This window comes from Dreissena polymorpha, chromosome 11 (genome assembly GCF_020536995.1).
Source record: "Dreissena polymorpha isolate Duluth1 chromosome 11, UMN_Dpol_1.0, whole genome shotgun sequence".
NCBI classification, from domain to species: domain Eukaryota; kingdom Metazoa; phylum Mollusca; class Bivalvia; order Myida; family Dreissenidae; genus Dreissena; species Dreissena polymorpha.
The window spans coordinates 25,419,140-25,563,318 of NC_068365.1; the positions used below are offsets into that span (position 1 = coordinate 25,419,140).

General features: G+C 34.5%; 5 protein-coding genes and 1 long non-coding RNA gene across 13 annotated transcripts in view; 3 read left to right on the top strand and 3 right to left on the bottom strand.

Moving 5' to 3' along the window:
* Window positions 1-2,975: 2,975 nt before the first annotated feature.
* LOC127851485 (uncharacterized) lies at window positions 2,976-13,897 on the bottom strand. Its single transcript, XM_052385288.1, has 4 exons — window positions 13,782-13,897; window positions 4,972-5,096; window positions 4,556-4,666; window positions 2,976-3,759 (listed from the first exon to the last, which is right to left on the bottom strand). Exons 1-4 carry the CDS (start codon window positions 13,858-13,860, stop codon window positions 3,565-3,567), a joined length of 510 nt encoding a protein of 169 aa, XP_052241248.1. The 5' UTR covers window positions 13,861-13,897; the 3' UTR covers window positions 2,976-3,564.
* Window positions 13,898-16,277: 2,380 nt separating this feature from the next.
* On the top strand, window positions 16,278-67,986 carry LOC127850311 (palmitoyltransferase ZDHHC14-like). Of its 8 annotated transcripts, XM_052383264.1 has the most exons (12): window positions 16,278-16,661; window positions 26,925-27,085; window positions 27,628-27,786; window positions 39,179-39,316; window positions 42,452-42,500; window positions 51,977-52,079; window positions 53,661-53,770; window positions 54,608-54,734; window positions 55,268-55,379; window positions 57,609-57,665; window positions 61,462-61,506; window positions 64,039-64,187. In XM_052383264.1, the coding sequence occupies exons 1-11, from the start codon at window positions 16,456-16,458 to the stop codon at window positions 61,485-61,487; spliced, it is 1,248 nt and encodes a 415-aa protein (XP_052239224.1). In that variant the 5' UTR covers window positions 16,278-16,455; the 3' UTR covers window positions 61,488-61,506; window positions 64,039-64,187. The 8 variants fall into 8 exon arrangements, with proteins under 8 accessions (XP_052239224.1, XP_052239220.1, XP_052239221.1 ...); XM_052383260.1 differs by lacking the exons at window positions 51,977-52,079; window positions 61,462-61,506 and adding an exon at window positions 51,308-51,410 and having other exon boundaries at window positions 64,039-67,986; XM_052383261.1 differs by lacking the exons at window positions 51,977-52,079; window positions 61,462-61,506 and adding an exon at window positions 51,308-51,410 and having other exon boundaries at window positions 55,271-55,379; window positions 64,039-67,986.
* On the top strand, window positions 47,095-50,669 carry LOC127850312 (uncharacterized). Its single transcript, XR_008035196.1, has 2 exons — window positions 47,095-47,154; window positions 50,508-50,669. It is a non-coding gene; the product is annotated as an uncharacterized LOC127850312 (long non-coding RNA).
* Window positions 67,987-75,491: 7,505 nt separating the features above from the next.
* LOC127849708 (X-linked retinitis pigmentosa GTPase regulator-like) lies at window positions 75,492-98,078 on the bottom strand. Its single transcript, XM_052382454.1, has 20 exons — window positions 98,033-98,078; window positions 95,630-95,755; window positions 95,269-95,361; window positions 94,643-94,705; window positions 93,082-93,237; window positions 92,305-92,454; window positions 90,067-90,219; window positions 87,438-87,590; window positions 86,632-86,756; window positions 85,973-86,173; window positions 84,885-85,017; window positions 83,858-83,985; window positions 82,784-82,858; window positions 81,918-82,068; window positions 81,119-81,555; window positions 80,526-80,532; window positions 80,057-80,217; window positions 78,860-78,922; window positions 76,165-76,296; window positions 75,492-75,593 (listed from the first exon to the last, which is right to left on the bottom strand). Exons 1-20 carry the CDS (start codon window positions 98,061-98,063, stop codon window positions 75,570-75,572), a joined length of 2,562 nt encoding a protein of 853 aa, XP_052238414.1. The 5' UTR covers window positions 98,064-98,078; the 3' UTR covers window positions 75,492-75,569.
* Window positions 98,079-98,335: 257 nt separating this feature from the next.
* LOC127851174 (uncharacterized) lies at window positions 98,336-108,189 on the top strand. Its single transcript, XM_052384798.1, has 7 exons — window positions 98,336-98,502; window positions 99,430-99,551; window positions 101,046-101,110; window positions 101,360-101,397; window positions 102,138-102,217; window positions 102,413-102,475; window positions 105,666-108,189. Exons 1-7 carry the CDS (start codon window positions 98,445-98,447, stop codon window positions 105,768-105,770), a joined length of 531 nt encoding a protein of 176 aa, XP_052240758.1. The 5' UTR covers window positions 98,336-98,444; the 3' UTR covers window positions 105,771-108,189.
* Window positions 108,190-142,437: 34,248 nt separating this feature from the next.
* Window positions 142,438-144,179, bottom strand: part of LOC127851729 (uncharacterized) — a 2,396-nt gene continuing 654 nt past the window's right edge. Inside the window, exons 1-2 of the mRNA XM_052385591.1 lie at window positions 143,293-144,179; window positions 142,438-142,573 (exon numbers count right to left, since the gene is read on the bottom strand). The exon at window positions 143,293-144,179 is cut by the window's right edge and continues 654 nt beyond it. Of these exons, the coding sequence (XP_052241551.1) occupies window positions 142,466-142,573; window positions 143,293-144,179 (995 nt within the window). The 3' untranslated portion in view covers window positions 142,438-142,465. The remainder of the gene's footprint in view (window positions 142,574-143,292) is intronic.

Consider the following 144,179-nt stretch of genomic DNA (forward strand, 5'->3'; position numbering starts at 1 on the left):
CCAAATTTTCTATTTCCTAAGTATAAAAGGGGCCATAATTCTATCAAAATGCCAGTCAGAGTTACATGACTGTGCCTGCACAGTCCCCTTATGATAGTAAGTGTTGCAAGTATGAAAGCAAAAGCTTTGAAACTTTAGAAATGAAGTGAACCTAAACACAAAACTTAACCAAATTAATTTTTTTTGAGTATAATAAGGGCACATAATTCTGTCAAAATGCCAGCCAGAGTTATCTAAATTATCCTGCCCAGTCCCCTCAAGATAGCAAGTAAGTGTGCCATGTTTGAATGCAATAGCTTTGATACTTTGTGAGTGGACCTGAACACAAAACTTAACCGGACGCCGACGCAGACGCTCAGGTGATGACAATAGCTCATTTAAAAAAAATAGATGAGCTAAAAAATGTTTAAACGAACAAACTCGTTTTATAAAGAATTGATCCAATGTCCATGTTTTTTATAACACCAAACAGCCACAATCCTGACTTGTTTCGATCTTTAGATAGATGCTCTTTGAATGTAGAACTTGAACTATATAAGTATGCACAAACACTTGATCTTTACATGCGTCATGGTCTCATTAAAATAGAAAAGGTTTCGACTTCATTTTTATTGGTATTGTTCACATTAACTTTCATACACAAACTCGCTTGAGATGCGCGATATTTAAAGCCATAATAATTCCCTCCTTTCATATTTATGACCGGGTGTAAATAAACATAGAGCACCCTCCATGATCTGGGTGATTAATGATAATGACTGACTCTCGAATTTCTTTACAAAATTTCAATGACAACGACTAATAGGGGTGTTTTTGCACAATGCATACATAGGCAATGGCGATGAGCACTTTGTTTATTTTCAAACCTCAGACTTGAATAGAAAGTACATTGTTTTGTGCGGTTTCAATCGTCTCGAATTCGTTTTATTTGATGCTCGTTAAAACGACGGCAAGTAATTTATTACTTGCGGTATGAAAGGTGATACGATATTTGATCTGGTTTCACAACAAATAAATCACCGATACAAAATTAATAACATTTCAAACGAAAAGAAAGTCTTTTCGTTTTTATTTCTTTCAAAGTAATGTTCAAACGTCTGAACATAAAAGCCCATTGCTTTCTGCGTACTTAAGCTACCAATATACCCGTACTGTCGTGTTCCTATCATCTCCCATATTAATCGAATCAGTGTAATATTAAAGGCTGTATTTCATAATGCGCATTATCATGTCAAGATAAACGGTCGCGTAAGTCAACAGAATCCATCTATATATTTGACTAAACCTACACATTCCCATGCGTTACTGTCACACAATTTCCCATTTATTGATTTCTATAGCATCGGTCAAATTCATTGGGTTCTAACAATAGCTGTCCGAAGTTCGAACCCCGGATTACACACGTTTGCCGCTGAAGCTACGTTGAGAGAGACTTGACAACCGCTGGAAGTTTCGTTTATATGCTTACATACAATGTGGTTTGTGATTGTAAAATGAACGCAATCATCAACTTGGTTTGTAGCTCCAGATTAATGGGTTGTACAACATTGAGCAAAGTCCGGAGTTGTTGAACACACGTTCAAAGAGCAGCATGCGACATTCTTGTGTTACATGTAATTTACAAGAACTATAAATACTGCATTCATGGATTGTAAATTTTGTATTTCAAAATAATTTAAGAATTTACACAAAACAGGTTTTAACAACAATTTTACACACAAGCCACTGAAAACTGGCATACGCAAACGATGTTACCAAAATGTATTGGTATGCTACATAATAAAAATAAGCTACTTTCATCCAATTATTTTTTTTAGTAGGTTAAGCTCATTATTATCATATATTTTTTTACATGATGATGTAAATAATTTTAACATCTGTTGAGCTGTTAAGTGTAAAAAGGTGGTTCTATCAGATAATAAATACAATCATCTGAATCAGACGTATATTTGTATTTGTATTCACTAGTGTAGGCTAGAAGCTTTATTGTAAGCTTTATTGCTGAAATCAATGATGTTGTTGTTGTTGTTAATATATATATTGGCATTTTTGAGGTTCGTCTCAATAGAATTTAAATTGATACATATGAACATTGACATAAAAGAGCTCCAGTTTAAAACAAGACTAGAATAAGCAATCCACATATTGTTACAGAAAATAACGAAAACAATCAAAACTAATCGAATTATACAGTTCCATGTGTTAAGCTTACTACTTTTAAATCTTAATTTATCATGATGATTACTCATTAACGAAAAAAATTGTGTTTTCAGCATAAGTCTACGTCAGTTATGTCATTTCATACCTGTCATTTCATACCTGGCATACAGTTTGAATGATTTTTTTTAAATCTGTGACACAAATAAGGAGAAATGTCATTTAAACAATATGTGAATAAATCCTGGTAAAAAACTTGCACGTAGCAAACAACTGCTACAAACTATTTGGGTCTACCGAATACCATACAAATATACTCAATGCATAAGTCAATGATAGTCAAATACAATATTTTACATAATCTTGTAAACAACCCTGAATGCAAAATTAGTTTTTTACACTAATGCTTGAACTACAGTATACACTGATACATTACTAGCCATCTCTTCAGTTTAACTTCCATATTCACGCATTATTCAAAACTTTGATCTTTAAAAAAAATACATGTACATAATTGTTAATAGTAGTATTGTTTGGTCTGCAAAAACGGAAACTACTCTGACATTCGTCAGTCAGTGGGGTACGTGTGTTTATGGAACTTATGATAAAATAGTTGTAGATTAAAAAATACATAACTAGGTAAACAATCTCATATTGAAACACTACCACAAAGCTAGGCATTGGAAAATAATTTGCCAAAATCATGATTGGATTCAATTTGACCTTTCCACTTTTTTATCAGTAACAAAAATCTTCCTAAATTTCTAAAGAACCATTAGTGTGTGTGGGGGGGGGGGGGGGGGGGGCTGACGGGGTAGGGGGGGAGGGGGGTAACTAAATGTTTTCTTCTTTAAAATAGCTTAAGCAAACCATAATAACTATTTAGTATCTGAAACCCCATCTTTCCATTAAAAGGGACAGATTTACCAACCAATCAGCAGAGGATATTGTAACTGTTCATTCTTTTTTTGAGGCGAGTGTAAATAGGTGATATCTGAAGAATATTGCCAACACCCAACATGCTAGAACGACCAATAAACATGCTAGAACGACAAAAAGGTCAACAAATCTCATGAGGTAGGTATATATGTTGATCATTTTCTTCAAACCTGGACAGCATGGCGATATTTGTTACCATATAGTCCTCTCACAACAAGGTGGCAAAGAGGTCAAATTTGACTTGCCATCTCACCATGCGGAGTAAACGATGCTGTTGGGAGACCTTAGTCATCAAACCCTGGTCTGACCAGGTGAGTACATTTCTCCATTGTTCATTTGTACATGTAAGTTACTGAATTCCTCTCCTGCATATGGATAAAAGATGGCCGTGCATCCATGATTATAGCAAAAGAAACTGCGAATTTCAAGCACATTGTACTCAACTATAATACAGAATAAAATAATTCATCAGGAGTGTTCGCACGAAGAGTCAGTGAATCCCTCAGTCTCGTCTGCTAGTTGTTTGTTCAATTTCGTCATCTCTGCCTTCCTGTCCTCACTCACAAGGTAGTCTGCAAGGTCCTGCAAATCCTTGAATTCTGTCCGACCAACTGATGGCTTCTTTGGAAAATATTCACGCATCTTGGCATCAAATTCTCGAATCTTGAGAGAAAAAGATTTGAGAATTGTATCACAAAACACCTTGAATGTATTAAAAGCTGAAGTGACGGTGAATTCCGCCAAGATTTAAAGAAGTGAAAAAAAATATAAACATCTTTGGATTACATTCAGAAGTCGAAAAAAAAACAATAGACCATAATTCTGTCAAAAGTTGTTGCAGTGAAAATTCCTTACTTTATCATTAATTACACATTAAGGTCATTATGCTGTTAACATTTGAGAAAAATCTGCCATGCAGACAAAGAGTATTTTTAACCATTATATTTGTAGGACTATAATTTTATTCCAGTGGAAAAAATAAATGAAAAGGGACCAAAATTAAGCTTTATTGATGCAATAAAACATTTATTTTTGCCACCACCAATGCATTGCTGTCATTTAACTGTGAAAATTTGAGCAAATTCTCAAATGCGGTTAAAGAAGAATTGAGAATATAACATTCAATTTTTGAAAAAAATTAGGATGCAAAAAATGGTCGCGACTAAACATTTTAAAAATGTATTCCTTTACTATGGTCTACACATGAAGGTCTTTTAAATGTGAGAGTAGAAGTTGAGAATACAAAATTCTGGACGTTACGTTCAGACAGACAATGCAAGTGTTAATGCATCTCACTTTTGGGGTACATAAAAAACAAGCAAATGAATATTGTACTAGGAAAGAAACTCTAGGAAGGCAAGTCAATAAGTGACATTTATTATTCTACATAAAGTGTGACTGAAATGTATCCATGAAATAATAATGTATATACTAATACTTAAGTAAACATATTTCTTACATTAGACACTCCAAGCAGTTTATAAACACCAAGAACTAATAATCCGAATGTTGGAACTGTAATGATTGTGGCAATCCCTAAAGCTCTTGCTGTCAGCCGTTGATAATGTACCTAGAAGTAAAAATAATAAAATACTTAAGCTGTGTTAAATACAATGTAGAGACATATTAGATGTTCTGTGAATACATTTCACCCATGCTAAATAATTGTGTTTATAATTGAGAAAAAAAAGCCAACAGAACAGACAAATAGAAGAACAAATTGGTGTCTGCAATTATTAAATTGTGCAACCCTGACATTTTCAGTCTTCATAAATTAAACTGCTAATAAATAAATAAATTATCTGCTTACGTTTGATATGTTATTGTAATGCATAAAATATGATATCATTAATAAAACAAACACTTGATGATTACTCTTTCTAAATGAGGATTTGAAACAGCTTCGTCCAAATGTCTGCTTTCTTTCTTTATGGTCCTGTAGTTAGCAAGTCCGGCTGTGACACCAAAGGCCAATGTGAGTCCTAGAAGGTAGTGTGTCCCTTTGAAATTACAAAACAAATTAATATATAAACATTTCACATGTGTAGTTTCATGTTTAAGAAAGACACATTTTTATACACTTTGAATTATACCCATTCAATGTAAATGGTGTTCTATTATGAAACAGAGTATATCTATCACCCTTTGTATTGTGCTATGGACCATAGCTTACTACAATGTTAACTAGGTACCCTGTTTTTGATGCTGCACTTGTAAATTAAACTTTGTAGTGGTCACACATGTTGCATTGTTTATATCATTAGATAATATTTACTTGAGTTGACGATTATAAAAGTCACATACACAATAGTGTACAATTACAAAACAAATGGGAAAAAATTATGTACAATGTACCGGTATATAATATTATAAATAACGCAAGGGTTGAAGGCAGGTCTCAACATATACTTTTAAATGCACTTTTCCAGTCAGACCAGTGCCCTTAAATTTCACTTGTCAAGACAAAAAAGTGTCTTGTCCTGAACATTTTAATGTACAACTTTGTACGTCTACGTACATTATAAAATATATCACAGAAATGTTTTAACAGAAGCTTAGTTTAACATGATTTAGAACCATTGCATTTCAAGATGAATGTCCCCTGACTTGCAACAGATATAAGAGCATAAAAAGTTTCACATTCATCTGTTGTGCATAAGACAAATAATCGTTTGTAAACAAACACAAGTGACAATTATTTAAAAAAGAAACAAATTTTTTGTTAGATATCATGTATCTCCCTTGTTAGCAAATACAGTATGGTAAAGTGCACAAAGGGCCTTCTACACAGTAAGTTTTTATCCCCCGCCATAGGTGGAGGGATATTGTTTTGGCGTTGTCTGTCCTTCCGTCCGTCTTTCCGTCCGTCCGTCCGGCACTTTTGTGTCCGGAGCCATATCTTAGAAGTGCTTTGGCGGATTTCATTGAAACTTGGTATGAGTATATATATTGATAAGAGGATGATGCACGCCAAATGGCATTGTACACCAGCTGTTAACTAGAGCTTTGTCACATACGTGACGAATACCCCCACATGCCGCATTGACACATAATATTTTGCATGTGGTCTTCACAAAAAACAGCAGACACCATGCTCAATTTTTAAAACGCACTAAGTGAACCTTTGGCCTAGTTTTTGACCAAGAAAGGCCCATGTTCTAACTTGGCCTTAAGATCATCTCCATAAAACTTCTGACCAAGTTTGGTGAAGATCGGATGTAAAATACTTGAATTAGAGAGCGGACACCATGCTGAAGGTTGAAAAACGCACTAAGTGACCCTGTGACCTAGTTTTAGGCCCGGAATGGCCCATGTTCAAACTTGTCCTAGAGATCATTTAGATAAAACTTGTGACCAAGTTTGGTGAGGATTGGATGAAATCTACTTGAATTAGAGAGCAGACAACATGGTGATGTTTAAAACGCACTAAGATACCCCGTGACCTAGTTTTTGACCCGGCATGACCCATATTAAAACTTTACCTAGACATTATCTAGATACAACTTCTGACCAAGTTTGGTGAAGATTAAATGAAAACTACTTGAATTAGAGAGCGGACAACATTGTGATGTTTAAAACGCACTAAGTGACCCCGTGACCTTGCTTTTTAACCCGGCATGACCCATATTCAAACTTGCCCTAGGCATTATCAACAAAATATCAAGATACAACTTCTGACCAATTTTGGTGAAGATTGGATAAAAACTACTTGAATTCGAGAGCGGACAACATGGTGAGGTTTAAAACACACTAAGTGACCCCATGACCTAGTTTTTGACCCGGCATGGCCCATGTTCCAACTTGACCTACACATATCTAGTTACAACTTCTGACCAAGTGTGGTGAAGATCGGATTTAAACTACTTGAAATAGAGAGCGGACACCATGCTCAATGTGTAGAACGTACAGTGACCCTGTGACCTAGTTTTTGATCTGGCATGGCCCATGTTCGAATTTGGCCTTTAGATCATCTAGATAAAACTTCTGACCAAGTTTGGTGAAGATTGGATGAAAACTACTTGAATAAGAGAGAGAACACCATGCTGAATGTTAAAAAATGCACTAAGAGACCCCTTGACCTAGTTTTTGAACCGGCAAGGCCCATCTTCCAACTTGGCTTTAAGATCATCTAGATACAACTTCTGACCAAGTGTGGTGAAGATCGGATGAAAACTACTTGAGTTAGAGAGCGGACAACATGCTGAATGTTTAAAACACACTAAGTAACCCCTAACCTAGTTTTTGACCCGGCAAGGCCCATGTTCGAACTTGACCTTGACCTTGATGTTGACCTTTTACCACTCAAAATGTGCAGCTCCGTGAGATACACATGCATGCCAAATATCAAGTTGCTATGTTCAATATTTCAAAAGTTATTGCAAAACTTTACTGTACAGTAAAGTTTTGGGACAGAATGACAGACAGAAAGACAGGCCAAAAACAATATACCCCCGATCTATTGATCCGGGGGCATAAAATCGTTTTTTGAGTGTCAAATATAACACTTTTTTGTCCAGAATATATTGGCGGGGGATATCAATTCAATGAATTTGCTTGTTCCTTATGGACTTAGTTCTTCTTCTGTGCTTTTATGAGTACATATGTGAGCTTTTATGGGTACATACATACAGCGATACGTCCCAGCGACCTGGAGGGTCACTAGCTTGGAGTTGGATTATTGCAACTACTTATGGATGTTGCCCTATTCATGTAAGTGCCTCTACTGCACTTTTTTGTTAAACTGACATAGAGCAGATCCTATTTCTGCATGCCTTGTTGTATGGACATTAAGGCCCAGCAGTTTTATACTGTTTGATAACAATTTTAGTTCTGTAGTGCCTTTACATGTATAATGGACATTCAGGTCAGAATTCAACAATGCTTTTTCATACAATAAATAAAAAATACAAATAAATTTCTAAATTACTCATTAAAAAAAATTTGCTGTTTTTTTTAGAGAAAGAGATTAACAGACTCACAAAAAAGATGAGTTATGACATTTTAATGATAAGTATCATTCTGCAATTTATCTTCATAGTACATGTATATGATAGTACTTGAAGTTTATAGACTAGTGTTAAATCATTTATAATACTGACATATCATATTAATATATAACATTCAATCAAATTTGTTAAATCATTTATAATACTGACATATCATATTAATATATAACATTCAATCAAATTTATTAAACACACATTGATTCCAGAAAGAAACCAGGTTATTGTACACAGTGAAACATTGTTCATGTAAAAAAACACACCAGATCCTGTATTTTTTTCCTTTTTTTCAGGACCTCATTTTCTAAAAAACTTGTACCAGTTTCCATAAGACTGCCATTTTCTTAACAAGAGAAGTTGATATGAATGGACTGTTTTATATGAAGCATGTGAACCGCCAAGGAACACATTTGCTCAAATTGCTTTGTGAACCTCCTTGTACATGTACCTTGAAATTTAAGGTGAGGCATTTATAAATCTTCATCATGCAGAGCTTTTTTCCTTCTAAAGCAAGGGCCAATCCATGCCAGACATCCCAATCTCAGTGGGACGGTCCGGCTTTTGGAATCCTGATACAGTGTCCGACAAATTTCTTATTTTTCAGGTAGCCCACTGGGCTACCAATAAAAATATTTGGTAACCAATAAAATTTTCCTACAAAATGATAAGAGACAGGTTTTCATCTTTATTTTATTTCTTCATTTACATATACATAATATGTATACATACATATACATAAAACAGCAAGTAGGCTGATGTACACAGTCAATATCGTAAATTAATGTTACAGTACAGGCACTGTGTACTTAAATGTAAATGTACCAAAGAAAATCATATACTACATGTAGATATTACATGTATGTGCACATGTATGTGTACTAAAATTCGGACAGCACGTTAAGTCGTAAACGTAAATAAAGCGTTTAGATGATCAATACGATTGACTCGTTTGGTGTTAATCAATGCAATTGCCCTTTTTAACAACAAATACAGAGTTTCAAGAAATCAAGAGTATTAAATCATTTATTTACTTGTGTCCGACTTTAAGTACTGTTCTAATTTACATATTGCATCCGTATGTTACGACACTTGTGTGCAGTCAGTATACAATACAATAAGTGTTTCAATAATGAAGGAACTGATACAGCGTAACGGTAACGATACAGCGTGTTTACATGATATTTTATTAAGAGAAAATGTCAATGCCAAATAATTCGCGAGATACCCCGGTACTTTAGTTGAAATTCACAACGAAACTTTTAATGGAAATTAAATGATCTCAATGATGTACCCGCTACAAATTTTTTATTTACAAATAAATACACCCACGCCAATTTTCGCGCTCTTTTTATCAGGACAAAGAAATTCATTTCTTAAATGTAGAATTTTGTAACCTAAAATAGCTGTACACAACGCGTGCAAACCGTGGCAGTTTATTTACGCATGTTGCAATACAACGGTCCTGATTGGCAGCTTATTTCATCATATCTTTAAATAGAACCATATGCCGAAATTCATTTGACTCTTTAGAAAATTTTAAACGTTTGTGTCTATGACTCTTATTGTCTATATTACCCACCCATAATTTGGTTTTAAAAATATAAATCGGGCATATATGGGACTATTGATTAACAGTCGATTAATCCAATTATTAATTGACAATGCAAACTAATTAGCAGGTGTTAACCACGTTTACAAAGTTGTCATTAATATTAATTTTCGGTTTCGTTACCGTTTTGAAGAATCCGCTATTCTTTTGATTTATTTAATGTTTGGCGTCCTTGGATATTTAACGACATCAAAAACGTTGTCGCTATTACTAATTGTTGCGGTTAACAAAGAATTCCAAACTGCGAAATGATGTTGCATCATGTGCAACTATCCAACCGGCTCTCATTATATTATTAGCAGACGACAAAAGTTGATTCTGATTGGATGATTAAAATTCACTGTTACTGTTTAAGACATTACCGCAAGTGATCGGTGACTGATTAGATAATTGATTGCACTTTGTTATCGGATTATAAGCAATACACAGTGTACAAACACATGGTCAGCGTGTTTATTCTACGTATGTCTGTCAATAAACCGGGCTACCGCTCTTATAGATTTATAGTAGCCTGGCGGGCGTCAGCTGGAAAATTTCAGTAGCCCGATGAAAAATTTTGGTAGCCCCCGGGCTCCGGGCAATGGATTTGTCGGACACTGCCTGATATGAGACAATTTGTCCCAACATTTGTATTTTTTTTTTTTTTTAGTACTACAAGTTCACAATTCAATATGCTATTCAAAGTCTGTCTGGCTTAAATTTACCATTGCTTATCTTATATTGCCACATATTTACAAACTATTTGTACTACTCTTAGTAGTGCACCAGTGTTATTTTTGACACTTTATCAGCGATAATAGATAGAGGCATACCTTTTTGCCTTTATCAAATAGAGGCATACCTCACATCATTTTATTGAGTCATCCGCATTGTGCACATGTGCGTTTGCTTTCGTAAAATGGAGAACGATTGTGTTCATGAACTTTTTAAACATATTTATTGTCAATATTTAGTTGCAACAATCCAACTCCCAGGTATTGATACTCCGGTTCACTGGGACGTATGTTCTCATACAAGCTCAAAGTATTAAAGAAGAACAACATAAATAAAGGCCAGAAATGATGAGTTTTTGTAAGTAGTATACTGATAACTGACTTCAGTAAAGGTTGATAGTTTAAGGTGTCCTGCTTTTTGGTCAAATGTTCCGACATTTTGTTATGAAATGTCCTAATTTGGAACTGAAAAATTCTGGCATGAATGTAAAGGCCCCTTCCCCCAAGAGAAATTTATTAAACATAGACAGTATTTTAATTTAACTATCAAATGGCTATCCAGTTAGTGCAGTGGTTAGTTAAGGCGCTTTTCACCTATGCCACTCCGATTCCCCCTTCTTCGCAACACAAGACCACACCAAAAATGAAAATCTTTCAGTAACTTCAACAACTAAATAGCTGGAAACTGCTGCTATATCATAATTTTTATCCAAACTTTCATTACTCAATAAAGTTAGTTAGCTAGGAGTGCTAGGACAAACATCGGGTCCGATAGGACCTCATAAACTTTAATAGACCAATTCACGCGTGACGTCACGCGCACCTGCGTATCTTTATCCGTGCTACTCTGGTAGGCAAAAGAAAGACACGATCAAAGGGGAGATATCGAGCACGATATTTATTGTCACGCTCTACATCTATATTAAATACATTATTTAATATATTTTGACATGTATACGATCATTTTTAGATTTTAGATTTAAACATCCCAAAAGTTGTTGTACTGTACTCAAACAAATAAGAATAAAATCAAACAATAAATAGATCGATTCCATGCACACAGCATATATTAACCTACCACTATGATAATCCATAATCCATCTGTTATTAAGTATGTACAATTGCTGCAACTAAAGAACAGGGTCTGAACTAATAACAATTTGTTTATGTGTTAAGGAATCTTTGAGTATCAGATCAAATTTGTTAAATCGTATAACGTAATTTACCCATTGTTCATCTTATGTACCCCAATATACATTTGATTTATTCATACTCGTGTTTGTTGAAATATGTTTTCTGGCGCGTATCAATATCAACCACATGACTGTGATGTTGACGAGGTACATTGTGCAAGTCAACTAAAAAAAGTCTTCCAAAACATTGAACTAAATTTTACAATTATATCATTCTGTAATCTGACTATAGCTGATTACATCAATGCACACATTATAAACTCGGTAGTATTATTGGCAAAATATTTTATTTTTAAATGCAAACAGGCAAACCGGAAAAAAACAACACCATAAATAGATTTTCTTGTGTCCTTTAAATAATATAATTTAACAAAAAGAATTAATCGCGACTTTACAAAATAAATTACATAATTTTATATTGTATATTCGTTGTGCGCTTTTTGTGCTCAATGGGTACACCTACCCTAAAAAAAAGTAAATATACTTTGTGACATAGTTTCACCTACCTTAAAGCAACATATATGTATTTTATTGTTATATACAAAATATATTATGTTGACGATGGGAGTAAAAAGGAAATTACTAAAAAAAGTATTGTCTGTCTGTCTAGGAAAACTAACACTTTGACACATTAAATTAATTTAATTTAATTGGTTTGATTTGATTGTTTGCATCAATCTTAAAATCGTGTTAGCCTTTGTATTCCGGTGTTTAATTGCCCCCTTTGTTCGGCACAAGCCGATTATCTCGTTTTGATCAGATATTGTCCCTACTTAACTAACAGCAAAGTGTCATAAACTACAACAGGGACCTATACAAACAATAGGTCCCTGACCACAGGTGGTATATGAAAGTCTGGTCATTAAACACAATTGATGATACCACCATGTCTTCTCTTTCTAGTAGTATTGAGCAGTTATTTGGGGTTGAGTAACATACCGCCAAAGTTCAACTGTTCAATTAGATATGCTACATATCGTAAAAAAATAATAAAATAATTTGACCTGTATATATTAACAGAAAATGTACGCTTTGAAGATACTAGCCTGTTTGCCGGTAATTTATAACAAAACGTATTTAATAAATGGTAAATGTACATATAATCATTAAACGTATTTAGCGGGTACCGGTAAATGAAAACTACGTCATTCCGTTTGAAGATTGAATGTTACGGCCATGCACAAACGACATCATGAAAACAAGAAATTACGTATGACTACCGGGGTAAATAATATTTACGAAAAATAAAAAACAATGTAGATATATATTATAACATGTGAGATATTTGTCACTCATATACACTTGTAAAGGAATTTCAATATACATGAATTCACAGGTTAATTTGCATCATGTGAAGTTGTGTTTTTCAGTTGTATGTTTCGATTCATCTATAGTGTTATTCACCTTAAAAACAAATCATCCAATTTAAAAGAAAATGATCATAACATTTAAATACTGTCATGCACTTCGCTTTTAATAGGGCTTTGTTGTACCGGTATGTCAGATTTTAATGCACCCCTTTTCTTTCACTCATTTTTTTTACCACACTTTCATACTCATACAATTGATAATTATAATTATATAATGGGATGCTTTATTATTTTTTGTAATTTTTGAAGTCCTTCTGCAAGAAATACAACGGCTAATGCATAGCTTTGTTTTGTGAAATTGTCGGTGTTTAGTCTTCAGACCACCTTTACCTTGATGCTAATGACTAACGAGTATATATTTATTTATAGATAAGAATACATGTATTAATTAAACAATATTGACATTAAAAATGCAATATCTTTAATAGTATTTAGGTGTTATGGTGTTGTTGTTAATGTTTTCGATATATTGACTAAACACGTGCCGTTATTTATATGACATAGTGTTTATCGTAACTGTACCCAGTGCTTTTGCCTACCAGCGCAGCGCGCATGCGCGAAAATTCGGAATCAAAACAATAACAATGAATTGGTCTATATGCAAGAATAATAAAAAAAAAGAATCAAGCGCCCAACACGGCATCATTACTAATTTGAGCGTCTGCAATCATTGAACATCCGAACAAGTATCAGTTCCGAAAAATATTCCATATATTCATACTCTGAACATACCATGAATAAAATCTTTCGAGCAAGATTTATTTGGTTTTAATATTAAAAATGTTACATGTTCTTACAATTTCTATCGTCTTTTAACACGACAGCCGTTTTCTCTTCGGAGACAGGTATACTGTCCTTGTCCATGGGCGCTGCCATTTTTGTAATAATCGAATTTGAAGGTTACACACAGTTAATTTCATGTTTGGTTAAGTACTTGAAAAACTTTCAACCATATAAAACATGTTGGCATTGTTGTTTTCATTTTCTATCTGCAAAGGTTCACTTTATTTAGATCGCTTTAGATGCGTGTATGGTGTGTGATTTATGATGTGGTAAGTGTGGGGCTCAGCTAGCCCTCACACCAGTTAAAACCTAAATGCTTTACATAGACCATTCCAAGGCGGAGCTCCAAGTTTTGATACTTGTGTATTTATAATTAGTCTTCACGTGTTATAATAGTTGGTAGTAAAATAAATGTATCTTCTGGTTTAGTTTACAGAGTTCAATTGTTTTATAATATTCAATACGCAATACAGTTTAAAGGATGTTTAATGGATACACTAAAACACACATTGTACGTTTTCCATTTAAAACGGATGTGACATTGACCTTTGAGACAGGGCCTAAAATTTGCCTGCTTTTTCCCTAATTTGTGGCACGTTATTTTATATTGTTTAATCCCCATATTCATAACTTCAACTGTATGACGTGTTTCTACTGCAGTGACATCTACAACTATCCGCTTCAACTGGACTTCGGTCTCCTTCAGAACGATCCCAGACCAGAAGCGGAGGACGAAAGTACGCCCATACGTAAGGCAGAGTTGGGGAAGGTGGAGAAGGCAGTGCGTAGTCTTAAGGCAAGTAAATCTCCGGGATTGGACGACGTCCCTTCCGAGCTGATAAAGCACGGAGGAGAGGCAACGACTGCAGCATTGACTACATTATGACAAAAGATATGGGAGGAGAAGAAGTGTCCCAAGGAGTTGACCCAGTCACTGGTCATACCCGTACCGAAAAAGAGCAACCTCAACTTGTGCGAGAATTAACGAAACATCAGTCTAATCAATCATCCCAGCAAAGTCATGCTTCCCATCATCCTTAATCTATTTAAAAGTAAGGCCGATGAAATGCTGGTCGAACAGCAGACTGTATTCAGAGCTGGGCGGAGCATAGTGGAGCAGATCTTCAACTGCAGAATCTTAATTGAGAAACACCTGCAACACCAACTTGACCTCTTCCACAACTTCATTGACTTTAAGAAAGCTTTCAACCGCGTGTGTCATGATGGCTTTTGGAATGTTATGAGAGGATTTAACATTGGCTAAGGGCAAGTGCAAGCCGTCCCTGGGCGTCCGTCAGGGATGTTTGCTCTCTCCCGTCCTGTTCAACCTTTTCCTTGAGAAGATAATGCAGGAGACTCTCCATCACCACCACACCTCTATCTCCATCGGTGGAGGACTAATCTCCAATTTGAGATTCGCTGATGATATTGACCTCATTGGTGGCACCAGCAGTGAAATCCAAGATCTCACCAACAAACTCTAAGAGCAAGAGCATACGGGATGGAGGTCAGCACGGAGAAGTCGAGGATCATGGTGAACAGCACGACAAACACCAGTGCAGACATCACCATGAACGGCGAGAAGCTAGAAGAAGTGACCAGCTTCAAGTACTTGGGCGCAACCCTGTCAAAGGATGGTACCAGTACCGCTGTGGTCCGAATAAGAATTGCCATTGCGACCGCAGCTATGGCCAGACTGAGCAGGTTGTGGACAAGCAGTTCCATCAGCTGCCCCACCAAGTACAGGCTATACAAGTCCTTCGAAGTCTCCATCCTTCTCTGTGGCTGCTAGACCTGGACGCTTAACGCGGATACAGAACGCAGGATAAGGCATTTGAACATAAATGTCTCCGAAGAATGCTCCGCATCTCCTATACAAAGCCCAAGAACTACAAGTTTGTCCGGAACATGACTGCAACACTTGTTGGTCCGTAAGAGCCCTGACTGGCGATCGTCAAACAACGAAATTTGGCTTGGTTTGGAAACGTCACCTGACACGACTCTCTGTGCAAGACTGTTCTCCAGGGAGGTCGACGTCGAAGAAGTTAGAAAAAAAGCTGGATGGAATATGTAAAAGAGTGAACATCACTTCCCGTTCACACAACAGACCTGACTGAAGGAGGATTTCTGTATCGTCTTCTCTCTTTTCTTCCCAACGGCCAAACTGGTCAAGAGATTGATGATGATGATGATGATGATGATGATGATTATGGTGGTGGTGATGGTGAAGGTGACGATGACGATTATGATATTGATGATGATTATAATGGTGATGATGATGATTAATTATAAACCAAATAGTTTTCAGTCACCGTTTCCATGCAGTGTTGCTTTCATCTTGTAATGTCAATTGTTGCGTTTTATGTTCTGTCTTCTATCGTAAATTTTTATCTGATGGTAAGAAAATTTTCCCTGTTGATGTTTATTAAAATATTGTAAATCACTATACTCGTCTGTTTATGCATAACACGTCGCGTGGTTCGTAACCTAAGCATTTCTGTAAACCAAGAACAACCCGGAACATGAATTGCGCAAGCGCATTAATTATGAGAATAGCAACATAACAGATTTAGGCATTTATTTATTGAGCATAATTTATACAAACTGTTTGTGTTGACATGGGTGTATTTGTTGTGGAAATATTTCTTTGACCTGTACGTATGGGACACTCTTTGGATTTGATGTGGGATGAAAGACCAATCGTACAAACCCGTGTCAGATTCCCCAGCAAAATTTGAGGGGAAGATGAGTAAAAAAGTTCGTAAATGGGAAGTGTTTCCTGGCAAAAATAAGTTTTGTTGTAATGGTCGTATTATGATGGCAAGACAAAATGGGATATTTTACTTCACATGTACACTGATTATCGCTACATGTGGATTATTTTTTGGTTTTGAGTAAGTTTTTTGATTATATTGATTATTTTTGACTGGCATCATGCAACATTAAATAAACGTCCAGTAACATAGTATACTCAAACCCGGTTAACCTGTGGATCGGGTTGACTCGCGGTATAATTCAGGGTTTACCCTGGCTCAAAAGTTTCTTTAGCCAAATTCGCCTTCCTTTGGCAAAATTCTTCTATTTTTGGCTACTTTATTCGTTTGAATAAAGAAAAAGTTCCCCATTTAAGTATAAAGAACGCTATATTTCCCAAAGGACCCAGCCCCCATTCCCAAAATGGTGAACAAAAACACTATGGTTGGAACCAGTGCCTTCCCCAGGATTTTGTTCAGGCGCCCTGGGGGTGGGTTCGGGAGGGGTGTCCCCTCCCTACGTTGATTTTTTTAAAATTTAACCTGTCAATTCATGTTCTGTGGTGCGTTATAACTCAAAGAAAAACAGCGTCAAAAGACGTCATTTGGTGCGCTTTGACTCTTCAAAAAAATCCCCCAGTCATTTTAAAATATATTTTTTTATATTGTTTAATTGTTTTAAAACTTTTCCGCACAGATAGTAAAATCCCGACTCGAACGATTCTCCAATACATCCGTTTCAACCCGACTCTATTACTGTATACTTACTATTTTTCAAGTTTCTATTTATTACCCGATAATCCCGTTTATTCCGTTTTTATCAATCTCTTTCTGGTAAATATTTACAATAAAAGCTTTCAGTTATTTCTTTAACACAAACCTTGCCATTTTTAAAGTGACTATTTATAGATTTGATGAAATATTGCCTCTGAATATGCGTCAATCCCCTGACCTGTTGTGTGCTTGTTGAAACGCTCAATACACGCCATTTGTATGCAATAGACGCGACGTTGTACATGCTGCTTAATTTGCGCGCTCTTTTTAATTGAGAAAAAGATTCGACACAAAATAAATTTGCACTGCTTATTTAAAGCAAAAATATTAAACGTTGCGGTAACATTTACATTCGGAAGTGTGTTTCGGATTAAAAACGCGTTAACATCGACTTACGGTAATGGGTTTCGGATAACAAATTTAATTATTCCCATTTGAGATTTCAACAAATATTAACCGTTGCGTTATAAATTCAACGATAATTTGTTTACACACTTTACGAGTCGAATAAATGTTTTGACTGAATTATGCATGAAATTCACGTTGTCCACGAGGATCACGGCCGGTTGCCATCATCAGTCTTCTAACTATCGATTATCGGACGAAACATTTACAAGTGTACGTAATTAATTCAACGAAAATTTGTTAAAGCGCATTACGTGTCGAATAAATGTCAGAAAAACAAGGTGAATCAGTTCTATAAATGGACATGTTGAAATACACATGTACTGGAATTAAATAAATTGTTATCACATAATCGTAACCGCTATAATAATTAATTGTTTACAACTTGCAATTAATTTCTCGTATTAATTATGAGTCATAGGTTACACTTGTTTACAGTAAAAAGGTGTGATGATGATGCCCGAAACCGTCTTTAATGTTCTGTACTGTACTAATTACCGGTTTTATATTACTCAAATGGTACAACTACTTGCTAATCAAGCTGCGATAAACTCTTACTTCATGCCCGACGTCAATCAAAAATAATGGTCGATAGTTAACCCCGCCCTCATAAGCATTCGCGTAACCGATTGGACGATGAACTTCACAGTTTGACGACTGGAAAGTTTACAGATACATCCTTGTCAGCATTTAAATGACCGTGTAATGTGGCTAGAATAATCGATACGCGCGTCATGCTATTCTCTTATCAGTGGATTATCCATTACCCCATGTGGTGTTTATGGCGATAACTTGTGAAAGTAGGTACCGAGTGCTCTTTTAAAACAGGGAATATTGATACACTGATAGGGAAACCTTGATTTTTTTGGACAATGTCCTCTTTCTTTTACTGAAGAATACACAGATCGGAAAATTTCAAGCGCCCCGGGGACTATGATTTCGAAATGGCCTGGGGAAGACCCTGGTTGGAACATGTATGTATCCACTGATCAACACTTACGAAAGGGCTTTACTTAAATACTGAAATGAAAGTAGGATTTAATTCCATCTTTGTATCTTGGACTTCTAAAATTTAAGGCTTGTAAGTCAGGACTCCCAATTTTTAGCTCACCTGATTGCTCAGGTGAGCTTTTGTGACCGGTCTTTGTCTGTTGTACATCCGTTTGCCTTTCGTCCGTTAACATTTGTTCGTAAACACTCTAGGGGCCACATTTATTGTCAGATCTTCATGAAACTTAGTCAGAAGCTTCGACCCAATGAAATCTCGGTGGAGTTTAAAACTGGGTCATGCCGGGTCAAAAACTAGGTCACTTGGTCAAAAAAAAGAAAAAACTTGTAAAAGTCACATTTCATGCCCAATCTTAATGTAACTTTGTCAAAATGTTTGTCTTAATGATATGTTGGTTGAGTTAAAAAGTGGTTTCGGTCCATTGAAAAACATGGTTGCCAGTGGGCGGTGCAGTTTTCCTTACATGTATATGGCTTTAGAGAAACCTTGTAAACACTCGAGAAGTCACAATATTTTCCCAATCATCGTGAAAGTTAATCAAAACATTGGTTTTATTGATATGTCGGACGAGTTTGAAAATGGTCCAGATCGGTGACAAAACATGGCCGCCAGTGGGTGGGGCATTTTTCTCTATATGTACTGTACATGTATATAGTGAAAACATGTGAACACTCTAGAAGTCACGTTTTTTGCCCAATTTTCATGAAATTTGGTCAGAACATTTGTTTCCTTGATACGAGAGTTGAGAAATGGTTCCGGTCAGTTGAATAACATGGCTGCCGGGGGGGGGGGCAGTTTTCTTATATTTATATAGTGAAAAAAAGCTTGTGAACACTAGAAGTCACATTTTTTATCAAATCATCATGAAACTTGGTGAATAGATTTGTTTTATATATATCTCAGATGAGTTTGCAAATGGGTCAATAAACATGGCTGCCAGGGTGGGGTGGGGCAGTTTTCCTTATGTGACTATATAGAGAGAAACCTTGTAATCGAACACTATAGAAGTCACATTTTTTGCCTAATCATCGTGAAACTTAGTCAATACATTGGTTTTATTGATTTCTTTGACAAGTTGGAAAATGGCTCAGATCGGTGAAACACACTTTTTAGCTCACCTAATTGCTCCGGTGAGGTTTTAGGATTGGTCTTTGTCCGCTGTCCGTCCGTCCACATTTGGTTTGTAAACACTCTAGCATTCACATTTCTAAAGCATTCTTTATCAAAGTGGCTGAAAGATCTCAGTCAAGTTTGATGATGAGCAAAATCATATAATTAATGCCATAATTATTGCCCTTAGACTGTCCAAATTTTCATTATATTATACAAAATCCTTGTAAGCAAAGTTTGATGTTTGGTAAGGGGGGTCAACTCAAAATAAAGGTCACCATTTCAAATCTTACAAAAACAAAAACACTCCATATGCCAGAGTTTTGGTTCAATAATGATGAAACTTCAATATCTGAGAAATGTGCCTGGAAAAAAAGTTGGTTGGCATTTTTTTTGGCATGGCTTCTTTTTATGTTTTTTTATGTTTGTCACAATCACATCTTATTGTGATTTATAACGAAAATTTAAAAGTTTAAGGCAGTAATATTGTCTGAAAATGAACCTGCTTGGATCTAATTAAAATTTTAATTATTCTAGTGTTCACTTATATAGGTCAAAAGGTCATTTAGTGCACTTTTATGACAAAATAAACATGACAACTGGTATTGGAAATCAACAGAATAAAATATTATGTAATTGTTCAAAAAGTATTTTTAAACAATGGAATAATTTTTGGTAATTTTTGTTATCTCTATGAACATATTTGTAAAGTAAAAATAAAAGGATCCATTATATATATAATGAAGTACAACGTACGCTTAAAAAAAGACTGAAGATCATTTGTGTATTTCAGTATCTTATTACATTGGTTTTAAGTGTACATTCTTCATCCTGTATTAACTGTATATATCTTATACTGCTGATCCAATCCCTGGTGAATTACTAGATAAATTCGACAAAGAGAAAAGTCAAGTGAAGAACTTTTCTATCTGGAATCCCTACCTACATTTGGTTGACATCCTTACGAAGTTCATTAAAGCCCAAAGAATAGGCGATTTTCTGTTGCATATTTAAGCCTTTTCCGAGATGCTACTGTGGCTAATGGTGTACGGCCACACAAACTATGCCGGTTGGGGTCCTGTATATCTCGCAGACATAAAAGCATTAGAATATGCAGCACCTGAAGTGTTCAAAGAGTTTATTGAAGGTCACTTTGTAGTCAGGCTGAAGGAAAAAGCATTCAACGGAGAACCTGTCGACCAAGCTACTGAGTGGATAAACAGAATATGTTAAACGACAGGGGGTATTATTGGAATAACAAGACAAGGCAAGAGATTTTGTATTATGTGGTCAGTAAGATCTCGGGTATCCAATAGTACCATTAAATTAATCAATCAAAATGATGATGACAACGATATTGGAATATTCAAGAATAGAGCAGATGGAACATGCTCTTTATTTTCTTCAGAGGAAGAGTGCATCAAGTAAATGATGCAGCTCTTTGGTTCATATGATAAATTCAAAGTGCATGAAGAGGAGAACAGACTGTTCTCAACAGAATCTAAGTACATTGCAACTAATGATATCACAGATGATTTATTAACCTGTGAAAGTCTAGGTAAAACATTACTCAAGGAATTTGCAAAGGCAAAGCTGAAAGAGCAGAATGTTGAATTGTATGCTCCTTTTCAAAAGATTCAGTCCAAAACCAAAACATGTGCATATCTCTATAAGGAGACAGTCAGTGAAAAGCAGAAAGTGACAAAGATTTAAAAGGCTGACAGAAAGCTAATGCAGAGATTTTTCAACGCAGCTAATTCAGTGAGAGCCGTAGAAACAGCATCTGTACTAGAACATGAACTTTCTTATGTGCCATTAGCATTTGCAAAGGCTAGTGGGAAAATGCATGAAACCCAGAAATCAAACATACTCAAGGTGCTTACAAAAGACAATGATATAGTGACGCCTCAAGTTGTTCCGACAACGACTGATGCACATGTGCAATAATTGATGGACACGCGCTTGTATTTTTTTTATACAGAGATTATGTAAGCCTAAGGACTGTCAAACATTTGGACAATATGCAACTGTTTAAAGGCATTTCAGCGCAAACACTACCCGCATGGATGTGACTATTGATCGATATTTTGGAAGTAAATACAGTCCACTCTCGTTATCTCGACACCAGATATCTCGATATTCTCGAAATGTCGAAGTAAGCTCAATGTCCCATTTTTTTCCTTCTTTATCTATATAAATAAACATCGTTTATCTCGATAATTCGATATGTCGATATAAATTTTTGTCCCGAGTCCCGATTTAACATGTATTTACTGTGGTTTATCTCGAAGTGCGAATAACTTTCCCAGTGTTGGCAAAAGGTGAGAAACTTTTTCTTTGATACTTCACCGTCCCGCATCGCCCGGCTGCTCCCGATACTGTGCGGTAGGAAATGATCCGTTAATTGCATCAATGATCACACGTGTGTAATGTCGTTAGCCATTAACTCTTGATTAAGGCCTGTCACTTTAAGTGTCACTTTAACATCAATTAACTGCAATTAATACACAGCCTGCTGAAAGGCCGAAAGACTTTAACATCAATTAACTGCAATTAATACACAGCCTGCTGAAAGGCCGAAAGACTAATTGTTTTTTTCAAACAACATTCCAAAATGCATTGAGTTATATTTTTGCGTATATACACCGTCGTTTACTCGACAGTTTAGAAAAATTATAACTGCATGTGTTCATGCAGTTCTGTAATACTTAAAACGTCATTTTAAGCCTTTAAATAGCAAAATTAATCGTGCCTCGTAAAACGCGTATATATCAGGAAGAGAGTATTATGCCACGCGGTGACAGCTTTAGTTAGATTACTTAGCAGGTATTAAGATGTTAAAAACAAGGTAAATTTTCGTCTAATTTTTGCTTTGAAAACGCCTTATCGGATATCTCGAACTCTCGTTATCTCGATATTTTTTCTTGTTCCCGCCGACTTCGAGATAACGAGAGTGGACTGTACATCAAAGAAGCAACGAGAGTTAAGAGGAAAGAAAAGCGTCGACCTCTTTGGAAGCTCATAACAAGTCCAAGTGTTCCTCTTCGCAAATATGGGAACACTATATCACACACAATGACAATAAATCAGACTTGGCTGAATATCTCTCAAATGAATTGCTAAAACAATCAGACAATCTTCCAGCGGGATCAACTATAGTTGTGGTAGGTGGATTTCCAGGTGATGTTGATTCAAAGTATGTTTAATCATGAGGAGGCAGATACGCGGATGATATTGCACTCAAGGGACGCTACTGATAGATGCTACATGCGTTTAGAAGTACATTGTCGAGACACTGATGTCTACTCTTGTTAATATACCACATTGGAGCTAACACCGAGGTATATATGATATCGGGTACAGGCAAACAAAGAAAATGTTATCCTGTGCATACAATACACATGTATCTGAAAAACCAGGTGACAATGCCAGAATGAACATTTTGGGGTTTCACGCATTGACAGGATGCGACACCGTGTCTGCTCTAAATGGAATAAGTAAGAAAACCGCGCGGACGAAGTATATCGCACAACCTGATACATTGGAGGGTGTTGGTAGAAATGGTGATGCTCAAGCAGTTTCTAATAGTTTAAATTTCTGTGTGTGCTGTATGGCTGCTGTCAGTACCATCCACCAAACATTGACACATGTAGGTACCGGTTATTTTTGAAAGCCAGGAAGAGTTTGGATGTGTTACCCCCTACAAAAGATGTGCTTGAACTTCACATTAAAAGGCAAATTATCAGGCAAAGATATGGCTTAATGCCACAGATAAGGATTTTCAACCTGATGATCCTCTTGATACTGGCGCATGGAAACTTGCAGAAAATTCATTGAAACCGGTATTGATGAGGAAACCAAACGTCTCTGCAGCATTTGTCCAGTTAGTATCATGTGGCTGTCAAACCAAGTGTAGTACAGCACGATGTAAGTGCTATCGATCTGACCAAGGATGCTTGTTTGAATGCACATGTGAAGCGAATGGCTGTTTTAACCCTAGATAATTATTGTAAACGATAAAAGATAAGGAGATACATATACATGTACTGCCATAGTAATTCGTGTTTTGAAACACAACTGTGAATTAATGTAATGTATTTTAAATACATTATTACACAAGACAGACATTATCTTCAGCATGATGATACAGTAGGTCATAACAGTGCATTGACGTCAGATGAACATTTGTTTTATATTATAAATGGTCATCAAGATTTTAAAATATATAACTAAATAAATCACTGTTTTTGGTAAAATAGTTTCTGTTTTACATTATTCATATCAATTACGATTAGTACTTATTTGGTGAAGTAAAAATAACTTATCTTGCATGCACATGACATTATAGAACGTACAGTATTAAGAACTTTATTAGAGTATACTATTTGAGCTGAAATCTTTTATTTAAAATAGTATTTAGCATAATATGCATATAAAAAATATATATTTAGACTGTAATGTAGATCACACATTACTTTCATTGTTTAAAGTCTTGTAATTGTATTGATAGGATAATGCAGAAATAATTTTGCTTCTTATTATAAAACGCAATAAGTATTAAAAGTCTAAAAATGAACATTGTATTCTTTTAATTTAGGTAACGTAAAATTTACAAAGTTAGGAACATTCACTTAAGATACAACAGAGAAATAGTCTTTTCATTTTTAGCTCATCTATATTTTGAAAAAAAATTATGAGCTTTTGTCATCACCTTGGCGTGGGTGTACGGTTAAGTTTTGCGTTAGGTCCACTTTTCTCAGAAAGTATCAATGCTATTGCATTCAAACTTGGTACACTTACTTACTATCATGAGGGGACTGGGCAGGCAAAGTTAGATAACTCTTGCGTGCATTTTGACAGAATTATGTGCCCTTTTTATACTTAGAAAATTGAATTTTTTTGTTAAGTTTTGTGTTAAGGTCCATTTTATTCCTTAAGTATCAAAGCTATTGCTTTCATACTTGCAACACTTACTAACTATCATAAGGAGACTGTGCAGGCAAAGTTATGTAACTCTGACTGGCATTTTGACAGAATTATGTGCCTTTTTATACTTAGAAAATTGAAAATTTGGTTAAGTTTTTTGTTAAGGTCCACTTTATTCCTACAGTATCAAAGCTATTGCTTTCATACTTGCAACACTTAATAACTATCATAAGGGGACTGTGCAGGCAAAGTTATGTAACTCTGACTGGCATTTGGATGGAATTATGGGCCCTTTATACTTAGAAAATTGAAAATTTGGTTAAGTTTTGTGTTTTGGTCCACTTTACCCCTAAAGTATCATAGATATTGCTTTCATACTTGGAACACTCGCAAACTATCATAAGGGGACAGTAAAAGGACAAGTTGCATACTCTGGTTGTCATTTTTACGGAATTATGGCCCTTTTTTGACTTAGTAACTTTGAATATATGGTTAAATTTTGTGTTTGGATCCACTTTACTTCTCAAGTATCAAGGCTATTGCTTTCAAACTTAAAAAACTTTCATGCTATCATGAGGTTACTGTACCTGGCAAGTTGAATTTTACCTTGACCTTTGAATGACCTTGACTCTCAAGGTAAAATTATTAAATTTTGCTAAAATTGCCAAAACTTCTTTATTTATGATTAGATTTGATTGATACTTTGACAAAACTACTCTTACCTGACATACCACAATAGACTCCACCCAAACCATCCCCCGTGCCCTCCCCCCCCCGTGCCCTCCCCCCCCCCCTAATTTTTTTTTTTTTAAGATCATCTCACAAATGACCACCACACCCTCACACTATACCCCCCCCCCCCACCCCACCCCCCAATTTGTTTTTTTTGAAACCGTTAAAAAACATAAATATTTATTTTTATTATTTTATTTTTTAAATGCCGTCCAACCATTGCACCCAAGAATCCCCTCCCCCCCAGAATTTTTTTTTGCTATTTTTTTGCCTTTTTTGTCCGCATTTTTGGAAGATAATGTAATAAATGTCCACACCCCCACATTATACACCCCTCTTCACTCCACCCCTCCCTCCTTTGTGATTGAAATTGAGAGTCCCTTCACCTTTAAAAAGAAAATAGATGAGCGGTCTGCACCCGCAAGGCGGTGCTCTTGTTAAATTATCCATCTCTCATTCAAAAGTTACTTACAAATGTATAATACATGGACCTTTAGTTGGTTTCATCATACACTGCAATTTACGTTCCAAACGGGTTATAAATGTGCACTTGATGACCTTTGACCTACTTATGAAAAGCCAAAATCAGTTAAAAAGGGGGATAACCCTTCAAGTATCAAATATAAGTCAGTTCAGGAGTAAAATCAGTAAAAGTATCTGATATTTCACAATTTTGGCAATGTTACCTCAATTTTTAAAGCAAAATGCACTCATTGACCTTTTGACCTAATTACAGGGTCGTCAAGCATCCCAGAGGGTGACATCCCCTTCAGAATGTTTTAAAAATGTATTTGCAATCATTATAACATAAAAGGAAGCCATGCCTAAGAAATGCCATCCGATGTCAGATTTCAGGAAATTTTATGCCAACTATATCTAGGTCAAGTTTGACATTAGGTAAAGATTGAATGAACTGACTCCTCTCAGGTGAGCGAACTAGGGCCATTTTGGCCCTCTTGTTTTAAGCTCTGGGGAGTGCTCATTATAATAAGTCTTTAAGCTGCAGTCTTTTTACTGTGCTTCTGCAATTGAGTGTGACATACTAAAATATATGTGAGAATCACGCACTTATTTAATTCAGTTGCAAAATTCAAATGTAGGTGAAGTTGGATGTGAATAAAATTAATGTACGGTTATACAGACATTACACATGAAGCATCACAAAAATAAAAAAGACAACACTACAAGTTGTGTTTGATTATAGAATAATATGTTGTAATATTTTGGCGGTATGTTACATTTTATACCAAATTAATATTTAAAATCCCTGTTAACTAACTTGATCATGTCATGCATTAACATATAAATAATTGTCACAAATATATTCATTCTGTGGGCAGCTTATAATTTATTTGTTGTTTATTCATGTATAAAGCTCAGAATATTACTACTGATATATTATTACATGAATATTTTGTGATTCAATCCATATCCTTTGTTGATTCCAGCTGCCCCTATCTTGCTGTCCATGTGACACCAGCTATTCCGGCGGTGGGTGGGGCACTGTTTGTATTCGTGATGGCGACGTTGTTTAGAACGAGCTTCAGTGATCCTGGGGTCATACCAAGAGCCACGCCGGATGAAGCAGCAGATATCGAGAGACAAATAGGTGACTGTAAATAATTGTTTCAATTGTATGGTAATAATTAGATCTGTTTTTTAATAACAAAGTTGATATATAATATTAATGTTTGCTTCACATCTTTTTAGCATATAATTGTTTTAGCTTTTGATATAAATGTACAATATTTTCAGTATTCTTGCTATGTATGAGCACATTATCCTCAGCAAATTAAATTTATCAACTACTGATCAACTACTTTATGGCTTCAAGCCTTGTATGGTAATTTTGCATACTCCAATATACATGTATATCATGTTCATATGTGCAAACAATTACCAAATGTGCTGAAGAATTTACTCTTAAAGTTGGTTAACTGGTTTGCTAGAATAGAAACGTAAGAAGCCAAAATGTTAGTTTTTTTTTTATATAAAAATGATCATTATAAAATTTCATTTTTTTAATATGTATTTAATGATATACAAAAAATATAGTTTAGACTTAGAGAAAACTGAGCCCAAACATTATTCTAACTCAGTAGCTTACACAAATTAATAAAGTACATAATTGTATTTTTGGTGCGTTTGCAGATATACCAAATCCAGGTGGTCCTACAGCGTATCGGCCACCGCCGCGCACAAAGGAGGTCCTTATTAGGGGCCAGGTGGTGAAGCTCAAGTACTGCTTCACGTGTAAAATATTCCGCCCTCCTCGGGCCTCGCACTGCAGTCTATGTGATAACTGTGTAGGTGAGTACAGCCAGCATGGAACGGTGAATGGAGTGATCACATGTTTTCAAGGGTAAAATAATCAGACCTCCGAGTACGGTGCAGTCTATCCCTTTATTTGATAACTGTTTATGTGTTTTGTAGCCTTTGTTTTTACTTTCCATGAACGATGTAAAGGAAAGCAGATTAATTTGTATGCACTTAAGTTTGGTAGAATTGCATGTCGTTCTACCCACAACATTTATGTATGACAGTTATTACATGTAAGTATAATTAACCGTCATAGCCATAATTACTTGCATAGAACTATGCGGATGACTGTTAGTGTTACATTTAAGCCAGTTTTGCAATGACTGCCATGTTTGTTTACAGCATCAAGACCTAGCTTGGAATTGAAATGTTGGGCCTGTCAGTTGTGTCAAGGTTATTGTTACTTAAAATATAAAAACTTTTTCAGCTTAAAAATTCAAGTTATCACACTACTACTTTGGGGGAAGGGGTCCGCAGCCCTTAGGAGGGGAAATTAACACGGCGTTTCCCTTTTTGGGGGATTTTTTTACTTACTCTCTCATTATTACATTTGTACATGTTTGCACTATATTCATTGCATTTTTCATAATTTAGTATGTTTGCAAAAATTAAATTATGTATGGCACTGACATTTTGTTTGTAGATACATGTATCTTGCTTGTAGATGCAGCATGCACAATTATGTTAAGAAAATTACATAAATATGTTAAACATGTATTATCTGATATTATTAATTGCAATGTTTATTGTTGTCTCCATTATTTCTTGTACTATAATTTCTATGACAAATTAATACATCCTTCACAGATCAATGTAAACCAAACTTTTAAACGGGGCATATTTTTTTATTTGTTATTACTTTATAACAAGACCATAACAAAGACAAGGTTTCTGAAAATTTCATTACATTTTTACCAAAAATACAAATCCACAATCATTTTAAGATTAGTGCATGTTAAATAAACAACACACCTGCTATTAGCAACTTTGTACTGTGATCAACGTATGAGCCAGGTATGAGCCTTGTTCTAAGAAAACAGGGCTTAATGCATGTGCGTAAAGTGTCGTCCCAGCAGTCCACACAGGCTAATTGGGGAATTCATTTTCTCCTTAACAAGTTTTTTTTCTAAGAAGAGACTTCCTTTGAACAGAAGTACAATTAAAAGTGTTCTTTCTGATTAGCCTGTGCAGACTGCACAGGCTAATATGGGACTACACTTAATGCATATGCATTAAGCCCTGTTTTCCCAGAACGAGGCTCATATCATTCTGACACACTTGACTTGTGGGTATGGCTTAGGCATGTTTTAATGTCAAAATGAATCTGCAATACGTGGAAAAATGAATATTATAAATAATTCCTGTTTGTTTCTGTCTGCTTGTTGTACATTTATTATGCCCCCCTTTGAAGAAGAGGGGGTATATTGCTTTGCTCATGTCGGTCCGTCCACCAGGTGGTTGTCAGACGATAACTCAAGAATGCTTGGGCCTGGGATCATGAAACTTCATAGGTACATTGATCATGACTCGCAGATGACCCCTATTGATTTTGAGGTCACAAGGTCAAAGGTCAAGGTCACGGTGACCCGAAATAGTAAAATAGTTTTTGAATGATAACTCAAGAACGCATACGCCTAGGATCATGAAACTTCATGGGTAGATTGATCATGACTTGCAGATGACCCCTATTGATTTTGAGGTCACTAGGTCAAAGGTCAAGGTCACGGTGACCCGAAATAGTAAAATGGTTTCCGGATGATAACTCAAGAACGCATACGCCTAGGATCATGAAACTTCATGGGTAGATTGATCATAACTTGCAGATGACCCCTATTGATTTTGAGGTCACTAGGTCAAAGGTCAAGGTCACGGTGACCCGAAATAGTAAAATGGTTTTCGGATGATAACTCAAGAACACATACGCCTAGGATCATGAAACTTCATAGGTAGATTGATTATGACTTGCAGATGACCCCTATTGATTTTGAGGTCACAAGGTCAAAGGTCAAGGTCACAGTGACCCGAAATAGTAAAATGATTTTCGGATGATAACTCAAGAACGCTTTTGCCTAGGATCATGACACTTCATAGGTACATTGATCGTAACTCGCAGATGACCCGTATTGATTTTCAGGTCACTAGGTCAAAGGTCAAGGTCACAGTGACAAAAATCGTATTCACACAATGGCTGCCACTACAATGGACAGCCCATATGGGGGGCATGCATGTTTTACAAACAGCCCTTGTTTGTTTACATGTTGTGTCTGTTCAATAACTCTTAAACTTTGTTTTATGAATTTCCTGGCAGCTTTGGAATCATGAAAGTTAGTTCTTACACAGACTTTATTGTGAAAACATTAATGAGATGAATAAGTTATTTTGGTGCAGATTTAAAGATTTTTATGCCCCCCTTCGAAGAAGAGGGGGTATATTGCTTTGCTCATGTCGGTCTGTCGGTCGGTCGGTCCGTCCACCAGGTGGTTGTCAGACGATAACTCAAGAACGCTTGGGCCTAGGATCATGAAACTTATAATTACATTGATCATGACTCGCAGATGACCCCTATTGATTTTGAGGTCACTAGGTCAAAGGTCAAGGTCACGGTGACCAGAAATAGTAAAATGTTTTTTGAATGATAACTCAAGAACGCATACGCCTAGGATCATGAAACTTCATGGGTAGATTGATCATGACTTGCAGATGACCCCTATTGATTTTGAGGTCACTAGGTCAAAGGTCAAGGTCAGGGTGACCCAAAATAGTAAATTGGTTCCAGGATGATAACTCAAGAAAGCATACGCCTAGGATCATGAAACTTCATGGGTAGATTGATCATGACTCGCAGATGACCCCTATTGATTTTGAGGTCACTAGGTCAAAGGTCAAGGTCACGGTGACCCGAAATAGTAAAATGGTTTTTGGATGATAACTCAAAAACGCATACGCCTAGGATCATGAAACTTCATAGGTAGATTGATCATGACTTGCAGATGACCCCTATTGATTTTGAGGTCACAAGGTCAAAGGTCAAGGTCACGGTGACTCGAAATAGAAAAATGATTTTCGGATGATAACTCAAGAACGCTTTTGCCTAGGATCATGACACTTCATAGGTTCATTGATCATGACCTGCAGATGACCCCTATTGATTTTCAGGTCACTAGGTCAAAGGTCAAGGTCACAGTGACAAAAATCGTATTCACACAATGGCTGCCACTACAACGGACAGCCTATATGGGGGGCATGCATGTTTTACAAACAGCCCTTGTTACTTTAATGTTATATTTATTTTGACAAGATCAATTTTATATGCTTCTTCAATACTTAAATGAATAATACAACTTAATAATTAATTTACTAATTAAATCTGAAAGTCAGACCCATAATTGGAATTTTTTGGACTAAATTTAGGAAAAAATGATACTTTCTTGCCATAGGGAATGTGACTCCATGAAGGCTATACAATTTGTAAAAAAGCCCTATCCCATAAACTTAATTAAGCCTCAACAAACTGTCAGTACTCTCTGACAAGCATTTAGCTCCAAGTTGCCTTTTATATCCTGATGAATCCCTTTGGGTATTGAGTCACAATTATACTGTATTATTTATAGTTATACATGAATGTGTTTAATTAACAGTTGTTGCACTGCTCTTGAAGTCAAATGATGATTTTATGTATTCAATATACTACTGCATAGTACAGATGGTAAATTTTTGTTGAAGCAACTTCCATATGGACCAATTAAAGATTGCACTTTATCATTAACAAGTTGCACAACCCATCCTGAATGCTTTTGATTAGGCCAAGACAAATTGATCAGATGTTTGTCGGATTAGTCTCACCTAACATTTGTAAAATGAAATGGTTTATTTCTGATGACCGCATTATGGTAAACTTTTCCCTGCATCTGCTTTAAAAATAAAAGAGTAGTTTTTAGCTCACCTGAGCACAACATGTGCTCATGGTGAACATTTGTGATCGCCTTTTGTCCGTCGTGCGTCATGTGTCGTGCGCCTTCAACATTTTGCCTTGTGAACACTCTAGAGGCCACATTTATTGTCTGATCTTCATGAAATTTGGTCAGAACATTTGTCCCATTGATACCTCGACTGGTTCGAATCTGGGTCATGCTGGGTCAAAAACTAGGTCACAAGGTCAAAAAAAGAAGAAAAACCTTGTGAACACTGTAGAAGTCACATTTGATGCCCAATCATCATGTAACTTTGTCCAAATGTTTGTCTAAATGATATGTTGGTTGAGTTAAAAAATGGTTCCGGTCCGTTGAAAAACATGGCCGCCAGGGGGCGGGGCAGTACTCCTTATATGGCTCTAGAGAAACTTGTGAACACTCTAGAAGTCACAATTTTTGCCCAATCATCATGAAACTTGGTAAAACATTGGTTTCATTGATATCTGGGATGAGTTTGAAAATGGTCCAGATCGGGGAAACAACATGGCCGCCAGGGGTGGGGCAGTTTTCCTTATATGGCTATAGAAAAACCTTTTTAACACTCTAGAGGCCACATTTATTGTCCAATCTTCATGAAATTTTGTCAGAAGATTGGTCTCAATGATATCTTGGATGAGTTTGAAAATGGTTACGTTTGCTTGAAAAACATGGCTGCCAAGGGGCGGGGCATTTTTCCTTATATGGCTATAGTAAAACCTTGTGAACACTCTAGAGGCCACATTTATTGTCCAATCTTAATGAAATTTGGTCAGAAGATTGGTCTCAATGATATATGGATGAGTTCTAAAATGATTATGTTTGCTTGAAAAACATGGCTGCCAAGGGGTGGGGCATTTTTCCTTATTTGGCTATAAATGGCTATAGTAAAATCTTGTAAACACTCTGGAGGCCACATTTATTGTCCGATCTTCATGAAACTCGGTCAGAAGATTCATCCCAATAATATCATGGACGAGTTAAAAAATGATGCTGGTTGGTTAAAAAACATGGACGCCACAGGGCGGGGCATTTTTCTTTATATGGCTATTGTAAAACGTTGTTAACACTCTAGAGGCCACATTTATTTTCCTATCTTCATGAAACTTGGTCAGAAGTTTTATCCTAATGATATCTTGGATGAGTTTGAAAATGGTTTCGGTTGCTTAAAACATGGCCACCAGGGGCCGGGCATTTTTCCTAATATGGCTATATATCATGCTTTAGTAAAACCTTGTTAACACTCTAGAGGCCACATTTATTTCCGATCATCATGAAACTTGGTCAGATGATTTGTCCCAAGGATATCTTGGCTGAGTTCGAAAATGGTTCTGGTTGGTGGAAAAACATGGCCGCCAATGGGGCGTGGCATTTTTCCTTATATGGCTATAGTAAAACCCTGTTAACACTGTAGAAGCCATATTTATTGTATGATCATCATGAAACTTTGTCAGAAGATTTGTCCCAATTATATTTTAGACAAGTTCGAAATTGCTTGAAAAACATTGCCACCAGTGGACGGGGCATTTTTCAGTATATAGACTTATATGGACTATGAATCTTCATGAAACTTTGTAAGTATATTTGTTTAAATGATATCTTGGATGTGTATGAAAATCTTTCTGGTCTGTTGAAAAACGTGGCTGGCAGGGTGTTCACTAGTCATGAAAGTTGGTAAGACCATTTTGTTCTAATGACATCTTGGGCTGCACAGAACAGGTCAGTTCCTTTGAATCTCAGGTGAGCAACTTTGGGCCTTTCAGACCCTCTTGTTCCTTATATGGCTAAATATGGCTATAGTTAAATCTTGTTAACACTCAAGAGGCCACATTTATTGTCCGATCTTCATGAAACTTGGTCAGAAGATTCATCCCAATAAATTGAATAATATGGTGGACGAGTTAAAAAATGATGCTGGTTGGTTGAAAAACATGGTCGCCAGGGGGCGGGGCATTTTTCCTTATATGGCTATAGTTAAACCTTGTTAACACTCTAGAGGCCACATTTATTTTCCGATCTTCACGAAACGTGGTCAGAAGATTTGTCCTAATGATATCTTGGATGAGTTCGAAAATGGTTTCGGTTGCTTAAAAAACATGGTCACCAGGGGGGGGGGCATTTTTCCCAATATGGCTACATGTATATATCATGCTTTAGTAAAACCTTGTTAACACTCTTGAGGCCACATTTATTGTCTGATCATCATGAAACTTGGTAAGAAGATTAGTCCAAATGATATCTTGGATGAGTTCGAAAATGGTTCCGGTTGGTGGAAAAACATGGCCGCCAAGGGTCCTGGCAATTATCCTTATAATAAGCTATAGTTAAACCTTGTTAACAATCTAGAAGCCATATTTATTGTACAATCATTATGAAACTTTGTCAGAAGATTTGTCCCAATGATATTTTGGACAAGTTCGAAAATGCTTCCAGTTGCTTGAAAAACATGGCCACCAGTGGGCGGGGTATTTTTCCTTATATGGACTTATGAATCTTCATGAAACTTTGTCAGTATATTTGTTTAAATGATATCTTTGATGTATGAAAATGGTTCTGGTCTGTTGAAAAACGTGGCTGCCAGGGTGTTCACTAGTCATGAAAGTTTGTAAGAACATTTTGTTCTAATGACATCTTGGGCTGCACAGAACAGGTCACAGCGCCCTCACACTACTTTGGGGGAAGGGGTCCGCAGCCCTTAGGAGGGGGATTTTTTTGTAAATGGGGGAATTTTTATAACAAAACACAACGACTGTGTTGAACTGTTATAAACATATATTTCTATATATGTGACTGTCTATATGACAGAAAGGTGGACTTTTACTTTATCTATATAACAGTTATCTTATTTAAAAGTCCAAATATATTGCGGTTGAAGGGGTCCAAAGATCGCACCCTTGATATATCCGGCGTGCAATATAAATTGTCAGGTTATTATTGCATGTTTAAGTATGAATTAGCATAATTTGGCAATCTCAAAACATGCTATTTTCTTACCTTATTGAAGTATGTGTTATATCCATATGTTATTCATTGGTATAAAACAAAACATTATTCCATGTAAGTATTTTCAAATACGTATAATTAAATTTGTAATCCGAAAACAATTGCCAAGTTTTATTGTTCAAGAAAGCATGCAAAAATTAGACCCCATGTACAAAATAACAACAATGACGTCATCTTATCCTCATGGAAAGCATGGTGCATTTTGAATAACTGAGGGAGCTTTGCCTCTCAATTAAAAGTAGGTAGTTTACACTGTATCTTACGCGTAAAGATTGTTGAGATAGGTCAGTATTGACTTGTGACATTTACAGTTAAAATTGTAAACACCCTCATGAGTGCACTGGTGGGATTTTTCGGGGGTTCAAAGCAATTTCAAGTGAGAATGTTAACACCCAAAATGACCTGATGTTTGGCAAGAGGAGTTATTGTTTATCGCAGTACACAGGTGTTACAGTGATGAACAACAAAACCAAACAATCTGGTCAAAACTGGATTATGAATGTCGGATTAAACAGAAAATTAAAGTGGGTGAAAAAAGGGTAAAATACTAGCTTGTACCTGATTTTATCTCCGCAAATTATCAGATTAAAACATGTTATTTGGGAATTATGGTCGTCACATTTTTGGGAGCCATAACCATAGCCGATTTGTGATATATTGGACAACGCAATATAACGGACAGTGATATATTGGAGTCAATTTACAACCATAATTCAGCGATTTTTTTTCTCATTTTCTGAAGGGGAAAAAAATCAGTTTTGGGGAAAAAAAAATTACTTTTCAGGTGTGGGACTGCCGCCGAAATTCGGCGGCAGATTTTATAGATTGAGGACCCTGGGTCAGTTCCTTTGAATCTCAGGTGAGCGACTTTGGGCCTTACAGGCCCTCTTGTTTGTCTTAACTTTGGTTAAGACTACTTATGTTCAATTTTTTTAACAGTTAAAACTACAGCATTTAAGAATAATAAATATTGAACAAACATTAATACACATTTTTTATAATTATGCGCATTTCATTTGCTTCTGATTGCTTCTGATTAGAGCAAAAATTGAAATATTTTTATTGCGCTCACTTGCTGTAAATATTGGGGGCAAAATTCTGTTGAAACTGTTATCAATTTCTTGTGCCCTTAGTACCCTGTACATTGTTGATTGATCTTGGATATTTTTCTATTTGTGACTTGTGTCTGTGAGTCATTTGGCTGAATCCCCTGAGGTTTTGACAGGTTGTAACTTGTATTGTAGAAAACTAGAGGGTTCACCAAGTAAAGGATCAAGGTGTACAACCAACTTCAATTCAATAAAAATGACATTACAAATGTACTTTATTCTGATGAACCTTGAAAGGAAGGCTTCAATTTATAAAACTGCACATGAAAGTGACAGTGCAAGTTTTCCTAGTATGTGGCAGTCAAAACAATTTCAAAAGTCAAAACAATTTCATAATCTATTCCACCTTGAGAGATTAAATTTCCCTAAGCTAGTGCAGTATTAAAGTCTCTTGGTAAGTACATTGTATCAGGTATGCACTATGTCAACTAACCCTTTCCCACTCAGAAGCAAAGTGAAAATGGCTTTTGCAACCAGCATAAAACCAGAACAGCCTGTTTAGTAACTAGCAAAATACGTCAATATACGTATCTAAGTGGTAAAGGGATAAATCATTCATGTTCCTGTTTTAATAATAATAAATTTGTTCGATTCTTATGTTATTTCAATACTGTGTTATGCGTGTGAGGTTTGGGGGTTTGTAAATGCTGATGATATTGAAAGAGTTCATAGAAGATTTTTGAAACAAATACTTGTTGTCAAAATGAGTACCCCTAATTCAGCTGTGTACGTGGAACTAGGGCGATACCCATTATATATAAATCGCTATGCACGAATTATAAAATATTTTATGAAATTGTATACTGTTAAACAAACTAATTGTATATTATATAGTAAACTATGTTATATGAGAAATGGTGCTGAAAATATAATACGATGTAACAATTGGATTACCAAAGTACGGGACTTGCTACAAAACACTGGTTTTGTAGATGTTTGGATGTATCCAGAATCAGTAAATGCAAGTGTATTTATTCTGATATTTAAAAATAGACTTATTGATATTTACATAGGTTTGTGGCTAAATGATTTAAATGTTAAAAGTTCATTAACTCTATACAAAGAATTGAAACATCGATTTGAACTATCTGATTACTTCAACATAATCCAAAACTTTACTTTAAGAAAATACATATTAAAATTAAAACTTTTGTCCCACATGTTAAAAATTGAATCTGGGAGACATATAAAAATTCCTAAAAACGAACGCAAATGTATTATACATGTGTATGTACAAGACGAATACCATTTTGTAATTGTATGTCCTCTTTATACCGATATAAGAAAAATGTATATTGACAAATTCTATTATAACTGACCTAGTATGCATAAATTTATTCTTTTGTTAACAAATACTAAAATCAAAGTCCTAAATAAACTCGCAATATATTGTAAAAATGGTTTTAAAATGAGAACTGATAAATTGAATGCAAACGTTGAGTGATATGATGGCCTAAGTGCATTTTTAACACCTTTTTATGTACTATTTTGGTCACTTTCGCATTACTATGCATGTGCTTATTGCTAATATATTGTCAGTTATGTATATGTAACAATGAACTGGAAATGTTCAAGTTATATGAATTAACTTTCTGTTCTGTTCTGTTCTGATAAATAAGGCTTCCCAGGGGAAAAGCACTAATTAGTGTATGGTTGCGTTTGACGCAAGGCTTGTATATTTCCATCAGTAAAATCTTACAGACATTTAATTGATCCATTTTGCCTGAAGTATTGGAGAATCAATACTGCATGAACTAAATGGATAGCTATGTCTCCTAGATGGTTAGGCTGTTTACATCAGGAATTGCGGTAGGCAGCGACGTAGTCTGCATGGTCTTGGAGATCAATAAGGCTTGGTTTTTTTCCTTATACGGCTTGCGTCATCTATTAGATTAATGTATGGTTACTGATCAATTAAATTGTCTACATTTTGTGTAATGGGGATTGCCTGGCACATTTCTCACCTGATTTACGACTCCATTGAATTGTAACAACTGACTTTGGTTTTTGTTTTGAAAAAATCATGGGGAACAAATATGAAATATTTTTTTTAGAGGCAAGTTGAGTTAAATCTGAGAAGTGTTCCAGACAACAGATGGTTACTAAGAAGTTAAAATGTACATATAAAAAGGAAATTATCTGTTCCCAATCAGAAATTAAGACAATTTAGAAAGAATTGAATAAAAATGATTTGATATAGACTTATTTTGTCTTGCTTTTCCTTTAATGGATATAAAAATCTGCACAAATTTCAGGGCAACTAATTGTATGGCCTTATACAAGACTTATTTATTGGTGTAAAGGAAATATTGTTTGGATAAACAAGGATAAAATAGTTCAGTTAAACTTTATTTGTCTTTTTTTTACCCCTTTAAACCTCAAAGTCTTACGCAATGAATTCTAGCGCATGGTTTTATTCTTCAATAAACTTAATTCAGCTGGACTCAACTGGGCTAAATGAATGTGCGTAAAGTGTGGTCTTAGATTAGCCTGTGCAGTCCATACAGGCTGATCAGGAACGATACTGTCCGCTTTTATGGAAAGGGAGTATATTAACCAGGTTTTCTGAAGGAAAAAACTGATTATTAGATTGGCGAATGTCGGCAGGCGGGTGGGCTGGTGGGTGGGCGGGCGGAACAAGCTTGTCCGGGCCATTACTATGTCGCTCATGGTGAGATTTTAAAATCATTTGGCACATTTGCTTACCATCATTAGACTGCGTGTGTCGCGCGAAAGAATTGCGTCGATATCTCCAAGGTCATGGTCACACTTTGAGTTGAAAACCTGGTTTTGTGACAATTTTGTCCCTTGTTTTAACAAAGAGTCAGTCTGGGCAAGTGTGTCCTATCAGATTAGCCTGAGTGGACTCAATTCAATTCTAAGGTCAAATAAACAGGTTAAAAGCCAACTATATTCATCCACTGGGTATTTTAGTCTATGTTGAATTTTCACTGGAACTGACCATATTTATACTATACGTTAAGGTACACACACTAAATATATAGAACCATTATCACACAAAAAAAACTCATGTAAGTTGTAATGGCAAAGCTGGAACACCCTTTTAAAAAATAAAGCTGTCATAAAACACGTCCAATCTCTACTTAGTATAAATCTTGGGCAGATTCCATTGAACTGGGTCCACCTAATAATTTCTTAGCCCTAAAAACATATTAGTCTGAAACCATATTTCTTTCAGTAATGTTTGCTGGAAATAAAATTATTTACTTGTTATGTTTGTTTGTATGAGTGTTAAATGTTTGTGTTCAGAAGAAACAGAAATATATTAAGAAAAAAGAAAAGTCGAATGTTTGTTTGTTTCAGAGCGTTTTGATCACCACTGCCCGTGGTTGGGGAACTGCGTGGGCAAGCGTAACTACCGCTTCTTCTACCTGTTCATCCTCTCCCTGTCCATCCTGTGTATCTACATCTTCGCCTGCGTCCTCACACATCTCATCTTAAGTAAGTATCTGTAGTCTTTCCGGTGCAGAAGAAAAGTGAATGCAAGTGAATACAACCAGCATAAAACCAGAACAGCTTGTGAGTAGCTCGTAGGATGTTCAGGTTTTATGCTGTTTGTGGCTGATCAGTCCTTAAGGGTTTGAAATGAAGCCTTTACTTCACTCTTTAACACGCAGATAAGCAAATGCAATTTAGTACATTTGTAGTCCCTTACATGATCAAATTAGATTTAAGACCTTCTTACTGAATTCAAGTTTTAAAGGCTTCATTTCCAACCCTGAGATACTGATGAGTAGCAAACAGAATAGAACCTGAACTGCAAGTTAATGTTCTGGTTTAATGCTGGTCGCATAGAATCATTTTCACTTTGCATCTAAGCGCAAAACAGTTAATCAGTTATTGAAATTAGCACGAGACCCCTAGCCCTGCCCTGGTAAGTTTTGAACTAGGCTTTCTCAGATTCTTATTTTCTTATAATTATTTGCAGGCTTGTAATTCTTTTTATGCCCCTGGTAGAATTGCAGTCACACTGTCTGTCTGTCAGTCTGTCGGTCCATCCTACCTTCCATTTCCAGAGTTTTTTTACCAAAACACTTTCAGATACATGTATTTTCTTTATTTTTGATGTGTAAGTGTACCTGCATGGTTAACAGTATGAGGTTTATTTCGATCCATTAATTCTTGCGGGAAGTTATGGGCCTTTGACTAAGGAGTTTTCTTTAAAATAAATGCTTTCAGAAACCAAACTTATTTTTGGTGTGTGAGTCAACCCACATGACTTACAGATCAAGTTTAAATGTTGTTTTGGTCAGCTGATTCTTGACATAAGAAACAGACTTTTGGCTTAACCATTTTCTCTAAAAATAACAATTTTCCTGATCTTTTTCCAAAACGCTTTGGGATACTTACCTATTTTTGGTGTAGGGCTTTACCTGTAGGGGGCATTGTGTTCCACAAAACGAGCTCTTGTTTGCTCATATAATATAAATGATTGTAATTGCTGGGTAACACTGCTTGTTTCATGGACAGTCTTTGAGGCATTTGTCAAGGGTTGGTTTAATCAGTTGGTAGTAGGGAGTATTCTTTATCAGGGGTTCTTGAATACACTTCAATGGCTACTTGACTTGCATAAGAGTGGTCATAATTTCTATTGTTGTACTCATTTTTAGTAAGTGTGAATCCTTGTGACTCATGATAATACAGATAAACATATGATAATTGATTTTGATGGATTATTAATTTAATTTCCTGTGTTTTCTGAGATATGGATTGTCAAAAGTTTAACGCTTGGCTCATCATTAACTAAATATACCTTTTGTATTAATTATGGAACATTGAAAAAGATGTTTCAGTGATTGCAATTATGACTTTCTAAATGAGTGATAAACACATTTTAAATCTATCATTTCCTCATAAATCACAGAATAAAATAATACAAATGTTACATTTTGTTCACTGCACTCATTGTCAGTAAGAACCTCTGAGGGAACATAATTATACAGTTATTGATAGTTTTCGATACTGTTTCAAAACTAAATTGTCAAATCATATTTCACCTTATCATTGTTTATCAGCCAGTAACCAACTCTTTGTCACATTTTTACATATATATATAATAAGGCTTTTTAAAATTTAAAATGTCCTCACGGTTTAATTCTTTGCGTCAGAATTGACTCCAAATGACACCAACGTAATGATGAATCTAATGAAATGAACCAATATTGATTTGCTCTACCGATGTATGAGTCAGTCTAGACCTATTTTATCTGTAGCCACAATAAATGTTTCATAATACATGTACCTTTGTGACTGGTCGATCTGACAAAGTTGTCTATATCTTTGGTCATGAAACCCCTTTCACCTGATTATCACCCTGTTGATAAACTTAAACTTATTTGTACATATTGATATAATTTTCTCTCTTGAGTGTAGCGTAACTTTTTATAGCAGACAAGTCAGATGACTTGTCAGGTAATCTTTTCACACTTAGAAGCAATTAACCCTTAAAGCGCTGGAGCTGAATTTTAAAGGCCTTTGCAAACAGTTTGGATCCAGATGAGACGTGGCGTCTCATCTGGATCCAAACTGTTTGCTATTCTGATAGTATTCTTTGAAAAAGATCAAAGAAAATGCTAATTTTATAAATTCAGCAGACGACATTTTAGCAGAAGACAAATTACCCAGCATGCAAAGGGTTAAAAATGGCTATGTGCAAACAGCATAAAACCAGAATAGCCTGTGAGTCACTCGCAGTTTGTTCAGGTTTTATGCTCTGTGAGTCACTCGCAGTTTGTTCAGGCTTATGCTGTTTACTGCTCATCAGTATCTAAGGGTTGGAGGGAGATGATTCTATTTTTAGTCTTAAAGAAATTGAATGTAGTAAGAAAGGCGTCAATTAAATGTTACTTTCTAAGGGACTACAAATGCGTGAAAATACCTATCTACATGTAAGTGGTAAAGGGATAAGTATGTTCAGGAAGAGTTGTGTTGTATGTAAGAACCAGGTCTCTAGATCCAAGGCCATGGTCACAGTTATTATGTATCATTCAGTTGTGTGACCTACATGTACCTGTTTATGTTTTATTGAATAATGTTGTATGAAAATCTTGTAGTTAACATAATTATGAACATGCAATATTTTTTGGTTACTTAAGAATGATAAGATATGTATATTGTATAAACATAAATGATTAATAAATATGATTCAATGATTAAATCATGTATACTGTATACACATAAATACATGATGGTTATGGTTAAAGCATTATGCTTTTGAAAATCAAACAAATAACCCCAGTAGTTTATAAATACATACAAATGCAAAATACAGCAAGAGAAGAGGCCGAAGAATGTGCAGTAAGTGTTGTCCCAGATAAGCATGTGCAGCGTGGACTTATGGAAATTGTTGTGTAAAAATGTCTCTTATACCTGAAAATTCAGTAAAGGTGGAAAGTGTTGTCCCTGATGAGCCTCTGTGGACTGCGCAGGCTAGTCTTGGATGACACTTCACACATATGGATGAGCCTCTTTGGACTGCGCAGGCTAGTCTTGGATGACACTTCACACATATGAATTAAGCCCAGTTTTTCCAGGATAAGGCTCATTTTATCTGTGTTTTTTTCCTTTTTGTTTCAGGATCACAGGCAGACAATTTTCTTCATGCAATGAGAGATTCCCCGGCCAGATATCCTTTATATAACACATTGTAACCACGAGGTTCTTATTGTGTACCTTCCAGAATAAACTGGAAAAACAGTGGGATATTAATCCCCATTTTATCTAGAAATTACCTGATAAAGTTTTGATGTTGATGCTATTAGTATCCTGATTGGTAGTTTATTGTTTAGCAATGAAAAAACTTATAGCTTTAGGCAAATGATTTTTCTTGCATGGAAACTGGTACTACAGATGAATATCATGAGAAATGAAGACAAGCTTGTAAGAAATCAATTGAGATAAATGTCTTTTGTTTGGACTTGTATTTCAATCAGGGAAGTCTGTCTGGTAGTGGTAGTGAGATTATGAAACCTTGCTTGACTTTATAGCATCCAGCTTAGCTCCAGACCAGACTTTGCTTAACCCTTTAAGCGCTGGAACCGGATTTTAAAGGCCTTTGCAAACAGTTTGAATCCAGATGAGACGCCACAGAACGTGGCGTCTCATCAGGATCCAAACTGTTTGCTATTCTGATAGTATTCTTTGAAAAAGATCAAAGAAAATGCTAATTTTATAAATTCAGCAGACGACATTTTAGCAGAAGACAAATTACCCAGCATGCAAAGGGTTAATGTGCTGGTCTGGAACTATGCTGGCAGCAGAATGCACAAGACTTATTTCGGAATGACTTGGTTCATTAGAATAAAATATAAGATGCATGCTGATGAACTGCATATGTCAATATAAGAGTGAATAAGGAAGGTATCTAAAACAATTTTTATGTTTCACTACCTTTCTTCATTTTTTATGTATGAAAAGAAAGAAATGACTACAACTTCAAATTAGTATTCATTTATTTAAGTCTAAGACAAGAAAGTTTGTAGATTAAAAGGGGGAATGACAGGTTTAAATAACTTTGATGCATTGGTTAGACAAGTAATGACCATTCATAGCTGTCAAAGCAGCAGCATAATCATTTTCTGTGGAAAGAATATGACCATAGCAACAACATCAAAAGCATGATTTTGATTCAAAAACAAACAAACTGGTGACGTCTGTGTGCACAACAACAACATCTGTATGTAAGAACTCTTAGTTTTCAGACACTTTAAAATAACTATTTTTCTGCGTGTCCGAAAATTTAGATACCAAAAGTATTAAAAAATTATAGGTGTCTGAAAATTTAGAGACGCAAATTAAGGTGTCGGAAATGATAAATAATTATATTAAAATGAATGCAATTAATAAATGTACAACAATTTTCTTGTGATTAAATCTTCTTTTTCTGCTTAAAAAATAAATACAACTTCACAGCTTTGCTTACTATTGCCTGCAATGTTAAAGAAAAAAAAAGAAAAAACAGAAAACATTCTGCTTCCTTAATAGGACGACACTGTTTCAAAGGCTTTCTGGTGAATCCATTATTGTCCCCTACTGGTTTTACCGGAGGGGACTTATGGTTTTCGCTCTGTGCGTCTGTGAGTCTGTCACATTTTTCTGGATCCTGCGATAACTTAAAAAGTTCTTAATATTTGTTCATGAAAATTGAAACATGGATAGATGGCAATATGGACATTATTCACGTCATTTCATTTTGTTCCTACATAGAAAATTCTGGTTGCTATGGCAACAAATAGACTAGAAATACTGATGAAAATGGTGGTTTTCTGGATCCTGCGATAACTTTAAAAGCTCTTCATATTTATGCCCCCCTTCGAAGAAGAGGGGGTATATTGCTTTGCTCATGTCGGTCGGTCGGTCTGTCGGTCTGTCGGTCTGTCCACCAGGTGGTTGTCAGACGATAACTCAAGAACACTTGGGCCTAGGATCATGAAACTTCATAGGTCCATTGATCATGACTCGCAGATGACCCCTATTGATTTTGAGGTCACTAGGTCAAAGGTCAAGGTCACTGTGACCCGAAATAGTAAAATGGTTTTTGAATGATAACTCAAGAACGCATACGCCTAGGATCATGAAACTTCATGGGTAGATTGATCATGAATTGCAGATGACCCCTATTGATTTTGAGGTCACTAGGTCAAAGGTCAAGGTCACGGTGACTCGAAATAGTAAAATGGTTTCCGGATGATAACTCAAGAATGCATACGCCTAGGATCATGAAACTTCATGGGTAGATTGATCATGACTAGCAGATGACGCCTATTGATTTTGAGGTCACTAGGTCAAAGGTCACGGTGACCCGAAATAGTAAAATGGTTTTCGGATGATTACTCAAGAACGCATACGCCTAGGATCATGAAACTTCACAGGTAGATTGATCATGACTTGCAGATGACCCCTATAGATTTTGAGGTCACAAGGTCAAAGGTCAAGGTCACGGTGCCCGAAATAGTAAAATGATTTTCGGATGATAACTCAAGAACGCTTTTGCCTAGGATCATGACACTTCATAGGTATATTGATCGTGACTCGCAGATGACCCTTATTGATTTTCAAGTCACTAGGTCAAAGGTCAAGGTCACAGTGACAAAAAACGTATTCACACAATGGCTGCCACTACAACGGACAGCCCATATGGGGGGCATGCATGTTTTACAAACAGCCTTTGTTTTTCATGAAACTTGAATCATGGATAAATGGCAATATGGACATTATGCACGTCATTTCATTTTGTTCCTATGTCAAAAATTCTGGTTGCTATGGCAACCAAAAAAAAAAAAAATCTGAAAATGGTGGAATTTCTGACAATGGTGGAGCCGGTAGGGGACCATATTGCATGACAATAGCCTTGTTTTCATTATTTTGTACTGGTATATATGGTTATTGACCCAATGACCCAAATGTTATGGTTCATTGCCCTCAGGCATGCATCTGCCAGGTTTTATTACTTTAGTGCGGTTGTAAAAATCCATGATCAAAGTGTCACATGATAGGCAAAAACAGGGCCGAAGTCTGTAGAATAGCTCGGTAAAACATACTGTCAGAAAATTAAGAGACATTAATTATGGACAAAAACCTGTTTGTCCGAAAATTAAGGGTGATGAAAAATAATTATTATTGCTAAAAAAGAGGGTGTCCGAAAACTTAGATTAATTACGGTACATTTGATGTATTAGTTTGGTTCCAACATTTGTAAAAGACATTCAGGTTCATATTGTTAATGACAACTAGGCAATTCCTGATTATACTGAGGGAACATATTATCATGTTATAGGAATTTTTTTGTTGATTGCATAGATTTCTAGCCAGACTAATCAATTTTTTTTGGCAGCAAAGCATTTTAGTTAGTACTGCCTGCAGCAAAAGTACAAGGAACATGAATCATCATTGACTGCTTGATATTTGAAATGTGGCCAGCATCTCCTTAATTTTTTTTATTTCTTGATATTTGAAATGTGGCCAGAATCTCTTATTTTTAGTCCCCTACCGGTTTCACCGGAGGGGACTTATGGTTTTGTCTCCGTCCGTCACACTTTTCTGGATCTGGATCCTGCGATAACTTTAAAAGTTCTTAATATTTTTTCATGAAACTTTAATATGGATAGATGGCAATGTGGACATTATGCACGTCATTTGATTTTGTTCCTACGTAAAAAATTGTGGTTGCTATGGCAACAAATAGACTAGAAATAGTGCTAAAAATGGTGTTTTTTTCTGGATCCTGCGATAACTTTTAAAAGTTCTTAATATTTTCTCATGAAACTTGGAACATGGATAGATGGCAATATGGACATTATGCACGTCATTTCATTTTGTTCCTACGTAAAAAATTGTGGTTGCTATGGCAACGAATAGACTAGAAATAGTGCTGAAAATGGTGTTTTTTTTCTGGATCCTGCGATAACTTTAAAAGTTCTTAATATTTTTTCATGAAACTTGCAACATGGATAGATGGCAATATGGGCATTATGCACATCATTTCATTTTGTTCCTACGTCAAAAATTCTGGTTGCTATGGCAACAAAAAGACTAGAAATAGTGCTGAACATGGTGTTTTTTCTGGATCCTGCGATAACTTTATAAGTTCTAAATATTTTTTCATGAAATTTGCAACATGGGTAGATGGCAATATGGACATTATGCACATCATTTCATTTTGTTCCTACATCAAAAATTGTGGTTGCTATGGCAACAAATAGACTAGAAATAGTGCTGAAAATGGTGGTTTTTTCTGGATCCTGCGATAACTTTAAAAGTTCTTAATATTTCTTCATGAAACTTGGAACATGTATAGATGGCAATATGGACATTTTGCACGTCATTTCATTTTGTTCCTACGTCAAAAATTGTGGTTGCTATGGAAACAAAAAAATAAATATTCTGACAATGGTGAAATTTCTGACAGTGGTCGAGCCGGTAGGGGACTTTTATTGCTTGGCAATAGACTTGTTTTTATGCCCCCCTTCGAAGAAGAGGGGGTATATTGCTTTGCTTATGTCGGTCAGTCTGTCTGTCGGTCGGTCAGTCCACCAGGTGGTTTCCGGATGATAACTCAAGAACGCTTGGGCCTAGGATCATGAAACTTCATAGGTACATTGATCATGAATCGCAGATGACCCCTATAGATTTTGAGGTCACTAGGCCAAAGGTCAAGGTCACGGTGACCCTGAATAGTAAAATGATTTTCGGATGATAACTCAAGAACGCATACGCCTAGGATCATGAAACTTCATGGGTAGATTGATCATGACTCGCAGATGACCCCTATTGATTTTGAGGTCACAAGGTCAAAGGTCAAGGTCACGGTGACCCGAAATAGTAAAATGATTTTAGGGTGATTACTCAAGAACGCATACTCCTAGGATTATGAAACTTGATAGGTAGATTGATCATGACTCGCAGATGACCCCCTATTGATTTTGAGGTCACTAGGTCAAAGGTCAAGGTCACGGTGATCCGAAATAGTAAAATGGTTTTCGGATGATAACTCAAGAACGCATATGCCTAGGATCATGAAACTTCATGGGTAGATTGATCATGACTCTCAGATGACCCCTTTTGATTATGAGGTCACTAGGTCAAAGGTCAAGGTCACAGTGACAAAAAATGTATTCACACAATGGCTGCCACTACAACTGACAGCCCATATGGGGGGCATGCATGTTTTACAAACAGCCCTTGTTATATTTTTCTTTAGTATGTGAGACGTTAAAATGTCTATCTTAAAAAATCCTACATACCTCATGAACCATCTCAAGACCGTCATTTTAATCAAATTTTGAGGTTAAAAACCTTCACTAATGACTGGGGTTTTATGGTTAATAAATCATTTCAGGTGAAAAAGCTTTAAGAACATAAATAATAATTTTGAGCTAGTAAATCAAAATGTTGTTTGAATCATTTAAAAATGCATAAGTACCAACGTAACATAAAGAAAAAAGTAACATACAATATGGTGTCTAAAACCTGATGGTAAATGTAACGCCTGTTTTTTGCAGGAATACTTTGGTGTACATGTATGAATATTCATGAGATGGTTGATAGAAACTACTCTGTCTGCAGGGATTTTGGTTTCAATTGAATGATTGATCACCATCGGTCCTTGGATAGATTCCATCTGCATTAGACATGTGCAGTTGTTTGCTGCATTCATATATTGTGTAACTTTGTGTTTTCAAATTGTATGAGGTCCTACCAGGGTTCTACCAGCCCCCAGAGGCATCTTTTTGTGAAGATCCTGATTGTGTCCTAGCACTTCAACCTAATTCACTATGTAGACTTAGGAAAGTTGTGACAAATTTTGAATAATACAGCAATATTTTTTACCAATTAGGAAAATAACCAGTGAATACCTTGTTTTGACATTAAAATAAAATAATTTAAGATTTTTTTACTGTCTTAAACCTTGCTGTTTCAAGAAGCGAATAATGGATTTCCCAGGAATGGTTGCAGTTAATCATGCAAAAGTGTTAAGTTTTGATTTAGAAATTGTTTAAAAAAAGGACTGGTTTGTTCCTTATGTATCACATTTTGCAGTGTTAATTATTGCAAAATGTTGTTTGAACTCGTCTTTTCAAGTAAAATTATATTCAAAATTTTTACCCTGTCGCTGCTGATTCTATTGGCAAATAACTTAATTATTGATAAACTACCCAATATGCACGTCTCAGTCTGATATTGTTCTCATATCAGTTGAAAATCAGACTTTTTCAAGCTCATTATATTTTCCACATTCTAAGTGTTTATTGGCCAGTTATATACCCGGTATGGCTTATATTCAACAAGACAAAAATTTGTCAAATGCTCCCATTCAATACCTATGCATCTTTAAATCATCAATTGTATTTGTTAATTGTCTTGTAGTAAGTTGTAGATCTATTTGTTTTTAGAAAATATTTCTCACTGTTACATAATAACTGTATCATTTGAAATATGAAATTATTTTGGTCTATTAGTATTCTTCTTGGAAAATGTGAACTAATCATGCCAGCATTAATGTTCTCAGCAGGAGAGATGTTTTGAAAGCTCATTAATGTAATAACTTCACGTATTCTTTCCAAGAAAATACTGGTGTTATTATAAGGTATTAACTGATGTTTTCTTCATTTTTATGTTATCGCAGCTTTGTTCTGGTTTGATGGGGCTTCTTAGGAGTGGCAAGATATAAAAATCTCTTTAATGGCCTCAGTTTATCCAATCTGGGTGAAACTTGGTCAGAATGTGTTCAAGGCTGAGTTCTATGTGGGTCACTGGTGTTCAGAAACTAGGTAACTATGTAAAATCTTAGAAAAATCCTGTTATCTTTATATATGCACATTTATGACTCAATCTTGATGAAAATTTTCATACGTTTTTTTCTTGACAATATCAAGGCCAAGTTTAATCTGGGTCGTGTATGTCCAAATTACTAAGTCACCAGGTAAAATCTTAGAAAACCATTGTGACCACGCTTGAGCACATTTGTAACTTAATCTTGATGAAACTTAGTCAGAACCAGGGCCCTCGTTTGGCACTTTTTACCGCCGAATATCGGCAGCTTCCCCTATGAAAAAAGTATACTTTTTTCCCCTTTTTCAGCTAAAATTTTTTTTTTTTTTTTTTTTAATTTAATACCTATGTTGCCAGCTTGCATCATGCTACTAACCTTTGATTAAATGTATATTTATGTAAATCACATTAAAATATAGCAATTTTAGGTGTTGAATGGTTGGTGAAAAGATCTTCTAAAATTCCCCTTTTCACCCAAAATGACGCGAAATTCCTCCTCATGAGGGATGTGGGTGGCTTCCCCTGGTGGCAAGAGAGGGCCCTGAGAACATGGTCTTAATGATACCTCAATATAGTTCCAAGTGTATCACCAGGGGTATTATTGCCTACCAAACTTGAAATCACTTTAGAGGTCACATTTTTCACTCAATCTCAATAAAACTTGGTCAGTATGTTTATCTTGAAAATACATTTTTATTGAGGCTTAGTTCTAATATGGGTATCATGTGTCATGGTTGCCTGGTGAAATCTTAGAAAACCTATACTACCACTCCAGAAGCCACATTTATAACTCAACTTTTCTAAATTGTTCAGAATTTTTATGCCCCCTTTCGAAGAAAAGGGGGTATAAAGTTTTCGAACTGTCCGTCAGTCTGTCAGTCTGTCACACTTTTTGTGTCCGCTCTCTAATTCAAATAGTTTTCATCCGATCTTGCAGTCTGTTCAGGTTTTATGATGTTTGCTGCTCATCAGTATCTTAGGGTTGGAAATGAAGCCTTTAAAACTTGAATTTAGTAAGAAAAATCTTTAATTATGCCCCCCTTCAAAGAAGAGGGGGTATATTGCTTTGCATATGTCAGTCGGTCGGTCAGTCTGTCCACCAGGTGGTTTCCGGATGATAACTCAAGAACGCTTAGGCCTAGGATCATGAAACTTCATAGGTAGATAGATCATGACTCACAGATGACCCCTATTGATTTTGAAGTCACTAGGTCAAAGGTCAAGGTCTCGGTGACCCGAAATAGTAAAATGGTTTCCGGATGATAACTCAAGAACGCATATGCCTAGGATCATGAAACTTCATGGGTAGATTGATCATGACTCGCAGATGACCCCTATTGATTTTGAGGTCACTAGGTCAAAGGTCAAGGTCACGGTGACCCGAAATAGTAAAATGGTTTCCGGATGATAACTCAAGAACACATATGCCTAGGATCATGAAACTTCATGGGTAGAATGATCATGACTCGCAGATGACCCCTATTGATTTTGAGGTCACTAGGTCAAAGGTCAAGGTCACAGTGACCCGAAATAGTTAAATGGTTTCCGGATGATAACTCAAGAACGCTTACGCCTAGGATCATGAAACTTCATAGGTACATTGATCATGACTCGCAGATGATCCATATTGATTTTCAGGTCACTAGGTCAAAGGCCAAGGTCATGGTGACCCGAAACAGTAAAATTGTTTCCGGATGATAACTCAAGAATGCTTTTGCCTAGGATCATGACACTTCATAGGAACATTGATCATGACTCGCAGATGACCCCTATTGATTTCCAGGTCACTAGGTCAAAGGTCAAGGTCACAGTGACAAAAAACGTATTCACACAATGGCTGCCACTACAAAGGACAGTCCATATGGGGGGCATGCATGTTTTACAAACAGCCCTTGTTAAATTTAACTATCTTAGGGACTGCCAATGCGTAAAAATACATATCTACATGTAAGTGGGAAAGATTAAAGGATCATGCCATTGTTAAATGATCACAAGAAACACTGCTGAATTATAATAGTCTGTTTTCTCTTGAGTATTCAGAAGAAAACAAAGCAACTTTGTTTGATTTTGTTTTATGATAAATTAACAATGTTTTTTCGATGATGGAAATAAAATAGATAACCTTGCAACAAATCATTCTTCCAGACCTTAACTGTTATGCACTATTGTGGAAGCGATAATTTGTTTCTTTTCGGTGTGGTCAATTATTGGCCTGGCTGGTTTCCACACGTATCTGGCCGCAAGCGAACAAACCACAAACGAAGATGTGAGTGGTCACTGTTGTCATAAATTTGAGAGTGGAGCACAAACTGTTGTATCTTCAGAACGTTGCAAAGCTAGATACAGTAGTTTTATGCTTATTGCTTGTCATGTTGCTTATTGGCACATTTCTCGTTTTTGTCGTTTCCTTGTTTCTAAGTATTATTTTTCATCAGTTTTCATGAAAAATTTAATATAGTTTTATCTGCATTTTAAAGGTATATTAACTGTTTCAGAATTAAGGCCTACATTTCATTTGTGGGCAATTATGTGAAAACTTGCATCTACTTAATATTGTTTTTACAATACAGAAATGCCTGTTATATATGATTCATTTGAAGTAAACACTCTTCTTATACTAGTATGTCAATATAGCGAAGTTTATGTTCTGTATTTTATGTATAGTTGTATTTAGTTGCATATCTATCATTAATTTACATTTCTCTAAAAATGCATTATGTTAAACTGTATATATTATATACTTAAAATATAATTGTAAGTATATGAATGTTGTACAATTTTGTGTATTTATTTTTATTTCTTGATTTGTTTTTCCTTGACCTGTGTGTTCACTGTGATAGAGATTATCATTTGTTTCTTCTCCGTTTGGTCGGTCGTTGGCTTGACAGGGTTTCATTCGTACCTAGTCGCTTCACAGCAAACCACTAACGAAGATGTGAGTATTTTGTCACTGAAGCTTTCGCTTTAAATTTTGCCTTTTATAGCTTTGACTTTTGCTTTGAATTTTTCAGGTGTTTGATTCCTCCTCCTTTTAGTTTATGTCCTCCTTTTGAGTGTCAAGTTTTAGTCAAGTCCTTTTGCTTCACAAATGAGCCTTGCTCTGTGAAAATGGGGCTTAATCCATGTGCATTCCACACAGGCTAAACTGGGACAATATTTTTATGTCCCCCACTATAGTGTTTTTGCCCTGTCTGTTGGTCTGTTGGTTGGTTTGCGCCAACTTTAATATTTGCAATTTTTTCATGAAAAGAAAGTTACTTTTAAACGAAAAGCAAGTCTAGGCGGAAAGTGACATCCCTTGTTGTCTGTGTGGGCTGCACAGGATAATCTGGGAAGACGCTTTATGAACATACATTAAGCCCCATTTTTAAGGGCCAGAGTGCCACTCAAATAGTTTTTAGCGAGGCTGTTTTCGGAGAAAACCCGAGCTATTGTTATAGCCAGCTAGTCCGACGTCCGCTGTCTGCCGTAGGCGTCATGCCAAAACCTAAACATTGCCTCTAAAATCAAAGTGCTTCCACCAACAACTTTGAAACTTTATATGTAGATGAACCTTGATGAGTTCTACACGCCACACCCATTTTGGGTCACTAGGTCAAATGTCAAGGTCACTGTGACCTTCTAAAAAAAATTAAAAAAAAATTCTGACAGCCGTTATGCTCTTGTTTACACATAAGGATCTGTTAGATAATGAAGTCTTAGAAAAACCTTGTGACCACTATAGAGGCCACATATATCATTCAGTTTCGATGAATCCTGTTCAGAATATTTGTATTGATTTCAAATCTGGGTCATGTGTGTTTTAAAACTCGCTCATGAGTTAACATTTAAAAAAAGCCTCAATAACCCACCAGACGCCACCTTTATGACTTAATCCAGCTGAAATTCCGTCAGAATGATTATCTTATAAAAATATCTAGGCTAAGTTTGAATCTGGCTCATGTATGTCAAAAATAAGGCCTCAAGTTGAAAAATTAGACAACCAAAATTACTGTTCTGGAAGTAACATTTATAACTCACTATTGATGAAACATAGTCACAATGTTTGTATTGACAGTTTGGGTCATGTGGGGGTAAAAACTAGGTATTAAGGTAAGGGATTTGACAATTTGTATCAAATAAACATGGCTGTTTTGTTTTGTCTTTAATTTTCCGATAGTGACACTTGTGTTAAGCATGCACAATTTTTTGTGATACAATTCTTATATTTACTTGGCAAGATATTACTAATCTCATAAGTCGATTAGCAATCATGTTCATTTCTACATCACAGTATATTTACATGCTGCTAATATTTTATTATGAAACATATTTTGCCTTTCATAATTCTGAATCTTATTAATCTGCTGCAAAGGAAATATTTATGGAAAAAATTAACTTATATATTTTATGTATATTGTTGGCATTGTTAGCATAGCTTAATGACATTAATTATTTACTGGTAATGATTGTAGCTCTATAACTTTTAGATTTATTAAATTCTTGTGGCTTGGATATTCTTTTGGTTTATTTTCAGATAAAAGGATCATTTTCATCAAAAAGAAATCAAGAGAATTTCAACCCATACAGCCATGGTTCAATATTCAAAAATTGCATGAGCGTGTTATGTGGACCTAACCCACCTAGGTAACGACTTTCAGTGTAGAATGTGGAAGCTTTATGACTCAAATCCTTTCATTTGTCCAGTGTCACTTATGGACACTTTATGTAAAAATATATTAATGAGTTTTTGAGAATCGCAAGAACACTTTGGAACTAAAAGAACATTTTGGCATATTTATTACAAATATTGAAAATGAAGTAATTGGTCTCCAATTATTCCTTTGAATGTGAGAAATACAAATTTTTTAGAGCATAGTTATTCACGACTTTCTAGAACAGTTTAGTTACTGCAATTAAACTTCTTAAACATAGATACCTTTAATGAAGAAGTGCATCATGTTCAGGTGGGATCAAGAGATTAGTGTCTGCTAAAAAAGAGAAAAAATTAGCATTGTTCTGGGAACAATGAGCTTAACCCTTTGCATGCTGGGAAATTTGTCGTCTGCTTAATTGTTGTCTGCTGAATTTGTAAATTTACATTTTCTTCGATTTTTTTCAAAGAATACTATCAGAATAGCAAACAGTTTGGATCCTGATGAGACGCCACGTTTTGTGGCGTCTCATCAGGATCCAAACTGTTTGCAAAGGCCTTCAAAATTCGGTTTGAAAGGGTTAATGCATGTCTGTAAAGTGTTGTCCCAGATGAGCATGTGCAGTTTGGACAGGCTAATCAGGGACAACACTTTCCATCTACACTTAATTTTGTTTATAAGAGACCTCCTTTAAAAGAAAAATCCCCAAAAAGTGGAAAGTGTCGTCCCTGATTAGCATGTGCAGATGGTAAGGGGTAATTTGCGAAGACACTTTACCCACATACATAAAGCCCATTTTTCCATGTTTCTTATCTGCTTTCTCAATCAGTCTGCTAGACCGCACGGGTCTCATACACCTGACCCGAGACATGGACACAGCCCAGGTGTACCCGATGGGAAAGGATGGTGTTGTGAAGAGAGACTACTATGGATCTACCAACGTAACCAAACAGAAAGTGGGTTGCATAATATCAATTCATTCAGTTTTTTGTCCATTATCTTTTCTTGTACAGAATATTCTCTTTTCATTTATATAGAGGATTTGAACCTGCCAGCCTTCATTAGTTTGCCTCAGCTAATGATATCAGCCATCAAATAGGTTGTTTGTTGTAATGTTAAATAATTGAACTTTTGCAGAATAAAGTTACAGAAACAGTTTTTTTTGTGCTATGTAAAAAAGGCTGTAAAACGGACCCGATCCCAATGCAAACAGACCCGATCCCAAACCTACATAATTTTTGTTCCCCAATTTCCAAAAATTAAAATATATTTTTTTTATCCAAAATGGGCTGTTGTGTCAATATTTGTTGATAAAAAATTCCAATTTGGTCCTTTTTGTCGATATAAAATTCCCAAATTTGCCACTTTTATTGATTAAAAAAATTCCTTTTTGACCAAACTCCTTTTCCCAAAATGGCTGGAAAACCCCCTGAGAAAACAAACACAGACTCTGTTGAACAAAGTAAGTTTTTACTGTTGTTATTTTCAGCAGACAAACAGTGTGGGTACTAACACCATGACAGACAACGTCACCAAGCATAATATGATCAGTTACCAAACACCGGACGGGACCATCTCTAACCGGCTGCCCCCGCCCAACGGTAGGTGGCTGTTGGTTGAGTGTAACCAACCTTTTGAGCATGAATCCCTCCCCTTGAATGAATGAGCTATCAGCTGTTGGTCAGAAGTTTGGTGTTTGAAGTCATGTTATGAATTTGATGCTTTCTCTGCTTGCTCATTTAGCATTTTGTAACCCCTTACAACTCAGATTATGCTCTGTGAAGCGTTTGTATTCCCTAACAAATCTAATTAAATTTAAGAGGTTTCTTTCTTGATTGAAATTTTAAAGGCCTCCTTTTCAAACCTACGGTACTGATGAGCAGCAAAGAGCATAAAACCTGAACAGACTGCGAGTTACTGGCAAGCTGTTCTGGTTTCCTGCTGATTGCATATACCCATTTTCACTTTGCTTCTGAGCAGGAAAGGGTTAAGGTGTATCAGCAACATCTCATGGGTCGTATGTTTTCTCACAAGTTACGTGTCCATTCTGATGTATTCAACAGACAAACAAAAAATTAATCTTAAACCCTCAAATCAACTGATGATCCTTAATACAGCATGGGAAAATATAGTTCCTATAAAAAGGTTGAAATTGATTGTTTAGTATGATGTAACATATATATTTTGGTTTATTACCATTGTTCATTGGCCAATACACAGATCTTGTAATGTCTAACTTCATCTTTTTATTCCCTAAACACTTCAGTTGTAATTTGCTCATAATTGATATATATATATTTTTTGATAATAAAGCCATGGAGTGGCATGATGTAGTGGCATGATAAAGCCATGTAGTGGCATGATAAAGCCATGTAGTGGCATGATCAAGCCATGGAGTGGCATGATAAAGCCATGGAGTGGCATGATAATGCCATGGAGTGGCATGATAAAGCCATGTAGTGGCATGATAAAGCCATATAGTGGCATGATAAAGCCATGGGTTGCATGATAAAGCCATGTAGTGGCATGATAAAGCCATGGAGTGGCATGATAAAGCCATGGAGTGGCATGATAAAGCCATGGAGTGGCATGATAAAGCCATGTAGTGGCATGATAAAGCCATGTAGTGGCATGATAAAGCCATGTAGTGGCATGATAAAGCCATGGAGTGGCATGATAAAAGCCATGTAGTGGCATGATAAAGCCATGGAGTAGCATGATAAAGCCATGGAGTGGCATGATAAAGCCATGGAGTCCATTTCAATGTGTCATGATAAGGTTGCATATTATAACAAAATCTACCGCATAAAGTTATATCATTGTAGCCTAGACGCTTCATTTAATCAGTTCATGGCATTTTTGATTAGCAGTCACATCCCTTAGAAAACAGATCATGATCATGTTTTGAATTGATATCACGGGCCACGAGGAAGACAGTGTTAATAGGTTCTTAGCTCATTAAAGGACTAATTTAGAAGTCTGGACTTTCAAGTTTTAGATGATTAAAATAATTATACAAATTTAACTGGAATGCCCATTGTTTGTTATTATATACATATGTACCAATGTTTTTAGTAAAAGAGGTGTACGAATTTAGTTTAAACATCTTAGTGTTGGGTTTATGAACTACATTTCTACATTGTCAATGGTTTCAACTTAGGAGGTACTGCAATGAAAACCTGCTAGCTGGTAGAGCAGGATAATTGATGATGTCCTCGTTTGTTACCAACAATGAGTGTTTGTTGGTATTAATAATAAAAATTGAGCCTTGTTCTGGGAAAACTGTGCTTAATACATATGTGTAAAGTGTCATCCCAGATAAGCCTGCACAGTCTGCACAGGCTTATAATCAGTTACACCACTTTAAGCCTTAATGGGTTTTTATGTCCCCCACTATAGTAGTGGGGGACATATTGTTTTTGCCCTGTCTGTTGGTCTGTTGGTCTGTTTGCGCCAACTTATTTTATGAATACTTTTGCAATATTGAAGATAGCAACTTGATATTTGGCATGCATGTGTATCTCATGGAGCTGCACATTTTGAGTGGTGAAAGGTCAAGGTCATCCTTTAGACCTTTACAAGGTCAAGGTCATCCTTCAAGGTCAAACGTCATATAGGGGGACATTGTGTTTCACAGACACATCTTGTTTTGTTTGAACCAAGTCTCTTTTTAGCAAAAATCCAGTTTATACAGAAAGTGCTGTCCCTGATTAGCCTGCATTGACGCTCTTGCATTAATCCCCATTTTCCCAGAACAAGGCACAATTGTATTGTTACTGTTGAAAATTTAATGCCTAATACGGTCACTTGATTGTTAATTGCCTGCTCAGGAAACAAAAACCCCATGTGGAACATGACCCTTAATCAGCTGAACAAGTATAACGCTGGTAAGTAACTGTCAATGTGCTATATCACCACTAACACAGGAACATAATGTTATCACGGTGATAATTGAGAGCTGGGTTCGGCAGCCGACTGAGTTGATGTAGTCCACAGATTTAGTATTTGTGTCAGTCCTGCTTGTTTCATCTTGGATTTATGTTATATAAAAAAATTATGATGTTAATATTTCAACAAAAAGAAATTATAATGTAAAATATGAACTCTAATTAACTGTGTTTAAAATTTGAATCGGGATAATGTTTTTAATATATAAGCAATAAAAGAATCATTTAATTCCATTACGGAGCAAGCAAAGGCTGTTTTGATTTCTAGCACATGATGTATAATTTTTTGTACACTCATTCATATTGCACTTTTTCTGATTTAATTTTGATTTTATTTGCTTTTGCTGTGTCTAATTAAGTACATGAGTGCAATATCTGCTTTGAGACATATTTTATGTTATTAACCATTATGTTAAATTTATGCTTTAATTATTATTACTCTTGGTTGCATATTGTTTGGCATTAGGTTTAACATATTTTGCACTGGTGTTTACTTCGTGTATCATTAACAAATTAAAATTGCTTTTATGAGGCCATCTTCATCCATAGTCTGATGCATAGTCAAGTGCATCAAAAGGTTTCATCATGTAAATGAAACACTAATATGTGTTAATGAGTCCATAATTTTGACTGGTGATGTGATAATGAAGACTTTTCGTGTAAATTGTTCTATTCTTGATACATCTTTATCCAATTTAAGAAATCTTTTAATTAATTTTGAACCATGTTTTGGAAGCTTCTTTATTCAGACTGATGCAAGTAATAATTTGCTTTTATTGATGAGACTCTACAGATGTAAAAATTGTGCCTTGGTCTGCATGAAACTTGGTCTCTTGCATTTGTCAAAATGATATTCACAATCTGTTTTATTGTATGAGAAGTATAATAGATTGTTTATGATTCTAACTCAACCTTTCGTATGGAGTAATATATTTATTTTTATGCTCCCCCAAAATTTATTTTGTGGGGAGCATTTAGTCGCCGCTTTGTCTGTCCGTCCGTCCGTGCACAATTTTTGTCCGGGCTATTTCTCAGCAACTAATGACCGGAATTCAATGAAACTTTATGGGAAGCTTCACTACCAAAGGGAGATGTGCATATTATCAGCAGGTTCTGGTCGGATGATTTTTCACAGAGTTATGGTCCTTTGAAATTTTCTATAAAAAATTCTTGTTCCCCCAACTACTGTGCCCTCAAGACGTTTCCTTTTATCTGAATATATAGTGCAATATTGTGACAAAAAACAACTTTGGGGAGCATCACCCGTCTCCGACGGTTTCTTGTTACTTTTTATGTTTGGCCTTATTTTATGACATGCAAAGATTAGTTTTATTCTTAAATAACCTGGTACTCTTTTTTTGCCATCATATGTTTTAATGGCTGTAGGAATAGTTAATATTAAAGACAACAAAATTGTCCAAAATAATATCATAGCCTTGAAAATCAACATTAACATCATTTAGAAGCTTTATTTCAAGAAAGTAATTTGGGCTTTGCATGTTTGACAATGGATGCAGGTAATTATCTGCTTTTATGTAATTTTAACATTCATCAGTGATTGGCAGTAATTTAAGTAAAAAAGGTAAAAAATATCATTGTTTTCAGCAAGAGCGTTCAGGATGATACATGCTGAGGGATTGTCTCAAAACTATTGTAACTGCCTACCATTTCCAAATTAGATACATCAGTTTCATGCTCAATTCTGGATGTTCAATTTTCTTGTTTATTATGTACAATTCATCTGCATTATTAATATGAATATTATATGAATATAACATAAGATACATGATAAGGGTATGAGATTTAGAAACATTTTTGTCTATACTAAAAGTTTGTTTTCAATAGTATATACATTTATATTTGTTATTGTATCAGGTTATGTTCTGACAGTATTCACAAACCAGCATGTACTCTACACTGTTTTAGCATAAATGAAAATTGCTTTCTTATGCATCTAATGCATTATTGATTCTGCTAGACGAATTTTCATTGGAGCTGTAAAAATGATAAACATTTTAGTGACAATATTTTAAGATCACATTAATGGGTTCATGCTGATTTTTGTAAGGATTTGTCTAACGGAATTGTTCTAAGTTTGGCATAATGACAAATTATTTTTGAGTGTCATAAATTAAAAAAAAAAGAACATTCACATTATATTCAACCACGCAAATGACAACTTGAGTAAGAAAAGAGTTATTTATAAATGTTCGCTTCTTGATAATCATCAATCAAAATTGATAAAATGATAAATCGTTTGTAACACTTTGCATCAACATTTAAGCAAAAACTAGCGTTGACACTACACTCAATAGGCAATAGCTTTCTTTGTGCAGTGGTAGCAATAATTATCTGCTTAAGGTCACGGGGTTCTGACTGGGAGATTTTTTGGGGGATCTTTTTAATTGTTACACTTATCATTTACAACTATTCCAAATAATAAAGTTTTGTTATTGCATTCATTTAATGACATTTAAAAAAAATAAAAATAAACAAGTCCCTTTAAGATAATTTAAGACAACCATACCGACATGTCAACAGTGCGTCCTGACTTTGTCATTTTACAAATATAATGTCATGCTAGGTCTACACTTTTGAAAATTTCTCTATCATGTGATAGCTGATTCAAAGGACATGAAGCCAATGAAAGTGTTCTATATCATGTGATAGCTGATTTCCATTTCAGTGAATGGTTATGATTATATGTTTCAGTTTGCGCACAGTTTAAGCTTCATGATATCGAACAATATGTTAAATTAAAATTATATGTTAGTGATTGTTTGGGGTTATTTACGTTGAAGTATGATGAATATTATGACAATATCATTTTGTTAAGTTCTCATTTATTAGTTCAACAAAATTGTTTTTGGCCTTATTATTGGGCTTCAGGCAGTCATATAGGCTTGCAGACTCGGGCTAAAACCGCTGTCTTCACCCCAATATAACCATGGTCAAAATAAAATCAACTACTTAAAAACATAGTATTTCGGATTATTATGCCGTCTTTCGAAGAAGAGGGGGTATATTGTTTTGCACATGTCGGTCTGGGGGTCCGTCCGTCCACCAGATGGTTTCCCGATGATAACTCAAGAACGCTTAGGCCTAGGATCATGAAACTTCATAGGTACATTGATCATGACTGTCAGATGACCTCTATTGATTTTCAGGTCACTAGGTCAAAGGTCAAGGTCACAGTGACTGGAAATAGTAAAATGGTTTCCAGATGATAACTCGAGAATGCTTAGGCCTAGGATCATGAAACTTCATAGGTACATTGATCATGACTGGCAGTTGACCCCTATTGATTTTCAGGTCACTAGGTCAAGGTTGCAGTGACAAAAAACGTATTCACACAATGGCTGCCACTACAACTGACAGCCCATATGGGGGGCATGCATGTTTTACAAACAGCCCTTGTTTTTTTTGTAAATGTGTACCTGTATGTCAATAGAAAGTTGTATGGAGGTTTGGTATTGCAGACACTTTATAAGAATTCCATTGAAAAACATGCTTCTATTTAAAAAACTGTATGAATTTCAAAAGTTTTACAATTTCATATTAAAACAAATACTTGAGCTCAACCAAAAATTTGTGTCTATGTTAAGCCAAATTTTGAATATTGGACAGTTAATCTTATAATAGAATATTTTACACATTTGAAATGCTGGGTTTCTGAATAGTGTTGAAACTAACAAACTATTGAAAAAGTTGTTGATTTTATGTTTGATTATTGTAGGGGAAGTATTTCCCAAAACAACATAAATCAACATACATTTTCAAGGTAAGCATGTTAGCATAACTGGCAAGCACTTAATAGGTAGCTCAAAAAAATTAAACTGTCACTGGCTTTTTTTTCTCCATCAGTTCAACCAAGTGATATTTCTCTATCATGGATTGATTTAAACAATAACAGGGTTGTATTTAAGGTCACAACAAATTGATCAGTTGTATGACACAAATAAGTCCCAAAACATGGGAGTGAGCTAGTGCAATACAAATATATTTATTGCTAAACGCAGCACATACATGTAATAAAATATTGTGTTTATACTTGTTAAAAATTTCTGCCAAAGAAATTAAGCTGCAATTTGGTACTATTAACTTGTCAACAAAAAAATAAACAGTTGATTACTTATAATATGTAGGCTTAACCGATATGATGCTGAGGTCCCAAGTGTCAGGTTAATTTGTTTGAGCTATATAACAATTGGGCACTGTATTATATTCCATGTACACCTGGTTCACTAACAGAAATTCCCACTCTTTTTCTGGTGTCTCAGGACTTCAACTTGTTTTGTTTAATAGTGTCTGTATTTTTTTATTTTTTGTACATTACATGCTTTCTCATGTTTGATAATTTACTGGGATAAACTATTTCTTAAGTTTTAGACTTTTTTTATACATAACTTAACGTTTAGAATCTCAGTTTTAAAATAATCTCTTGTTTATTTTTTTTGTCAAGATACAAAGTATGATTATTTATGAGTTACTTTTAATCTGTGTATTCAAGGAGTTGTAGTTACTAAGCAACAGAAAACAATATAAAGTGTCTTGTACCCAGCTTCATAGAAATCACAAATTCTCAAACTAAGAAAATGATATCTATTTTGATTCTTTTTTTCAGGCTAATCTACATTGTAAACTTATTTTCACCATTACAATCCTAAGTTATGATTACCTTATCAGCCGTTTGAATACTGGCCCAGATTTATTTACTGCATTAGTGTTGCCTTCTTTTAATTTTAATTTGTCATATTGGTATAATTTTTTGTATTATTTAGTAAAATATTTGCAACATTAAATGTGCGAATAAAAGTCTGACTTTACTTGACTTTGTGAGCCACTGTAGAGTGCACTAGTAATTTATCTTGTAGTAGTCTTATTTATGTACTCTTTTTTTAACGTTTAGGGCTGATCTGTATACAGCCTATTAACATTACATAAACAACAACCCCCATACAGTATAAAACCATTCTTTATTATGTGGTCACTGTGTTTACAGCCTAACATTTCTTCTGATTTATGTCCCCCACTATAGTAGTGCGGAACATATTGTTTTTGCCCTGTCTGTTGGTCTGTCTGTCTGTCTGTCTGTCTGTTTGCGCCAACTTTAACATTATGCAATAACTTTTGCTATATTGAAGATAGCAACTTCATATTTGGCATGCATGTGTATCTCATGGAGCTGCACATTTTGAGTGGGTGAAAGGTCAAGGTCATCCTTCAAGGTCAGAGGTCAAATATAGGTGGCCAAAATCGCTCATTTTATGAATACTTTTGCAATATTGAAGGTAGCAACTTTATATTTGGCATGCATGTGTATCTCATGGAGCTGCACATTGTGAGTGGTGAAAGGTCAAGGTCAAGGTCATCCTTCAAGGTCAAAGGTCAAATATATGTGGCCCAAATCGCTAACTTTATGAATGCTTTTGCAATATTGAAGATAGCAACTTGATTTTTGGCATGCATGTGTATCTCATGGAGCTGCACATTTTGAGTGGTGAAAGGTCAAGGTCATCCTTCAAGGTCAGAGGTCAAATATATGTGGCCCAAATCGCTTATTTTATGAATCCTTTTGCAATATTGAAGATAGCAACTTGATATTTGGCATGCATGTGTATCTCATGGAGCTGCACATTTTGAGTGGTGAAAGGTCAAGGTCAAGGTCATCCTTCACAAGGTCAAGGTCATCCTTCAAAGTCAAACGTCATATAGGGGGACATTGTGTTTCACAAACGCATCTTGTTTTCAGTTTCCCTCTAAGCTGATTAGTTTAACCAAACACATAAAAAACAATAACAAAAAAATAATTTAAATTTGCTATTTGTTTAAATTTTGTTGTCTACCCAATCAGATGATTTTGTGTTATTTCTTTTATTTAGCGAAATAACATAACTTTTTGTAAGCCAAACTTTGAACTTGTTCTGAATAACAGGGTACCTTACAAGTTAATAAGCTATTAATCATAGATTTTTTCACCAGACCTGCTTGTAAATACATCGTTAATCACAAACGTTTGTACCAAACTTACAAGCACTTACTTAATCACAGAGTTTTTTATCAAACTTATCAAGCATGATTTAAGATGGTATTTTTTTATATGACCTTTTTTATATTGCATGAAACCAAACCTGCCTTGAAAGCATGATTTTCATATAAGGATCTAAAAACAATTTAACCATTAACCAGTAATCAAGTGTGATTATTTGAAAGACAATTTGAGTTTGTAGTGAAATGTTTATAAGAAGCTAGGTTTGATAGACTTAAAATGCTTGCTGTTTTGTTCAAATGTTATGGATTGTGTTTGTTTCAGAACTGAACTCAAGGGGTCTTCCCCATGCAGAAGCAGTGTGGTCAAGGAATGAATTGGCCAATAGGATTCCTGATACGGAAGGTCATGTGACTATCTCCACCAATCAGATGCAAGTGCAGTCTCCCAATCATAATACTACCATAGTGAAGCCATTCATGAATGGAAACAAACATAGCAGCTCTGAGAACTGTTTGTCAAATCCTGCACAAAATGTGTAGTTTTCGTAGTTGAAGATCGTTTTGTCTGTGTGATTATTATTTCACATTTTTTAGTAGGTGATTTTGTCATCATAATATTATAGACCTGTAAAAATATTGATGTAGTTATTTAATACCTTGTTAAGTGTTTCTTTTACTTACATATTACATGTTGAGTGTTGTAAGATCATATTTCTGTGGGAACAATGTTAAAAGATTTTCACGCTGTTGGCATTGTCTTCAGTTACTGCCAATCAAGTGCTTTAATTTTCAGTTTTTACAGATTGTTTCATAAATCATTAATTGCATGTACATTGTATGTTAAGTTTTAACCAAAACAAAAACCATACATTATAATGTTTTAAGTGTAGCTTCTATTTTAGTCAAATACTTTTAGGGTTGTCAATGCATATTCGGATATGTGAATATCCAGATACTGGGTAAGTTTACAAACTGTTATGAAAAAATATTCATGGTTTATTAAGCATACAAATGTCTTGTTGTTCAAGTTTATTGATGAAATAAATAAGCGCTTCAGGCCATCTCCACACATTCTCTGACATGTCATAAACATGCTTGATTGATAGCTATTAACGTATTAACATCAAACATTGCTTTCATAATCCAATGAGCCAATTAAGTGTGTTTCCTGATAATAACTGGTTCTCTATCAATTAACAATGTCAATGATATATGTTTCATGAATTCATTAGAAACGATCTTATTGAATACACTTATTATTACTATTTATGTATAAATAACCTTTGCAAACGAATTTACGAATATGTCTGCACATTTAGGGCAATATAACTGATCTACCAGTTATCCGAATTGTATCCAGTGATGTGTTAATGATCCGGATATTACATATGGATATGCAGGTACAATGTCTGGCATCTGTTCCCATCCTAAAATTACAGATGACTGTATGGGTTATTGAAACCTGTTGTCTGAGGATATTCATATTTGCTCATGATTGCTAAATAATCAAATAAGAGATATCACTTTGTTTTGGAATAGAGGATTGGTATTAATGTGTCGGTACTGTGATTCGAATATTGTAATGTAATTTTTTTTATAATAATGAAATGTGCTTGTAATTGAATAAAGCCTTTTTACTGAGGTGAAAATACAAGACCATGTGATATGAGCAGTGTCATACAGAAATGGGTCTTGTTCCATACGATGCCTGTGTAGCTTTTAACCAGCCTGGGCCATCATACAGTCAGGTCATGCAGGAGCTACGCTTTCGGCTAAACAATCACGCAAGGTTGAGTTGTCTGATTAGTAGACAGGGTAGCCCAGGGCCAGTCTCTGCGGATGTACAAGCTGGGTTTGAGCTAAGAGTAGCTCCAACCAGAGGGCAGCATATGGCATAAGATAAAGACACATTTTTGCATTGCTCTGGTAATATATCTTTGTTGGAAGGTGGTAGAACAAAATTGATGAGTTTGTATTACGAATTTGCTTTTTGACTGTCATATATGAAATCATATGAAAAAAAAGTCAATACTCTTTAAGGCAATATCAAACCATGTGTGAAGGCTATTGAACAAAATAATGTGTTTTGTGCTACCTTTTTGCTATTTTACTGTTGTATTCGATCACGTATTGTCTTATCTTGAGGGTTAACAGGGTAGAGGACAAAAGTCATATATCTCATACAGAAATGTAGGTATATAGCTGTCTCAAGCTCATCCCTTGACTTGTCACTTGTTATAGAAATTTTTGTACATCTGCAAATGATGTATGAAGGGGTTGTATTGAAAGTCTTTTGTTAGTGAGTCAGTCTGTTCACATGAAAATGTTATTAATTGTTGAGCAAATTACTTCAACATTTTTCAAGCAATTACATTGAAACTTCAAATACGTCATCATCATGAAGTGCAAATGCACTTATTCCAGGACCAATGATCCATAGCATACAGATATGTTGGGTAATAGTCTTGTTTGTGACAAAGGTCTAGTTGATCTAGATGTGATAGAAATGCAAACAATACATGGTATTTTATTTTATCGTTGAATTATTTGTTTTATTATGAACCTTGTAAAAAAAGAATAAGATGTTTTGTAAATGTTATATTTATGACTTCTATATGCATGAAATTGCATGTCATACCTTAATGACAACTTATGACAAATTGTGCAATTACATTACATTATTTATGAGGCTGTTGTATTTGTTTATTGTTGAATGTCAATTTTTATCATACACAATCATCAAACCAGTGCTGAAGTTGTATAGCATTGTTAATTTTATCATCAATGTTTCAAATGGATCATTGTAAACTGTAATGTTTTTTTAAATAACAATAAGAAAGTTTATTTCTTACATTCTGCTTTTCAACAATATTTATTCTGCAAAATGTGTCATTGTTCTCTATTAGTCTTTGTCGTTGTTTATAGTATTTAATTAAAGGCATTGTTTGTCTGGTATTAATATTGACCTCAGTTGTGTTCTCATAATATTTTATACGAGAATGCATACACTATGGTTTGAATGTCACTCTCATTGAACAATTTATAAAATTTAGAAAACTTAACCCTCTGAGTGAATAGCTTGGTATTTTCAATTTTAAAGATAGATACATTCTTATGTAACATTTCATTAACATTTAACATCATTGTAAATATTTTAAATGTAGTGGTAGTATTCCATAACAGTCTCGCATCTTGTAAAATTTTCTCACTGTTGTTTGTAAAGAAAAAAAAGTGTTTTTACAATGAACATATTCATATCCCTTGTATCTTTGGTAGGTTTCTTTTCACAAAAACCAAGACTAGTTCACTGTTGTAGTGCTATTACTGTGTGCACATATATGTACTGTCAAACAGCTTCAATTTCATATACATGTTGTTATTGTTCCAAACATTCCTGTTTTTGCTATGTAGGTGTGAATTATTAATTTCTACATTCATTATTTGATAATACCTTAATGAAGTAAAGAAGCAAGCGTGTGGTATCTGTTGATATGTTACTCAAATGCCTTCTCTACTTAAATCTCATGTTTTATTTAATAAATTTTAGTTTGGTAATCATGCTTTAATGCACCATGATAAAACTGAAAAGTTGTATTTCCTTAATAGAATTTAAATCAACATTTTGCTTTTCAATACTTAATGCTTATGTCAAAAACAAGGTTATGTATACAAACCAAAGGTCACTGCTCAGATATTTAAAATTAAATGTATATTGTAAGTATTGTGTCATCTTTTGCTAGTTGTTTCAAACTATCATCGTTCAGTTGCATTTACCCTATGTTTTCTGATAAAACTTTTTTTCCCTAAAAAGTGTGTAAAATATTGTGATATATGTTTCCTCGTGACATATGATTTAAAAATGTTAGAATCTATTTTATTTGTTTCTCTTATTACCAACACACACGTTTTACATGCATCAATTTGAATTGTGAGAAAATTTTTAGTAGGTTTTATACACATAAACATTTGTTTCTACTCATTGAATACATGTATAATTTTTTCGGAAACAATATTGTAAAATTAGTAACATAAACAAGATTTACTTTCTATAAGAACAAACTAAACAGTAATTATGAAGCTATATTTGATTTAAAGTTTGAATCTTGTTATTGGTTTAATATTATTTGAATGATACATGTTAATTGATCTTATATTCCCCTGTAACGATAATGGTAGAGATTTCTGTTACTAAGTCATAAGTGATTGCTTTTATTATTTTAACTTTCAATATATGTTTGTAATTAAGCTGCAATAAAAGTTTAAGACTCAACAGGAGTCCTTTTTTCTTCAACAATACTTATGTTTCCTTCAATTAGTCAAAACCTATTCTTACACAATGACAGTATACAAAAATGTAAATTTTTTGCCCGTCACCTGATATAACAACCGGATATTATAACCATTAATACATTTTTATGCCCCCCTACGAAGAAGAGGGGGTATATTGTTTTGCTCATGTCGGTTGGTCCGTCGGTCAGTCCGTCCACCAGATGGTTTCCAGATGATAACTCAAGAACGCTTAGGCCTAGGATCATGAAACTTCATACGTAGATTGATCATGACTGGCAGATGACCCCTATAGATTTTCAGGTCACTAGGTCAAAGGTCAAAGTCACAGTGACACGAAATAGTAAAATGGTTTCCGGATGATAACTCAAGAATGCTTAGGCCTAGGATCATAAAACTTCATAGGTACATTGATCATGACTCGCAGATGACCCCTATTGATTTTTAGGTCACTAGGTCAAAGGTCAAGGTCACAGTGACTCTAAACAGTAAAATGGTTTCCGGATGATAACTCAAGAATGCTTACGCCTTGGATCATAAAACATGGTACATTGATCATGACTGGCAGATGACCCCTATTGATTTTCAGGTCACTAGGTCTAAGGTCAAGGTCACAGTGACTCTAAACAGTAAAATGGTTTCTGAATGATAACTCAAGAATTCATACGCCTAGGATCATGAAACTATATAGGAACATTGATCATGACTGGCAGATGACCCCTATTGATTTTCAGGTCACCTGGTCACAGGTCAAGGTCACAGTGACTCGAAATAGTAAAATGGTTTCCAGATGATAACTCAAGAATAATTAGGCCTAGGATCATGAAACTTCGTAGGTACATTGATCATGACTGGCAGATGACACCTATTGATTTTCAAGTTACTAGGTCAAAGGTCAAGGTCAGTGACAAAAAACATATTCACACAATGGCTGCCAGTACAACTGACAGCCCATATGGGAGGCATGCATGTTTTACAAACAGCCCTTGTTGAAGTTGAATATGTAAAGAAGTTACAGAGGTACCCTAATTTAAACAAGAGGGCCTGAAAGGCCCAAAGTCGCTCACCTGAGATAACAAGATATTATTGGGACAAATCTTCTGACCAAGTTTCACGAAGATCGGAAAATAAATGTGGCCTCTAGAGTGTCAACAAGGTTTTACTATAGCCATATAAGGAAAAATGCCCCGCCCCCTGGCGGCCATGTATTTCAACCAACCGGCATCATTTTTGAACTCTTCCAAGATATTATTGGGATAAATCTTCTGACCAAGTTTCATGAAGATCGGACAGTAGATGTGGCCTCTAGAGTGTTAACAAGATTTTACTATAGCCATTTAAGGAAAAATGCCTCGCCCCTTGAAAGCAATTTTTTTCAAGCAAACATAATTATTTTCGAACTCATCCAAGATATCATTGAGACCAATCTTCTGACCAAATGTCATGAAGATTGGACAATAAATGTGGCCTCTAGAGTGTTAACAAGGTTTTACTATAGCCATATAAGGAAAAATGCCCCGCCCCTGGTGGCCATGTTTTTAAAGCAACCAAAACCAGTATCGAACTCATCCAAGATATCATTGGGACAAATCTTCTGACCAAGTTTCATGATGATCGGAAAATAAATGTGACCTCTAGAGTGTTAACAAGGTTTTACTATAGCCATATAAGGAAAATAGCCCAGCCCCAGTGGTGGCCATGTTTTTTAACCAACCTGCATCATTTTTGAACTCGTCCAAGATATTACTGGGATGAATCTTCTGACCGAGTTTCATGAAGATCGGACTATAAATGTGGCCTCTAGAGAGTTAACAAGATTTTACTATAGCCTTATATAGCCATACAAGGAAAAATGCCCCGCCCCTTGGTGGCCATGTTTTTCAAGCAAACGTAACCATTTTTAAACTCATCCAAGATATCATTAAGACAAATCTTCTGACCATATTTCATTAAGATTGGACAATAAATGTGGCCTCTAGTGTGTTTACAAGGTTTTACTAAAGCCATATAAGGAAAAATGCCCCGCTCCCTGGCGGCCATGTTTTACAACCAACCAGCATCATTTTCGAACTCGTCCAAGATATTATAGGGATGAATCTTCTGACCAAGTTGTATGTAGATTGGACAATAAATGTGGCCTCTAGAGTGTCAAGATTTTACTATAGCCATAATTATATAGCCATATTAGGAAAAATGCCCCGCCCCTTGGCAGCCATGTTTTTCAAGCAAAGGTTACCATTTTTGAACTCATCCAAGATGTCAGTGGGACAAATCTTCTTACCAAGTTTCATGAAGATCGGATAATAAATGTGGCCTCTATAGAGTGTTAACAAGGTTTTACTATAGCCATATAAGGAAAAATGCCCCGCCCCATGGCGGCAATGTTTTTCAACCAACTGAAATCATTTTCGAACTTGTCCAAAATATCATTAGGATGAATCTTCTGACCAAGTTTCATGAGGATCGGACAATAAATGTGGCCTCTAGAGTGTTAACAAGATTTTGCTATAGCCATATATAGCCATTTAAGGAAGAATGTCCCGCCCCTTGGCAGCCATGTTTTTCAAGCAAACTTAACCATTTTCGAACTCATTCAAGATATCATTGAAACCAAACTTCTGACCAAATTTCATGAAGATTGGACAATAAATGTGGCGTCTAGAGAGTGAACAAGGCAAATGTTGACATCGCACAATGCACAACGGACGACGGACAAAAGGCGCTCACAAAAGCTCATCATATAAATTACCAAAATGTGCTACATTTGACTGAATTTGAAAACAATGGCCTTCGACTTATTATGCGACTTAAGACATGTGAAGTTTCATATTGATATCTGTAGTCTGTTATACTTTTTTGTTGCAAGCAAACAATAACATGACATTTGTAAGTAAAACAAGGAGCATAAATCTGTTAAATTGCCTGTCAGAGTTATGGGCCTTGGTTGGATAACTCTAATGACCTCAAATATGAATGAAGCCTCAATGGATTGAGAACAGAATCAAGATTTTGCATGCAAATCTGAACCTGAGCATTATACTTACACCCCAAAACAGAAAAACTGATAGAGTTGAGCCAAAAGCAAAACAGATAGATTTCTTGTATTTCTTGTTTTATTTCGTGATTTATAAGAAATGAGCAATAAATATGGACAATGATCTATACAAATGACTATGTACATAACAGTACAGTTTGATCTACATACACAAATATAATATCTTCAAAACTATAATAATTTTAATAATAATAACCTATAGAATTATAAAATTCATAAAACTAGTATGCACTCGTAATAACATCACTATAACATTCAGCAACAACAAAATCTCAACATGCAATTAACCAAATCTTATACTTAACTACAAGCATATTACCGTATCTTATGTTGTAAAATAATACATAAATAAGGCGACAATGTAAATAATATTAAGACGTTAAGACTCTCAACTGATGCTGAAAAGAAAATCAGCTAAAGAAATAACTCCATGAAAACTTTAATATCCAACAGCATGAATATCATCAGAACTACAAAATGGGATTCCATATTATATATTCCCCAAAAAGATGTTTGGGGAAGTAAATTAAGATATACATCAACCCATGCAAAAGACGTTAGACCTCATGCAGAAGGAGTCGGACCTTGGACATTTTCGACAAAATTTGGTCCGATATAATTCCCAAAACTAGGTCCTCGTGTCCGACACAAAACAAAAAATTAAGTATTTCTTTGGTTGAAAAATGAAAACAATACTAGGAATATATAAAAATACAGACTGGTTTATCTTAATTTTACTTTATTGATTGTTTAACTTTAAAAATAAAATTCGTTTGGTCAACCAGTCCCACTTGCCATCTTTGCTGGTGACCGTAACAAACTCCAAGTGCCATTCTTAGAACCAGTCAAATATCACAATGCTTTTTTCGCTTTTTATTAAAAGCTTTACCATATGTTTTAATAGATCAGGTATAAATTTAGTTGTTATTTTATTGTTTTTAGAACATTTAAACATTGTGAACATAATGATGACAGAAAATAAACTATTAAAGGTATTTTCTATTGTTTTGTAAAACAAGAACAAGGTCTGGTAAAATCTGGTGAGGTCCGGTCAATGTTTAAAGTAATCGGACCTCATGTCAGGTAAGATTTTTGTGTGTTTTGCATGGGTAGATAGATGCATTACAAGTTGTATAAATTCTGTTGTCAAAGTAGAAGCAACAGCAATGATCTACCAAGTACAGTTAAAGATGTATTTCACAGTAATTGGGTGTAAAACGTTTGAATGGAGTCACAGTACGTAAATTATACAATACCTCAATATATCTGGATTTAAAGGGTTAAGATTGCCATTTACTGCTCATATGCAAATAGGGCATTAAGATAAGTCTATGAATTTCACAGAAAGACGTTACAGTCCAGTCAGGCAAAGCATAGTGCTTGACACAGCATAAAGCAATGAAGACATGAATGTGTCAAAATGATTGGCACAATGAAAATCTTAATGTTCATTCAAATAGCAAATAATTAAAATTACTTGTGTTAAGATTTAGAAAAACATAAAATTTTAGATAGAATTACCATAAGCAAGCACTAAGCACAGAAAAATTATCTTAATATATAATGAGATTTTGATGTATTAATCAAACATTAACCCTTTGCCACTTAGATACGTATTTTGACACATTTGTAGTGGCTCAGAAAGTTTAAATTAATTAAAAACGTTTCTTACTAGATTCAAATTTTAAAGGCTTCATTTTCAATCCTTAAGGAACTGATGAGCAGCAAATAGCATAAAACCTGAACAGACTGCGAGTTACTCGCAGGCTTGCGAGTTACTCGCAGGCTGTTCTGGTTTTATGCTGTTTGCATATAGCCATTTTCACTATGCTTCTTAGTGGGAAAGGGTTAAGGATACATCAAAACAATATACAATGTATATTGCTAGGTACAAGTTACCAAACCATGTGAATGTGTAAAGATATATTTAGGGATATTGTGTGCAGTGAAAATTACACCAGTTAGTTTGAAAGTAGAACAAAATATTGACTTGCAGTACAGATATTTGTTTGCTTCGAAAAAATATATCGCTTTTGTTCTATGTATTTTTTACAATATTATATCAGTTATTTTTTTAAATATTATATAAGTGCCAACATCTACTGAATTATTGTGAATATAACTACATGTGTATGATATACCGCTAGAACAAACTCAGATGGGCAGCAAGTATCTGAAACTACCATGGCTCTTTTAAAACATGCTACAAGTATCAGTAAATATGTGCCAATGCGGAAAATAATGTACTTAAAGCATCAAATATACTCTTTCCTAAAACATGGAAAGGAATTATGGCACAATTACATTCCCAATGTTTTTCTCATTCATAGTATCATATGCATATTTCAACATGTTTGCATATAAATGTTTACATCAATATCACAGTTTGTGCTTGTATTTACACAATATACCCTTAAGACACTGGGTTTTTCATGTGCATACATTAACAGTAGACAACACTAAACAAACTTTTTTCTTTGGTTAATAACAAGAAGTCATGGTTTCAAAAGGAAACAAAACAGACATGAGTATTAGTATAAAACTAAGTTCATAAAACTCCACATTTAACAGACTTTCAGGATTTAACAAATTATGCTAAAAAAAGTTTTCATTTTGAGATTTTGCTTTAATACTCTTGCTGAAATACCAATGTTATTTGCTGACAGGATATGGAAAAATCCATTTTTTTAATCAATGTTTATGTCTGTAAAGAAAGTGAAGACATCATAGCATACTATGAATCATGGACCTGTTGTCCCATTTACTGTAATTTATTACATGTCATGATGTTATTCATGCAGTTGCTACATTTTTACCCACTTATTTAAACAAAAAAACTATTCTACCACATATCTAGGTAAACTATGCACATATATTCAGAACAGCAAGCCCCTAAAATGACATTAGCTACATGTTTATATATGGACGGATTAGAAAATTGAGCCTTGTTCCGGGAAAACCGGGCTTAGTGCATGTGCAAAAAGAGTCATACCAGATTAGCCTGAGCAGTCAGCACAGGCTAGCAGTCAGCACAGGCTAGCAGTCAGCACAGGCTAGCAGTCAGCACAGGCTAGCAGTCAGCACAGGCTAGCAGTCAGCACAGGCTAGCAGTCAGCACAGGCTAGCAGTCAGCACAGGCTAGCAGTCAGCACAGGCTAGCAGTCAGCACAGGCTAGCAGTCAGCACAGGCTAGCAGTCAGCACAGGCTAGCAGTCAGCACAGGCTAGCAGTCAGCACAGGCTAGCAGTCAGCACAGGCTAGCAGTCAGCACAGGCTAGCAGTCAGCACAGGCTAGCAGTCAGCACAGGCTAGCAGTCAGCACAGGCTAGCAGTCAGCACAGGCTAGCAGTCAGCACAGGCTAGCATTCAGCACAGGCTAGCAGTCAGCACAGGCTAGCAGTCAGCACAGGCTAATTACAGAAGGATTGGATTTTCTTTAAGAAGTAACTTGATTTAAAAAAATCATAAAAGCGGAAAGTGTCCTCCCTGATTTGCCTGTGTAGAGTGCACAGGCTAATTCAGGCCACACTTTAAAAACATGAACTATGACCAGTTTTACCCAGACAAAACAGTATTCCCCAACTGGTAAAATGTTGTCTGGCAAGACAAGGATCTTGATACATTTTATTAACTTCTTGTTACTTATGGAAGGATATGCATACATTAGTTAGCAAATATTTGTGTTTCCATACTTACCACAACCACAAATCTGAAGAACTTCTTGAATTATCGCAGGATCCAGATTCAGACAGACACACGGTCAGACCCGGGTAAACCCATTGTCCCCTCCCCTTAAACCTCACAAATTCATTGGATAGACATCCATGTTGACTGGTATCATAATATAATATACAGTCTCTACATACAGAAACTGATAACAAAATTTAAAGTAATTCAATTTTGCGTCAAATGTCACTGCTTTACCTAAAAACGGTAAGCAATCTTAAGTGGGGCATACTAATTGTATAATGATATTTACTGTATATCCTTGCATTAAATGTCTAATACCAATCAAGTCTTTTCTTAACATAGAGATAATCTCTGATAAATTTGTACTCCCCAATAAGGAATTCCCCTCTTATGTAAAATGTATAATTCCATAGTTGCCACTCAAATTTGTGAAAAGCAATTAAAAATAACAATATTTGCATTCCATTTAGAGTAAAAATGTTCATCTTACCCACATCATTTAAAAACAACAGTATTGAAACCGTTTTAACATTTGTTTTTTCCTTTCAATGAAACTATAAATCGCAATGTTTTGAAACTAGGATAAAACTATACCCAGAAAACCCCCAAACAAACGGTAACAGAAACAAATAACCCGATTATAATCTTTGACCTACTGCTCTAGAACTACTTGCACTCCCCTGTTGCCAGGGAACGCGACATACGAGACTACTCACACTTCTATTGAATATCACAGTTCATAATTATGTCAAGGTCTCAAATACGCCTCTGCCTCGCACACAACTTGCTGCCATTGTTTGTAATCCCAACATGATGTCTTCTCATAAGATGGTGCATGTTCTGGACTGGAAAGGAAGGTGGAAAGATTGCTCAATCTGACATTATGTCCCTAATAACAACAACAACAAAACTAATATAGGCCATGCTCTGTGAAAAAGGGGTTTAATGCATGTGAGTAAAGGTTCGTCTCAGATAAGCCTGAGCAGTACGCACAGTCTAATCAGGGACGACACTTTCCGCTATTATATTTTTCATCCTTAAGCAAAAATCTAGTTAAGGCAGAAAGTGTCTTCCCTGATTAGCCCATGCGGACTGCACAGGCCGACACTTTACGCACATGCATTAACACCCTTTGAATAAAGACATCATGGAAATAAATGTAATATTTAATGCTAAAATTAAATAATAATACAAACTTGTAGTAGAATTAATGCTTCTTTGAAAACTGTGTGCCCTACAATATTTTATTTCATGGATTCTAGATGCTATACTGGAACCGTAGTTTACAGAAGTGAACATGGTAAAGCTTGGAAAAAGCAAGAATATTTTAATGAACGGCATGGAACAGTTATATTAATAACCAAAGAAGAGTTTATAATGTTCCAACAAACATGATAATTTATATTTACAACTCACCTTTTTCTTTGGCGGCTCTGCAGGTTTTTCATCTTCTTTCTTTTCTTCCTTCTTCTCATTTTCTTTGTCTTCTTTATTGTCCCCTTCTTTGGAGTCTTCATCTTTTTTGTCTTTATTTGAGTCATCCTTTTTCTAGCAGCACATAAATAATGATGAAAAATATAACAAATAAACATAGAAACACACCACAACCAACATTTCAATGTTAAAGATATTAATCTAAATACTTGTGCACTCGCTAGGTCTGCAAGTAAGCTACATGTACTTACTAAAAAACATCAGTAAAATGACTGTATCAAAACACAAAATATTGAAAGGTAAACAGTTTTTCTATTTTAAGAAACAGTGACTTTGACCTTGATACAACTGGCCCTTAATGCAATCGAAAGCTGGGTTGCTTGACTTAGATTAAGGATAACTAAAGCTTTGTCACAGACTTGACGAATACCCCCACATGCCGCATTGACATATAATATTTTGCATGTCGTCTTCACAAAAAACAGCGGACACCATGCTCAATTTTTAAAACGCACTAAGTGACCCCTTGACCTAGTTTTTTACCCAGAAAGGCCCATGTTCTCACTTGGCCTTAAGATCATCTCCATAAAACTTCTGTCCAAGTTTGGTGAAGATCAGATGTAAACTACTTGAATTAGAGAGCGGACAACATGCTGAATGTGAAAAAATGCACTAAGTGACCCCGTGACCTAGTTTTAGGCCCGGAATGGCCCATGTTCAAATTTGTCCTAGAGATCACTTGATAAAACTTGTGACCAAGTTTGGTGAGGATTGGATGAAAACTACTTAGAGAGCCGACAACATTGTGATGTTTAAAACACACTAAGTGACCCCGTGACCTTGTTTTTGACCCGGAATGACCCATATTCACACTTGCCCTAGACATTAACAAGATACAACTTCTGACCAATTTTGGTGAAGATTGGATAAAAACTACTTGAATTAGAGAGCGGACAACATGGTGAGGTTTAAAACACACTAAGTGACCCCGTAACCTAGTTTTTGACCTGGCATGGCCCATGTTCGAACTTTACCTACACATCATCTAGTTAAAACTTCTGACCAAGTGTGGTGAAGATCGGATTTAAACTACTTGAATTAGAGAGCGGACACCATGCTCAATGTGTAAAACGTACTAAGTGACCCTGTGACCTAGTTTTTGATCTGGCATGGCCCATGTTCAAACTTGGCCTTCAGATCATCTAGATAAAACTTCCGACCAAGTTTGGTGAAGATCGGATGAAAACTACTTGAATTAGAGAGCGAACAACATGCTGAATGTTTAAAAGACACTAAGTGACCCCGTGACCTAGTTTTTGACCCGGCAAGTCCCATGTTCGAACTTGGCCTAGACATCATGTAGATACAACTTCTGACCAAGTTTGGTGAAGATCGGATGAAAACTACTTGAATTAGAGAGCGGACAACATGCTGAATGTGAAAAAATGCACTAAGTGACCCCGTGACCTAGTTTTAGGCCCGGAATGGCCCATGTTCAAATTTGTCCTAGAGATCACTTGATAAAACTTGTGACCAAGTTTGGTGAGGATTGGATGAAAACTACTTAGAGAGCCGACAACATTGTGATGTTTAAAACGCACTAAGTGACCCCGTGACCTTGTTTTTGACCCGGCATGACCCATATTCACACTTGCCCTAGACATTAACAAGATACAACTTCTGACCAATTTTGGTGAAGATTGGATAAAAACTACTTGAATTAGAGAGCGGACAACATGGTGAGGTTTAAAACACACTAAGTGACCCCGTAACCTAGTTTTTGACCTGGCATGGCCCATGTTCGAACTTTACCTACACATCATCTAGTTAAAACTTCTGACCAAGTGTGGTGAAGATCGGATTTAAACTACTTGAATTAGAGAGCGGACACCATGCTCAATGTGTAAAACGTACTAAGTGACCCTGTGACCTAGTTTTTGATCTGGCATGGCCCATGTTCAAACTTGGCCTTCAGATCATCTAGATAAAACTTCCGACCAAGTTTGGTGAAGATCGGATGAAAACTACTTGAATTAGAGAGCGAACAACATGCTGAATGTTTAAAAGACACTAAGTGACCCCGTGACCTAGTTTTTGACCCGGCAAGTCCCATGTTCGAACTTGGCCTAGACATCATGTAGATACAACTTCTGACCAAGTTTGGTGAAGATCGGATGAAAACTACTTGAATTAGAGAGCGGACACTTAATACGGACCGACCGACAGACCGACCGACCGACAGACAAGTTAACTCCTATCCCCTAAACTTCGTTTGTGGGGGTATAAAAATGTTTATAGACACACTTTCAAGATGAGGTGTTCCTGACTGTTTACTTTGTAAAGAAGGAAAACTAGAGGTTTTTCATAAATGAGAATAATACCCCCACACAACATTGTTAGCTATGTTCAAGGACGATTCATTGAATTATAGAGTATGGCAGAAAGGTTCTGCACATCTACGCTTCATGGACATGACATATTTCAAATTTCTATTTAATTGATTGAGAAATGTGGAAAAAGGTTACTAAAACAATTTCTATAACATTTTATACCGACAGTCAGACAACCCAGTAAATCTATAACCAAAGAAACCAATCAACAGAGTGACCCAAATACATCCCCTCTCAACATTTGTAAAAACAACAACAAAAACAAACAAAACAGAAAACAACTCTACCTTGTCTTCTTTTTTACTCTTTTTATCTTTGTTGTCCTTCTTAGATTTTGCAGCTTCGACATCCTGAAAGAAATTATGTTTCCATAAATTTCTGTTTTTACACTATCCGCACTTAATAGTTATACACACGCCAGACTGGAAAGCTACATAATTTAAGTTAAACAAGCAAATTCGTTGAATTGATATCCCCCGCCAATATGCTTCTGGACACAAAAGTATTATATTTGACACTCAAAAAAGCATTGTTTCAAGATACAAAGGGCCATAACTCTGTTATTAACAGATTGTGTACAATGCCATTTGGCGTGCATCATCCTCTTAACCATATATATACTCATACCAAGTTTCAATGAAATCCGCCAAAGTACTTCCAAGATATGGCTCCGGACACACAAAAAAGCATTTTTTCAAGATACAAAGGGCCATAGCTCTGTTATTAACAGATGGTGTACAATACCATTTGGCGTGCATCATCCTCTTATCCATATATTTACTCATACCAAATTTCAATGAAATCCACCAAAGCACTTCCAAGATATGGCTTCGGACACAAAAGTGCCAGCCGGACGAACGGACGAAAAGACGGACGAACAACGCCAAAACAATATCCCTCCGCCTATGGCGGGGGATAATAATACAGACACAGCAAAAACTTAGCATCATCAACCTAGTTTAGATTCTTTTTTAGTTAATTCAGGGTCCAGAATTTTTGGACGGAGAGGCAAAAAGACTGACACAACTGAAATAATGTGCATATGCACTATATGGCCCTCTATTCATATACAAATATCATCCTCCTACTTAAAAACTTTGGGATTTATAGCAGTTTCAAGACCATTGTTATTTCAGTAACCATAGCAACCACAATTTGAGTTTGTTGCAAAACTGAAATGATATGCATAACCTCCATATGGTCATCTATACACATAGCAATTTTCATTAACTAGCTTAGGTAATTTTTCTTAGTTGCAGAATCCAGATTATTACAGGACATATGGACAGACCAGGGATAAACCTATCGTCCCCTCTGGTTACGCTGGTAGGGGAATAACAAAATTACAGGGTCGTAAAAAAAGTTCAAACAAAGTCAACAGATAATATCTATAAAAAATGTTTACTTTTGAATGACCCAAATATGGCCATTATTAATTTATTATTGATATACCTTGTAAGATAAAATAAATTTGTTTAACATACTACTTCCTCATTCTCCTCATCCTCTTCCTCGTTTTCATCATCTTTCTTCCCTTTCTTTTTATCCTTCTTTGTATCTTTCTTCTTGTCTTCTTTCTTATCTTTACCCTTTTTGTCTTTCTTGTCTGTTTTCTTATCTTTCTTGTCTGCTTTTTCCTTTCCTTCTGAAAAATGCATAGATAGAATTTAAATTTCACATATGCTATCCTATTTGTGAAACAACAGTTCTTTTTATCCCCCGCCAAAGGCAGAGGGATATAGAATTGAGCTTTTCTGTCCATCCATCCGTCTGTTACAAAACTTTTAAGGGACATTTCTCAGAAACTATATAAAAGGTGATGTGGGTGTGTTGATAAAGTTCATAGATGATATTCATGTAAGTATTAAAGCTTTCCAGGAAGCTATATGGATGTTGAACAAATGAACAAAACATGGTAATAGGGACTGACAAACGAATGGACAGGACAATTGCCATATGCCTCTCAAGATCAGTGGGTCAGAGGGGGTAATCACGTGATAGTCAAGATGGCGACATCCATGCCGAGACAGTCATTTTTCGCTGTTTAATACCCTTTATTACTTCTGTTTATTTTTAAATGACGCTCACTTTCCAGCCATATCAGTAAAAGGGTGATTAGTGTTTATTTTGTATTTAAATTCGCTTTATATCGCGAATTTATTCGGTGCAAAGTTTCTTAGTGGAGCCCTAATTAGGTCATCCCGCTAAGAAATTTCGCACCGAGTAAAGTCGAGATATAGAGCGAATATTACTATGAAATAAAAGCCAGTAACTTTCTTCCTAATATGGCTGGAAAGTTAGCGGAATAAGAAAACATAATACAAGTTATAAATGGTATAAATCGACGAAAAATACCTGCCTCAGCATGGACGTCGCCATCTTGGTTGTCACGTGATTACCCCCTCTGCAGTGTATGCCAGGGGAGAACAAATTTAAAGATTTTGCTTATATTTGTATTTGTTATGAATTTCAGAAAAGCATTTCGTCTATTCAAGAAATCACTGTAGTTTATCTAGTGATTTGTAAAGAAAAACAAAAAATACTACCTTTTTCAGTTTCTTCTTCATCATCTCCTCCTCCTCCTCCTCTTCATCACCTTCTTCCTTTTCATCCTTTTTATTTTTGCCTTTCTTTTTATCTTTTGTATCTTCTTTAACTTTATCTTTTTTCTTATCTTTACCCTTATCTTTGCCTGCTTTCTTATCTTTGTCTTTTTTCTTGTCTTTCAACTTTTTATCCTTTTCTTCGTCCTTTTCCTTCTCTTCTTCCTCATCTTCTTCTAAATTCTCTTTGGTTTCTTCTTTGTTTTTAGGTTTCTTGTCAGTTGCTTGCAAAGATTGAACAGTTTCTTTGGTCACCTTTTCATCATCATTCTCCTTGGATTCATCTTCAACTTCTTCTTCATCATCATCATCCTCTTCATCATCAGAAATTCCTGTCTTTTTGCGACCAAATATTCCCACGCCTTTGCTCTCTGGCTTTTCTAAAGTGCATGCAAAGAAAAAATCAATTACCTGTCATTATAAAAAAAATGATATTAATTTATGTTATCTAAGTACATTTTGACATAAAATAGGATTTATTTTATCCATACAGAAGTGCCTATTAAATGAACACTGTTTAAGTAAACCTGCTTTGTCTGGTTAACAGTCTGAAGAAGACAAAGTTAAATATAATAGAAGTCAATTATGGAATAGTTCTTTCTGAAGAGTAAATGATAATTTATAAGAACACTTTTTAAACATTTTTAAACAACCCTCTTTACAGAACAAATAACAAGCAGAAAATGCAGAAAATGCTAAGTTATACCAACAACAGTTCAACACTAAACAGCAAACAACTCACGTTTTCGTTGTGGAGGTATTGGAGGTTGTTTTCTGGCTTGTTTCTTGTCTTTATCCCCCTCCTCCTCCTCCTCGTCCTCCTCCTCACTTTCTGACTCGTGTTTCAGCTTTGGTAGGGCTCTTGCTGGTAGTGCTGGGGCCTTGTGTACTTCCTTAAATTAAAGTAGCACTTTAAATCATGACTATATAAGTCACGCTCTGGGACTATGGGGCTTAATGCATGTGCGTAAAGTGTCGTCCCAGATTAGGCTCTGCAGTCGACACAGGCTTATCAGGGACAATTTCCAATTTTTTGGAATTTTTTGTTTAAAGGAAGTCTTTGCTAAACCTAAATCCAGTGTTAGACAAAAGTGTTGTCCCTGATTAGCCTGTGCAGACTGCATTAATCCCAGTTTTCCAAGAATGAGGGCCATTACAGATTTGGACAGAAATAGGTATATATGTCTGTAGATAACATTATAAGTAGTTAATAGACTTGGATTGGTATTTAGATAGCTCCTACATTTTTTAATGTCAAATCCAATAATGTCTGTTCCAAAAAGATTGAATAAAACATCTTTTAGTAATATTCACTGGTTTGATACACTTACATTAAACAAAAGAGCAAAGCAGTTAAACTTATCACTTTAATTATATTTTTGAAAGAAAATTAAAGAAATTATTGTCTCTTAAATATATTGAAAGTCAAATGAAAATGCTGAAGCAGGGATGAACAAAATGATTGAACGTAAAATAAAAAGAGTAGACCCTGCTGCTACTGCCTTAATTTAAAGCTGTTTTAAATGTTTTATGAGGAAGCAGTTTAACACGAGAATGAATACTAATATTTTCCTTGGTGTGAAACTGTAAATAGTTTAATAAACTAACCATTGTTGATGTTTCATTCATTTCTTCATCTTCTTCCTCTTCTGAACTTTCTTCTTCTTTCTTTGTCTCTTTTACCTTAAAGTTAAACAAGAGCACCACATAACAGGTGCCACGCTCGGCTACGGGTGCTGTTTTTTTTTTAAGGTCACAGTGACCTTGACCTTTGACATAGTGACCCAAAAATGGATGTGGCGTGTAGAACTCAACAAGGTGCATCTACACATTTAGTTTCAAAGTTGTAGGTGGAAGCAATGTGATTTTAGAGCCAATGTTAAAAACCTTAACAAAATGTTAAGGTTTTAGCAGGACACGGATGTTGGATGACGAGCTGGCTATGAAAATAGTTACCTCTGGTTTTCTCCGAAAACGCAGAGCTAAAAAATTGTAAATTAAAATTTTTACATCATTTTGATTATATTGCAGATTTGTACAAATGGAATACATATGTGTATGTCAAAATTCTGAATATTTGAATACACATCTTAAGCAAAAACCATAGCAATGCCACACAAATAGTTTGCAACACTTTAATAATTTTCTTTAACCTATTAATGCCAAGTGGACTCTCCCATCCTTCTCAATTGGATCAATTATTTTTCCAAAATTAGGGATGTCTAGTATATTTATTTCTATATTTAGAATATTTCTTACAGAAATTCCTTTAAGCAAACAGCGAAGACTCTGATGAGACACCACATCATGCAGCGTCTCATCTGGGTCTACGCTGTTTGCCAAGGCCTTTTTTCTAGACGCTAGGCAAAAATAGGTTAATTTAAATAATTATGCAACCCCAATCTAGAAATGCATGTATGCTACCTACACAAACAATTTGAGAATCATTCCTCCATCCAAAATTAAGTAACAGGTACTAATTAAGGATGTTACCTGGGTGACGGGCTGGGCATAAAATTTGATGGAAAAGCAAATGATATCTTATTGATTTTGGGTAATCCTTAGTAAGTATATCTATTTTTATAATATATATATGAAAACAATCACAACCTACTGGTTCTGATTTTTATCTGGCTGATGGATGGGTTATATACTTCTATTGGAAAAAGAATCACAACTTACTGGATCCGATTGTTTTCGGGGTGGAGGGCGGGGCATGGCCCTGGGGGAGGAGCTTTCATGCTGATTAGTAACCGCTTTGATAGACTCCTCAATGACTTCTTTCTCCATGCTACCTACGTCACCAGCACCTTTGGGTGAAACATAAATTTAACGAACAATACTGGTAATTGGGTACCCATTATGACTAGTAAAATATCAATAAGGTATTAATACACTATTGTATGTTCAGTTTTACTAAACCCTTTGCGCAGAGTTAGAATGAAACAAATATTGCAAGAACACTAACAATTAAAAATACTGCTCTCTCTTTGGCTGATAAAGCTCCCAAATCCGTACCTATAAGGCTATATTGTACTAAAGTCAAAATGTCAGATCTTTTTGTATATAAATTATAAATTCCAATTGCTTTGACTTACAAAAGTCTTAGAAAAAACAATGTTTACATGTTTCAAACATCTTTATGCATAAGACAGATTTATGTAACTGCTAAAGATGTGTTATTTCAAGAATTACACAAATGAAAGTACTTTAATTTTTTTTTCAGGCATAAACAAAAACAACCTTAACTCAAACTATACCACAGAAATGCACACATTTTTTCCCACCCTTTTAAACAATTACAATAATACAATAACAAGAGCACCGCATAACGGGTACCACACTCGCCTGCGGATGCAGTTTTGAATAAATGAAAGCTTGTCAGGATTTTTTTTCTTTTTAGAGGTCACAGTGACCTTTGACCTTGTGACCCCAAAATGGGTGTGGCATGTATAACTCATCAAGGTGCAGCTACATATGAAGTTTCAAAATTTTAGGTTGAAGCACTTTGATTTTAGAGCTAATGCTCAAAACCTTGACAAAATGTTAAGGTTTTAGCACAACGGGGACGACACGACGAGCTGGCTATGACAATACCTCAGGTTTTCTCCGAAAACAGCCGAGCTAATAATAACAATAATAATTACAATTATAATTCTTAATTTGCTCACTATCATAAACATTGGGCCTAAAAGTTGATCAGACAAACCTATTTGCTTTGAAATTTGAGTAGATTCCAATTTCCGAGATTTTACTGCCGGCACAGTTTGGTGTAAATGTTCGCTGGTAAGTTTTTCTGCCCCCGCCAATGCTGGCAATGTTCGATTCAAATCATTCTTGAACTGCAATAGCAAAATGAGCGCCAATTTTAAATGTTATAGATAATGGCTGTTAAATCTATGAAAATGTTTGATCATTTTTTTAAATGTGAAAAACAAGGATCTCCATTAATATTAAAGTTGAATAATTAAAGTTGAATAAAAATCATGCTATGAGAAAAGAACAGAAAAGCAACAACCATTTGAACTAGCTTATAGTGTAAATTATTAAATAAGAAAAACAATAACGTTCATGTATTTATAAGAAACTGAACACAATTATGATGCATGTAAGAAATAATTGAAAGGCAACAAACATAAGCCAATCTTGTCAGTTGTTGAACAAATAATAATCAAAAAAGTTCAACATAACTGACATAGCAGCAACAATAACAATTATATTAGGATTTCTTTTAAACCTATCTGAAATATGAACAAAAAAATGTAAAATAGCTAACTGAAAACAAGAGATGTGTTTGTCAGAAACACAATGCTCCCTATTGCGCCGCTTTGAAGCCATAAATTTGACCTTTGACCTTGAAGGATGACCTTGACCTTTCACCACTAAAAATTTGCAGCTCCATGAGATACACATGCATGCCAAATATCCAGTTGCTATATTCAATATTGCAAAAGTTATGAAGAAGGGTAAAGTTTTGGTTTAAGTTTTTGAATTTGTTTTTTTGACCTTTGACCTTGAAGGATGACCTTGACCTTGACCTTTCACCACTCAAAATGTGCAGCTCCATGAGATACACATGCATGCCAAATATCAAGTTGCTATCTTGAATATTGAAAAAGTTATGACCAAGGTTAAAGTTTTGGGACACACACACACACACATACAATGACAGACAGGCCAAAAACAATAAACCCCCAATCTTTCGATCCGGGGAAAAAAAAACCCAGCCCCTCAACAAAAAGGTAATTTAGACTTGCAAGGAATGACGTGTTCAAAATCTGCAAAAAACACACTGACTGAGTCATGGTTCTTTCTTCGTCGATCTCTTGCGGTGACGCTGTTGTTGAGGTCGATGGAGTTGTCCGGCCTCAGACTATGATTGAGCAGGCCGTTGATCTTCGTGGAGTCGCCTATCGTCTCCTCCTCGGAGTCTGACACTGGAGAGTTCCCCGGCCGCAGCTTGGCAAGACAGATCATGTGACATCCACCGCATGACACCTGAATGGTATACATGCATAGTCCAATTTAAATGCTCTTGCTCGGATGTACACATTTTGACACACTTGTAGCTTGTAATTACTAAAAATACTTTTTTTAAACCAGATTCAAGTGTTCAAGGCATCTTTTGCAACCCAAATATGCTGATGAGCAGCAAACAGCATAAAACCTGAACAGACTGCGAGTTACTTGCAGGCTGTTCTGGTTTTATGCTGGTTGCAAATAGCAGTTTTCACTTTGCTTCAGAGTTGGAAAGGGTTAAAGCCCCATAAACACTCAAAATCAACGAATATTTCATACTATATTTCGAAAAATAAAGTGAACACAAAAAATCAGTGTTCCTTATAGCAATAGCCAAAGTTTCAACACTAGATGTGGTCTGGTATAATAGATTTAACGAGAAACACAATGCTCGTTTTTATTTTTAAGTGACAATATATTCCATGTGAATTTCCCACCTTTTCGACAGTAAACTTTGAGAATCGTTTAACTCTCTGAGGGACAAACACGTTTGAAAAACTCTCCTGCCCTAGGGCCAGCTTTCCATGCCTGCCGTCCCCACATGTATACAGCTGCCCTTTGTCTGGGAACACAAACAACAGAAACATATGATGAATAATACAAACCTTCCACAAGGTAATAAACCTTGACTTAAAATGCTGAGCTTGCACTCTAAATAAATTCCTTAATAATTAAGAAATGCCTTAAATTCATTACATTTCTCATGTCACTGGCTGTTTTGTGTTTGTTGTAATTGGGTTAAAATACCTTAAGGAAGTATATATTTCGAAACTACATCAGTTTGTAATCAGAAAACATTGGTATTTTACGTAGAAACTTTGCTCTGGAATCGCACTAAAGAACAACTTAAGTTAAGTTTTATCTAAGGAACTTTGTGAATACTGACACTGGACCCCATGTTTTAACACATATTACAAGTTTAGGCTACAACAAATTTTTTAATCTAAATAAATGCTAAGCAATGACTCTTTGATAACTATATCCTTCATTTTAGGAACGTATTCATTAAACACCCATTGTTTGATGCTACAAAATTAAGTTGTAACTTAAAATCATTGCAAGACCTTTTATAAGATTGGGGCCATAGAATTAAATTCAAAGTTTTACTTAAAACTGTTTCTTATTGGAACTTTATAAGAATGGAATGAACACTGTGTCTAGTAAATGTACACATATGAGGATTGACCCCAAAGACATCAAAAGATACTCATTAAATGAGTCAAGTATTTAGAATAGCATTTACCTGATACTAAAGCTGTATGATTCTCCCCGCACGCAATGGCTGACACTTTGAATTTAATGTTGAGTTTCTTTGGCGTAGATATTTGAAGACAATGAGTACCATGTCCCAGTTGACCGCTTGGTCCATCACCAAATGTGTATACATTGCCACTGGCTGAAAACAAGTGACGTCACGAAAAACACTGATAATTCATTCACACCACTTAGGCCTAAAAAATAATGTTGTGGATCTGGTAACATTGCCAAAATTTCTAGGTAGGGTAGGTCGATTTTTTAATTTTTTTTATTTTATTTTTTTATTTTTTCCAGACAAAATGCCAGTTTTTAAAAGTAATTTTATGCTGATGGTTTTCACATAAAACATCTATGTACACCATAGAAAAGTGTTCCCATTATTGTGTAGTGATCTTCTATGTATATTTATCATTTTAACAACTCTTTTTTCCAGCCAGGTGAGATTCAACCTATGATAAAAACCGACAGAACAACCACCATGATTCCGGTTTACGCCAAAAAACTAGGTTTAATACGGGTGTATGTACGTAACGAATGCAACTTGCTTAAAAAATATATCAATATTATTAAATCACGTAATTGCAAGTTAAAAAAAATCACTGTTTTACCCCACCCACTCACGTTTGCATGAAACTTACCCAGTGCTGAGAGAGGGGGGGGGGGGGGGGGGGGGGTATGGGCTGCACCCTCCATACGTTATTTCTATTACATTTGTAGAGTGAAATGGCGTTATTTGGTGTGATATGACTCTTCAAGAAAAAACAGCAATGGCATCATTGATAACGACATTAAAAAAAATGTTTTACCCTTTCCCGCATAGATATGCATAATCCCGTCTCGATCGATTCCGTATCAACCATACTTTCTATCTATTACTGCATATACTTACTACTTTTCCCGTCGCCACTCTGACACTAACGGATAATCCTGTATATTCCAGTTGTAAAGCAAATTCTGGTAAATACGATAAAAGTGCTCAAGAATCACAAACATTGGCCATTTTTCTAAAGTATCAAATAAATTTTGGAATTTGTTACTATTTAAAGATGTGATGAAATAACGTCCAATCGGGGTGTTTTTTTTCCACTGAACGTAAATCGCCTGATGTGATGTTAATTTTTTATACAACACAAAATGCATCCACACTTTCCATGCGACGTTCTACATGTCTCATAATTTTCGCGCGCTTTTTATTGAGACAAAGGATAAAGCACTGTTTATTTGACGCTAGAATATGTTAATGTCGCGTAAGCATTAAACTTCGGAAGCGCGTTTCGGATTACAAATTGAATAATGCTCATTTGAGAATCAAATGAAACATTTACAGTTGTGTGTAATAAATTCAACAATAATTTGTTAAAGAGCATCACGTGTCGAATAAATGTATTGACCTTATTATGCATGAAATGCACAATAATATCCACGAGGATTTCACCCGGTTGCCATCATCTGTCTTCTCAGTAAGTGGCTGAGATTTCATCGTGGAGGTGTACACCTTAGGGACCGATGAGTGTTGTAAGATAAAAAAGCCAACAGACTGCCATAAAATCACACACTTATGAAAATTACGTCACTCGTCGTCTGCATGATTTTACTTCAGGTACAGGTATGACTGCTTACGAGTGTTGTCGCTCATTCGAAGCGTGCGCTCTCATTGGCCAATTACAACGACAATCTGCCGTAAGGCGTGCTTTAGGTGGGTAAAGAGATACATTACGTAATTGACAGAGGATAATAAAGTGGTTCTCACAATTTTTTTCGACTAAGGCGATATCGCTTTGATAATTATCCTACCGGAAAACGGTAAAAACAAGTTTAGGGTCGGCACGGTCAATAAAAACTTTAGGGTCGGCACATTTTTCTAGGTAGGGTCGGGTGACCGGAACCACAAAATTAATTTTTTTAGGCCTTAAGATGGCAAATGAAGTACACATACATACAAAAGAACGAAATTCCTTGTAGAGCGGAACCACAGGCTTACCAAGAAACTTAACAATCGGGATCTATATCGAGTGATTTGAATGCACAATTAACAAAAACTAATACAAATTTTAATAGCTATAACTCGTATGGTCAAAAACTAATACAAATATGTTAAATGTTTTCTCAAACAGTAACATTTGTGATTTGTTGGATATTTACACAGGTGCACCATGTGCATTATATGATGAAGTGAATTGTAAGATAGGCCTCTATTTGACATGCAATACATTTCATACATTTCATACTGTTCATATTAAATTGTTATGACCATTAGAAAAGTAAATTTAAGTTTAGATTGTGTACAACATACATAAATATTTTTGGAAAATCAGGCAAAAATGGAAGTATTTTTTGGTGGATTAACAACTGCCATTTGTCGGCATTTAAATGTCTTATTTGTTTACTGCCATACACAAAAAATGTTTTGAAAGCTCCTACATTACATATAACTCTTCTTAATTTCAGGTGTCATTATCAACTGGATAATAAAAGGTTTGCTATTGATAGGGACATCGAAAGCCATTTGACATTTAAACTAATACTTAAGGGCAGATAGACTTACGACTGAATACCTATGGTAGTATAAAGGACTGCATAAGCTCCATTTTTGCATAAAGGGGCTCAAATCTTACCTGTGAGTGCTACAGTATGTGATCCCCCACAAGCTACAGCAGTAATATCCTCCGGTATTTCCACCCTCTGGGGTGTGTCCGTCTCATCAGGGTCATCTCCTAGTCCCAACTTGCCGCCTTCACTTTCACCAAATGTGTAAAGGCCGCCGGATTCTAAAATTGTAATTTTATTAGTTTTAAACAATTAAATTACTAAATTGTGATAGAAACAAAATTCTAGTATTTTGTCATCGACATTGTACATTAGAGGCTGAATAACATACAACATTGTTCAAGATTTTAAATTCTTCATTCCAGCCCTATACCAAAAAGTACTAGTAATTTAACCGAGACAAAACCTGTCATACACAGACAACAGACTATACTGGTTATTTTCTTGTGAATTTATGTAATTTTATATATAAGATTCCATTTGAAATTATCGTATAACTATTATTGTAAGTAGAAATATTTATTCACCAATGACTTTTTCTAGACAGATTATAGATACATGAACTTAATAATAACAACTAGAAATGTGTTACAGATATTGATGCCCTCAGAACACATGTTGGGACACAAACAAATCCACTATTTCTTTCTTTAAGATCATCTACAAATCAAGGTTATTCAAATTAACAAGTCTGAGATAGATTCAGCCACTAGTTAAAGAGGTGTTAAAAATACAATGTTTTGCTATTTTATATTCTAAAGTGGAAACAAAGAAAAAGGTTCATAATTCTACCAAAAATTGTCACAGTCTTTTCCTTCCTTACGATAATTTTTACATAAAAATAACTCACAATTATCAACCCATTCACTATAGAGAGTTGAAATCACCAGCTTAATGCAAATATATCACATAGTGGTAAAACAAACAAAGGGATAAAACAAGAGATGTGTTCGTCAAAAACACAATGCCCCCTACTGCGCCAATTTTCTATTTATCATTTGGCAGGTATAAAAATCGGGGGGGGGGGGGGGGTCTGTTGACAGTCAAAAATGACCAAGTCAGACATCAATGACAACCAAGGCCTGTGGTTTATCAAAGAGATCATAGCCAGAGTTTATCATGTATCTATGGACATAAGTCCACAGGTATGTAATGAACACTACCATTAACAAATTAGTACAGGAGAGAAATGATAATTATATCATTTATAAAAACCTTTGACAAATCAATCATTTGAGTTATAAATAATCAAAATAAAAAATCTGTACAGTAACTGTAAAAAAAGAACTTAAATTCTTGGTAAGGAAATATATAATCTGAGATTTATAATTATCTAAATTACTTCCCTTGAAAATAATTGTCTCTAACAAATCTCTATTTCTTGTAGCAAATAATTAAAAGCCACTACCGTGACTGTAGATTCACCACTCAAAATGTGCAGCACCAATGAGATACACATACATGGCAAATATCAAGTTGCTATGTTCAATATTGAATAATTATCTCCCTTTAAAGCTTATTACTTCCCTTGTATTTGCATTTTTGACCTTAGACCTTGAAGGATGACCTTGACCTTGACTTTTTACCACGATGTGTTTGTCAGAAACACAATGCTGTCTACTGCGCCGCTTTGATTTATTTAACAAAAATATATAATTTTGCAGGTCAGATAATTATGTCCATTTAAAGCTTATTACTTCCCTTGGATTTGTTTTTTCGACCCCGTGACCTAGTTTTTGACCCGACATGACCCATTTTCTAACTTGACCTAGATATTGGGTGGATACAACTTCTGACCAAGTTTCATAAAGATCGGATGAAAACTATTTGAATTAGAGAACGGACACGAAAAGTGTGACAGACTGACAGACAGAGTGACAGACAGACTGACGGACAGTGCAAAAACTATATACCCCCTTTTCTCCAAAAGGGGGCATAAAAACAAAAAACGTTGCAGCTCAAATTACTTTCTTTATTATCAACTACACATTAAAGTCATTAAACTGTGAAAGTTTGAGTGTGATCCATGCTGTAGTTAAAGAGGAGTTTAAAGCAGAATCTTAATGTTTTATGTATTTAGTTTAGTTTATTTACAAAAAACAGACGGACAAGTTCAGTGCTTAATGTCCCTCACTCAGTGGGAGCATACAACTAGGACTCAAAATTTGGACTGATAATTCCACACACAATATTATTCTGATATCTTTTATCAATCTTCAGATTCACATTTTTGCATCAAGACACCCTGATATTCCACATCACTAATTACGCAAAAAAAATCAACACCACACACAAACCCAGCCTACCTGTTACTAAAGCTGTGTGGTAGTACCCGCAGGATATGCAAGTGACAACATCCTCAATCATCAGTTCCTCAGGGTCGAGACACTCTGTGCGACCTCCCAGTCCCAGCTGACCCTCACTGCCTCCACCCCACACATACACTGCACCCTCCTCTGCAGAATAGGAACACTGGGATTCATGCATGTGCATAAAGTGTCGTCATAGAGGAGTCTTTACAGTCCTCACAGGCTAATCAGGGAGACACCTTTTGCGATTTCTGGATTTTCGCTTAGACTTCCTTCAAACAAAAACTGTCATAACAGCTGCAAGTGTCAGCAGTACGCACAGGCTAACAAGGGAAGACACTCTCCACTTTTCTTGAATTAAAAAAACAACAGAAATCTCGTCTAAACCAAAAATCTATTCTAGGCAGAAAGTGTCGACCCTGATTACATGTAGCATGTGCAGACTGCTGAGGCTAATCTGGCACATGCATTAGGCCCAATTATCTATAAGATCATATAAATATGCATGTGTTAGATTCAAGAGTTTTATTAAAACACATTCAGTTATTGTTGTCAAAAACAGCCAATGAATATTAATTTAAGTTTCTTATATGTTGGAATGGCCACAATTAAGAATGATAGAGAATTTTTTATTGATGAAATAAAAAAACACAGCAAAATGACACAATTTATAACTATTTAAATACTTTTTATTCTTACGTGATTTAAAAAAATACAATATTTTTTAAATTAAAATGGGAACTATACTTTAGTATGGTGCACTGAGAAGTGTACCTGTGAGTGCCACAGAGTGGTCTGTGCCCGCAGCCAGCTGTTTGTACTGCTGTGTAACCAGGCTGTCAATACACTTGGGGACATTACTGGCAGGTGAATCCTCCACCCCTAGCTGGCCCTCTCCATTGTTACCAAAGGAGAAGATCTTTCCAGATTCTATAAAAAATAGTAAATTTACCTTGTTTTAACAACTTCACATAACACTTAGCATTTTTACAGGAATGCTGAAGAGGAATACATATCCATCTGAAACTGTCCATTTTTCATATGGTTAAACCTATGAATTAGTAACAACATAGGCATTTCATTGACTGTAACCTGTTTTGCGATCAATAAAACCATAATAATCAACCCTGTTTAGTAAATGGCAATGATAACTTTGTTCCTTTTTGGTCCTATTTATCAAAACTATAAAATAAGAATTACATTTAATGTTCAATGGTTCGTATCATAATTAAGCTGAATTTTAATGCAATACAAATGTCATTTTTTATAACAATAATTTAATAAGATTCCTGGAATATATTGACAACAAGAGATGTGTTCGTCATAAACACAATGCCCCCTATTGCAACGCTTTGAATTTTTTAATTTTTTTTTGTTTGACCTTTGACCTTGAAGGATGACCTTGACCTTGAACTTCCATCACTCAAAATTTGCAGCTTCATGAGAATGCTGCTTTGAATTTTTTTGTTGACCTTTGACCTTGAAGGCTGACCTTGACCTTGAAGGATGACCTTGACCTTGAACTTCCACCACTCAAAATGTGCAGCTTCATGAAAACGCCATTTGAATTAAATTTTTTACCTCTGACCTTGAAAGATGACCTTGACCTTGAACTTCCACCACTCAAAATGTGCAGCTTCATGATAACGCCGCTTTGATTTTTTTTTTACCTTTGACCTTGAAGGATGACCTTGACCTTGAAGGATGACCTTGACATTGAAGGATGATCTTGACCTTGAACTTCCACCACTCAAAATGTGCAGCTTTATGAGAACGCCGCTTTGAAATTATTTTTGTTGTTGACCTTTGACCTTGAAGGATGACCTTGACCTTGAAGGATGACTTTGACCTTGAACTTCCACCACTCGAAATGTGCAGCTTCATGAGAACGCCACTTTGAATTTTTGTAATATTTTTTTGTTGTTGACCTTTGACCTTGAAGGATGACCTTGACCTTGAACTTCCACCACTCAAAATGTGCATCTTTATGAGATACACATGCATGCCAAATATCAAGTTGCTATCTTCAATATTGAAAAAGTTATGGCCAATGTTAAAGTTTTTTGACGGACAGACACCATATATTTGACATTTGACCTTGAAGGATGACCTTGACCTTCACCTTTCACCACTCAAAATGTTCAGCTTCATGAGATACACATGCATGCCAAATATCAAGTTGCTATCTTCAATAGTGAAAAAGTTATGGCCAATGTTAAAGTTTTTTCGGACGGACGGACAGACTGACATACTGACATAATGACATACTGACTGACGGACAGTTCAATTGCTATATGCCACCCTACCGGGGGCATAAAAATCAACAGCAAAATACCTGTCGCAACTACTGTATGTGACCTTCCACATGCTACCAACTTGACTTTCTCACTCTTCAAAGCTGCAACAAAAATACATGGTTACTTAAGCTTGATTGGTCATTGTCAGCTTGGGTACTACTTAAATGTACCCGTGGTACTCTTAAGTATACTTAAATGTACCTGGGAATTCTAATGTTAAATTGGTCGTTGTCAGCATTTTTTTTTCAAAATAATTATGTTCATATTTATGTCAACATTCTGTAAAATGGCCTCTACATTATCGAAACTCTTACTCAAAAAGCATGTTGAGGCAGGTTTGGTTCAAAGAGAATTTGGTTTTGTTTTCTTAGCGCGTTTTACGACATCGGATTTTGGGTGGGAATTAAACTTGGGTACCGTCTAAATTTGTCAGGTACGTGTTTGCGCATCATCCGTACCCAGGGTACATTTAAGTATACTTAAGAGTACCTGGAGGACATTTAAGTAGTAACCAAGCTGACAATGATAGAATTAAAAAGTTATATTTTTAATATGTACATATTATATTAGACAAAATTAATCATTTGATTTCCAAATGCCACATGTGCAAATATAACGTGTACATAAGAATTTATTCTATAATAATAACTGATATTATATTTACATTTGATACAGCTTGGTCTGTCAGCAGTTTTACTGGACCCAAGTCCAAGCTGTCCCCAGTCATTTGTCCCAAAGGTGAACACCCGTCCGCTTTCTGAAAAAGATGTACATCATCTAATTAACAACACAAGTTTAGACAGGCCTGCCAGGCAAATAATAAAAGCTGCCATTAAACTACATGCAAACAGATTTGTGCCTATTAGACTTAAATTATTGATATAAAGGCACTATAATAACTTTATAAACTGTCAGACAATATTTTGAAAACAAAAAATGTTGAAGATATTAACAATTATTTTATTTTGACTAACATAATATATACATTTGCCATAATTGATCTGATAACATAAAATAAATTTTACCTGCCACTAATGCAGTGTGTTCATCCCCACAAGCTACATCCCCGACTTGGTCATTTCTGACCCAAAATTTGTTTGGAAGATTATCTGCGAATTTGCTTTTACCAAATGTAAATACAGCTCCATTTTCTGAAAGAAGAATAGGATAAAATCAGACATGGTTACATGTACATATCAAAAGTAACAAATAATTAATACAACTGTAAGGCATTGCTTAGTTAAATGTTGAGTAAACCCTTGGGGATGGGGGTAATATTGATATGTGCATAATTATCTAATCTTGTTTATGTGCTTTAAATAACATATCCATGATCATAGAAATTTAATGTCTTTGAAAAGGCCTATGAAAAACTACGATTGTACTTTGAAAATTAAGGTCTCCAATAAATGCTGGGGTTTGATTACGATCTGAGGGTCAGATAAATCATTAAACTATTTTGACAACAATATTTATCAACATCTGACAACTATTTTAGGCCTTAGTAAAAATAAACTAAAATTTAAATCCCGTCCTACTTTTAGAAATTAAACCCTTCTTTTAACCTAAATGAAACACATTATAATAAGCTTAACATTTATTTCACATATCTCTATTAGTTAACTCAAGTATTTATATTTCCATGTTTAGAATGTGTTGCCTTTATATAATTATTTTTTATTGCCACTTCGGTAAGATTGACAACCCCAACAATTTCTTTGCCATCCTGCAGGTTTAGGTTAACTGGTCTAAGAATGTAAATTTAACTACTGGAATCAAACAAGAACAAAGAAAAAAGGTCTTGATAATGATATAAGGATGGGAACTAATTGTTTATCAAACAATCAAAAATATGGTATGATTCCCTTGTATTGAGTGTCGCTTCATTTCGAGCACTTTGTTTACATTAAGAACGCAGCTCTTGTGATGACGTCAAATGTATGCACTGCAAGTATTTTGTTTGACTAAGATTACTACACTTGAAAATAAATACAGACACAACCAAAATGAAGAAAAAATTATAATTGCATTTCCAAATCTTATTACATGTACAACTGAAATAATCCAGATGTATCCCTATTCCATTCAATTTTGTTGTTCTTCTTCATTAAACTTCCACATAAATTGCAAAGTGAGACAGACGACTGTGCTAGTGTAAACACAACACTTTCAAGTATTTGTTTATTAGAAAAAAATACATTTACTTTACCAATTCTCATTATTGTTGCATGAAACAATCTAGCATAAGAACTGTGCTTTCACATAAAAAAAGTAGGTAAAATGACGATATACGCATGTTCAATGGGTATACACAGTTCAGATTGGATGTTAATTTGATCAAATCTTTGAATAGTTACACATATGCCGGAATTGATTTGAACAAATGGTGAACGTATGGGTTTTTGATATTTTTTAGAACTTTTATTATGTGTCCATGTTGCTCAAAAGAAGAATGAACGATAAAACAGAATTTTTTTAAATTGTAAATAGAAGTTATAACAAATTTTTATAACTATTTTGATTTGTATAAATATGTTCAGTGAATAGATTTTTTGAAGTTTTTTGGCCCATTGTAATAGAGTACGCTCCCTTTTTCGATGTGATGTCTCGATACCAGGTCAACAAAGCGCGTAGTGGATGTTATTGTGGGTGTTATTGTGGGTGTCAATAGAATTATTGCCTTTGCTTGGTTTAACAATTTTGACATTAATTTAACAGGCATTAAATAAATATTTGAAGGTAAATCGTTAATTGCTGCATTGTTTGCATTAATAGTGAAATTATTTTACTTGTTTCTTTAACTGCTCAATACATGGTATTCGGAGGATAGTAATAACAAGCGAATTCATTGAATTGATATCCCCCGCCAAAATGCTTCTGGACACAAAAGTGTTATATTTGACACTCAAAAAAGCATTTTTTCAAGATACAAAGGGCCATAATTCCGTTATTAACAGATGGTGTACAATGCCATTTGGCGTGCATCATCCTCTTATCCATATATATACTCGTACCAAGTTTCAATGAAATCCGCCAAAGCACTTACAAGATATGGCTCCGGACTGACAACGCCAAAACAATATCCCTCCGCCTATGGTGGGGGATAATAAGCGCAATATTTGCACATGAAATGATTATTGTAATGATTGTTTAAAAAAATGCATTTATGACAAACATATTCTTTGCACAAGGCTTTATACTACAATGTACTTCAATATTGTACTTCCAAGTTCAACTTGTGCCAAGATGAAGTTGTGCAGCCCAGACATGACCGATTTTCACAAAATAACGAATTTCTTTATGAATTGCACGCGTTGCAGTATTCAATTCATGTAAAATACAATGCGGTTATTTCTTTTGGCGTTATTATAAACGAGATAGAGCTGACAAAACTTTTATTCCACGTTCAGTACAAAGTTTCACATTACCAGGAATGTCAGAATCATCTTCAGCCGCCATATTTGTTACTAACAATATAACAGGTACCCGTGAGGTAAAATGACGTAAAAGCCCATACTGTACTAGTCTTTTGGGTTTAGTTCCACTAATTATTACGTCTGAAAACTACCCATTACCAACTAATTTATCTTCTAAATGTTTAAAATTATTATTTATAGTATTACTTTCATTAATATTCTAACATGATTGGTAAATCAAAGACCTAGAAAACATTCTAGGTCACCTAGAAAACATTCTAGGTCTTTGGGTAAATTAATGATTCAAAGCCACAAATTTAGGCCGACCTGACTTGAACAAACACGTTAAAAAAACAACTGCATATATGACAGTGCGGTAGGGTATTTATATTGACAAACAAACACAGGGAAAATTATCACAACAATGGATGAAACCACTCTCCACAAAAAACTTTGGTTGCGCTTAAAAAGGAAAGATTTAGGTATACTTTATGCGTTTCTAATTAAAAGATGATCCATTTATTTACGTTTATCACCAAACCTGAAAATGTTTAAGAAGCATGATTTTCGGACAGACCTGTGATTGTAAATTTTTAATAAAAGATGTTCAATAATTTAAATGTTGCTAGACGGAGCCACAATTGTTCGATGGACGCAGCTCGGTTGAGAGTTGTGTGTGTGTGTGATATGTCCGACATACATTAGAGCTGTAAGAATATGTTCAAACCTTGCAATGCAGGACTGCAAGAAGCACTAGTACTCAGTACTACTACTACTAGTAGAATGGTTTTTGTCTACAATAAAATTGTCTCACTAGCCTAACTGATTAAGCATCAAATCAATGGTGGATATTTTATTTTTGATATTTTTTTCTTTATTATATAGCTACCTGTCAATAATACCCACAAAGGGAGTTAGACAGTATAGATAGATAAATATATCTTTTGATAAACATGTTAAGCATTTGTAGTTAAAAAAATGTACCTGTTGGTATTGCCTGTTAGCCATAACACTTCAGTTTTGGATGCATTGGCAACTTATACCAACAAATAAATGCAGTTTGTGTTGAATCTCTCCCCATAGTCTTTTATTAGAAATGAGTACTGGAAAACTGCCAAGGATCAAAATTTCAGTTTCTAATTGGATTGGACGTGCTGACCTCGTATTTTACTCCCCTGATCATGCATCAACTAAGGCTTAACTCCTTTAATTTCAAAGCCACTTCATCTGGTATCCTACATATGCGTATTGGCTCATTATCAAATATTGTGTACGTTATTATTATCAGGATTTGTTCTAAGCTAATCTTTCAGCAATAAAACGTTGTGCACTGCTGTCATCTACAAATTTACAATTGAGAGACAAATGTGGATATCTTTATCAATGCTGCTAATGCTGAAACTTTCCAGGTGATGAGGAGTGTTCTGAAGTAGTGTGTATTGATCTCAAGGACTCGCAGTCTGGGCATGATATAAAAGAAGCTATCTTGCGATCCTGTAATTTATACAACCTACAAAACATTGTGTTAAAGGTAAGTCTTTTAATTGTCCCCTACCAGTTTCACCGGAGGGGACTTATGGTTTGCGCTCTGTTTGTCAGTCTGTCTGTCAGTCCGTCACACTTTTCTGGATCCTGTGATAACTTAAAATGTTCTTAATATTTTTTCATGAAACTTGAAACATGGACAGATGGCGATATGGAGATTATGCATGTCAATTCATTTTGTTCCTACGTCAGAAATTGTGGTTGCTATGGCAACAAAATTTTTTATTTTTTTTTACTGACAATGGTGGAGTTTCACTGGTAGGGGACCATATAGCTTGGCAATCTCTTGTTACTTCAAGTTGCACCTACTTAAACTCCCTTTGAAGTATAAGTTTAACTTTTAACATGTATGTTATTTATTGAATATAATAAGCATAAATTAGACAGGAATTGTGTTTCTAACTTTCTAAGTAACTGTTGCCCTTGCATTTTATTAATGCTATGACCAGGACAAATTGAATAGCTGTTCGTTGGAATTTGCCTCATATCTTTGTAGTAAATGATCACAATACAAATAATTTTATTTTAATACAATCAGAGGAGAGCACAAGGCGCAAAATATTGTACATATTGAAATAAAATTTATTTCAAATGTCACTTTATTTTTCCTACCATTTTGGTTAAGTGTTAAGGGCCCTGTTGATTGAGATGCAGCATATTGTTTAGACCTTAGGTGGGAATTTTTTTCTTTGCTTACAAATATAATCAAATTGAGAATACAAGTAGTTTAATGATATATATATATATATGCTAACGATCAACTCAGAGCTGGAGAGGGAGATGAAATCAATGCGATTTATTAACCCTTTGCATGCTGGGAAATTTGTCGTCTGCTAAAATGTCGTCTGCAGAATTTCTAAAATTAGCATTTTCTTTTATTTTTTTCAAAGAATACTATCAGAATAGCAAACAGTTTGGATCCTGATGAGACGCCACGTTCTGTGGTGTCTCATTTGGATCCAAACTGTTTGCAATGGCCTTCAAAACTCGGTTCCAGCACTGGAAGAGTTAAGAAAAACATATCTTCATTTTGATACCTTCAATTGGGAATTTTAGGCAGTTATTTATAAAAATATATACTTTTAGAGATTGAATTAGAGGCCATATTTTGCCTCAAAATTTTACCAAAAAAGGAAACACTGAAAGCATTCAGCATATTTGTTTCTTCATTTTCGTAGTAGTAATGTTGTAATGAAAAGTTAATATTCAGTGTTATAAAATACTAATGCTTAACCAGAATTAATATAAAAAGCAACAACTGGGCTTTTTTAAGCAATTCTATGCAGAGCAAAACAAACATGCGGGTACATATATTTTTATTTAATTTTACGATCTTTAATTGCTGCAGATCCAAAGGACATCTCATACATTTGAAGTGGACTATTACCCAGAAACTATTCACCAACTATACTTTTGTTGACAGCTGAGCTGGTACATTTAATAAGTCTAGGAATCCTTACACCACTGTCTTGTCTTTTAGTTGAGGAATCACAGAGGCTCCATCATCCCAATCACTTGGAATGTGTCAGCAAATTCTAGCGCCAGGTATTCAGGGCTGTTTTTATGAATCATATTAACATGCATTTTTTATTGTCTTTTATTTCCACAAACACATTATGAAATATAAAACATGTCACTTTATGACCTTATTGCAAAAATTGGAAAATATGACTACGTATAGAGAATGGCAGTGTCTTTTGTCAGTTCTCAAAATGTGTTTATAAGTGTATAATAATGGAAGACTTTGTTTGGAAATGTATAGGTACTCATCATAATTTTACATATTTTTTGCAGGCCTTATGTTCTAGAGGTTGTGAAGATTCATCAGAATAGTAAGTCCACAGAATTCATATACATGTATTAAATAAGGGTCTAGGCGCACATAGTGTTGCTTAAGAGGGACAGGCTGTTAAGCCAAGCAAATCTGGTGACATAATAAGCAAAGGAATTTCCTTGTGCAACAGAGGGGAAATAGAAAGATGCAGGGTGCTGCTATGTAGCTCTAGATGTTTCTTGAATGTATATACATGTTTCTGGAATATAGGTGTTCATAAATGGTGTCTGCGGAACATTTATGGGTCTGCATCCTCGCTGAATGCGTTGTGCCATTAACAAAATATTGAAAGGGCTCCTTGTGTGCCATTAAAAAATATTGAAAGGGCTCCCCCCTGAATCTGTTTTGACTTGCAATAAGGCAGTTCTAGCAGGAAGCAAGACATATATCATACATGATAATGTATTAATTTTAATGGAGCAAAAGATTTGATGAGTTCATGTCATATTATGTGTTTTCTCTCAGCTAGCTGGTACTTTGCAGAGCGGCATAAACCCAAGGTTGGGGCCTTCTGGTTCTGCATGGTTAGGGGTAGTGGTAACCCCTAAAATTGAAATTTCAGCATCCTCTCATGGCATGTGGACAAATGATAAGAAATAAACACTTATTTTCACAATTTTGCTATTTTATTGCAAGATTTTTGGTTAGACATTATTTTGTGTATATTTTTTTATCACTGCTTTTATTTCCATTAGTTATTATTTTTGAGTTATGTTGCACTATTACAAATATTTTCAGTTAAAGCCCAGCCAAGGTCTGTGAAAATCAGAAGTTACAATGACACGGTGAAAGAAAAACTGACAGACATCACTCAAAGGGTATACAGTCACTTTCAGTCTCTTATCTTTTTCACTTAAGTATGTGATGATAGTTTCGGCTGTTCAATTCTAATTCTGGAATTTTTTTTTTGAAAAATGTCAAACAAAGTTTAAGTGTTTTTAGGTAGAAGGACATGAATTCTTATTTACATATATTTTAATGTCTGTCATGCAAAATTTGTTTCTTTTTTTCAGATCGAAAAGTTAGAAGGAGAAGCCCCTGCCCTTAAAGAAAAGAGAAGTGATAAAATAGATAATGTAAGATAATGACCGAACAGATAATGAAAGATAGTGATAAAATAGATAATGTAAGATAATGATGAAATAGATATTGTAAGATAATGATAAAATAAATCATGCAATATAGTGATAAAATAGAGCATGTAACATAGTATTAAAATAGATAATGTAAGATAATGATAAATAGAATATGTAAGATAGTGATAAAATAGATAATGTACAATAATGATTAAAAAGATAACGTACGATAGTGGAAAATAGATCATGTACAATGTAAGATAATGATTAACCCTTTACCACTTAGATACGTATTTTTAGGCATATGTAGTCCTTTAGAATATTAAATTAAAGCCATTTCCTACTAGATTCAAGTTTGAAAGGCTTAATTTCCAACCCTAAGATACTGATGAGCAGCAAACAACATAACACCTGAACAGACTGCAAGTTACTCGCAGGCTGTTCTGGTTTTAAGCTGTTTGCACATAGCCATTTTCACTTTGCCTCTGAGTGGGAAAGGGTTTAGTAGATAATGTAAGATAGTGATAAAATAGATCATGTAAGATAGTGATAAAATGAATACTGTTAGATAGTGATACAATAGATACTGTAAGATAGTGATACAATAGATAATGTAAGATAGTGATACAATAGATAATGTAAGATAGTGATTAAATAGATCATGTAAGATAAAAAATATGCGAAATTAAATATATCATGTACCATGAAAAATATCATGTAAGATAACATAGATAATCTAGGATAAAATAGATAATACAAGATGTAAAGATAACGTTAGATGAAAGAGATAATGTAAGCTTACATAGAATATGTAAGATAAAATAGATAATGTAAGGTAAAATCAATAATTAAAGGTACAAACCTGTTAGAAGTGATAAAATAGATAATGTAACATACAAGCTGATATGTTGAGGGATAAAATAAATAATGTAAGATACAAACCTTCTTGTGCTTAAATGAATATTGTACCTAACCTGTTTTAGAAGTGATAAAATAGATAATGTTAGTTATTGAGAAATCGTTAAATAGATAATGAAAAATGCAAACATGTTTAAGAAGTGATAACATTTATGATGTAACTGGTACAGAACAATTTTAGAAGGGATAAAATAGAATGTATAATTTACAAACCTGTTTGATAAGTGATAAAATGGATAACGTAATAAATAAACCTGTTTGACAAGTGATACTTATATGCAATTCAAGATAATACCTGTTTTAAAAGTGATGGAAAAGATGATGTTCAATACAAACCTGTTTGTGATAAAATATATCATGTTCAATACAAACCTGTTTGTGATAAAATATATCATGTTCAATACAAACCTGTTTGTGATAAAATATATCATGTTCAATACAAATCTGTTTGTGATGTATAATGTGAGGTACAAAGTATGTAGAAAGGATAAGTGATACGATTGGTAATGTAATGTACAAACCTGTTGAAGAAATGTTAAAATAGATAATTTAAGATAAAAACTGTATGAGGAGTGATTAAATAGATAATGTAAGGTACAAACCAGTTTGGGAAGTAGTAAAATAGATCATTTAAGAGAAAACCTGTATGAGCAGTGATAACATATATAATGTAAGGTATAAACCAGTTTGAGAAGTGATTAAAGAGATAATTTAAAATACAAACCTATTTGGGATAAAATAGATAATGTACGGTACAAACCAGTTTTATAAGGGATGAAATAGATTATTTAAGCCACAATCCTGTTTGGGATAAAATAGAGAATGTAAGGTACAAACCAGTTTGAGAAGTAGTAAAATAGATAATTTAAGATACAAACCTGTTTGGGATAAAATAGATAATGTAAGGTACAAACCAGTTTGAGAAGTAGTAGAATAGATAATTTAAGATAAAACCTGTTTGGGATAAAATAGATGATGTAAGGTACAAACCAGTTTGAGAAATGATAAAATAGATAATTTAATATAAAACCTGTATAAGGAGTGATACAATAGATAATGTAATGTACAAACCGATTGAGAAATGATAAAATAGATAATTTAAGATAAAACCTGTATGAGGAGTGATACAATAGATAACGTAAGGTACATCCCATATGAAAAGTATTAAAATAGATAATGTTAGATAAAACCTGTTTGTGATAAAATAGATAATGTCAGATAAAACCTGTTTTTGATAAAAAGAATCATTTAATGTAAAAATCTGTTTGTAAAGTGATACAATAGATAATATATAATACAAACCTGTTAAATGCACATATTTGCAACTTCATACATGTGTTTTGTATGCCTTTTAGTTTATGAGAAATGATATGAATATTGATTAACATTTAGTGTGTGTATACTCATGAGCAGTGCTTACTCTGCCATGCGCCAAATTAGCCCATTGCTAAATATTGACAAGTTTGGCTGAAGAAATATAAAAATGGCTACGTTTATTGCTTTATAAATACTGATAAATAACCAAAATAAGTGAATTGGCTACAATTATTGATTCATAAATACTGATAAATAACCAAAATAAGTGAAACGGCTACAATTATTGCTGCATAAATACTGATAAATAACCAAAATAAGTGATATGGCTACGATTATTGCTTCATAAATACTGATAAATAACCAAAATAAGTGAAATGGCTACGATTATTGCTTCATAAATACTGATAAATAACCAAAACAAGTGAACTGGCTACAATTATTGCTTCACAAATACTGATAAATAACCAAAATAAGTGAAATCTTGCCAAAGCAAGTCATATTTGGTCCAGAACATTTAAGCCAGATAAAGCCCGGATTTATTGTTAATAAAGCACAGTTGGTTTGCTTTTAGAGACAGAAGAATGGCTCAGATTTAATTTGTCATGGTATAATGCTGTAGACTAATCAAACTGATAACATGTTCAATGATAATACCTTGTTGCCATGATTGTGATTGTTTTTGCTATGTTTGTACGGGAGGCGGAAAACGACAACGGGCGAGGCATGGTATGGTATTGCACAAGGGGGGGGGGGGGGGGGGGGGGGTTAGAGGGTTAGGGTTAGTGTTAGGGTTTGGGTTAGCCTAAACCCAACTCTAACCCTAACCCTTACCTTAACCCTTTTTTGGGGTTATCACCCCTGACCATGCCTCGCCCATTGAAGTTTTCCGCCTCCCTATGTTTGTACTGCTGTTGTTGCTGCTTCTGTATATGATAATGATGCTCTATTGTACCAGGACATGAAGAAGGTAGAGCAGATGCTTGTGTTCCTGGAGAAGAGGATGCAGGACGCAGAGAATGTCAGCTGGAAGGGCATGTTCAAGAAAAACCCTCTCTGGTGATCCATGAGGATCAGTTCAAACTGACATGTTGCATCCTGGGTCCATAGCAACTATGTATTGTAATGAAAACTGAAATCTTGACGTAGGATTTACTTGTGCATTCACCATGGAAGCCAGTAGCTACACATTAGAACATTTAGCTGAAGAAATTTCTATTTCGCTACAATTTATTAATTTATCTAAAATATCTTAAACTAAACTAATTATGACGTAATGAATTAATTTAAGCCAGTTTTGTGAAGCCTAAATAGTTGTTCTCTGCAATCTTAAATCTTCATATTTTGTATGTGACATGCTATAGTGATTTCTTAAAACAAGATAATTGATTAAGCAAGTAGGACTTATAAATTTAACTTTTACTTTACTATCTTGAAAAATATGGGTTTACTTTTGTAACGGATAGTCAGGTGTTGGTTATTTTGCCTGATTCTTCACCACATTAAGTAATACAAGAAGATAATGAATACTTAAACTTTTATTTAAATGTTCCACTTTGGAGTTTTATGGCTATGACCCCAGACTGTTGCAAGGAAAGCAAACAAGTGTGTGTATTAAGATGTTTATGAGGTCCTTTTGAGGCAGGAACTTCATTATGTGAGGACCCGGAATGTGTCAAATGCTATTTGGGACGAATTTTGAAATTAAGCAGCAATTTTGAGCAATTTAATTTGTACTTAAAGATATTCAATTTTGGTGTGGCTTTATGCAGTGGTGGGGTACACGAGTACCCATAAGAAACTCCCACCTGTCCAATATGGTGACCATCAACTAACATAACATGAACCGTGAGCCAGAATTTAACCTGGGTCACCTCGGTGAGAAGCACCTATAACAACCACTACGCTTACCGTACAGCGAAGTGCTCTTGGATGAATGTCATATATTGTCAAATTATCAAGACCTTTATATTGGAATCACCAAAAGGGACCTTTTGTGTGTATTCTTATTAAACTTGTGTATGAAAATGTAAATGAAAATTTTCTGTTACTTTAAACATCAATGGTATTGGTTTGTTTTATGTTGTAAGCAAAATTTATGTATCGGTTGTGTCAAGATTATATTTTATTTTTTTATGAGTTTCATCAATTGATCTGTGTAAGACGCAACAGTTGTGATAGCAAAAAGCTTTACTGCATATAATTTATTCTTACAGTATTTGCAATTAACAGGTTCTGTAATGTTTTCAAAACTTGAGTGAGAAACCCTCTTTGTCCGTTTTATTTTAACCCATTTATGCCTAGGGTCTAGAAAAAAGGCCTTGGCATACAGCGTAGACCCAGATGGTCTGAGCTGTTTTTTTAATGGAATTTCTGTAAGAAGTATTCTAAATATAGAAAGAAGTATACTAGACATCCCTAATTTTGGAAATACATTGATCCAATTTAGAAGGATGGGTAGTCCAGTAGGCATAAATGGGTTAAAGATCTGTTCATTGTTGTATTGTTTTGAGGTTTCTGGATATTGATGTATTTAATTGTTGTACATGTGATTGTAAATCTTGTATAGGTGTTATCACAATTATGTTATATTTATCAGGTTAGTCATTAGTATTTTAAGAAGCTTTTTTTATTTATAATTATCTTTGTGTTGAAAACGAAGACGAGAAAAATGCCCACTGAGCCAATTCTGAAATTCGCGTTCATAACAAATCTCACCTTTATCTCATTTTTGGATAAAACAGGGAGCTGGTAGTGAATACATTTGAAATTCTTATGTTCATATTAATTGCTTTATTCTGATTGCTAAAAATGAGATTGCTACCAGTATTTTACATTTGTTCATTAACTTTTCTGTACTTTTTTGATTTTGATTTTTTTTCAGGATTTTTTTATCAAGCGATTATCGTCCTATTTGTGCATCGATATGACACGAGGGCATAGTGTGAGACCGTAGAATCAGTTATATAGTTTCACGCTACACGAGTAAAATGCATGTGGTTTAAAACACTATCTAAATTTCTAAATATAAAATTAAATAGAATTTGGAAAATATCTCAAGGCATATACAGGGAAGTGTATTATAAATTCCTTTGTGACATTGTTAACAATTGCAGTTACTCAAGTAATACAATCTTTTAGTCAGTCTGAATTGTCAGTTCAGATCTGCTATTTAGGTATTTGATGACTTGATGTTGTCTCTCTCTCTCTCCTTAGTACGTCAAATACTGAGTTTTTTTTAGAATATTCTTTTGTTTAGAATATTCGATTGTTATGAACTTTTTGATGCAGCACAAATTATTTCCTTAAGAATTTCAAATGTATTCACTACCAACTCCCTGTTTTATCCGAAAATGAGATAAAGGCGAAAGATTTTCAGAAGTGACTCAGATGGCATTTTTATCTTCGTTTGAAAAAGTAATATGATAAATATTCATGTATTAGTTGTTATATTGATTGAAATAAAATATTTAGAAAGTGAATTTAGATAGATTGTTTATTTGGAGTGTTAACACCAAAACAACTAATTGGTAGTTCTATTTTCCTTCTCACTAAAGAGTCGATTGTTTGCCATTGGTATTGTCTTATATATACACAATCGGCGTATACACCTATTCGCAACTTAAAATGGTCAGTTTCATTTCATTTCGATAGCGCATTACGGAGTATATTACAATAAATATTTTATTGTCCCCTACCGGTGAAACCGGAGGGGACTTATGGTTTGCGCTCTGTGTGTCAGTCTGTCAGTCCGTCACACTTTTCTGGATCCTGCGATAACTTAAAAAGTTCTTCATATTTTGTCATGAAACTTGAAACATGGAAAGATGGCAATATGGAGATTATGCACGTCAATTCATTTTGTTCCTACATCACAAATTGTGGTTTTTTATGGCAACAAATGTAAAAAAATAATATTTTTTTACTGACCATGGTGGAATTCCACCGGTAAGGGACCCTAGTGCTTGGCAATCTCTTTTTTTTTTTCATAAAACTATTTGAGTTTTCTCCCTTTGACCTAACATGATTGCCTCGAAATAGCGCTCAAACAGAAGCAATGATATTTCTGAAAATGAGACCAAACAAACTAGTGGCTATTTTAGCAATGTTCATTTAAAGGGTACCGTATAACTGAATTAGGTAGATATTTACTGCAACTTTGTTTCTATCACATGACTTCTACGAAGTCCTATGTAAGGATGAGAAAACAGAAAACAATTGTCATATATTCCAGCATCCAACACTCGCAAGCCTTTAAGCATAATTAAAAGTTGTTAACAAGGCTTGAAAACATCAACAAAACACTTAATCCTATACAAAGTGACAACATGACGGTAGTGAAATAATTGTTTTCCCCATAAACTCATAGCAGTAAATCTCCGAAAACGCAAAACAAATAGTGCACATGATGGGGCTCGATTCGAAAACTAAATATGACACAAGTAAGTACTTCATCTCCTAATTTATATCTGTATGTACACTAATATAACGACAACGAGCGAGGCATGGTATTGTAATGCGCATGGGGGTAAGAGGGTAAGGGGTAGGGGTAGGGTTAGGGGTCGGGTTTGGGTTAACCCGACCCCTAACCCTTAACCTAACCATAACCCAGGCTTATCTCCCCTAATACCATGCCTCGCTCGTTGTCGTTGTCCTCTTCCCAAATTGACTCCGTATGGATAGTTGCAGATCTGCAAGCAATTGCATTGCATAATATGAGTCGCGTTCTGAGAAAACTGGGCATGATGCATGTGCGTAAAGTGTCATCCCAGATTAGCCTGTGCAGTCCGCACAGGCTAATCAGGGACGACACTTTCCGATTTTATGACATTTTTCGTTAAAATGAAGTCTCTTCTTAGCAAAAAACCAATTTTGGCGGAAAGTGTCGTCCCTGATTAGCCTGTGCGGACTGCACAGGCTAATCTGGGACGACACTTTACGCACATGAATTATGCCCAGTTTTCTCAGAACGCGACTAGTATACACGAATTTCCGATATACTTTCGGACAACGTTGGGAGGCGTTTTGATTTATTTGAATCCCTACACCACTTCACATTTTTTTCGATCATTCTGATTCAGTAATACTTTCTTTTGCAAACGATGGGTGGATGATTTATTGTATTTAATCACATTACTTTCTTGATTATGTACTCTGTACTGATCTCTGATAGGACGATTGTCTTGTCTTGTTATATTCAATAACTGCAACTTGTTATCTGACGTTAGAAAAGCTTACCGACCCTCTATCGCAGCTGCAAAAGACAAAGGTTTTCATGCGTTAAAGTGCATTCTAAAGCGTTATGCGGTGCATAATTATTATATATGGCAAAACATCCCGATACAATCAACAAGTGAGAAAGACCTGTAACAACTGCTTTTTCTAACCAGACCTTCGTCACAATTTCGATTACCGGTACTACCCCACCACTTTGTCTTTTTTTCAAATGTAAACAACTCAGGAATACGTGGGTCACTAAAAATGAAAAGTGTTTCCCATGCTGATGAAATATTTAAAGCTTCAAGTCAATCGGTTGACACATGTGGAAGTAGTTCCTCTAAAATCATTTCATCTGCGTTCTGAAAAACGGGACTTAATGCATAAACGTCAAGTGCAGTGCGCACAGGCTTATCAGGGACGACACCTCTCGCCCTTACTGGATTGTCGTTAATATAAGACTTCCTTTAAACGAAAACTTCAATAACAGCGGCAATTGTCGGCCCTCATAAGCATGTGCGGACTTTTTAAGCACATGTATTATGCCCCGTTTTCCCAGATCGAGGCACATTTTATTCAGACAGACAGGCGGACTAACAGACAAGTCGACCGACAGAGTGACTCAAATATACCCCCTGACCGCGGAAGCATAACACATAATTGGGGTTGTGGTTGTTTCGATGAAATATGTTCGAATCGTTTGCATATGTCTGTTGACGTCTTTCAGAGTTTCGTTTATTCTTTTGAAATTATACACCCTATTATATTACGTTTCTTGTTTTGCGTAGTCAATCACAACGATAGAAAGGTGCAAGTGTGATTCAGTTTGTTGCCGGGAACGATTACGATTAAGTATGTTAGAGTGTCACATTAATCACGGTTAAACACAAACGCAAATTTTTATTTTGTTCGAAATCAAATACAAACTCGCACATATTATTCAGTGACGTTGGTAAAACATTACACTTTAGTGGAATTTTAATTTTGCAACCTCTGTGGATCAGTGAAGCAGCATATAAAAGCTGTTGATACTAGAATTTTCCAGAAATATCTGATGCTAATAGACGCATTGGTTTTGTACTTTAATCAGTCTTTCATACATAAATTTCAGATGAATATAACAGCTTTTTACGTAAATACATTTAAACACGCAAACAGTTTTTTAAGGACACAATCCAAACACATATTTGATTTATAAGTTCAACATTTGCACAATCGACTTTAAATAAAGAAAATTTACAATTGTAAATAATTATCATTGAGTTTTTGCATTCCCTTCAAGTTTTCAACACACATGTTATTTATTGTAAACTGACTTTGCGGTTTATTTTGCCTTCAGCGGGACAAAACACAACGCCTTTGATCCTCGTCATAAGTGAGTCTGCTTTAAGCAACTGTCAAGCCGCATTGCGCGCGTCGTTATTTTGGACGCCATAGGTACTCTTTTGTACACCCAAAAGGCAGACTTCTTTTTATGCCCTTAGTTTTTTCGTGCATGTATTGTTTAAATAGTTGATTAAAACCGATTTTATTTTAAATACCCCATAAAATATTCTCTGCACGCACACACGAACGCAATTTTATAATTTTTTATACCAAGTTTGAGATTGATCATTCATAAGTTTATTTAATAAGAACAACACTAATACCAGTCGTTGGAATTCATTTGCATTCGTAGGTCACAGTTTGCTCTTTACCGAAAGGAACACATGAACAAAACTAAAAGATAAATAAATACGGTTATACATCTTTTGATTCAATTTCAGTGCATTAGAATTAGCCTTTTTCTTAACCGAGTCAAACTTGTTACAGCAATTGAACATACGTTCTTAAACTATTATTCGTGAGTTATCCCCTTAACAAATGGATGAAAACATATCAAGTGCATGACCACCTTATTTTTGATTGAATAATTAGCTACTCATAACAGTGAAAGAACACCGAAAAGGGATTATTTCGCGTGATTACATCAACCTGATTGCCAGATCTTTACGATTCTGGGACATTGAATAAACACAACGTGCTTTATAAGGCTTAATCAAGTGCGCTGAGTTTAAATGCACTTTCACATCCACAATTATCAAACCAAACATTCATACAGTCATCCAGGTTTTGAAATGAGGTATCACGCGGAGATGGGCAACTTTGGTTCAGATGATTTTCTGTGTATTTTCCCCAAAGTACAGGGCTGTTGATTGACTTTATATCTGCTGACAGCTGACCATGAAGCTTCATAAGCATTGCTTAGCTTTCTGGGACACAGCTATTTCATTTTCATCTTCAAAGTCCGAGGCTGTTCACTCTGCTGTGCATCAGTGGATCATCCGTTATACATATATTTGGGTTTATATTGAACTAATCAATGTACATAATGCTTTGCAGTTTTTATGAGCGTTTATAATATCTACCAAACAAGTGTTTAATTACATTTACATACAATTTCAAATATTGCAATTTTTTAACAACATCATGACCATGTAGCAGCAAAGGTTTTGCTCTGTTGATCCTAAAACACATTGACGTACTGTTTGCACCTTTAAAAAACACAAACAACTTTCATACACCCGTGAATTAAATTTTTATTGACGTGACAAGACAAGACGAGAACATGTGTATTTAATGAAAATATGTGCCTGACCATGATGCATTAATCGCTTCTAGAATACTTGAAACATTTATCAGAATTGAAGAAAGATCATATATTTTTTCACACAACTGCCTTCTCGAAACGACATGCTTTTATTTTTAGCCATTCCACAAACACAACGTTTTGTTTCTCTTAGCAACAAAGAGAAGCATTAGTTAAAAAAAAACTTAAACTTAATTGACAAAAAGCAACATCAACAACATTACATTCAAAGGAAAATGAGTCTCAAGTTTTTGTAAATTCTTGAGAAGAACAAAGAATGTTGTCCAAGTCCCGAATAAATGTTTTTTCAGTCATTGTAAAATCCTTTTACCAAACACGCCAAACAGTACGTTGTATCAAACCTACTGTTCTGAGAAAGTTAAAAATTTGCGTACAAATAACCGCATGTCTCTAATTTATACAAAATATTACAATGGGATAACAGTTGCGATGTAATTGAACTAATATTTGATTATTAATTAGTTAAGCACTGGGTAATTATTAAATATTCGCGATTTTTGAAAACTGAGCTTATGATAACCATGTTTTTTTTTGTCAACGAACGCGTGCGGAAGGCTTACAATCAAGGTCCCGAGGGACTGGACACTAACTGGGTTCGTCATTTGTAAGGCTTGTCTATTGGTGAGCATAAACAGTGCTCAGTTTTGATAAATCTGTTTACACCTGTCAAGGTTAATGCTACATGAATAATTATTTTACCGATTGATGCTTTGTTTGTTTAATTTTTACTCGGAGAAAATGTTTTGTTTTTATGATTCATCGATCATTAGTTTGTTTGATGTTTAATGTTCAAAAAAACGCACAACGACATGATTCATCAGGGCAAATATTTATTGCTATAGTCACGATATAATTTATTTGGATTTTAGCCATATGAATGTTACATTAACCTTAAGTTAAAACTCAACAAACCTTTGAATTGCCGTCTCAAATAACAACAAAAGAAACCATACAAAAACAGGTGATCGTTGTATCTGTCCGTTTATATGTCTTTAATTCCGTAGTCCGAACGATTGGCTAGATATGACCGATCGTCTGAAGACTAATAAGAATAACAAAAATTAAATATGTATGAGTTGATAAGATGCTAAAGTTAAATGTACGTGTTTGTTTTGCGTTTTTTACAATGCGTTTATGTGTAGATTGTGCAGATTATGGTATGATTTAAACACTAAAACCGTTTATTTGTTTTGTAAAGTTTAACGTGTCTCATTCATAACTGTTACTTTTGGTATTTCATCAATTTATACGAATAAAAATATGAACTATTTCATTTAAAATACAAATTAAAACATATCTGAAATTGATTAAACACACTACATAGAGTGTGTAGAATCAACAAATGACGCTAATAATGTTTAAAACCGAGATATACATGCTCTATAAGTATGTTATCATATTTAGTATACAAAATGTGAGAATCATTCGTATAGTCTTAAAATTGTTGTTAACGAAATTGTCTTATTACCGGTACAGGACGTATATACATTACACTGAACTTAAGTTCAGTACATATGTTGTCGGGAGGTCAATGGTTTGATCCCAACTCTGCGAGCGTTCTTTAGATCTCCACATGAACAACAAGTACTGGTCCTAGTCCCAGGAAACGGACTTAATGTAATTGAGCTAAAATAAGTACCGGTACATATGTGAATTAATGTTGTCTGCAAGTACATATTTAAGTGTTATACTACGGCCTTAAATTCACATCAATTACCTCCATGATTGTTTTTGTCAATTAGATAAAGACAATACGAATTGCTTAAACATTCGTTATCAAGAAAATGCTAATAAAAACTCTCAAAACATAGGCAAAATTATTTCAGTAAAAACAAACTAATGATCGCTCATCTACATTTGTTTTAAATGTTTTCTTGTAAATACTAATACAATATATGAACATGCGAATAATGTGCAAAGTAAAAACTCAAACCAGCCATTTCATCGATTTTTGTATATAAATGACGTCTTATATGCATATCGTGCTAGTTTGATTCATGATAATAATTAAACTTTTAGGAAAATATTCTTTATTGATTCAAATTCAACGGTCTTTTCTCGTTAACGATATTTAAATTATGCTTACATTGAGCTCATAAATATATGTTTTTTTAATGAATTACACACGCCGTTCAAAGCAATCCTTCAATCTAAACTGTTAATTATCATCATTCAAACGTACATTTATCGTTATCAATCTAGAAACAGACAATACCAATCAATTCATATTTTTTTGCGCAGTTGATATTTTAAAAGACAGAAATACAAATATACTTTCAACAACGTGACGACTTAACACATATGAATGTTTCTTCCTGTGAATAAACAACAATGTATACGTAGTTAAAATGTTTTAAATATATACTGCTCGTTCTAGTGAATGGTGCACCTGAAGACATATCAGATCAAATAGGAACAGCCGTAATAAATTGGGAATTTTACTGACGATTAATTATCCACTGACGCAAACTTAAAAATATTCTTCTAATGATTTAGTCACAAACTTTCCGAGGTTAACAGTAAAATTAAGAAAAAAAACATTTAATAGACTACGAATCGTCTTAGCAAACAGTTTGATTGATTTGTGTTTTGTTATGATGTCATCTGCCTTTCATGTGGTTTTAATTAACTTATTAACATCGAGTACATGTAGCCAATCCCAATGTAAGGTTTCCGTGGCGTAGTGGATATGATGGCCGGGTAGCAATCGGGAGGTTAATGGTTTGATCTCAACTCTGGGAGCGTTCTTTAGATCTCCACATGAACAACAAGTACTGGTCCTAGTCCAAGGAAACGGACTTAATGTAATTGAGCTAAAATAAATAGTTTGAACTAATCCCGTTGGACCATAATTGCACCATAAGTTGCCTTATAAAATGATGTTGTTAAAACATGAAAGCAAATTCGAGGATATTATCATCCGAGGGTTATTTTCTTTTCTGGTGGATGGATTGATCGTGTACCACATTTTTTGTTTCGACTTTTATATACTGAAACTGTTAAAATCAAGTAAAACATATGTGGTTTCAATCTCAATATATTTTTAAACACACATTCGAATTATGTATTATGTATGTATAACAATTTAAAACTGGTGACTATGGAAATTATATCTCCCGTTTGACTAAATATACATAGCCTCATAAGTCTTTGAGCGGGCTGACGTTTATTTTTTTAACTTCTTTAAAAATGACCTTGGGTTTGTCACTTAATAACCTTTATACTACCCCTGAGAGTCCTTATCAATTAAAAAATGTGTTGCTAAGTTGGAAAGGGAGATTCCTGGTAAGAAATAAAATGACTATATTTTTTTATCCTTCATTTATATAAATACAATGAGAAGATTCATGAAAGAACCCTAATCGAATGATCTTTTAAAATACTCGCAAATCTTTTAGGCGTTCGCAATTTCAGGATTAAACACATAGGGAAACAGTCTTATTGTTAAAATTAAAACCGCATAAGTTATAGAAATGTGGACACCACCAAAAATATCAGTGGAACAATGTTGACTCGTTCTTCAAATTGCATCACGGTATACAAACATGTTTTGTTTTTCACAACATCGTGTGCAATACCTATCAAGCGAATACAGATAGGGCATTTTCTTTCGTCGTATCTTCATAAACGCACTTCATATGCACACCGCTTAATATAAGGTGAATTTGCAGGTTTCTAATAATTTTACGACAGATGTAAGATTAACTGTTTTTTTCGAAGCATTAATGCCTAGCACCAACTTAGTTTAAAGAATATATTGGTTATTTATGTATATTTCTTGTGAGCTCAAGATTCAGTATTAACTTAAATATTTCGAAAGAGCTTAGATTATAATGGCCCCGAAATTCTATACGAATGTCATTTGTAGACACTTTTATTTAGTTCATATTATCAGTCGTATTTTCTTAGAATAGCAATCTACTGATATCGATATTTTCTTCCTGTTCCACACAATGAATAAATATAACATTAAGCCAAATGCGGTAGATTTTTGCCGAGAGCGGAATAACATGCCCATCCAAATATTCGCCTTGATCTATACGGCGTATATCTTCCTTAAGCATCTGTCAGCCTTGATCTGTACGGCGTATATCTTCCTTAAGCATCTGCCTGCCTTGATCTGTACGGCGTATATCTTCCGTAAGCATCTGTCAGTATGTGCTGTGTAAATCTTAAGAAAACACGATAAATTTTGTTTGCAAACGTTGTGCTCCAAGGCACATGCATTTTTTTATTGTTTACTAGATTGTGTCATAAGTTTGCACGTACCTTACAGTTTGCATTGATCATGTTTTTCTTCAACGCGATTCATTGAAACGCGATTTACTTTATATTTTCAATTTCACTACAATTGGTAATAGTTTGTTATTAATGTAGAGCTACTGCTTGAAGTTTAGTTGTTTCCTTTTTTTGAAAATATTTGGTCATTTGTTTTTATGTAAATATCAAAAACATGCTTTTGGTTTATTACAGCCCAACCGAACAACTTTTCATACTAGTACATGTTGTTATTTAACGTATTGTTGATATTTGCATGCTACTGTCAGTCGAATCTTTCACCAATAATAAATAATGCGACTCGAGGCGCCGCTTTGTGATGGAATTTTCAAAGTACTTTATTGACTTAAGTCATTATGAAGACATACAAATAACGAGTGCGTGTGTATAATTTCAAGAGTGTGCATATGCTACATGCTTATGAGTTGGCTATCTAATATTACTTTATTATCATTTGGAAAGAAAATGCGAAATAAAACGTATCTTCTTAATTTAAAACGGATTCTTTGGTTGCAGTTTGCAATAAAAAAAACTGTTAATATCCCATAATTCCGCGGCCAAGTAAATTTTATTTCTAGACGATGTGCCAAGTTTTGTGCAACCGCACGAAATAAAGCGGATGTTTTGGCAACAAACTATACTTAAATGTGCATATCGATGCATAGTTGTTCCAAACTAATGAAGGGGATTGCTTTTGTTTGCATGGCTTTCTGTATCAAGAATTAATGGTGTACGAGATAAACCTATGCAAGAATACATTCTAACAATTTATGGTTTTAGTCGATAAAACGTTCGTAATAAAAGCTTTTTTATAACTTGTTTCATGTCATAATCCTCTCGACTCGTGGGAAGTTTTCACAAAGATGTAACATCACAAATATTTTATAAACATATATGATTATGAACCATTTAAACCTATAATGGACCTTCGGTCTTTCTATTTGTTGCTTTTTTCAAACGTTTATCGTCTGTAAACATTAATATATATATATACTCGATTGTTTTGATAGTTTAAAACCGCCTTTTTTGAAAATCAGGTTCTTCTTCCTCCATTTTCAAGATTTGCATAATATAAATAGCCTTAAAACTGACCTTGCAGGGGAGGTTAATTTTTCGTGTGAAAAAAATGTCAAAAGACTATGTAGCATCGAAAATACTAATAAATAAACGAGTTTGTGTTACTTAAAAACACTATATGAAAAATACATAAAGAATGAAATATTGTGTGTACTTCATAAGAATATATCGATAAATGTACTTTACAGATTTTTATTTTCATTTTTCGAATATCATTTAATGTCATTAATAGCTGACTGGACTGTTATTACACACATAAACGCTATCTTGGTATTATATGTACAATCCAAATTATCACAGAAAATGTTGCAAGACACACGTTTTACCATGTTTCAGTTCAGATAATCAAACACTAAATAGCATTCGATGATTGCTTGAACATGAAAGTATATTACCCGATAAAGGTGCGCCTATTATATGATTTAAACCGTTAAATCGTAAATGTACATGATAATATTCTATAATACCAGTTAAATATACATCCTTATTACATTGTTGAAAACTTTACATTATAAATGTTTATGTTAAGATTCATTTAAGGTTTTAAACCGTTGCATGATTTGTGTTCATGCTTAGATTTATTAAAGGGTTAAAACCGTTGCATCATAAATGTTCATGCTTAGATTTATTAAAGGGTTAAAACCGTTGCATCATAAATGTTCATGCTTAGATTTATTAAAGGGTTAAAACCGTTGCATCATAAATGTTCATGCTTAGATTTATTAAAGGGTTAAAACCTTTGCATCATAAATGTTCATGCTTAGATTTATTAAAGGGTTAAAACCGTTGCATCATAAATGTTCATGCTTAGATTTATTAAAGGGTTAAAACCGTTGCATCATAAATGTTCATGCTTAGATTTATTAAAGGGTTAAAACAGTTGCATCATAAATGTTCATGCTTAGATTTATTAAAGGGTTTAAATCATTACATCATAAATGTTCATGCTAAGATTTATTAAAGGGTTTCAATCGTTACATTATAAATGTTCATGCTTAGATTTATTAAAGGGTTAAAACCGTTGCATCATAAATGTTCATGCTTAGATTTATTACATAGTTTAAATCGTTACATCATAAATGTGCATGCTAAGATTCTTAATGCAGACCGTTTGAAGACGAACAATAAATATATCAATATGTTGGAGTCATTTAAATAATCGTATCATAGTGCTCATTTGCAGGTAAAAGATCTTAATCGTTATATTTCAAGTTACTTAATCCCATTGAATTTCCTATACATATTCTTTCTGATTAATAACTTTTAAAAGTTATAATTAAACAATTATCTAAAAAAAACACCATCAGTTCAACGAAACCTGTTTCAAAATACATACATTAAACAAATACCTTTCACAATATGAATGCGTTCAAAACACAGCAACAAAAACAACACACAACTAAAAAAGATTCACAACATGCAAAAGCAAAAACAACCACAACACATAACGATTACTTTATACTTTTGAACATACTTTTGATGTATATTCATTTTATTCTGGTTTTGTTTTTGTTTTAGATACGCAATAATGTAACGACCATGTAATCCATTAACATATAGGAAAAAGTGGAAGTCCACATAGTTAAAATGCAAGCTTGCCTATTAAATCGTTTGTTCTGTGATGTTTTTTTTATCAAGGCTTACTAATTACGTATATCGCGTTTGAATGATGCATGATTATGAGCACATTTAATGGAAAATGTGAAGTGTATGCAAATGTAATTGATTTCTTTTTTATACAATGAATCTGTTTTAATGATTATATTGCAAAACACTGTCCATGAATATTATTTCAAACAGTGACTATTATTTAAACAAAATCATTGTAACAATCATTAAATTTTTAATAATACATAGCTCATGTATCGGATGACAATACAAATTACGCTTTATACCGACAGTTGACTATTTTGTTCATATGCAATTGAATGCGACAAGTTATCATAAAACTAACACCATTTTGCTCCTTCATTGTAGTTGGGGTTTACAGCTTTACATCGAAGAGCGTATCAATGTTGTAGGATTTTACATGTTTAATCTAACAATTCTACGCATTTTAGAACAGTAGTTTTTAGCCGATTTATTCAATTGCATTACAACAGACATTTGTCAAAGACCGAGTAATACAATAGTGCAGGCATTGTATTATCACTGCTTCGTTTTCGAAGAATTTTTATAAGTGCTTGAGACCTATTTTCGTTGAAATTAAATGTGTTTTTAATGGTTTGGATCGCCTCCAAAACATTCAAGAGCACGTCATGTCGAAAACAAAGTTATCCGAAAATCATGAGCATTCTTCAAAAATGAGTTTTTTCGTACGAATTCAAGCAGCGATTGATTCATTGCCAAGCTAAGGCTTGCCTTTATATTGTATACATGCTGTTATAGAGCTCCACACGAACTGAACATGAATGGCATTTTGATGCACCACGCGTCTTGTCAATTAATAATGGCAATCATTATATAAAATTCTAACATTAAAATGAAAACCAACACATGTAAAGTTACAACATAATTGTCCCATATGAGTTAAAACGTCATATAATTATTTTGCACTGGCATTGATAAATCTTATGACACATTCGTCTTTCTATTTTGTTCCATTGTTTACCCAGAATTCCACAAAAGTATATTTCTAACATATTTTTTAACAAATATAGAATAAACTGTATTTTAAAAGTTTTTTTAAACAGTATTGGTCCACTTTAGAAGCCGAAAATTAATATTAAAGTATTGTTTAAATGTCTGAAAACATCATCAGTTTATAAATGTTTTTTTTTAAATTTATATAAAATAAACAATTTAAGTACTTCAAACACAATAATGGGTTACAATAACACTTAAAATCTAGACAGCTCGATTGCAGAAATTACTGTTAATATTAATATACGATACATTTGCACAAAAATAACCTTATTATTTTAAACAAATCCATTAGTTACAAAAAACTGTATAACCTAGACCGACCAATTTAAGTTTTTTCTAACATAATGATTTCTATGCAATTTTTGGTTTCAAAGGGGCCTTTTCACGATTTGGTAAATTGACAAATTAAAAAAAAATGTTTCAGACTTGCAAATTTTCCTTACAGTTATGAAAATTTTGAGGAAAAAGTAATGCTGAACATTAACCATGTTCTACAATATCCATTATATGCATCTTTGACGATTTAAATGGGCCTTTTCACATTTTGTTAAATTGACACTATTAAAAAATATATAAGGAAACAGTAATACTGAACATTTACCATGCTCTAAAATATCCATTATATGCATCTTTTGACGATTTAAAAACCTGAAAATTTTAAATCGTTGCAACGCTAAACGATTGGAAAATTTGGAGAGTTCTGTTGTTGTCGTTATATTGTGTGATTCTACGAGGATTGCTTATATAATGTATAAAATATATCACTCATTGGATGAGCACGGATGCCCAAGTGGTCTTAGCGATATACAGTGGTTCGAGCCCTGTTGAGGGTTACTTTTTTTCTTTCTTTAATTGTATTCTTGTTTTTTACTGGATATTTATAGATCCAATGCTTACATTCAAAACATGCCAAAATCTATGAAAAGGCCCTTTAAAACCTGAAAATTATAAAGCCATGCAACGCGAAACGTTTGAATAATTTGGAGAGGTCTGTTGTTGTCGTTAAATTTTGGGATACTACGAAGATTGCTTATATGAAGTATAAAATATATCACTCGTTGCATGAGCACGCATGGCCGAATGGTCTGAGCGATAGACTTTTACTCCAGAGGTCAGTGGTTCGAACCCAGCTGAGGGTTCCTTCGTTTCTTTCTTTTATTTTATTCTTTTTTTTTAATGGAGCTTTTTAGAACCAATGTTTTAATTTATTATTATATTGCATTTAATGAAAAACTTCAATACATGTACATGATAATTTGTCAAAAGTCCCCTTTAAATTCGCAGCAATGATGCGACGATGTAAAAGTACACGCCAGCCATTCTTATCGTTTGTGGTTTCATCATCAAGATAAATTAATTCCGTATATCCTCTGTTAAATTGATACATGATCATTATCCAAAATGTAGAAACCATAATGTAATATTTTACTGCGATTGAAATTTTAACGAACATGTAAACGCCCATACCGTAACGTTTACTCGTATTTGCTGGATTGTGTCTTTGTGTCGTATGAAAAAATCTGAACAGATTACTAGGGTTTTCATACTGTATATTTCTTGTGTACATGAAATAGATTTCTGCTGTAAAACATAAACTTATTTGCCATTTAATTACACTGTACTTTCCTTTATTTTCTGGATCTGACCACACATGTTCTTCTTCCTATCAATTTTAAATCTAGTTTTTTTATTCACGAGCTTTTTGTCTGGTTTGAAAAAAGAAAATAAATCGTGTATACGAATATGTCCGTTTCCCAAACAACCTTCAACAAACAATACGTGTTCCATGCACAGTATTGCCATACTTAATTTCTTTCGAATTTCATATAAATATATTTGTAATTGTGCATTTTCTCTTTTTGTTAATAAACTAAGATATACACATCGTTGAAGAGCTAAACTTCCGAAATATAAATTGTCGCAATATGTATGCCAGAAAATCAATATTTATTCACTTACTTTCGTTGACGGCAATGCATAATGATATTTGATGCACATCAAGGCAAATTGAGATGAAATAGAGAGCGTGGTGGCAATACGTAAGGCAATATATTAATAAATAATTATGCACTCAATAAACCTTAAGAACATTTCTTTAAACAATATACATGCAGTTACTATATTTCTTTATTGTAATGCTTTGAAGACTTGAATGATATTTAAACAAACCACAAACAATTGCACACGCTTTGGCTACGACACATGTTACTAAATGGATAACGTTGGCGTAGCAGCTCATGCTGCGGTACCATATATATCAGAAGAGTTTATTTAAAATAAATTGTCCGAGAATACAGTCCGTATTAGTTTTTGTATATAACTTGCTTTTTTTTTAATTCACGATTTTATGTGTGGTTTTTGCTTTAATTAAATATCTAGTGATATTGTATATTCAGCTTTCATTTCAAACACACGCGCAATATATTATTACGCCAAGTGCGGCAGAGTTTTTCCCAAAGCGACGTAAAATCCCACCCAATTTGTTTATATGTACGGCATGATATATACCCTAAAGCATCTGCCAATGCACACAACTCAGACAATTAATACGTGCGATGCCTAATTTGTTAACGACCTCCTTAAGGGCACACGGTAATTAACAGTTCATGACACATTTGGTTTAGTCTCTCAATGCGAAACTTTACTCTATTAAGTTTCAGGGCAATAACTCAATCAAAACTAAACTGATTATGCAACAAACTTTTTAAAATAAAAACGACATAAACCCAAACATAATCTCAAGCTATGGGTTTATGTAAGTTACATGTTTTAGAGCGAAAACTCAATTCAAACTGAAGTTTTTGAGGGGATATTATTTCTTTTTCTTTAAACAAGAGCGACATTGACTGCGACCCAACTGGCCCCAATCCCACGCTGGTCTTCATTTAATCTACATTTACACACAAATTCAGTGTAATTCCTTCATCCGAACACACGTGATTGAGCGCAAATATATTATGACATTGACCTTAACCAGACTGGACCCAAATACATTACTAAGATATGTCTGATTGCAAAATTGCTATATCCAAAGTTTATTTCCACTTTGTTGATGAGAACTAAACTAATAAATCTGTAACAACCTATTGAAAAATGGCCGCTTGCACGGCCACCGATCATAATCTTATCTTTAACTTTGACAACCAGGTTTGAACTATTTTAGAACGGCTATGGGGAAAATGAAATCCCTTTGCGCAGTCTAGTCAGGACGCTCCAAAGCCTCGTGGTCTCATTAGCGGACATACGGGCTTCTTATCAATGTATACGGACGCAGAGATATATAGTCAGTCATCAGGCCCATTTTCACAGGACGCGGCTAAGAAACTTTTTCATGACACATATTTTATTTGTATCCCTTATGGTCAAGTTGCTATCTACGTTTACGCTCGTTCTACTTATGCCATAAATGCAGTAATTTTTCATAACTTCAATTTGTCGGTGATGATAATGATATGTGATGCACCGGAAGGCATGTGGGGATGAAAGAGAAACAACGGTTGCTTCAAGCAGGGCGTTTTACTAATGATTAATTATCCACAAGTGAATATGCATTACTTGTCTCCCTTTGCCCACAAAGTAATTATATAAACACAATAACGGTTAATGTGACGGTTAAGAGAAAAGACTTTTTTAAACATCTGAACCCGACAAATATCAGGTGTGTCATTATTCATTCGTACACGACAAGAAACAAGTAGTGTTTTTCGTTCAATTCAATAGATTTAAACGTTTATTTACTCAAGTGTATTGTTTAATGAGTTTATTAAATACGGTTGTATTTAAAATACCCCACGAACTTTGTTATACGCAAACATGCACGAACATTTCATAGACATTTTACATCAAGTTTGAGATTGATAATTCATAATTTTATTTAATCAGAACAACAATCTAATATCAGTCGTTGGCATTCATTTGCATTCGTTGGTCATAGTTTGCTCTTTACCGAAAGAAACACATGAACAAAACTAAAAACATAAATAAATACGGTTATACATCTTTTGATGCAACTTCAGTGCATTAGAATTAGCTTTTTTCTTAACCGAGTCTAACTTGTTACAGCAATTAAACATACGTTCTTAAACTATTATTCGTGAGTTATCCCCTTAACAAGTGAATGAAAATATATCAAGTGTATGACCACCTTATTTTGATTGAATAATTCGCTACTCATAACAGTGAAAGAACACCGAAAAGGGATTATTTCGCGTGATTACATAAACCTGATTGCCAGATCTTTACGATTCTGGGACATTGAATAAACACAACGTGCTTTATTAGGCTTAATTAAGTGCGCTGAGTTTAAATGCACTTTCACGTCCACAATTATCAAACCAAACATTCATACAGTCATCCAGGTTTTGAAATGAGGTATCACGCGGAGATGGGCAACTTTGGTTTAGATGATTTTCTGTGTATTTTCCCCCAAATACAGAGCTGTTGATTGATTCTATATCTGCTAACAGCTGACCATGAAGCTTCATAAGCATTGCTTAGCTTTCTGGGACACAGCTATTTCATTTTCATCTTCAAAGTCCGAGGCTGTTCACTCTGCTGTGCATCAGTGGATCATCCGTTATACATATATCTGGTCTTATATTAAACTAATCAATGCAGTTTTTATGAGCGTTTATAATATCTACCAAACAAGTGTTTAATTACATTTACATACAATTTCAAATATTGCAATTTTTTAACAACATCATGACCACGTAGCAGCAAAGGTTTTGCTCTGTTGATCCTAAAACACATTGACGTACTGTTTGCACCTTTAAAAACACAAACAACTTTCATACACCCGTGAATTAAAATTTTATTGACGTGACAAGACAAGACGAGTACATGTGTATTTAAATGAAAATATGTACCTGACCATGATGCATTAATCGCTTCTAGAATACTTGAAACATTTATCAGTATTGAAGAAAGTTCATATATTTTTTCACACAACTGCCTTCTCGAAACGGCATGCTTTGATTTTTAGCCATTCCACAAATACAACGTTTTGTTTCTCTTAGCAACAAAGAAGCATTAGTTAAAAATACTTAAACTTAATTGACAAAAAGCAACATCAACAACATTACATTCAAAGGAAAATGAATCTCAAGTATTTGTAAATTCTTGAGAAGAACAAAGAATATTGTCCAAGTCCTGAATTAATGTTTCTTCGGTCATTGTAAAATCCTTTTACCAAACACGCCAAACAGTATGTTATATCAAACCTACTGTTCTGAGAAAGTTAAAAATTTGCGTACAAATAACCGCATGTCTCTAATTTATACAAAATATTACAATGGGATATTAGTTGCGATGTAATTGAACTAATATTTTATTATTAATTAGTTTAGCACTGGGTAATTATTAAATGTTCGCGATTTTTGAAAACTGAGCTTAAGATAATCATGTTTTTTTTCAACGAACGCGTGCGGAAGGCTTACAATCAAGGTCCCGAGGGACTGGACACTAACTGGGTTCGTCATTTGTAAGGCTTGTCTATTGGTGAGCATAAACAGTGCTCAGTTTTGATAAATCTGTTTACACCTGTCAAGGTTAATGCTACATGAATAATTATTTTACCGATTGATGCTTTGTTTGTTAATTGTTTACTCGGAGCAAATGTTTTGTTTTTATGATCCATCGATCATTGGTTTGTTTGATTTATAATGTTCAAATAAACACACAACGACATGATTCATCAGGGCAAATATTTATTGTTAAAGTCACGATATAATTTATTTTGATTTTAGCCATATGAATGTTACATTAACCTTCCGTTAAAATTCAACAAACATTTGAATTGCCGTCTCAAATAACAAAAGAAACCATACAAAAACAGGTGGTCGTTGTATCTGTCCGTTTATATGTCTTTAATTCCGTAGTCCGAACGATTGGCTAGATATGACCGATCGTCTAAAGACTAATAAGAATAACAAAAAATAAATATGTATGAGTTGATAAGATGCTAAAGTTAAATGTACGTGTTTGTTTTGCGTTTTTTACAATGCGTTTATGTGCAGATTGTGCAGATCATGGTATGATTTAAACACTGAAACCGTTTATTTGTTTTGTTAAGTTTAACGTGTCTCATTCATAACTGTTATTTTTCGTATTTCATCAATTTATACGAATGAAAATATGAAATATTTCATTTAAAATACAAATTAAAACATATCTGAAATTGATCAAACACACTACATAGAGTGTGTAGAATCAACAAATGACGCTAATAATGTTTAAAACCGAGATATACATGCTCTATAAGTATGTTATCATATTTAGTATACAAAATGTGAGAAATACGCGTAAAGTCTTAAAATTGTTGTTAACAAAATTGTCTTATTACCGGTACAGGTCGTATATACATTACACTGAACTTAAGTTCAGTACATATGTTTTCGGGAGGTCAATTGTTTGATCCCAACTCTTGCAGCGTTCTTTAGATCTCCACATGAACAACAAGTACTGGACCTAGTCCAAGGAAACGGACTTAATGTAATTGAGCTAAAATAAATAAGTACCGGTACATATGTGAATAAATGTTGTCTGCAAGTACATATTTAAGTGTTATACTACGGCCTTTAATTCAGATCAATTACCTCCATGATTGTTTTTGTCAATTAGATAAAGACAATACGAATTGCTTAAACATTCGTTATCAGGAAAAGGCTAATAAAAACTCTCAAAACAAAGGCACAATTATTTCAGTAAAAATAAACTAATGATCGCTCATCTACATTTGTTTTAAATGTTTTGCTGTGAATACTAATACAATATATGAACATGCGAATAATGTGCAAAGTAAAAACTCAAACCAGCCATTTCATCGTTTTTTGTATATAAAGGACGTCTTATATGCATATCGTGCTAGTTTGATTCATGATAATAATTAAACTTTTAGGAAAATATGCTGTATTGATTCAAATTCAACGGTCTTTTCTCGTTAACGATATTTAAATTATGCTTACATTGAGCTCATAAATATATGTTTTTTTTAATAAATTACACACGTCGTTCAAAGCAATCCTTCAATCTAAACTGTTAATTATCATCATTCAAACGTACATTTATCTGTATCAATCTAGAAACAGACAATACCAATCAATTCATATTTTTTTGCGCAGTTGATATTTTTATAGACAGAAATACAAATATACTTTCAACAACTTGACGACTTAACACATATGAATATTTCTTCCTGTGAATAAATAACAATTTATACGTAGTTAAAATGTTTTAAATATATACTGCTCGTTCTAGTGAATGATGCACCTGAAGACATATCAGATCAAATAGGAACAGCCGTAATAAATTGAGACATATCAGATCAAATAGGAACAGCCGTAATAAATTGAGACATATCAGATCAAATAGGAACAGCCGTAATAAATTGGGAATTGTACTGATGATTAATTACCCACTTACGCAAACTAAAAAATATTCTTCTAATGATTTAGTCCCAAACTTTCCGAGGTTAACAGTAAAATTAAGGAAAGCAAACATTTAATAGACTACGAATCGTCTTAGCAAACAGTTTGATTGACTTGTGTTATGTTATGATGTCATCTGTCTTTCATGTGGTTTTAATTTACTTATTAACATCGAGTACATGTAGCCAATCCCAATGTATGGTTTCCGTGGCGTAGTTGATATGATGACAGGCTAGCAATCGGGAGGTCACTGTTTGATCCCAACTCTGGCAGCGTTCTTTAGATCTCCACATGAACAACAAGTATTGGTCCTAGTTCAAGGAAACGGACTTAATGTAATTGAGCTAAAATAAATAGTTTGAACTAATCCCGTTGGACCATAATTGCACCATAAGTTGCCTTATAAAATGATGTTGTTAAAACATGAAAGCAAACTCGTGTATATTATCATCCGAGGGTTATTTTCTTTTCTGGCGGATGGATTGATCGTGTACCACATTTTTTGTTTCGACTTTTATATACTGAAACTGTTAGAATCAAGTAAAACATATGTGGTTTCGCTCTCAATATATATTCTTAAACACACATACGAATTATGTATTATGTATGTATAACAATTAAAAACTGGTGGCTATGGAAATTATATCTCCCGTTTGACTAAATGTACATAGCCTCATAAGTCTTTGAGCGGGCTGACGTTTATTTTTTTAAACTTCCAAAAAAATGACCTTGGTTTTGTCACTTATTAACCTTTAAACTACGCCCGAGAGTCCTTATCAAATTGAAAGATGTGTTGCTAAGTTGGAAAGGGAGATTCCTGGTAAGAAATAAAATGACTATAATTTTTTTTATCCTTCATTTATATATATTCAATGAGAAGATTCACGAAAGAACCCTAATCAAATGATCTTTTAAAATACTCGCAAATCTTTTAGACGTTCGCAATTTCAGGATTACACACATAGGGAAACGGTCTTATTGATAAGATTAAAAACGCATAAGTTATAGAAATGTGGACACCACCAAAAATATCAGTGGAACAATGTTGACTCGTTCTTTAAATTGCATCACGGTATACAAACATGTTTTGTTTTTCACAACATCGTGTGCAATACCTATCAAGCGAATACATATAGGGCATTTTCTTTCGTCGTATCTTCATAGACGCACTTCATATGCACACCGCTTAATATAAGGTGAATTTGCAGGTTTCTAATAATAATTTTACGACAGATGTAAGATTAACTTTTTTTTTCCGAAGCATTAATGCCTAGCACCAACTTAGTTTAAAGAATATATTGGTTATTTATGTATATTTCTTGTGAGCTAAAGATTCAGTATTAACTTAAATATTTCGAAAGAGCTTAGATACCAATGTCAATTGTAGAAACTTTTATTCAGTTCATATTTTCAGTCGTATTTTCTTACAATAGCAATCTACTGATATCGATATTTTCTTCCTGTTCCACACAATGAATAAATATAACTATAAGCCAAATGCGGTAGATTTTTGCCGAGAGCGGAATAACATGCCCATCCAAATATTCGCCTTGATCTATACGGCGTATATCTTCCTTAAGCATCTGCCAGCCTTGATCTGTACGGCGTATATCTTCCTTAAGCATCTGCCTGCCTTGATCTATACGGCGTATATCTTCCTTAAGCACCTGTCAGCCTTGATCTGTACGGCGTATATCTTCCTTAAGCACCTGTCAGTATGTGCTGTGTAAATCGTAAGAAAACACGATACATTTTGTTTGCAAACGTTGTGCTCAAAGGCACATACATGTTTTATTGTTTACTAGATTGTTTCATAAGTTTGCACGTACCTTACAGTTTGCATTGATCATGTTTTTCTTCAACGCGATTCATTGAAACGCGATTTACTTTATATTTTTAATTTCACTACAATTGGCAATAGTTTGTTATTAATGTAGAGCTACTGCTTGAAGTTTAGTTGTTTCCTTTTTTTTGAAAATATTTGGTCATTTGTTTTTATGTAAATATCAAAACCATGCTTTTGGTTTATTACAGCCCAACCGAACAACTTTTAATACTAGTACATGTTGTTTTTTTACGTATTGTTGATATTTGCATGCTACTGTCAGTCGAATCTTTCACCAATAATAAATAATGCGACTCGAGGCGCCGCTTTGTGATGGATTTTGCAAAGTATATAATTGACTTAAATCATTATAAAGACATACAAATAACGAGTGCGTGTGTATAATTTCAAGAGTGTGCATATGCTACATGCTTATGAGTTGGTTATTTAATATTACTTTATTATCATTTGGGAAGAAAATGCGAAAGAAAACATATCTTCTTAATTCAAACGGATTCTTTGGTTTCATTTTGCAATAAAAAACTGTTAAAGTTAATATCCCATAATTACGTGGCCAAGTAAATTTTATTTCTAGACGATGTGCCAAGTTTTGTGCAACCGCACGAAATAAAGCGGAAGTTTTGGCAACAAACTATACTTAAATGTGCATATCGATGCATAGTTGTTCCAAACTAATGAAGGGGATTGCTTTTGTTTGCATGGCTTTCTGTATCAAGAATTTATGGTGTACGAGATAAACCTATGCAAGAATACATTCTAACAATTAATGGTTTTAGTCGATAAAACGTTCGTAATAAAAGCTTTTTTATAACTTGTTTCATGTCATATTCCTCTCGACTCGTGGGAAGTTTTCACAAAGATGTAACATCACAAATATTTTATAAACATATATGATTATGAATCATTTAAACCTATAAATGACCTTCGGTCTTTCTATTTGTTGCTTTTTTCAAATGTTTATCGTCTGTAAACATTAATATATATATAATCGATTGTTTTGATAGTTTAAAACCGCCTTTTTGAAAATTAGGTTCTTCTTCCTCCATTTTTAAGATTTGCATGATATAAATAGCCTTAAAACTGACCTTGCAGGGGAGGTTAATTTTTCTCGTCAAAAAATGTCAAAAGACTATGTAGCATCGAAAATACTCATAAATAAACGAGTTTGTGTTACTTAAAACACTATATGAAAAATACATAAAGAATGAAATATTGTTTGTACTTCATAAGAATATATCGATTTATATACTTCACGGATTTTCATTTTCATTTTCGAATATCATTTAATGTCATTAATAGCTGACTTGACTGTTGATACACACATAAACGCTATAATGGTGTTATATGTACAATCCAAATTATCACAGAAAATGTTGCAAGATACACGTTTTACCATGTTTCAGTTAAGATAATCAAACACTAAATAGCATTCGATGATTGCTTGAACATGAAAGTATAATACCCGATAAAGAGGTGCGCCTATTATATGATTTAAACCGTTACATCGTAAATGTACATGATAAAATTCTATAATACCAGTTAAATATACATCCTTATTACATGGTTGAAACCTTAACATAATAAATGTTTATGTTAAGATTCATTTAAGGTTTTAAACCGTTGCATGATTTGTGTTCATGCTTAGATTTATTAAAGGGTTAAAACCGTTGCATCATAAATGTTCATGCTTAGTTTTATTAAAGGGTTTAAATCGTTACATCATAAATGTGCCTGCTAAGATTCTTAATGCAGACCGTTTGAAGACGAACAATAAATATATCAATAAGATGGAGTCATTTAAACAATCGTATCATAGTGCTCATTTGCAGGTAAAAGATCTTAATCGTTATATTTCAAGTTATTTAATCCCATTGAATTTCCTCTACATCTTCCATTTGATTAATTATTCTTAAAAGTTGTAATTAAACAATTATCTGAAATCACCATCAGTTCAACGAAACCTGTTTCAAATTACATCATGACTTTAAAATATAAATGCGTTCAAAACACAGCAACAAAAATAACACAAAACCAAAAAGATTCACAACATGCAAAAAACAACAACAAAACAACGATTACTTATGTATATTTCTTTTATTCTGGTAAATGTTTTGTTTAAGATACGCAATAACGTAACAACCATGTAATACATTAACATAAAAAAGTGGAAGCCCACAAAGTACAAATGCAAGCCTGCCTATTAAATCGTTTGTTCTGTGATGGGTTTTTTAACACGACTTACTTATTACGTATATCGCGTTTGAATGATGCATGATTATGAGCACATTTCATGGAAAATGTGAAGTGTATGCAAATGTAATTGATTGCTTTTTTATACACTGAATCTGTTTTTGATGATTATATTGCAAAACACTTTTCAGGAATATTATTGCAAACAGAAAGTGCTTTTTAATATTTAAAGCGAAATGATGGTTAACATCATTTAAGTGTAATAATACGTAATTCATGTATCGGATGACAATACAAATTACGCTTTATACCGACAGTTAACCATTTTGTTCGTATGCAAAATGATGCGACAAGTTATAATAAAACTTACACCATTGTGCGCCTTCATTGTATTTGGGGTTCACAGCTTAACGTTGAAGAGCGTATCAATATAGTAGGATTTTACATGTTTAATCTACCAATTCTACGCCCCTTTTAGAACAGTAGTTCTTAGCCGATTTATTCCAATGAATGATAATATACATTTGTCAAAAACCGAGTAATACATTATCATTGCTTCTTTTTCGAATAATTATTAACAATACTTGAGACCTACTTTCCTTGAAATCAAATGTGTTTTTAATGGTTTGGATCGCCTCAAAAACATTCAAGAGCACGTCAAGTCGAAAACAAAGTTATCCAAAAGTCATGAGCATTCTTAAAAAATGAGTGTTTTGCACGAATTAAATCAGCGATTGATTCATTGGCAAGCCAAGGCTTGCCTCTATATTGTAAGCTACCTTACATGTAAGATACAATTGCTCATCTCTATGCGCTAAATTGTAGTCATAGTTTGAGTCCAGCAACAAACTCTAAGCAAGACGGAGACCATTTAACGTTTTACATAATGCATCTTTATTCAGACAAGCATTAAACATTATATAATACAATAATATCTCTAGACTGTTAGAGTTGACTTAAAAAGGATGGACGTTTGGTGAACAGTTGCTCTGCTTTAAGGTCGTCAATATCATAAATAGTACTGATATTTTATGAAATACTAAAAACGTTCGTTTTACTTAAATACCAGAAGTTGGTAGTTAATGTAACAAACAAATTCTGATTATTACTTATAATTCGTGAAATAAAAATGTTTTATGGAGTATTACTGTTTGTTTCTTACTTTTTGGAAGGGTTTTCAATCGATCGAACAGTGATGTTTGTTGTTAGCACCTGTTGCCAAAACTGTGCGGAGAACCTCCTTTTATACCCTTTGGATGCTGCAGATTCGGCTGCAGCCAAAGATTCAGCTGCAGCCAATCACAATCCTGCAGCATCCTGCACCATGTATGGAAGTAATGCGGTTACATGTAAACAAGAATATACTTCTAATTATAATAAATCGACAATCATCATAAATATCACATCTTAATCAAAGAAGGCAATAAGTTTGATGACTTGAAACAATAAACACCTTTAAATATGCATGTATAACAATACAATATTAAATGCTGCAGCGTGAAAACTTAATAATTCTTACGCATTCAGCGTCTCAAATAGTTCCCTGCAAACTATTATGTTTTGGCAGTAAATATAAATGAAGAGTTTGCAAGTATTAATAAATATCATCTTTTTATACAAATAGAGGAGTGAATATTATAATTTTACAGCCTATTTTAAAGTCAAATGCATGCAATAACACTCCACCATATTCCTACGTATGACGTCATCAATATACATTGCTGCAACGATTTTGACAGTGCAGGAATTTCGAATATGTTGGATTATTCTCACAAAAAATAACATATAATGGACTAAACACAAGGTAAATACAAATATTTAAATATATTAGATCTTGGAGAACATTATCTTGCTAAATGCAGTGCACTGTATAGACAAAATGTGAACAACAAAAATAATGTGCACCGATATTCGGATGAGGAATGAATTCGGATGATATGTACATGTTATACATGAAATAAACATTACAATATTGTATACATGCTGTTATAGAGCTCCACACGAACTGAACATGAATGGCATTTTGATGCATCATGTGTTTAGTCAAATAATAAAGGCAATCATTATATAAAATTATAACATTTAAATGAAAACCAACACATGCAAAGTTATAACATAATTGCCCCATATGAGTTCAAACGTCATATAATTATTTTACTGGCCTTTTTAAATCTTATGACACATTTGTCGTTCTATTTTGTTCTATTTTGTTCCCGGAATTCCACAAAAGGATATTCCTCACACATTTGTTTTAACAAAGATGAAATACAGTGTATTTAATTTGTTTAAACAGTAGCAAAAAATAAATATTAAAGTGTTGTTTAAATGTCTGAAATCACCATCAAAGATTCAGTCTATAAATGTTTGTTTTTGTAACTTTGTAAACGATACATTTATAAAAAAATAAACAACTGAAGTACTTCAAACAAATTAATGGGTTACACTTAAAACCAAGACAAGACAAGACAAGACAGATCGATTACAGTAATTACTGTTACTATTTATATACGATACATTTACAACACACAACAACAATCTAATTACTTTAAACAAATTCACATAGACAGATCAATTAAAGTAATTTCTAACATCAATTAAAGTAATTGCTAACATAATGATTTCTTTGCATTTTTGTGTGTTTTAAATGCGCAGCAAAGATGCGATGATGTAAAAGTACACGCCAGCCATTCCAATCGTTTGTGGTTTCATCATCAAGGTCAATAAATTCCGTATATCCTCTGTTAGATAGATGCATTATCATTATCCAACATCTAGAAACCATAATGCAATATTTTACTGCGATAGAACTTTAAACGAACATGTAAATGCCGATACCGTCACGTTTTCTCGTATATGCTGGATTTTGTCTTTGTGTCGTACTATGGTTTTTGTCTGCTTTGAAAAAAGTAATAACATCGTGTATACTGATGTGTCCGTTTCCCAAACAGCCTTCAAAGAATATGTTTTCCATGCACAATATTGCCATTTCCATTAGCACGAATACTTAAATCCTTTGAAATTTCATTCTTTTATATGTTTATTTATTTGTATTTTCTCTTTTTATACATAAACTAAGTTATACACATCGTTGAAGAGCTAAACTTCCGAAATATAAATTGTTGCAGTAGTTATGCCAGAAAAACAATATTTATTCATTTATTTTCGTTGACAGCAATGTATATGATATGTGATGCACCTGAAGGCAAAGTAAGATGAAATAGAGAGCGTGGTGGCAAAAAGTAAGGCAATATATTAATGATTAATTATGCATTCAATAAACTTTAAGAACAGTTCTTTAAACAATAAACATGCAGTTACTTTATTTCTTTATTGTTATGTTTTGACTACTTAAATGCTATTTCAACAATCCACAATAATTACACACGCATTGGCTACGGAACATGATATGCAATTGATAACGTTGCTATTGCAGCTCATGCGGAAGTACCAGATATATCAATATATTAAATTTAAAACAAATTGTCCGAGAAAATAGTCAGTATTATTATTTTTTATTCAACTTGCTATATTATCAATTTTATGTATGGGTTTTTGCTATTGTTATCAGTATCTCTAATAATTGAAATTGAAAAATGTTCATCATATATTAAATCAGCAAGATAGGTTATTTAGCTTTCGCTAGTCGCATTGTCTTGTCGACACATTTTTTCAACTATGATATATGCGCATTGTTGGAATAGAACAATAAAACCTTGACCTTTACCCGAATGGCCCTAAAAACATTACTAAAATTGGTCTGATGTAAAATTTCTATATCCCACGTTTATTTCCAATATCTTGATGAAAGCTATAAACCGCTAACCTATCGAAAAATAGCCGCTTGCCCGCTCGCCAATCATAATCTTATCTGCAACTTTGAAAACCTGGCTGAAGCACTTTTTTAACGGTTATAAGGAAAATGAAATCCTTTTGCGTAGAATGTTCAGGAAAAGACGCTATAAAGCAGTTCGGATAAGTCATCAGGCCCAGTTCCACACGACGTGTGTCATAAACTTTTGCAGGTCACATATTTTATTTGTATCCCTACAGGTCAAGTTGCTATATACATTTACGCTCGTTCTACTTATGCCAGAAATGCAGTAATTTTTCATAACTTCCAGTTGTCCGCAACGATAATGATATGTGATGCACCGGAAGGCACGTGCGGATGAAAGAAAAAAAATGGTTGCTTCGAGCAGGGCGTTTTACTATTATTAATTATTCACAAGAATAAATACATTATTTGTCTCCCTTTGTCCACAAAGCACTTATATAACACACTATTTTGTTTGTGTGACGGATAAGAGAAAAGAGCAAAGTATTTTTAAACATCTAAAACCCACTACTATCAGATGAGTAATTATTCATATTTGCATGACAAAAACAACTAGGTGTTTTTCGGTAAATTTAAATGTTTAAACTTTTATTTATATAAGTGTTTTATGTAACTGCTTACAAAGAACGTCGCACATATTATCTCCGTGTAACAATGGTTAAATACGCCTCTAATCGAATAAACGCATTTTTTCGTCATTTAAGCGACAGTCGATGCTATTCTTGGGTGTCGCGTTCTGAGAAAACTGGGCATAATGCATGTGCGTAAAGTGTCGTCCCAGATTAGCCTGCTCAGTCCGCACAGGCAAATCAGGGACAAAACTTTCCGCTGTTATGGTATTTTTCGTTTAAAAGAAGTCTCTTCTACATGAAAATCCAGTTAGGGCGGAAAGTGTCGTCCCTGATTAGCCTGTACTGACTGCACAGTCTAATCTGGGACGACACTTTACGCACATGCATTATGCCCAGTTTTCTCAGAACACGACTCATATTCATGGTATGTAAACTGCTCCGTTGATTTTTTTTAGAGCGATTAGAAAAAGACCGTTATCATCACCGACCTTAAAGGAAAGAAGATTATAAAACACGCACATGCACAAAATAACATAACACTCACCGCGGATACCCTCTAAAGTAACAGCAAATATATGTCGCAAGTCTGCGTTCCTTTTTTTTTTATATAATTGCAAATAAGATGAATACAGGGTCTGCAATGCATTTGTAATAAACACATCTTTACAATATCGTGAGTGAAATCTTTCGTGAGAACGTTTCAAACTGCAATAACTATCAGAAATGATAAAATAAATCATAACGCTGAGGTCATTGAACACTAGTAAGTTCATTAAAACATGTTTATGCTTATTCCAAACATTCTAAGTAGGAAGGAGTAATGTGAGCCCCATCTGGCGACATTACAATCGACTAAAGTGTCTACTTGTAGACATTTTCTAATCATTTTTAAGTCAAACCATTACTATAAAAGCTTTATTCATTTAATGAAAAAAATGCCTGGCACAGCATTGCTGAATTGCTGCTGCGTGACAACAGTAGTCGTATAAACACCCACACCCATCTCTGAGACATGCATAGCACTCATTTAGATGCACAATTGCAGATGCGAATGTGATAAGTATTGTGCCTGCAAACACTTAACAATACGTCTTCACAACGTCAGTGCCCTCATTAGTTGATTAATTGCACACTTATCAAAACTAAACCATGGTTATTTATTAGTCAGTAAACAAATCTTTGTCTTCATTATGCGTGATTTTTAAAACAATCATACTGCTGTGTCATTCTTATTTAATTCCATCAGAACCCACAATCGTTGTTTTTTATCCATAAGGGCATTAAAATAAGAAAATACAGAAATGGTTTTGATGCAGCATGACCACATCTGATGCATTCGTAAGCGGAAAGCATCTTTAGCAAAAACACTTACATTGTTCAAGATTTATACCATTTTTTTATATGTTAATATTCGATTTATGGTTCTTTTTACCAATGCCAAATACAAATACCAACATTTGAAATGTCATTGTGTTTTTCCTGTACTTTAAGATATGGTGGAATGAAAACACGTAGACAAGTTAAAACAAAGCAATACGTCCACCATTAGCTGATAAAGCAAATCTGTGTTATGATTTATTTATCAATTAATTGTTTACTCGGCTTAAATCTAGGCCCGCATAAAGTTCAAAATCTTCAAATTGACAGCCGTTATCAATAGACAATTTAGAAATATTTAAATGTTTTGACATAAGGCCTTATCCTTAAGTGGTAGTTACCAGAGTACATAGTAAGGTGACTTCAAGATAAAACACGCCGACAAGATGGCCTCAATATTTTTTATTATTAAATATCATTTGATAATTTATTTTATTTCTAGCCCAGCAACATAGTTTACACATAATAACTCAAAATCACTTCTATTATAATATACTCATGACCTTTATGTTTCACTTTAGTGCTATTATTAAAATACTTAATTAAGGTTGTTTCTAATTTCGCACAATGGTTATTTTATATGTGAGCTTGATTATATATAATATCGGTGCCATTGTAAAAAGCTTTACTAAGTTTTTTTTTTTTTATATCAGCTTGGTTCTTACAAGAGTTATTTGCGTGAATTATCAACCCAAAGAAAGAGACTTGCATCAACGTGGCTGCTGTCTTTATTTAAAAAATAATGTAAATACAAACAAACTACACACTTATATTAAGGCATCGAACTAAATCAACAAAATGTGTGTTTTATAATGTCAATGTCCTACACATTTCGGATTTGTTTCCAATTGTATGAACATGAAATATGAAAAATCTGAACAAATGACTAGGGCGTTTCAAGATTTGATGGAAAAATATGTATTCCTACTCAATATTACCATAAGAAACACCAGTGATGTTCACCATAGTAAACCGGCTTAAAACTATGGAATTTCAAAATGATACATAATTATTAAAACTGTTTATAAACTAAGTTAACGTTATTTAATACATAAAAATAAAAGATACCAGGTAATCGTGTTATCTTTTACTCTTTCATTTCGTGAGACGATCATATTTATGAACGTGCTTTCAGGTTTCTAATAACAAACATTTAAGTCGAAAATTGTTAACTTCAAACATATACAGTATCTGAAACTTTTCACATCAACTGTTAAAGATGGGGTTTTAATCGGATAAACACGTCATTATAATTTGACTAAAGTGCAATCGGAAATCTATTAAATATTACATTAACTTTAATAGAGCTGCAAAGACCTTTATTCTCGATAGTAGATGTGAACCTTTTATATGTAGTATTTACATATAATATTGTACTCTGATTATTGAATAAACACCAGTTACTGAAAGTGGGGGTACGGTGCTCAACAGTTATTAAAATGGGGTTTAATTTTCACATTTTGATGCATATATTGCGATTGCCTTTTGGAAGCATCCTGGTGCTTATACAAGGTAAACTATAATGGTTATTGAGTCCACCTTTCCATGAAAACTGCTGAGAAATCCTTATATATGGTTTCAAAATGCACATAAAATTAACCGTGTTAATCGTAAACAATGAGGCATTTGCGTATAGAGTCTTCAATAACTTGTTTAATATTAATAATGCATCTACAGGATTTATACCGAGGTTAAATGAATATCAGTAGATCATCTTGCGCGTAAGGACAATGTCGAATAAATATGGTAAATGTACAAACCTTTCAAAAATTCCGACGAAAACATTAACAATTCACCCATTAAGCGCCATTTTGAACACCAGTTACTATTTTTCTCACTTACGCCACGCCAGTTACTTGCGTACGATCCACCCCCTGGGTACATATTTGAGTCATTTGTGGTGTGTATATCATTTTGAAAACGATCATCATTAATTGTATTTGTATTTATGATCTTGAAGTGCTAATAGAATTCATCAATAGAGGGTGCCTTACTTACTTTGGGTTTAGGTTTTAAGGAGTTGACAATTTTTCAGTATTGTTTTGGGTTTTTCTCATTTACTGATCTAAGTTTTGAAGAGGTGTTTTAATTATGTTTGTTAATGAATATATTCATTGTTCTTTTGTTTTGCTATTTGCATTTTTTAATCTTTATTTGTTACCGTTATTTTTTACCCTTCCGGTTTCACCGGAGGGGACTTATGGTTTGCGCTCTGTGTGTCCGTCAGTCTGTCAGTCCGTGAGTCTGTCACACTTTTCTGGATCCTGCAATAACTTTAAAAGTTCTTAATATGTTTTAATGAAACTTGAAACATGGATAGATGGCAATATGGACATTATGCACGTCATTTCATGTTATTTCTACGTCAAAAATTCTGGTTGCTATGGCAACACTTTATTATTTATTTTTATATATATTATATTTCTGATAATGGTGGCAATAGTCTTGTTATTTTTTGTCCCCTACCGGTGAAACCGGAGGGGACTTATGGTTTGCACTCCGTCTGTCTGTCAGTCTGTCAGTATGTCTGTCAGTCCGTCACACTTTTCTGGCTCTTGCGATAACTTTAAAAGGTCTTCATATTTTTAATAAAACTTGAAACATGGATAGATGTTAATATGGAGATTGTGCACGTCATTTCATTTTGTTCCTACGTCAAAAATGCTGGATGCTATGGCAACAACTATATATATATATATATATTTACTGACAATGGTGGAGTTTCACCAGTAGGGGACCTTATTGTTTGGCAATCTCTTGTTGTATATTCGTCTTTAGCATTATGGTAGTTTTGTCTGGCTTGAGAGCATTGTGGTCCGAACCAGGGCTTGTTGTTGGGCTTATTTACTATATGATTGTTTTTTTTTCAGGGAACGTTTGAAGTGCCATGTCGTGGAAAATTGACTGTAGTTTGCTGGTAATGAATTCATCTGTTTTCTTTGGATTGAGGGTAGGTGTTAAGTTGTGATATTAGATTGCCTATGTCTGCAATGTTAATGTTTTGCTTAAAATGGTTTTTCATTCCTTGTTTTCAGGCTGGATGATTACATGTTGGTTTAGTGTCTTGTTTTGGCATTTGGTTGTTCAATATTTTAAAGGTCCATGTAAGAGCACTGTGTCCATCAGAGAATAGGGGATCTGTTGCAATAATCTCACATCAGTTAATGTATTGGAAGAAATCGGCTGTTGCAATGACATAATCAATTACAGACTTATCTCGGAAAGTGAGGACACCTGAATTTTTATCTGCGTTTAGCCTTCCATTGAGGAAAAAATGTTACTGTTTTTAGAGATATCAAGCAATCGGAACCCATGCATATTTATTTTTTTTGTCTAGGGAAACCCTTGTAAGTGGAACTGACAAATTTTCAATGATAACACATTTATCGAGTTGTTGTTGAATTTCTTCGTCAATATCAAAGAGTTGTTAGGGTTTGGGTCAGAACGTATTAAATCCTTCATTGAACCTGTTCGAGCATTTGTGTCGCCAGCTATGCAGACATATTTAAAGTTACTACATTTGTCATTTATTTCATTTTCTAAAGTGTTAAACAAGTCGTCGTTAAAAAACCTTGAATTTTCTGGTGGCAAATACAGTGTACCTAGTAAGACATCTTCATCTAGTTTGAATAAGTGTTTGGATATGGTAACCCAGAGTATTTATTCTGAGTTAATTGGGACAACAGGAACATATTGGCTATTATCCTTTCACATGCCTTTAAATCAGCCCGATAACCAGGTAATCTAATAACCCAAAAGATATTAGGCTAGTTGACCACGTGACCTCGAATATCAGTCAGTTGCTCTCCGCGCATGCGCATGCCTTTACTATTTTCTATTAATGAAATAAACTTTTTTCTATAAATAAAATACCAAATACATGAAAAGTACTGTTTGTTTAAACATAATTATTCAAACAGCATAATTTCGTCTTTGTGTATTGAATTTATAACGATTTACTCGAGTTCTGTGTTGTTTAACAAGATGAAAGCTAGCCTAAACGCTTTGCATGACGTGACGTCACAATGTTTTTGTTCGCACGATTTTTCCCATATTAAATATTTAAACACAAAATACTCGAAAACTAGATATATTTTAGAAACATTTCAACGAATGTTGTAAATGTGACAGGATAAATAGAATAATAGGTTGGTGACGTGGATGGAGAATGGTTATCTGGCTCGTCGGTGGATCTTATCGGGTTCGCTTTCGGCTCACCCGATAAATTCCTCCGACATGCCAGATAACCATTCTACATCCACGTCACCAACCTTTTATTCTCTATATATTGTCTTTTACATAAATACCAATGCCACCTGATTTTCTCCTGTACGGTTGCAATCTGTGTTTGATATAAAATGGAAACCGTTAATATCAACAATGTCATAATCATCAAGATGTGTTTCTGAAATGCAAAACAAGTCAAACATGTTTACAAAGTAAACAAAATCAGGGTAATTCAAACGTTTTTTTAGGCCACTTACATTCAGGCAACATAATTTTAAGTACGTTTCTGATTTCAGGTTACTCAAGGCGCCTCTCCCCCCTTGGGCCTATTTGGGAGAGTTCGAGGGATTTTCACAGTTCCCGGTCTGATGATGAACATCGTTTCCATCCGTGTTTTTGTGAACAGTTTGCGGAGTTCAGGAATTAACACGTGTTGCAGATCGATCTGTGTTTGCGTGGGTATTCGTTGACTTTGCTGTCCATCGGCGCTGGAAAGCCGAGTCTTTGCTACACTTCAGTTTCTCCTTAAAAACAACAAACTCATGTTTGCAATACCAGACGAGACGTTTATTTGCGGGACACTGTGCAGCCAAGTTCAACATTGAATACATACATGACAAAATTTATAACTACAAAATGTGAACCGACCGGCCAGGAAAAACCAGAGACGGTTAACGCTGGAAACCTGTGCTCGTTTGCCAATTGTCGGAACACAATACGAATGTCGAGCCTCATTCATGTGTCTGGTTTCATATAAAAATCAAAACATAAACAATCACAACAAAAAACAACAACAAATTTTTCTTAGCACATAGAATTAAAATAAAACCTGTCCGCACTGACTGAAGACGCCTGGTAGAATGAACTCTACACAACATAATCATACGTTTGAGATCCTCGTGCAAGACTGACCAATCATTTTATTACTGTAAAACAGTCTCGTTTCGCGTAAGACAAATAGTTCACGCTATACTATCGAAACGCGTGAAATAAAAAGTCTTTGCTACACTTCTGTTTCTCCTTAAAAACAACAAACTCATGTTTGCAATACCAGACGAGACGTTTAGAAAACGAAAAGATCGGGCTGGTGGGACAAAAAAATAAAAAAAATAAAATAAATAAAATATTAACTTTTTAACATCACAATTCTAATTTGAGAATAAAAATGCCAATATTTATAACGCCAGAGCCTTAGACACACTCAGTCTCCTCTCCAAGGAGTCACAGACATATCTATCCTTACTATTTTCGCTCTTCCAGCGACCATGCCGTTTCCAACAACGGTCATTAACTCCCGCGTTCGCCGCGCATGTTGCGCCCCCGGCACGTACCCTTTTCCGTTTTCGGTTTCCCAGCAAAAACCTAAAAATTGTCTATGTTCTGGAAAAATCATTATATGATGATAAGCGGATCTAATATCAAATGAAAATAAATAGTCTCCTTTACAAAAGATTTGTTTAGCAACTGATTGATCCTCGAAATAGACCTTGTATTTAAATAATTCTGGATTTATATAACGACAATCTAAAACAAGTCTCGGTTTTCCGCTTTTTCCATAAGCCACAGTCAAAGGATTAACAACGACTGGAGGTTTGTTCACTTGAGAAATACAGCCCTTAGCCAATAAACTTTCAATTTCGCTCGACACAAATGAACAATTATCATTAGCAGATTTGTTATTTGTTAAAATAACAGACCGTGGTACATCTCTAAAAGGCAACTTGTATCCATTATTCACAACATCTAATATGTACTCGCTTGCATTTGCGTTTTTCCAATACTCGTAACAAGAATAAAGCCTACCTACAGGCGTTTTTACTGATATTTTGCAATCGAATTCTACTTTTTTCTCAACCACACTACAATAAACATGGTTACTTATCTTGTTATCTTTCAAAACAACGGCTCCACCGTCTGGGACTACAGCCTTGCACTCTGCTCGCCAATGTCCTGTACGCCCACACCGGAAACACGTTCCGGGCCGTCTAGTCTGCGAAGCTGCCGTTGACTGATTCGATGCCGATGCTACATTGCCATCGCCTTTGACCGGAAGAACGTATGGAGAGAAACGACGTGCGCGGTTCCGATGCTCTTGGCGCAACTTCCGGTCTGCCTTCTGCTGGGCTCTGT

Coding starts and splice junctions, on each gene's coding strand:
- LOC127851485 (XM_052385288.1), bottom strand. CDS start 13,860: ATGGCAGCGCCCATGGACAAGGACAGTATACCTGTCTCCGAAGAGAAA. Junction 5,097..13,781: donor GTTAAAAGACGATAGAAATT/GTAAGAACATGT, acceptor GTAATTTCAAAG/GGACACACTACCTTCTAGGA. Junction 4,667..4,971: donor CAAATCCTCATTTAGAAAGA/GTAATCATCAAG, acceptor TTTTACTTCTAG/GTACATTATCAACGGCTGAC.
- LOC127850311 (XM_052383260.1), top strand. CDS start 16,456: ATGAAAGACCAATCGTACAAACCCGTGTCAGATTCCCCAGCAAAATTT. Junction 27,787..39,178: donor TCTATGTGATAACTGTGTAG/GTGAGTACAGCC, acceptor TGTTTGTTTCAG/AGCGTTTTGATCACCACTGC. Junction 53,771..54,607: donor TGTGGACCTAACCCACCTAG/GTAACGACTTTC, acceptor TTTCTCAATCAG/TCTGCTAGACCGCACGGGTC.
- LOC127849708 (XM_052382454.1), bottom strand. CDS start 98,063: ATGGCGGCTGAAGATGATTCTGACATTCCTG. Junction 93,238..94,642: donor ACATACAGTAGTTGCGACAG/GTATTTTGCTGT, acceptor TATTTTTTATAG/AATCTGGAAAGATCTTCTCC. Junction 76,297..78,859: donor AGAGTAAAAAAGAAGACAAG/GTAGAGTTGTTT, acceptor ATGTGCTGCTAG/AAAAAGGATGACTCAAATAA.
- LOC127851174 (XM_052384798.1), top strand. CDS start 98,445: ATGGATGAAACCACTCTCCACAAAAAACTTTGGTTGCGCTTAAAAAGG. Junction 98,503..99,429: donor CTTAAAAAGGAAAGATTTAG/GTATACTTTATG, acceptor GAAACTTTCCAG/GTGATGAGGAGTGTTCTGAA. Junction 101,398..102,137: donor TGTGAAGATTCATCAGAATA/GTAAGTCCACAG, acceptor AAATATTTTCAG/TTAAAGCCCAGCCAAGGTCT.